This window comes from Ostrea edulis, chromosome 8 (genome assembly GCF_947568905.1).
Source record: "Ostrea edulis chromosome 8, xbOstEdul1.1, whole genome shotgun sequence".
Classification (NCBI taxonomy): domain Eukaryota; kingdom Metazoa; phylum Mollusca; class Bivalvia; order Ostreida; family Ostreidae; genus Ostrea; species Ostrea edulis.
The window spans coordinates 51,479,841-51,624,019 of NC_079171.1; the positions used below are offsets into that span (position 1 = coordinate 51,479,841).

General features: G+C 36.2%; 7 protein-coding genes, 1 long non-coding RNA gene and 1 pseudogene across 9 annotated transcripts; 4 read left to right on the forward strand and 5 right to left on the reverse strand.

The window, feature by feature from the left end:
- Window positions 1-38,676: 38,676 nt before the first annotated feature.
- LOC130046483 (uncharacterized) lies at window positions 38,677-41,724 on the reverse strand (annotated as a pseudogene).
- Window positions 41,725-52,431: 10,707 nt separating this feature from the next.
- LOC125663329 (uncharacterized) lies at window positions 52,432-53,809 on the reverse strand. The gene is made up of 3 exons (XM_056147693.1): window positions 53,781-53,809; window positions 53,125-53,566; window positions 52,432-53,076 (listed from the first exon to the last, which is right to left on the reverse strand). The coding sequence occupies exons 1-3, from the start codon at window positions 53,807-53,809 to the stop codon at window positions 52,432-52,434; spliced, it is 1,116 nt and encodes a 371-aa protein (XP_056003668.1).
- A 923-nt stretch (window positions 53,810-54,732) lies between these two features.
- LOC125661420 (uncharacterized) lies at window positions 54,733-78,014 on the forward strand. The gene is made up of 3 exons (XM_048893415.2): window positions 54,733-55,166; window positions 69,193-69,405; window positions 75,785-78,014. Exons 1-3 carry the CDS (start codon window positions 54,782-54,784, stop codon window positions 76,510-76,512), a joined length of 1,326 nt encoding a protein of 441 aa, XP_048749372.2. The 5' UTR covers window positions 54,733-54,781; the 3' UTR covers window positions 76,513-78,014.
- Window positions 78,015-100,756: 22,742 nt separating this feature from the next.
- Window positions 100,757-119,353, forward strand: LOC130049176 (uncharacterized). Its single transcript, XM_056146427.1, has 4 exons — window positions 100,757-117,958; window positions 118,079-118,156; window positions 118,335-118,430; window positions 118,690-119,353. Exon 1 carries the CDS (start codon window positions 100,996-100,998, stop codon window positions 102,064-102,066), a length of 1,071 nt encoding a protein of 356 aa, XP_056002402.1. The 5' UTR covers window positions 100,757-100,995; the 3' UTR covers window positions 102,067-117,958; window positions 118,079-118,156; window positions 118,335-118,430; window positions 118,690-119,353.
- LOC130049737 (uncharacterized) lies at window positions 102,244-103,398 on the forward strand. Its single transcript, XM_056147695.1, has one exon. It carries the CDS (start codon window positions 102,244-102,246, stop codon window positions 103,396-103,398), a length of 1,155 nt encoding a protein of 384 aa, XP_056003670.1.
- LOC130049738 (uncharacterized protein F54H12.2-like) lies at window positions 104,846-105,688 on the forward strand. Its single transcript, XM_056147696.1, has one exon. The coding sequence runs from the start codon at window positions 104,846-104,848 to the stop codon at window positions 105,686-105,688; it is 843 nt and encodes a 280-aa protein (XP_056003671.1).
- LOC130049175 (uncharacterized) lies at window positions 107,604-112,372 on the reverse strand. Its single transcript, XM_056146426.1, has 2 exons — window positions 109,414-112,372; window positions 107,604-109,279 (listed from the first exon to the last, which is right to left on the reverse strand). Exons 1-2 carry the CDS (start codon window positions 112,370-112,372, stop codon window positions 107,679-107,681), a joined length of 4,560 nt encoding a protein of 1,519 aa, XP_056002401.1. The 3' UTR covers window positions 107,604-107,678.
- On the reverse strand, window positions 112,560-116,408 carry LOC130049177 (arp2/3 complex-activating protein rickA-like). 2 transcript variants are annotated; one of them, XM_056146428.1, is made up of 4 exons: window positions 115,983-116,313; window positions 115,010-115,309; window positions 114,753-114,815; window positions 112,560-114,223 (listed from the first exon to the last, which is right to left on the reverse strand). In XM_056146428.1, exons 1-4 carry the CDS (start codon window positions 116,311-116,313, stop codon window positions 113,886-113,888), a joined length of 1,032 nt encoding a protein of 343 aa, XP_056002403.1. In that variant the 3' UTR covers window positions 112,560-113,885. The 2 variants fall into 2 exon arrangements, with proteins under 2 accessions (XP_056002403.1, XP_056002405.1); XM_056146430.1 differs by lacking the exon at window positions 114,753-114,815 and having other exon boundaries at window positions 115,983-116,408.
- Window positions 119,354-131,533: 12,180 nt separating the features above from the next.
- Window positions 131,534-141,716, reverse strand: LOC125661466 (uncharacterized). Its single transcript, XR_007364909.2, has 3 exons — window positions 141,334-141,716; window positions 141,047-141,116; window positions 131,534-138,732 (listed from the first exon to the last, which is right to left on the reverse strand). It is a non-coding gene; the product is annotated as an uncharacterized LOC125661466 (long non-coding RNA).
- Window positions 141,717-144,179: the final 2,463 nt, after the last annotated feature.

Here is a 144,179-nt window from a genome sequence, read left to right on the forward strand (position 1 = left end):
ATTTAGAATAATTCACGACCTTTCATATCCAAAAACAAACTCTGTCAACACTTTCATTCCAAAAGAAAATTCAGAAGTACACTATGACTCTATCGATTGGGTTATAAATTTGGTACAGAAGTATGTAAATCACTGTTTGATGGCTAAAACTGATATAGAGGATGCATTTCGCATCATCCCAATTTCTCCTGATGATTATCATTTATTGGGATTTTCATGGCAGGGACAGTTTTACTTTGACAAATGTTTACCAATGGGGGCTAGTAGTTCCTGTCAGATTTTTGAGAAATTGAGTGCTGCATTACAATGGATCCTCCAATCTAAATATGGTGCAGGGGCAATGTCTCATATACTGGATGACTTCTTCTTCATTGGTCCTGCTACATCCTTGGGTTGTATGAATGACTTGACAAATTTTCTTTTTCTTTGCAAAACTATCGGTGTTCCCATCAAAATGTCAAAAACTCAGACCCCAACCACCAAAATTATAATTTATGGTATTGAAATAGATTCGGACCTTATGGAGGCACGTCTACCTTTAGACAAAGTAGCGAAAATCAGGAGGCATCTGTCACAGATGGTAACGAAAACCCATACCACGCTACGTGAACTTCAGTCCCTAATAGGGTTGTTAAATTTTGCCTGCCCAGTGGTTGTTCCGGGTCGTGCTTTCCTTCGGCGTCTGATTGACCTAATTTGCGGTGTTAAAGAGCCGGGAACACGAATTCAGTTAACAACAGAATCTAAAACAGATATCTTGATGTGGTTAGATTTCATCAGTTCATTTAACGGAAAATCAGTTTTTCTCCCTCAAAAATGGCTATCATCAGATCATCTTACTCTCTACACATATGCCTCTGGGTCACTAGGTTTTGCAGCAGTCTTGGGTCAAGAATGGTTTGCTTCTCACTGGGAATTTTTGCACAAGGACTGTCATATTACAGTCAAGGAGTTATTTCCTATTGTCCTAGCTATAGAAATTTGGTGGTATGGAAAATAACAAAATATTATTCATGTCGGACAATATGGCAGTAGTGCAGATTATTAACAAACAAACATCAAACAATTATGAAATTAGTACGACGCTTAGTGTTAGCAACTCTGAAGCATAACATACATTTTCGCGCAAAACACATCCCAGGAAAACATAATGTCATAGCTGACCGCCTCTCCCATTTTCAATTTCAGGCAGCATTCCAGTCTGCACCACAATTAAACCACAAACAGACACCGATTCCACAAACCAACTTGGCCATTTAGATACAGAGGCTGTTAATTTGCTTTCAAAAGCTCTATCAAGCAGTACATGCACAGCTTATAAGAGGACATGGGAAATGCTTTTGGCAACATGTCCAGCGATTAACTCACTACCTGTCTCCCCAGCTGTAGTGTGCAACTTTATCTCTGATTTGTTCTGCAAGGGATATTCTCCTAACAGCATTGCAACACACATATCAGCAATCAGTTATGTACATAAATTGTACATAAATTGTTAGGTTCTACTCATCCAGCAGAAACATTTCTAGTCAAAAAGGTCATGCAAGGTTGTCACCATTCTGCTCCTAGTAAGGATTCTAGATTACCAATAACAGGCCCCATTCTAAAAAAGTTAATACAGGGTCTTCAGTTCTCTGTTTCCAATCATCAACAAAGGATCCTGTTAAAATATATTTTCCTTTTAGCATTTAATGCATTCCTTCGTCTGGGGGAAGTGGTGATAAAGTCAAAGAGTTTGGCAAGCTTTGTCATCCAAAGAGAAGATGTTACCTTTGACTTTGATGATACAAACTCACTTCTGGCAGTCATGATTGTTCTAAAACATTTCAAAACAAATAAAACAAAAAACCTCTTCCAGATCTACTTGAAGGTCTTGAAAGACAAGTCCATGTGCCCGGTTCATGCTTTGTATGAATATCTGGAAACCTTTGGCCATCACACAGAGCCCCAATATCAATTTATCGGAGGCAATCCTGTTCCATACTCCTTTGTAAGCAAACACCTCCAAAATGCTATTCAATTCATTGGACTTAATCCTGCACTTTACAAGGGTCACAGCTTTAGAATAAGGGCGGCTACACATGCAGCAAGTCTAGGTTTCTCAGAAAATTGCATACAAAAATGGGTCGATGGAATTCAGATGCTTTACGTAGATACATCAGGCTGGACAGTTTTGTAATATAACCCGGTATACATAAATCTAATATTATAGACTCAAAGGTTAGGCGTCAGTTCAGCTTTCAAGGTGAGCAATAGTACAGGTCAGATGCAAACTGCTGTACTAGACACCTCATTAACACTACAAATCCTGCATCTACATAACAAATCTCACAGGTCAGATGTAAACTGCTGTAAGATTATCATTACTTTCTTTGACATACACACAGGTCAGAAGTAAACTGCTGTGTGAAGTCAAACTATGCTGGGTAGCTATTTGTTATAGGGTCACATTTATGTCTAGTCACATTGTTTGTTTTATACTCCTATTTAAACTGTGCCTGCTGGCTCCTGGTTGACATGCAATAACACGAGGGAGATGTATATATGTGTTGTCATTTGATGTATTTTGATAATTAGTCATCTCGGAATCGCTAGAGTACTCTGCCCCTTTTTGGTTGACTACCCATGCTTGGCTAGTCCACTTTGGTTGGCGTTGTTCTGGGTTTTTCTTTGTTTGCTTTTTGTGGGCATTTTGTTTTTGAACGCCAACTTTTGGGTTGTATTGTATATATGTTTTTACACTTTGTTCTCTGTTTTTAAATCTTACAGTATTTTGTTTTATATCAGGGGAGATCATTAGGCAACTTTCAGTAGCAACAATGTATGATATATTTATGGGTGATCTCCCCTTTTTACAGTGTCATTGTTATTTCTACATTAATTTGTTTTTATATCAGGGGAGATCACTACGCAATTTTAAGTAGTACCAATGTATATCATTTTGGGTGATCTCCCCTTTTTACATTGTCATCACAATAAATGACAATTCACACAAGTAATGTTGTCTGTCTTACTGTTGGGGTCAGAGCAACAAGTTTCTGTGATGATTGAACGGGTATTACATAAAAGTGTCATTGTGGCGTGACCTTGCATCCTCTGAGATTGGTGTTGGACAGCATGTCAAACTATCTGATGTACTTGTTCAGACTTTCAACAATGAAAAAAATGTTTCAACCACAACACGCACAGTAATTGAAGTAAGTGGAATATTGTATTCTTTGAGTTGAGTTTAAAATTTGTATGACTACATGTGATAAAATTTAATATTAAAAAAGATATTTGATATTTTAAAAAAATACATGTGCCCTGCTTGTTGGTTCAAATTCTTTAGGAAAGCCAATAGACATTGTTGATTTCATGGAAACTTTATTTCTCAGAAAGTGCAGGCACCTACATCTACAACAAGAGGTACTGTGAGCAATGCTCACTAAGAATACCCCCCGCTTACCCCAATCTCCCAAAGGGTGTTGGTAATAGGTATAAACTACCTCTTTTCTGAGTGTAAAAAACAAATGGCATGACAAACCGAACCATATTGCTACTTCGATGTCCGGTGCGCGTGACCTTTGACCTTTTGACCCCAAAATCGATAGGGAACATCTTCATCCCATGGGTAGTCCATATGTATGATATGGTGACTGTAGGTGGAAAGGATAACGCTTTAGAGCCCGGAAACCATATTGCTTCTTCGATGTCCAGTGCGCTTGACCTTTGACCTTAAAATCGATAGGGAACATCTTCATCCCATGGGTAGTCCATATGTATGATATGGTGACTGTAGGTGGAAAGGATAATGCTTTAGAGTCCGGAAACCATTGCGTCTACAGACGGACGGACGGACAACCCGATTCCAGTATACCCCCCCCCCCCCGCAACAAGTTGCGGGGGGTATAACTATGACTAAGGACATCATAAGCCTACAACATCGAAGATTCTGGACATTTGTTCGTGGTTACCGATGATGAAGAACTATATCCCGCATGCAGAGTGCAATCCAGCATAATGGGGAAATTCCTACAGTGTGACGTAAAGGATTTAGAAGACAACCTTACGACAAAATTGCCCTTTCGGGCAGCCTTGAGTATTGAGAATGGGGAGATTGTCAACTTACAGTAAAATTTTGACACAACCTTTTATGACCCTACTAACAGTTTTTGTATGATATTCTTAAGATCCATTCAAAAGTCCATATATTAAAGAATATGAAAAAATTATAAATGGGTTAGTGACTGAGAAGATATTGTGTTTCAATACTTTGGTTCTCAAAATTAACATATTCTTCAAGGTCTAACAGATCCAATATATTTTCTAGTAAATGTTCTCTTTCTGATAAAACATGGAAGCAATTGAGCATTACATACATGTTATAATTTGAAACATTTTTACCACACAAAGGACATTCTGTTGGAGCTATTTTCGTAGAAACAAGTTGCAAGAGACAGTGAATAGACCGTCGTTGACCAGGCTTTTCATTAAGAATACACCAGATATTCCTTGGTCATAATTTACAATGAATTTTCATAAACAACGACATATGTTGACATTGTTATATCATTTTCTATCTTTCTACTAGAAAACACTTTTAAAAACTAATTTTGAGATTGATTGTTTATTAAAAACAATATCAGTATGGTCAGAAAATACATTAGACATTTCGTATTTTGTCAGAGTCAGTAATAATGTTTGTCACGAGAAACTTTTCAGCAACACACACATTTGAGATTTTCTATTCTTGGGTGGAGCAATCGGATTATTATGAAAAGTGACATTCATTTTTTAAAATTACAATGAAGGAAAACTTGAAAGGGTGCAATTCTACACCATTCAATTAGTATGCGTGCATGTGTGGAAAAGCAAAATGTGCATGTAATAATCAGACATGTATCGTCATTTTTCGGGGAGGGGGGTACAACAGGAAGAAAAAAAATGGAAAACTGGATTCTTCAAAATTTCTTGCTATTCAAAATAATAATTAAAACTGATGAACGAAAACAGCAATAAAACAAAAAAAAACCCAACAAACCAATATGTTTTATCCGATGTTCAAAGTCCTAATGTGAGGGTAAAGGGTTAAAAGTCTTTTACTTTGGTTGCCTCAATAATTTTCCCCTACACTTCATTTTCTACCATCGTTGGGAATGGGATGGTTAGAGTCCTCTACTATGAGTGCCTCATAATATCTTCATTTTCTTAATTGGTGTTGGTGTGTGTCTTCTACTATTATATCAGAACTTTCAAGCTGGGGTAAGTGGGGGAGGGGGTGTCACCCAATATATCTCTTATTTGCACTACAAAATAACAAAAAAATGGATATTGTTATCAAAGGTGGGGGACAGACACTCTTGTACCTTCCCCTTGATTCTATTTGTTCGATAACGACGCATAATACGATAAACTCAATTATTACATTTTACATTAGTACAATTTCCGTTGAGTTCAACGCAGAGTGTAATAACGCAAACTGTCATAGATATACAAGATCTATTGAACGCCAAATTAGCATAAAATGAAGTAATTGAAAATAACATTAAAGATATGTTTATTTTTTAATTATTGTGTGCTATAAATGAATCAAATAAATCTGTATTATCAATAAATGATAGCGATATTGAGTTACTGTTCTCTTATGTTGAATTAACGATATCATTTGTCTTAATAAGAACACGATTATGACAAGATCATCGTTTGAATCTATCTCTTTCTCTCATACCATACACTCGTACAGTGTTGTATAGGCAAATTACCTATGCGCAAACCATTTATGTACCTAATTGATTTCTTGATTTATAAATCTGCAATACTCTGACCAGTAAATAATACGGTATAAGGATTCATGCACAATACTGGGTAAATATTCTACTCTGATGCAAGGTGAAGATAACGAACAGTGATCAATCTCATAACTCCTACAAGCAATACAAAATAGATAGTTGGGCAAACACGGATCCCTGGACACACCAGACGTGGGATCAGGTGCCTAGGAGTAAGCATCCCCTGTTGACCGGTTACACCAGCCGTGAGCCCCATATCCTGATCAGGTAAACGGAGTTATCCGCAGTCAAATCAGTGTGCCAAGAACGGCTTAACAATCGGTATGAAACACGTCAGACAGCATTTGAACCAATGCGAGGTTGTATTGACGAACTAGATCGTTATAACGACCATAGAATTTGCGAAATGCTGACTTCAATCAAGACTGTTGAAATCCCTGTACCATCAACTTGTTTGTCAGTAGCTTACCTCGATTTAAAAACTGACTATACCCAGAACAAGCTCTTGCATATCGAATAAGTTGAGATATATAAACACCATATGCAGGTGATAATGGAATATTGCTACATAAATGTGGGAAGTTGACGATGGAGAAGCTGAAATCATCCCGTTTGTCAGACAGTTGAGTTGTCAGTTTGCCGTTAATGTCTACTTTCAATAAAATATCTAAGTATGAAGCAGAAGTGGACGACTCTGTGGTGTCCTTTATTTCGAGCTCACAGGGATATATCAAATCGACATATGAATGAAAACTGTCATTGTTAATAAACAAAACGTCATCGATATATCTAAAAGTGATACGTCCCCTGATTGAAGATAGCTGATCGGCACGGACTAAGTGTGTCGCAGTCTGTACAATGGACAACGTTGTTTACTGTTTAAATACAAATGGAGTGTATCCTTTTGTTTCATGGATTATGCTAATAAAGGGAGTTTTACTACTACTTTGAGTATTTTCGACAAGTGTACACGTACATCTGCGGCCCTTTACAGATATTACGAATAGATCCAGGTAAATAGTCGTCCGCATTCGATGCTTTTTCATGGCGAGCATACATGACCATGTCTTCTTTATACGTACAGTAGCATTTATGTATTTGCATTTTGCTTCAAGTAAGTGTGAATGGTATAGATTTGATACCCTTTGCTTATTCCATTTTATCAATAGATAATAGATGAAATATTTCTCCGTGTTTTTGTATAGTTTTGACATATTTATTGCAAATGTACACACATTCACGTAAAGAAAAGGCATTCTATATTTATTTATCCAAAGCTTTTAGAATGATATACTACTGTACTGTAGTAGTGGGTTTTTTTATCTTAATTATAAAAAAAAAAGAAACAATCATGCAGAATTTTCATGTTTTAACTTATAGATCCACCCCATAAAAGTGAGTGGTCATGTGGTCAAGTTTAAAGGGCTTGTATTGAACTTTCATTGGTTCTTATGACTGAGTTTTATTCAGGTACTTTTACCAGAGATTTTGAAGTAGCAAGTTGACAGAAACTTCTAGTTTGCTGACAAAACATATTTATGATATTTAAGACTTTATACGGACTGGACAATTTATTTCTGGAACATTCAGTTGATATTAAATCAGTTAGCTAGTATATGCACTGGGCTCTGTCCCATAGAGAGGTAATGGAATATATTGCCTATTACATATTATGACATTTATTAGTTCCATAGTACTTATAATGAAATATTGTGAGATGTAAGCATAATGTACATATTTATATTATCTAGATTAAGAGATAAAACTCTTAATGTCAAATCATTTCATTGTGACTGATAATTTATGCGTGATATAATGTATATTATCATGAAATGATATTAATGTATGTTTTATTTGTTATAGGGTCGAAAGATACAATTTAACTGTATATATCAGCAGCAGATTGCATTGATAAATAAATGGATGAACCTAAGCCAGGAGTTTGGTGTTTTGCTTGTGACAGTCAGTACTAACCAACCCTGTTTCAGTAAGATATGTTTATTGTAATTTTGAGCACTGCGTGGTGTTTCAAAACGTGATTTCATTTCTTCTTGATGTCCTATAAATTAGTATCGGAGATGTACGTTTTACCTGTCGAAGCTACCCGCACAGGTAAATTGAAGACACTGATGTGAAGTGAAGCGTAGCAAAACTCGTCCCCTTATATATCATGCGAACCCTGATACGTATAACAATAGAATATACAACTAATATGGCGGATTAGCAGAGAAATATGGCGGACATAAAGAATTATACTATATTTATTAATTCATGTCAGCTTTGATGGAATATTTTCTAACAAAAGGGAATTTATGCTATCCATGTTTATTTTTTCATTTAGTTCATGATATGATTCCATAATTATTTCAAATATTAAAGGTGATGTTATCTGGAGGAATATACCAGTTGGACATAGGACCCTTTAAGTTGAGCGATACTTCTTTCCACGACATGGAAACTATGCTCCCTGATGAGGAACAGTGTACAAGGGATTGGGCCAGATGATAAAATTGACGTCATAGATGATACTAATGAAAACGCTGTTATAAACTTTTGCTAAATCTAAAATTTCATTTTATAGCTAATGAAAGGTGACGATAACGAACAGTGATCAATCTCATAACTCCTATAAGGATTACATTATGGTTCAACAATTACTACCAATGAAAAAGCAAACCCTGATTTTAAGTTTATTTATTTGTCCTAATTTGGAATTAATTACGAAGAAATAGGTTGTGCTACATGTAAGGCTATAATTAGTTATTTTGAAACATATTTACACTAATGTGTGCAATATCTTTTATTCAACATATTTTATTTTCTAACTGCCACTAAAAGATATTTTACATTTTAAAAAAGGAGGTAAAAATGGACACAATAAGAAAATCGTTATTTATTTTAATGACACTGTATGAAGATTATCGAAATGGTTTAAGTCACTTGAGGAAAAAGAAAAGGAAGTTGATGAAAGGGTGTTTCTGAGTACTTGACTGTTTGCTCATTTATTTAAAAAAATATTCAGAACAAGATTGCTATACGTAGTCATGTCCTCACCGCAGCAAAAAAGGTTGAAGCACAAAAGTCCCATAACTCCTGTAAAATTTGTCAAATCAAAATTACGGCGCAGTATGATCAACTACATATGGTGACTAACCAGCCTTCAAAATTTGAACAAAATCCGTTGAGCGATTTCGAAGGAGTTGCGTCCACGAAGTGTTTCTATAATGTAGCATGTACAAATAAAATATTCAAAACAAGATTGCTACACGTAGTCATGACCCCATCGCAGCAAAAAAGTTGAAGCACAAAAGTCCCATAACTACTGTAAAACTGTCGAATCAAAATGGTTGCACAATATGATCAACTACACATGGTGACTAACAATCCTTCAAAATATGAACAAAATCCGTTAAGCGGTTTCTGAGGAGTTTCGTCCACAATGTGAAGTGGGACGGACAGACGGACGGACACCGGTATTTTTATGTCCCCTTCTACACTGCGTGGGGGACAACAAATGTTTCATTGCATTGATGTAGGTAACTGCAATTATATTTTTCCGTTGATTTAAAATATATCTTTTTGGACAGAACTGAAGAGGAGACTTCTAGCTGTAGAGAGGAGACCAAAATAAAGTAAGGACATTTCTAGCTGTAGATAGGAGACCAAAATAAAGTTAGGACATTTCTCCAGCTACCAAATGCTCATAAATATATGAGCAGCGATGAGGAGGGAGATGATGGTTTTGTGTCCCATCCATATCCTTGGGAGAGCGAGGAATTACAGAAAGTTAAAGGAAGTCTGGATAAAAAATATTTAGAGACATGTCCTCCATGCAGTAAGAAGTTATTGTCTAAAAGAAGTAGTGGGTCTATAAGAGAAGAGCCTCTAAATTGAACATTAGACATGCATGGGGTTCAAACATGTGAATTGCATGTTAAAATATGTTCTTCACATGTAATAAGTTTTGAGTTTTTGACTACTTGATGCATATGCAATTTCTTTTTTGTAACACCACCCCAAATGTACACAAACTTTCCTCATTGCAACACAAGATAAAAAGACAAAGTGCTAACAACAGTGGATATAGATTCTGACACAATGAACATATCGTTGTCAATGTCAATTAAAAACGTAAATGTGATTTGCCATGCTGCCTAAAACTCGTATTTTCTTTTTCATTGAGATATTTATTTATTCTCTACATTGTCTTTTCTTTTGTCATCTTTCTGAGCATGTTCCTCACTTGAATTCTTGGGGGAGACAATTGTCACAGTGACCTACTTTTTGGTCGACACACTCTGACGACTCGAGACCCATCAACTGACAAAGTTTGATGATTGTAAGTCAAATGGTATCCGAAATATTCAAATATAGCCGTTAAAATCCCAAAATACGTTTTAGTCAACACACTCTGAAGACTCAACATGCATCAACTGACAAATTTTGATAATTGCAAGTCAAATAGTATCCGAAATATTAAAATATAGCCGTCAAATTCCAAAAGTAGGTCTCACGGTGACCTACTTTTTGGTCAACAAACTATGAAGACTCAAGATGCATCAACTGACAAAGTTTGATGATCCTACCTTTCATAGTGTCCAAAATATGCATCTAAAATTGAAAATGTGAAATTTTAATGTCTGCAAAATTCAAAAAGGTCACTGTGACCTACTTTTTTTATAAATATGTTTCGGGGCCTCCAGAAGCATAAACTGATTCTAAACCTCTCGGTATCTGAAATATCAACCTAAAATGTATCCATAAAGGATTAGCCATAAAATTCAGAGAGTATGTCATGGTGACATACTTTTCACATGATACAGTTCACGGTCCCATGATTCATCAACTGACAACTTTTGATGATCATAGGCTCAAAAGTGTCCAAGATATACATCAAAATCCATTTAATAATAATTACCTGCAAACTTCAAAAAGTAGGTCACCATGACCTGCTTTTGAGACAACATGATCTCAAGTCCTAAGATGCATCAACTGACAAAATTTGATGATCATAGTCCTTATACTAAGCAAAATATTAAACTTTTAACAAGACAAAATTTACGGTCAACTTTGAAGTGACCTTGAGACCACACCCTTTGCCCAAGGATGAGGCCTTGACCAATTGTTTATCTACAACCTATCCTCATCCTTATGCATAAGTTTGGTGATAATTTGCCCAGTGTTTCTCGAGAAGATTTTTTAGCAACCACTACTTTTGTTTGCATTTTCCTGATTATCTCTCCTTGTGAAAGGGTCACAACAAAAATTGGCCAAGGGGTTCATGAGATATAGCCCTTTCCCCAAAAAGTTGACGCACACCGTACACCAGACATATGGCCATATGATTAGCTCTTTGAGACTTTGTCTCAGAAGAGCTAATAAAGTGTTTGATTATGCAATTATGCAGTAAAGTAGCTAGTGTAGAATGATTAAATTTGTATTTAAATACACCAGCGAAACATTGAAAAAAAAACCTCAAATTGTAAAGTTTCTCTGCCTTCAGGACAATTATTTGGTTTGAAAGTTTCGTGATAAACGATAGCAGGACATACATCTTTCAGGCTTTTCTGTGTGCATACAATTTATAATCTAATGTTGTTGCCATTAGTGTACTCAATGTTCAGCATTCAAGGTATTTCAAATGACTGTTCCGTGAGGATCCGAGGGAGAATAGATCCAAAGTACCCCGTGCTTGTCGTACGAGGCGACTAAATGGGGCGGTCCTTCGGACGAGACTGTAAAAACCGAGGGTCCGTGTCAAATTAAAGATCCCTCCCTGCTCAAAGGCCATAAGCGCGACTGTAGCGCTAAATTGTGCACCTCTTTACTGGTAATGGTGACGTCTCCACATGAGTGAGAACTTCTGAAGCAGGACGTTGAACTGTATGCAATCAATCAATCATCAGTGTGGGCACTTTTGAGTTTATTAGTTTTTTAAAAGACATATCTTATTTTATACTGTTGCTGAATATTAGAATTTAGCTGAAATACATGTATGCAGAACTGAACAGGAAATTTATTATAAATTTCTTAACCCTTTGCTCTAGTGATAAACTAATAAGTAGGTACCAATAAGGCATGTGGGCCTCTTTATTTCATAAACCCTTCAAAATGGTACCATGATTACAAAAATCATTCAATACAAGTAAAATGAATACCTTTCTTGGAGAATGTTGTATTGTTAGTGCATGGGTATGTTGGAGATATTCAAATTAACAGGCATGTCTTTCTTAAAGTTAATGCATCCGTTATCTAGGAGTATTATTACTATATGAAATTGTATTCTACATGCAATAAGGGGCCTCTGTGGCCAAGTGGTTAGAGCTTCGTGCTCAAAATCACACGGCCTCGCACCCGCTCGCGCCAGGAAGTGAGAAAGTTTCCAAGTTTACGTTCAGAAGGTCGGTGGTCTCTTCCCAAATTCATTGCATCTGGGTTCTCTCTTCCACCAACAAAAACTGGGCGCTACAAGATAACTGAAAAATTGTTGAGTGTGGCGGAAATCATAAAAAAGAGATGTTTGTGAAACACAAATGCCCCCGATAATGGCAAATTCCGACGACGGCTGACAAAAAGGTCACAAGGACAAATATCTTGATACCAGAAGAAAGATCTTGTCAAAAGAAATGATCATGTACAATATGAAAGCTCTAATATTTACCGTTAAAAAAAATTAAAGTAGGTCAAATGTCAAGGTCAAAAGGTTTAGTACCAACGGAAAGGTCTTGTAACAAGTTATTAGCAAGGTTATAGTTCTCAAAAAGTAGGTCAAACTCCAAGGTCAAGGTCACAGTGTCAAAAATGTTGGTACCCATGGAAAGGTCTTGTCACAAGGAATACTCGTGTGAAATATCAAAGCTCTATCACTTACTGTTCAAAAGTTATTAACAAGGTTATAGTTTTCAAAAAGTAGGCCAAACTCCAAGGTAAATAATCTTGGTACCCACGGAAAGGTCTTGTCACAAGGAACTCATGTGAAATATCAAAGCTTTATCACTTACTGTTAAAAGGTTATTAGCAAGGTCAAAGTTTCAGACAGAATTACAGAAAAGACAAAAACAATAACAACACCCCCCTCCCCCGATCTTGGGGGCATAAAAACAATCTACATGCAATATCTTTTCTTCCCAATCCAGATATTGTACTTGCATCAACAGAATCTGAATCCGATGATCTAATCGATGCAGATGATTTCGTGTTCCAAGATATCAATGAGTTTGAGCCAGAGAAAAATGAAAACTAGAAAACTGACACGGTCAGCAAGGACCCCGCTGAGGGTTATTAGAGGAAAGTGACATCTGTATTTAATATAGCAATGTTTGGGGCTGGTGTATGTTAGAATTAACATTATTTAAAGATACATCAGATGTAAATTTTTGAAAAAGGAATCACGAAGCATATCTACGAGAGACTGATGCAATTTAAATTACATCTGTTTGACACACACTCAAACATAACATATTGCAACTAAATCCTATTGTAAAGGGGGATTCAAAATGGATAACTGGTACACAATATGGTACATACTATTCAAAAAGGATTATGAATTTGACATATTGATGCCCTGGAAAAGGCATGTATATCAATATACACAGTAGAATCAACAATGTTTATGGTAATGACTCGTGGAAATTGGTCCCCATGAAAATCGATTACTCCCTAGTATACTAGTATATTCTATACATCATCGATATATAAACATTTGACATGTGCTTGTCCTCTAGAAATACCGTACCCCGTCGATATCCGAGTTAGAAAAGGTACTCTGCAATACCCCTTGTTTGTCGTAAGAGGCGACTAAATGGGACGATCCTTCGGATAAGACCGGAAAAACCGAGGTCCAGTGTCACAACAGGTGTGGCATGATAAAGATCCACCCCTGCTCAAAGGCCGCAAGCGCCGAGCATAGGTTTACATTTTGCAGCCCTTCACCAGAAATAGTGCCATCTCCATACGATTGATTGGTTCCTTTTACGTCCCTTCCTGGATTTTTCACTCATATTAAGAGGTCACCATCTGTAGGTGAAGTACCACAAATGTAGACCCGGTCTATGTTTATCGCTCAGCGCCGTAGTAGTGAGGGTTCTTAGTCGAGCCAACGCACCCACTGCGTCATACCTACCTGAACGACCCGTGATTCTCACTTCTAAATGCCGAGCGTTTAGCGAAGGAGCAATAACTACCCATTTTAATGCCTTAGGTTTGTCATATGAGTGAAAGATTATCGAGTGGGACGTTAAACAATATACATGTATACAACAACTGAATCCGGTAAAGTCTTTGAATTTTGCAAATACCACTCCCAAATTTTTCTTATTTGGAGTTGGTCCCTTTAAATTATAAAAGTCAGCCGTCGGTTGTAAAAGTAAGCCTCTTCGTAAACCTCCAGTAATAATGTTGAATTACTCAAACTATCACACAGAGCATTTAGACAGAACTGCAAAAGGTCAAACACAATCGGCAGCCATAGCGGAGTACATCCATGAGGACAGGATAGGGACGCAGCCTAGCACAGAAGCAACTCCATCCACAAGTGGGCATCATGCCACAGAGCAGGTGTCAGCGACAACAGTGATGTACGAGTAACAGAGAATACATACAATCAATTTAACTCTGAATACAAGCACTTAGGGAAACCACTGCATACATATGTATAAATTGTAGGAGAGAATTGTAGGGAATGAATTCGTTCAAATGAGTGATATTTTAGAGCCCCCTGTAGATCGAGATTTCTTCGACTTTCATCTAGCAATGGAATAGAAAGGAAAGGTTGGGCTTAGTTCCCCCCCCCCCAAAAAAAAATTCGGTACTTACTAAGTTGATATAAATGAAACTGAATGCAGTATAGCTATACAACTTGTTGATGGCACGTTTGGTTTTCCAGGAACGAATAAATAATACCCAACCAGAAGAACTCAGGAATTTTGTAATGGAGATATACCGGAAACAGCCATCATTCGTGTTGGGTATTATAGATATGCAACCATCAAGACCACTTAGTGATGGTGGAGATCCAAGCTCTCCCCCAGAAGCTCCAAGCTGGTGCAGATGCACTTTCTGCAGGGAAATGTCAAGTGAACAGGAGAGGGTATGCTGTGGCCAGATCCCTCCTAACTGTCATTCTAGACTGCGGGTAAGTATCAGCATGTGAATTCAGTCCTAGAGAGCATTGTATATACAAACACGTTTTCACATGTATACTTTTATATTATTATAATATTACCGGTGCCTGTTATATTTTTATGGGCAATTTAGAGCTTTTCACCAGGAGCTCTTGAATTCTCTTTGTTTTACACCTGTACCCTTCATTTTCATGTATGCATGTCGGAACATTGTTGTGATGATACATGGTATTTGCTTTTCAGTTTGTACTTGACCCAATTTCAATTATTTAGGATTGATTTGTACATCTACCTACAAATGGAGATCAAACTGCATAATGGTTGCTCACAGTAACAAGTTATTGTACTGTAGCAATGACTGCTATTTCAATATATAAATATGCATTTCATATTTATAAATCTATTCATTTTACAGGACTTCCAGACAATTGTGCTACAATTTACTAAATAGCAGTTACATGTTCATATACCCTCGCTTTGTACTGCTTGACATTTTAACGCAGCACGAAATGTCAATAATACCATTGTGGAAGGTCAATCAACGTCCTACCAGGGCGTGTAGACCACATTACAAGTGAAAGGTGTATAAGTGTGCAAGTGATTGTGATTCAAGATTCCTATACCAAAAAGGAGTCATGAAACGATTAAATATAATTCAGAGCGACCCCAGCAAAAATTCCCCTCTCAATCGTTTGGGAGAATAAATCCGAGCAATATCGACAATATTAAGTACGAACTATCATTTCACAGCACGTGGTGGGCTAATTAAATCGATCGTATAATATTTCGTGAACAAGCGGAAACTTGGATAAATCCCCATATTTTTAACGGCTTGGTGTAAAAAGCGGAGGATGGAGGCTCCAAAATGGAGTGTCAAAGAGTGCAAGGGGTGGAGCCTCTTATGTCAATTTCAGCACATTTGCCTATTTTATCTGTCATTCAGTTTAAGACCCTAAAACCTACTCTCCATCTGCAATAAAGTGCCTGACAGAATTAATTGCTGGATCTGCTGTCCCCAAAATATCATTGCAAATAATTATGTGATGCATAACATTGACTAACTTCATCTGCAAATATATTTACATTGTAAAGCTTGTAATCGCACAATACATAGGGTATTTGAAAACCAAAAAAAAAAAAAAAAAAAAAAAAAAAAACAGAAAGAGATTCAGGAAAAAATAAATAATGTCCTTTAGATATATCAAGAGCAGAGGGGTCAGAACATGGTTCACCTCGAAAATAAGTTTAGATGATCTCTCCCTTAGCAGTTAATTGTTTGCTTTTCAGCTATTTGATACCTAATTAAATCTGTCAAGACTTCATGGGTTACTGTGGGATAGCAGCAGTGGGACATAAATCTTATCAAGTTTAGATGTTAACATCTGTTGTATAACAAGCACACATTGTACGTTCCCTTTTGTTTTTGATATCTAAAGGTTATTTTTTTTTTTTGCTGAATCTCATGTTGATGTTTCTTGATCTTTTCTTTCTCTTTTCATTTTTTTTGGAGAAAAATGATAACAAATGCTCTGATGTATTGATAAGGTTATTTACTGAATCTATAGAGTTGTTATTTTTAATTTTTCTAAAATGTTTCTGTGTCCTGTGGATAATTGAGATGATATTTCTGTATGAATAATGACATCACGGCACATTTCAAACATTGGACATTGTCTTCGACAGCAATCAGAATTCAGATGATAATATGTGTTTTGTAGTGAGGAGGATACTCTCTGCGTCTTTGAATTTGGGCTTAGATATTTTCTGTGATCATAGCGCTTTAGAACAAGGTCATTTGGTGGAGTTCTCAACTTCTCTGAAAACTTCTGTCCACATCCATAGCACTTTTTCACCAAACCAGCAAGAAATGTGAGATGAAAAGGTTGTTCTAAATTACTTTTTTGTGGTGGTTCAGCGTAATCCATCACTTCTGTGCACGTCTTATTATTTCTTCCTTTTCTAATTGATGTCCCTTTTGGTTTTTGGCCTCTATTTTTGGGCATACCTGTTAAGGCAATTGTTGTAAGGTTTCCTTCATTTTTGCTAAATTTCTTCTTATATTGTTGTATATAATCTCCTAATGAATGGCAATAAAATGCTGTAGTAACTGTATGTTCACATAATTTGTAACAGTTGTAGCGGTGGCATTTGATTTCACAAGTGAATAAGGTTGTGCATTTAGACTTGTACACTTTGAATGGATCACTTGTTTGATTTTTATTTAAGACAAAAAATGCAGATGTGTTATCACACCCAGGCATTTGAACAATTCCATTTACAGACTGAAAAATAATTTTAGCATTTTGAAAAATGCTTTCAAGTATTGCAAACGGAATATTGGTTATATCTGTGGACTCCGCAGAAGGATATGATGGTAATGAAGACTGGGCAGCTTCTTCAACAGGCCTATCCTCTATTCCTGGTTCTTCTCCTTTTGATAAGAGAGGTTCTCGGAGCATTCTATCAACGAAAAGTTTATCCTAAGTAAACAATAATTTCATAAAATTGATGTTTATTAAGATAATACATCACAATATTAACTTAATTGCACTTACAATTAATAAAATGGTAAATTTGAAGAAGAATAACTATTGCATTGCACTTTTATTTGAGAATTCATATTAACATTTTAGAACTTACTTTTCAAATATGGCCTCTCTTTGATTCACAGACTTTCGCCAGTAAATATCTTCTGTCAATTCCAAATGCTGATATTCTGTTTTTAGTCTATATTCACCCTTTCCTATAAGAGCTAATTTTACCTCTGTTTCCTGGCGTTTTACAATTTTTTCCAGAGAGATGACAAAGTCTTTCTCACTCATCTTTAATTTTCCCTGCTCATTCTTTCTTAGGTATCCTTTGATGATTGAATTCATACACTCATTTGCATTCTGGTTGTATGGTTGAGGGGGGTAGCCAAGTCCAACCAAACTTCGTAAATCTGCATTTATACAATTTTTTATCAGTTCTGCTTTATATTCTAAGAAATAGTTCAGAAATGATGAGCCATTGGAATGTCGAGATTTCCACTCAGTTTGTAAGCTTGACAATTTTTGATCAAATTCTTCTGCACTCATGGAATCAACTAAACCTTTGATTTTAGTTTCATGAGATATTTTTCCAAATATATCCTCAGTGTATAATTTAGCTTCTTTTTTTGGAATTCCAAGTTCTTTTAATTTTCTTTCAATATTGTCCTGCATGTGAATATCACATAATAAGTGTTTTGCTGATGTAAAGCAAACTTCGAATGCATCTGATAAATTCTTATCTCCATCAGTCCCAAACACTTTTAGAGATTTCATTTCAGGACATATTTGCAGGATTGAAGAAGCAAGTTTGAAATAACTATCAAAGTTTTTTCTCTGATGTATTAAAATTGGCCCAATCATCACAGGTTCAGTGCCTTTTTTGGTTAATAACATGGTATTTCGATATGTTGTGAATGTAACAAAAAACGCACCAATGTTGAATGTTGTATCTACTCCTAAAACAGAGAAATTTTTCATATTTGTACAATATTTCTTTACTTCTCTTATTTGCCGATCTGTAGCCATGAACACGGTAAATTCAGGCACACAACGTACTTCACGGACAAAAATGTTCTTAACCTTTTCTTGTGACTTTGCTAGATCCATAAGCTCTTCTATGGAATCGTCTTTTTTGTTCTCAGAATTCCTAGCAAAATTTTTAATTTGTTGCCTGTCTCTTGGTATAAATGCACCTCCCAATGCATTTTCAACACCACCTTGATCTTCAACTATTGTGTGGAATATCGCCTTTGGTTTCATTTTGTCATCATTTATCAAACATTTAATTTTATGCTTCGTTGTTTCATTTGTTCTCCTGTAGCTTTCATTTTTCTTACTGTTCTTATGAGGATTAGGCTGAAAGTAATAGGGTTCATTACCGAAATAGTATTGAACAAATACTCGATCAAGGACAGTTCCATCAGCTTTTTCAAGATGTATGACAATTCTGTGTAGATCAGGTTTGGTATTATTCACAAATTTGTGTCGAATTAATTTTAACTCTAAACAAGCTTTCAAATCATATGATTTCTTTAAGAAAATCTTCTTTGACATGATAGTAAAGAATTTGTCCTTGCTACACTGGATTTAGGTAGAGAGGAAATATCTTTGCAAAGCGGAATTGTAAAAGTTTGTAAAATACTGAGAAACAATGAAATGAGATGGGGAGAGAAAATGAAACCTTTATTTATATCAACATTTGATGCTGTTTCTGTTTCATCCAGTCTCCATTATCTTAAAAAAAATTATATCAAAAACAAAGCTATTCCCCTTGTTGACATGTAAAGGTCATTAATTATTACCCTGTTTCCTGTTTCTTGTGTTGTGTTTTATGGATTTTATAAACATATTTAATAAAATATTGTCAAATGGTCTACACAAAAATTGAGTATGGGGATAAAATAGAGATTCATTCAGTGAACTTCTAAGGAATTACTTTTTAATTGTTTGGATAATGTGACATTCTAACGAATTCTCACGGAATATCGGGAAATTGGGATGACAGGTCTGATAAGCAAGTGCTAAAATTTCAACATGATGCTCCACCTCTTGCATCATCTGACTCAACAGGCTCCATCCCTTGCACTCTTTGACACTCCATTTTGGAGCCTCCATCCTCCACATTTTACACCAAGCCATTTTTAACTGTGAGTGAGTTGTCCTTATTGAGAATTCTTTTTTTGTTCCGTTAGATTCTCGACATTATGTCCTCAACGTAGAATGGAATGAAACGGAAAATAAGACGAATTCTCAATAAGGCTGTTACAATTTTTATGGTTACAGGTTTTAAGATGTGTCGTATTTATTAAGTAATATAATTATACAAGTGTCAGTCAGCTTCTCCTGAGGGACGCTCACATCTGGTCTCTATAGACTGTCGGAACCCAGTGCCGCAATCCATCCGCACTGCTCCAGGTATCACATCTATCTGTCACATATGGCTGTACTGCATTCAAGTTTTGTGTTTAAGGTAGTACTCAACATCGTCATAATGGCTGCCTTCCTGTAAAAACATGGATGAAAAAATCGATATCAGCAATATTTGACTTTTCTTTTTTCATTTAAATACCTAGGCAAGTTGCTCAGTAGGTTAAAATACCGACTGCTGAACTGTTGATCTCGGGATCGAGTCCACGAGGGGTTTTAATTTTTTTTCATATTACCTTCTACTAAAACTGTATTTTTTGACAAAATAAAGTCAATTTGAAATGTTTCAACTTCATAATATTGTTGAAGATATCGTCCACTTTTCATCTGCATAACATTTCTCTTTAAAGTGGCATATAGGCCCGATGGGCTGGATGTTTGATTTATTTTTACACTGTCTGTTAACATGTTTGTGAATATACACATACCAATATAAATAAATAAACTACTACTATAGCTAGGCCCGGGCACGGCCTACATCATCCCGGTAGGTGGGCGAGTCGTTCCCAGAATTGAATACTGAATGGCAGGTCCCTGAACAGGATGAGAGTGAATACTGAGTGGCAGGTCCCTGAACAGGATGAGAGTAAATACCTAGTGACAGGTCCCTGAACAGGATGAGAGTGAATACCTAGTGGCAGGTGCCCCTGCACTTGAAGATGAGCACATAAAGTTGGGAGAAAGTATACTGTTACTCTGGTCATCAAATCTGGCGTACACTTTTTCCACGTTGTTGGGGCGATTTTGTAGGTATACATTCACCAATACAATTTTCTCATATGAGCGTTCAATGGAAGGTTTGTCACACACAGCTGTACACATAGACGACACGTTTGCAGCTGATTGTTTCTCCCCGCCATGCACTACTGTACGTCTTATTCAATTCTCATCACGTGTCTTCAATTTGTCAATGTGCAGTGATTAGTATCCCACATTTCACTCTCACTTGACACTCATGCGATACGTGACTATTGGATCCACAACGCTTGAAACATGTGTTTGTCTTTAAGAAATATACGCTGTTCCTCGTGTATTTTCGCTAAGTAGTCTACAACTCGACAGTGAATGTTCAGCTTTATGAATTGGAGAAGGAGAACCATGACACGTCGACCTCCACAGATGCTGAAGCTCTGAATATCTTCCTTTGAGCTGTGTCCTATCTTAAAGTTAGTGGCCTAGGGTCATTTCTCAATAGGATCTCTTCAAATACGCGTCGGTCCTTCGGACGAGACCGCAAAAAACCGCGGTCCCGTGTCACAGCAGATGTGCCACGATAAAGATCCCTCCCTGTTCGATGGCCATACGTGCCGAGCACAGGCCTAAATTTTGCAGCCCTTCACAGGCAGTGGTGATGTCTCCATATGTGTGAAATATTCTAGAGAGGGACGTACAACAATATTCAATCAATCAGATACACGTACTTTCTTCAGCTCCTTTTTCATAGATGGGTAGGTTTTGGCACAGACAGCAGTCAGATCTTTCTTTTGACGTCTGCTTTTATTCCAACCACACAGCTTTTCAGTACATGTGGGGACATCATTTCCAAAATCTTGAATGAAATCGTCAATGGGAAATAGAACAGCAACATGCGCACATCTGCCAAGTCCCGCAGCGCTGCATGTGCATGTCCCCTCTTTTATGGTACCAGATATTTCAGATATAGTTATGGTACATGAATATCTTTGAGAGTAGGAGACTTGGACTGTAGATTTTACAAAATAATATTCCTTACTGCTGATGTCTTGCATATTTTTAACATGCCCACTTCTAAATAATTGAATAATTCTCGAGCGAGACGTTAAGCAAGATAGAATCAATTTAAATAATTGTTTTCCTTTTGTAAAGGCTCACTGGTATGCACGTCGCCTTCCTCATTTTTTTTCATCTTCATCGGTGTCGGCATTACTTTCATCTGCCATTCCGTAACCTGACAATGGCTCAACAAGGTAATGGTAAATGTGTCCATAATTAAAATGCTTTGGGATATGATTCGCAGGAAACTTTTTCCATCCAGAAATTGGCAATAGAGGATCTTGGTTGATGGACAGGCGCTTTCTTAAGATCCTGCCATTTTCCACCATCGATCCCGAGATCGATTTTCACATTCTTTCGAATAGCATCTTTACATCTAAAAATACAAAAGAAAAGGGCAAAATATTAAATATGTATATCTTGTTTTGCATATAAAGTTAAATGACAATGAACGTTGCTAGGACCACCCCCTCCCGATTATCCGTTTCTGTTTTTAGTCTTAGTCGTAAATCACATGTGATATCAAATTAATTTCAAGTCTCAATAATGAAATAATAATAATAGTAATACGGAATATGTTCCAATGTATACAAGTGTCAATGTTTACACGAAGCCTGGAATATTGGTGACCAATGTATAGAAATGTCAATGTTTACACGAAGCCTGGAATATTGGTGACCAATGTATAGAAATGTCAATGTTTACACGAAGCCTGGAATATTGTAGAACAATGTATAAATGTGTCAATGTTTACACGAAGCCTGGATTATTGTAGAACAATGGCGCGTTATATGACACACGCTTGTTTAACTCTATAGCAGGACTAGTAACTACACACCTTTCAATTAAAGCATTTGCCAACTGTAAATGTTACCGTGTTATGGGCCTGGCTCCTGTAACGAGAAGGAGAGATGAACAACGCATACACAATGGCAACGGCAGATTTATTAAATTTTGTCTAACATAACCATGTCAAATGCATAAATACACATCAACACAATCCTAGGCCAGTAGACCTTGTACTGCAAGCCATAGCATTTTGCATATAAGAAAACTGTAAACACAACTAGTATATAAACTGATAGAACAAGTAAACTTTGCACTTAATTGACTAGAATACAAAATAAAAGAATTTGTTGATGTAATACTCCTAATTGACATAACATGATCAATAATGTTGACTAGATATAGCTTTACTCATAGCATTATCATAATAAAATGGCACACTTCTATCTACTCAGAGTCATTAAGTACTAACATCTGACCCATTTGTAACAATACTACTTTACAGATATCAAATACTATCAATAACCCGACATTATCTAAAATCACATGTTAACACTGGGCGCAGCCATTACACTTGGAGCATGCTGGGATACATAAACTAGGTCAACCTTACACATTAGTAAATCAGCTATACACAAGTTTGATCTTCATGACACTTATTTCTGAGAATTACACTATATTTCCAATAGCAGTATAACTAAAAAGATTCATCCGAATACAACATAATCAATCAAATGCGAATAAACTTGCACTGAATCTTAAAACACGTGTGCATGCACATGGCAGCTAAATGTTTACCAGCTCGCTTTACAGCCCTAATACTCTAATTCATACATCTAGCATCATCATATCAAGTCACAACATGTCTCTAGCATACTGATTTAACTTGTTCATTAGGTACAGTGTGCAATAATTACCTGTAACAAGAAGGAGAGATGAACAACACCTGTACAATAGCAACAGCAGATTTATTAAAGTTAAACGTTAAAGGCAGGGTTATACCGCTTGTCCCATGAAATTAAAAAAATCCACTCCCTCCTAAATTGTACAACTCGACATAAAGATCTAATGTACTATAAAAATGCATCACTGTCAAAAACGTAATGTGCATTTTCTGTTTCCTTTTTTCCCTGCTCTATCTTTTTTGATTTGATTGCAGTCCTCTTTGTCGCATCATGCATGGGCTCGTAAAACATAAAAAGGCGATCACGTTCTATCTGACTATACGACTTTCCAGAGGCTAAAAAAACTCTGAATGTCTTTTTCGTTGTGTTCAATTATGTTGCTGGGTCAAAGTCTACAAAAGATATAATAAGAAATTAAGTCATGAAATCACGAACAATTTGATTTTCTGAAAAGGGGAAGGAAGGCTGGGTTTTGTACAATCAAAGTACTGAAGGTACTGAAACGAGGTGACGTTTGGCAGTGACTTCAGCTTGTCTTTGGATATGTCTTTGGACAAGAGGCATCATTTCTACATTTGCCATTGAAACTACATACAATTCAAAAGCTGCACCCTCTTCACGCCCAAAGAGCTTTCTCAAAAGAGCTTGTAAATTTGAAAAACCACTGACTGTCAACAAAACAGAGCAACCGTCTGCCTTAACATTTGCGTTTGCATCACGTGCATGTGGATCGAAAACATGGAACAGATTGCCTGAGCAGAATACAGCAACAGAACTGCCATTGCATATAAATATACCTCCATCTTTGGTATTTGCAAAGCATAAATTCAGTGCTGTAGCAAGAGAGAGGAAAGGGCCGTTATCTTTAAAAGTGGATTGTATTTCCCCTGCATAAACTGGTAAACCAGACACATGAAGCAACTGATTTTGAATGCAAACATTTTTGGGCAAGTCCTCTGGGTTAAGATGTTCATGTGGACAGGCCTGTCTTGCATGATTGTATAAAACATCACCTTTTTCGAGAACAAAATGAATATCATTCGCATCCCAATCTCCAAACAATTTTTGGTTAACTGCATTAAATGCAATGCACACAAGTGAATTTGCTACACATTGTTTACCCCTGCTATATTCTGAGAAAGTTTCTGACCCTTGATGAAAGTTGGCAGACACGCATTTCAAAATTATGGGATCTTTTCTTACATTGTGACTTTTTCTTTTTTTGACAGATTTTGGGCTCTCCCTTTGATGACTATCAAAATCATTCAGGTGACCTATTGCTATCTGTTTTTGTCCGGCGTCGTGTGTTAACATTTGAACATTTTCAGCTTCTTCTCTGAAACCCCTGAACCAATTTCATCCAATTTTGGCATATAGCATCTGAGGGTGAAGGGGAACAAAAATTGTGAAATTCGTGGTCCCTGCCCCCCTGGGGCAAAAACCATCAAATTTTAATGTAATTTTAAAAAATCTTCTTCTTTACTCCTGGACATCAAGAAGCCAAACTGTGGGCATAATTATAATGAGCATTGAGCCCTCTACCAAAATTGTGAAATTCATGGCCCCTGGGGCAGGGGTTCTTGTGTTAGGGGGGGGGGGGGCTCTATTGGTCATATAGTGAACATGGCAAAAACCATCAAAATGAGTGTAATTTTAAAAAATCTTCTTTACTCCTGGACATCAAGAAGCCAAACCGTGGGCATAATTATAATGAGCAATGAGCCCTCTACCAAAATTGTGAAATTCATGGCCCCTGGGGCAGGGGTTCTTGTGTTAGGGTGGGGCTCTATTGGTCATATAGTGAAAATGTAGAAATTCTCTGAAAATCTCTGGGTATTAAGTAGACAAACTAATAGCATGGTAATGATGAGCAAGGATGCCTCTTTATACCCCCCGCAACAAGTTGTGGGGGGGGGGGGTATACTGGAATCGAGTTGTCCGTCTGTCTGTCCGTCCGTCTGTAGCCGCAATGGTTTCCGGGCTCTAAAGCATTATCCTTTCCATCTACCGTCACCATATCATACATATGAACTACCCATGGGATGAAGATGTTCCCTATCGATTTTGGGGTCCAAAGGTCAAGCGCACTGGACATTGAAGTAGCAATATGGTTTCCGGGCTCTAAAGCGTTATCCTTTCCACCTACAGTCACCATATCATATATATGGACTACTAATGGGATGAAGATGATCCCTATTGATTTTGGGGTCAAAAGGTCAAAGGTCAAGCGCACTAGACATTGAAGTAGCAATATGGTTTCCGGGCTCTAAAGCATTATCCTTTCCACCTACAGTCACCATATCATATATATGGACTACTAATGTGATGAAGATGATCCCTATCGATTTTGGGGTCAAAAGGTCAAAGGTCATGCGCTCTGGACATCAAAGTAGCAACACTCAGAAAAGAGATAGTTTATACCTATTACCAACACCCTTTGGGAGATTGGGGTAAGCGAGGGGTATTCTTAGTGAGCATAGCTCACAGTACCTCTTGTTAAAATTTGTGAAATTCATGGCCCCTGGATCAGGGGTTCTGGTGCTAGGGTGGGGCTCTATAAGTCATATAGTGAAAATGCATTATTTCTTTGAAAATCTTCTTCTCTGTCCTTGGGTATTAAGTAGACAAACCAATAGCATGGTTATGATGAGCAAGGATGCCTCTTTCAAAATTGTGAAATTCATGGCCCCTGGGTCAGGGGTTCTGGTATTAGGGTGGGGCCCTATTGATCATATAGTGAAAATGCATTTTATTTCTTTGAAAATCTTCTCCTCTGCTGCTGGGTATTAAGTAGACAAACTAATAGTATGATAATGATGATCAAGGATGCTTCTTTCAAAACTGAAATGTATGGCCCCTGGGTCAGGGGTTCTGGTGCAAAGGCGGGGCTGACCACATAGCTATTCAATGTTTCTTCCATCCAAAAGTAAAATTCTTATATTTAAACACAAACCTAATTCAAACATTGGAAGGTTGTTACATGATACTCAGGTGACCTATAAGGCCCCTGGGCCTCTTTTTCATTTTTTGCTACCCTTCATATCTGATGACGACAACAACTGTCAACTCTTGAAATAACTTATTCAATTCTTGAGTCAAAGTTAAACCAGTCCAAGAAAATTTCCACTCTTGAAATATCAACTCTTGAAAACAAGTGTCAACTCTTGAGATAATTCATTCAACTCTTGAGATAAATCATATTTCGTGACAAAGAAATGTAAACTTGATTTCCAATATATTACTTCCAATGGAGTTCTTTTCTTGAATAACAAATATATTCACAAAAACACGTTCATTTATATTTCTTAATCAATGTTTACAGTTATCTGACTTGACCATGAAAGAGCGCGGGAAATGGCGCTCGACCCTTTCGATCGAAGATTACATGTTTACACCCAGATTTAATATTAAAATCTCAAACAATGCGTCCAAAAGAAATATTTTGGTAAAATTGTACGAAATTAACACATTGGGTTTCAGATAATTACCTTGAGTTAATGCGTTGGCAAGAATATAACAGTTCTCTCAGGCAAGACGTTTTCTCCTTGTTGATAAACAGGATAGCGTGGCGCGTATGGATACAGAGAAATAGTGCAGAGTTTAATATTAAAATTCTAATTACACACAATTTCTGCTTGATAAATACAACATATCACATACAAGGAAGACTTCTTCAATCTGACATAAAACAGAATTTATATATAACAGTTTAATAAAAATGGAACATAGTATCAATGTGAACTATTTTTTGATAGGCGATAAATCGGCTAATTAACATAATTTTCAGACATAAGACAGCTGTTTGTCTCAGCTGTTTACCCAGAATTCCTAGAGAAAAATAGACCATGTTTTCCCCGTCTATATGTGAAAATGCGAATGAATACAGAAGCAATGCAAATCGTTTCCTACAGTCCAATTCTGTTTTTCTAAGATCTTGGAATAAAATGTTGGCAAACGACAAATAATTTTGATCTTGTTTACAAACCTAAACACTAATTCGCGATTCCTTTTGATGTGTGGACTTTGTTTCATATCGAAGGGATAAAAATTGCGATTTCATAATTTCTTATTTAACTCGCTTATCGTAGAGGGTAAACATATGGATCCTATATCAATCTCAAAGTGAATTGTAACAGCTTTTACGTTGCATTAGCATATGTGACAACAAATTTCTTATATTAAAAATCAAAGTGATTTCGCAAATGGTAGTGATTAAAACAGGGCGCCATTGTAGCTGGGTTCTGACATACGAGGCTGACTTACGTCACCTCGAAAAATGTACCTTGGTCACATTATTTTTTCACAGCTTTGTGGGTAAAAAAATTTATGCGGGAAATTTTATTTATATTTCTAATATGGCAAAATATTAGCCAAATTATTCTTTTCCAGTGACCACACAGCCAGATTCTTTTTCATTAAAATTGTTGGCAAGAACCCCCCCCCCCTTTTTTTAAACTTTCATTTCATAACAGGTACTGTGTACAGGGGTTTGCTAAAATTGTGTCTTAGTAATGTTAAAAAGATAATAATTGGTATGCATATTTCTTATTTACCTCAATGCGTTTCCTTTTTTCCAAAGCTTTAGACTTCCTTTGTGGCGTTGGTATGTCGGGATCAGCTGTTGCCACTCGCTTCCCATGTTTTGATTTTGACTTCGGGTCAGTATGGTCAAAAATTGTTGGTATAGCTCCAGTGATCAACATCTGTGTTTTTGCTTTAAAGTCGACTGCTGCAGCAACGTCAGGATCAACTGCAAACTGGCTCTTCTCGAAGTGACTTTCACATAGTTTTGAGTACTGGCTCGGCTCGAACCCGTCTCTTTTCATCTTTAACGTCCATTCCCTCCTCAATTTTGGTTCCTTCGGAAATAAATACATACTTATTCCCTGTCCAGACTTGACTGTACAATTTAGAGTGGCACACTGCACCATTTTGATGATTTATTCACACTTATTTTCGCTTTCGTTTCTCTTACTTTGTTATTGTCTCTGATGACGCGTTTTGCAAGGGAGATAACCACAACGAAACAAACATTGTCGGTCACACAGGTAAACATTTAAATGCCTGGTATAGGCGTACGACAGGGAAATTTAATAAATAAAAATTATTATTTTTTCTGAAATAACTTTTACTACTTTGTCAACCAGGACAATCGCCTTTTATAATAAGCCTTAAACATGAACTTTAAACTGTATTATGATGAAAAATTAACAAGCCAGTGGACAGATTGTATACAGAAAATCTTACTATAAATGTGGATCCAGCAGGGATTTGCGTTGGAACGGTGGGAGGGGGTAAAAGTGGCACCGTTATATGTCAAAGTTCCTGGGGAAGCTCCTGAGAATCAGCGATGATTTTATTTTGACACAAAAAAATGACAGTTGACAGTTAAAAATGAATGTTTGAAGAATAATGAACCCTGATTTTTATTTTAAATGATCACTCTGTGCATTCCTAGAAGCGTGGTTAGTTAAAAAAAGGGTCACATAAAAGTAAAACAAAATTTTTATTATGTACCAAATTGTGCGATACTATTCATACACACAGTTTCTGACGTATTCCCTTTAAATAATTATAAAATTGTGATATTGTTACAGGGTTTTTTTCAGTCAGACTTGTGCATGCAAAATAGTTAAAGGGAACGTAGGGTCAAAAATAAAATTTTGATATGTGAAAACTGGTACCATGCAGACAACAAAATCTAGCATAGAAAAAATAATTGCTGCTGATAACAAGATTTAATCTGTCATTTACACTGAAAACTGAGCTGAATGGGAGAATCTCTTATCATGGCGGCTGATGACGTGTATGCGGCAATTCATTACAACTGCTGTGCCTAGCACTAAATGGGTTACAGAGTATCTATGATCTAAATGTCGGGAGTTCAAGCGAAATTTTGCACTGTGGTCAAAGGAAAAGGAATACATGTATCTACCTTTTAGCATCCCTGATCTCCCCCCCAAAACTATGAACATTGTGCAATAATTGGATACAAAACCTTGGAAACGAATCTTTTGTTTTTGAACGGCATTTTGAGAAAGAGTCTTTTAAAGAGGATATCAGGGTAAGTACCAGTTATATTTGCTTTTTACTCAGTAAATACTAATAATTCTTAATGTGTATAACCAGAGTTTATTTACAACAAACTTTTACTTATATAATAATTTTCTAATTTAATCTATCCTTATCCAGTGAACATTTTGTACAGGCTAAATATGAAGGGATGGGTAAACACTGCTTTTTAAATATTCAAAGTTAAATTAATATCTATTTAAGTTAAGATATTGGGATACACACCAAAACCTATTAAAAAGAAGATGCAGTAACTAAAATATTTGATGGCAGCAAGCCTAAGAAATATTTAAAGAGAAAATAGCTCAAAAAGATGAGGAAAAGCAGGATACATGTAATACTTTCAAAAATCATCACAGCACTAGCACATTTTGTATTATACTATTGTTTTTAAAGAAATTGAAAATGTACAAGTAAACAAATGAAGTATAGTATATATGAAGTAAGTATATATAATTGATTAGTCATTATTTTTCAGCTAATCCATTTTCTTTTGGAAACCAATGAAAGCTCTCATATGCAGAACCTATTGACCAACCTGGACTATCAGCATCTAAGGAAACAGGTAATTTGATGCACTTCTCTATTAAATGATTAACAAAGTTTTACAACCAAGGTCATTTTAATTCCCCCTGTGCAGTTAATCTTTCAAGTCTTGACATTTACGTGGCAATTACTGCAGGGGTGTAGTGATAATCAACTGATTTGTGCTGTATACAGGTTCACATTGTAAGATTCTCTTGTAAACAGATGTACTAATAAATTAGAAAGAGAGAAAACTACTATGAAAAATAAACTCTTTGTTGTGTGAAATACATGTACATGCACTTTCATGAAAATTCATTACTAAAGTTATAAATTAATGGTTTGATTTCATTTTTATATTTTCAGCTCAATGAAGACATGAATAGTGACAAAAATATCCCACTCTCAATCCATATTGAAGAATAAATCAACTTTGTGCAACATATACAGATAGAATTGCCCAGTCATTGTCCATCATATGTACCAAGGAATGTTCAAGTGAAGAATGAAGAAGTGAAGATAATGAACAATCCTGTATAAAGAATACAAAATTAAAAGTTTAAGAATTGAGAGTGTCGTTTTCATCAATTTATCCCAATGCACTAGTGTTTTCATTTGAATCTGCTAATAATTCCTCTTCATTATAATCAGGCTCATATTGATATCCTTTGCAGTCAGACATGATCAGATGCTTTCACTGAGAGGCAATTGCCCGGTATACGTCATAAACAGATGGGATTGTGGGAAATATCTTAAAGAGCGATAACTTTATCTTGCAAAATGGCAGCCTCCAGCAGATGATGTGTAGCTATATTTAATAGCCGATTTCTACACAACAGATTACAATCAAATGGAAATAACCAGTGGACTTAATTACTAAATATTTAGTATTTGAAATGTGAAAATATTTTTTTATACCCTACGTTCCCTTTAAGTATGGCTCTATTTTTCCGGCATAAGACCTGCTTCAAAAATTTAACAATTTCACTCATCACAAAATTATGGGTATCGTACAGAATCAGAAGCATGGTCTGGTATTTTTATCCCATGAAACATCATCCATGCAATTGAGTTTGATTCAGGTAGAGCCTATACAATTATATATTGGGAATGAGACATAATACCGGAACGTTAATCTACTCTTACATTTAGAAAATATTTTGACACTTGACTGGTACAGTCAAACCCGAGAGGTATCATCCATGTATCTAGGGCAGAGAGTTACTTGGAAATAAACTGTTTAAAAATATTTAACCTGTGAGATACAGATGATACATAAGCTATCCCCACTTCGTTGAGGTGAGCTAAATAATTCCCTTGATTTCACTCAGCCATTATGAGTACCATAATTTTTGAAGGGTCAAAAATGTTACACTAGTATTAGAAGGCAGGTAGCTTAATAGTGTATATATATCATAGGATATTCGCATGATCGTTGAAAAATAAATCAGCATTCAAGTCAAATATTTCATGTAAATATTACACAAAACCTTCATATATTATCAAAACATATTTGACAGGCCCGTAGAAAGCAGGTGGGGTTTTTTTTTTTTGGGTGGGGGAATGGGTGGGTGGGAACAACCAAATATTTTCAGAAACTACCAAGCAAAAACTTTCTTGACGAGAAAAAAAGGTAATCAGACACTATTATTGTGGGGGCACAAGCATCAAGGAGCTAAGTTTTCCTCTAGTATACTATATATCGGCAAGATTATAGGGGCACGGCCCCTTGGGTTTGTACGGCCATGTTTGTAGCACGCGGTATCGTAATTAATGTTGTGTACTTGAATAAGAAAAACGTACATTAACCTGAGAACCTTATACACATTGTTCACATACACAAAATAAGGGGTTCAGAAACTTGGACCTTATACACGCGGTTAAAGTTTAAGGGGAATTACACAAGATAAAGATATAGAAACTGAAGACGATATATAACCAATGAAAGTTTGAAGACTTGCACAAGACAAGGGTATATATAGAAAACTGAGGACCTTTTACACAAGGTAAAAGTTTGGGGACTTGCACATGGTAAGGGTACCTACAGAAACTGAGGACTTTATACACAAGGTAATAGTTTGGGGATTTACACAAGAGAAGGGGGATAGAAACGGGGGACCTTATACGCACGGTAAAAGTTTGGGGACTTACATATGGTAAGGGTACCTACAGAAACTGAGGAGTTTATACACAAATAAAAGTTTGGGGACTTTCACAAAATAAGGGTATAGAAACTGAGGACCTTATACATACGGTAAAAGTTTGGGGACTTACACAAAATAAAGATAAAAATAGAAATCGAAGACTTGCACAAGATAAGGGTATATGTAGAAACTGAGGACCTTATACACATGGTAAAAGTTTGGGGACTTGCACATGGTAAGGGTGCCTACAGAAACTGAGGACTCCATACACAAAGTAAAAGTTTGGGGACCTACACAAGGGTAGAGAAACGGAGGACTTTATACACACAGTAAAAGTTTGGGGACTTACAAAAGATAAAAATAGAAATTGAGGACTTACACAAGATAAGGGTGTATGTAGAAACTGAGGACCTTATACACATGGTAAAAGTTTGGGGACTTCAAAATTGTAAGGGTGCCTACAGAAACTGGGGACTTCATACACAGATTAAAAGTTTGGGGACCTACACAAGGTTAGAGAAACTGAGGACCTTATACACACGGTAAAAGTTTGGGGACTTACACAAGATACAGTACCCGCAACGTTATTCTTGACATTCCTATCGTGTTCTATCGTGTGTGTATCCTATCGTATCGTGCGTGTATCCTATCCTATCGTGTATCAGGTTTTCCGTTTTCTATCGTGTTTTGCGTTTATCAGGTCTATCGTGTATCGTATTATGCGTGTATCAGGTTTTCCGTTTATCATGAAAATCGTTTATCGTGTAGCTTCGGAAACTATCGGGATCGTATATTAAATCTAATGAAAAAGTAAGATACTTTCCGAAAGCATTATTCGTTTTGTTAAAGAAGCTATTTTTAGGAATCGAGGAAAGACAGTATATTTGAAGGAGAACATAAAGCTGTTGATTTTAAAGCAGAAAAAGAGCTATATGTCTGTCCAGAGAGGGTGAAAATTTATCGCAATGTCATTCTGTCTGGAAAATAGGCAGTGGTTTGCCGAGCAAACCGAGGACAATAAAACTGAAAGCTCCTTCATCTGGAGTTCATAAACAGTTCCTTGTCTAGAAACAATTATTTGTAATTAACACTAACAGAGAAATAGAAAGTTCCGATCTGAAAGGAAAAATCAGTAAATTACATTGTTTATTACATATATTTTAATAATGGTTCTTTTTCTTCCGATTTTGTTCACCTGTATTCAACTTATATATCAACTACTGAACTTGTGCGCGTTCTTATCTATCTGATTTTGTGTATCACCCGTGTTTTGACAGTAAACATTCTCAGGGGCATTGTATTTCACACATTTAGAAGATTAAGTTTTAAAAGAGTGCAAGGGTATATTGCATCTCCCAAAGTTCTGCTCAATTGGGCACGATTCAGCTGTCATCGTTGTGGGTTTTTTTATTTGTACATGTACACATATACCAATAGTCGTACGTGTAGATACTGGAAATGTATGCCGGTTTTGATGATTATTTGAATTTTTTTACATGCTAAACACAAACATTTAATTTAAAGCGTTTCTAAATTGCGACTTTAAATCAAGCCGGGTTTCGTATATGTTTTTAATAGTTTATTTATTTTTTGTTAACAAAATATCAATTCATATGAATATGTTCCAATTACTTATGACTATCAATTATCACTCATAGTGTAGAAATATCTAACATATGAGCATATGGTGTAGTGCAGTGGATTGAATTTAAAGCGGTCATTATGAAAATAATTGTAGTTGTTGAAAGAGCGGTGAACTCAGAGCTTGATGCAAAATAACCCCCCTCCTCGCTACACACAAAATATTACTTAGTTTTATTTGATATCCAAGATAATAGACAACAGAATAAGAGAGCTATTGAAGCATGATATCACTACATTATATTCCATTTTGTTAATTCCCTGTTTAATTGCTAAACACTCGGTATCAAGTGTGAATACCACGGGTCCTCGGAGATGACCTTAAAAACAGACGCCCCGTGTCACGGTAGGTGTGGCACGCTAAAAAACCCTCACTGCTCAATGGCCGTAATTGCCGAGCATAAGCCTAAATTTAAAAGCTCTTCACCGGTCATGGTGACGTTAAGCAAGATAAAAATCAATCACTCCATTTATGATTCATATATTAAACATTCAAGGTGACAATATACGTTTTAGAATCATTGGCTGAGAAAATTCATATAGATATCAAATAATGAATTCAATACCGTATATAGTTTAACTTCCGGATTTTAGCTGTAATGACGTTAAAGAAAACATAAATAGAATTTTAAAAAAATAAAAAATAAACGTACAACCGTGGATAATTACATTATATGCTTTAGGTATATATTAAATATTGAAATCCTTCAATATTATTATCAACATAATGAAATTATTTTGTACGTATCAAACTTTCCTTCTGTCTAAATTGTTTCTAAATTTACAACATTTCTATCAGGTTTTCCGTTTATCGTGAAGATCGTTTATCGTGTTTTGCGTTTATCAGGTCTATCGTGAAGATCGTTTATCAGGTTTTGCGTTTATCAGGTTTACCGTGTATCCTATCGTATCGTGCGTGTATCCTATCCTATCGTGCGTGTATCGTGTTCTATCGTTTATCATGTCAAGAATAACGTTGCGGGTACTGTAAGGGTATAAATAGAAATTGGGGACTTACACAAGATAAGGGTATATTTAGAAACTGAGGACCTTATACACACGGTAAAAGTTTGGGGACTTACACAAGAGAAGAGTTTATATGGAAACTGAGGACCTTATACACAGGGTACAAGTTTGGGGACTTACATTAAATAATATGGTTTAAACAGAAACCGCTGACCTTATTTACACTGAAAAATTTGAGTACTTTAAAATAATAAACATATTCAATATAGGACATATTATGTACATGCACTTGATAAAAGTACAGTAAATTGAGGATCTCATACAAGGATATGGTCAGTGCTCGAGCTGCCAATGGCGAATATTTTTCAAAAATGGCGAAAAAAAATTGAAAGTGGCGAAAATCCCTTTTTGCAATAAATTGTATTTTTAATCCTTTGTCAGTGACACATTATCGCCTGTTTGTTTATGCAGTCAAAATCTGTTTATTCAGTCAACGCGTGCGACCGGAAATCTCTCGTCGCTCCAGCGCACACAGAGCTGGTCACAGCCTCAGGTAATTTATGGCTGCAAAAAAGTCGGTGATTATGTAATAAAGTACATCGGACAGCTGTTTACCCTGCTGTGGTCACTTGTTTAACATTTAAAGTCGTATTCATTATCGTGTTATCATCTCCACATTAATGTCAATTCTTAACCAGAGAACCGACCGGTAATTAAATTGGCTGTATTATTGTGTATAATGTATACATGTATATGAATATATCAATTGTTTGTTTTTTGCGGCCAAACTTGTTGATTACAAGATTTTGATTTTGATGTGTTTGATTTTAGTTCGAATATTTCATAAACAATGCGGTCGGTCACCATTGATATGGACATAGCAATTTTAATAAATAATTCTCTTTGAAGTTCGGTGCGCAACAGTATAAAAATGCTAATCTCATAAGACTATGCACCCCATTCTATTTTGACACTAAACTTGTAGCTTCTGACCCTAGTCAGTCTAAAATTAAAAAATATTTATGTTTGGCTTTACAGTCAACCCCACCTGCTCAAACATCTGATTCTCTCCAAATTGCAAAATCTTCCATACAAAAACGGAAATTTAATAGGGAATGGTTGAGATACGACTCTAAATTGGGCTTGATGTTTTGTGACATGTGCATTTCGGCCAATGTACACAATGTTTTCACTGAGGGGTGTAGAATCATGAAGTTTATATTTATATGATTTATTATCTGAATTTTGATTTCCATAATAGAATTTATCAAACAAATCAACTTCTTATTATTTCAGAAAGAAATGTTTAAGTATGGTAGTTGGATATGATTAAGTAATGTAACTGATTCAAAATGCTAAAATAAGTGTAATGAATAAAATAATATATAATATGATGGAAATAATTGTAAAGCATGTGATTATTTGTGCCGCGCCACTCCCCGAAAAAGTGGCGAAAGGGAATTCTGGTCCAGTGGGAGCACTGGATATGGTTATTAATTAAAATTGGAGACTTAAGGAGGTATGCTACACCAGAGAAATTTGATGTTGATGAAAAGTGTAGGATATGTACAACAAAATTTTGAAGTTGAAAATTTTCAAATTTACTTTATTTTGTCAAAAAATACAGTTTTAATAGAAAGTAATCTGGAAAAAATTAAAACCCATGCTGGACTCTAACCTGCGACCTACAGTTCAGCAGTCGGTATTCAAACCTATTGAGCTACTCGGCTAGGTATTGAAATTGAAAAGGAAAAGTCAAATATTGCTGATATCGATTTTTTGATCCATGTTTTACAGGAAGTCAGAGATTATGACGATGTAGATTACTACCTTAATCAAACTTAAATTGCACCTTTTTTACTTTAAGAAAAGTATGTGATACTTTGGAATTTTTTCACGTAAAATCAAATCATAGTAAAACTTCCTACAACACCTTCAATGTTTGCTACACACGTCATGCAAGGCTTGTGAAGCACTGTTCAATCATGCGAGTTCCTTCTATGCAAAGTATGTATTTACATAGTGATAGATCTGCTGCAAAAACTTCACCCTGGGACAGTACTAACTATGACTCAAATACAGAGCGTATATCATATTTATTCCTCTTTTAGATCCCTTATTCACACCAGACACCATTCTCCTGGACCTGCTCACATATTGAGGTTTTAAGTTATTGACTGACAAAAAAGTACTGAACCATTCAGTCAATACAAACAGTTTAAGTAAAATGGCCTATGGGTATCATGTTTAAATCTTATGATTTAAATGTTGCCTGTTCTACTAAGCAACAAAATGTTTAAATCTAGGTAAAAATCAAAATTTATTATCAAATTAATTTCATAAATTCAATTGATAAAATTCTATTACAGTTTCAGTTGTAAATACATTATCTAATACTTCTGATGTTCATTCAAGTCGGTTGTGTTCGTAGATACTTGACCTTCAACATAGCATGAAAACAAACATTTTTTACAATACTATAAAAAGTTAATTTCCAAAATACCTCCAGACAATTCTTTTCTTAAAAATACATGTGTTAAAGAATCTGACTTTTAACTCATCATCATTCATACAATTGTCATCATTTCATTTCAGATATAAAATTATATCATATGACCAACTGATCAATATTACATGTAATATGCAAATTAACATATTCTCTGCATTTTGATTAAACAATGTTAAATATGTACTCATTGGCCACAATGCTCACCTGCGTAACTATGACCATTCTTGTTTTAATCAGATTTTTTTCCTACATATTCCTATGAAAAACTTTTATTTGATTACCCATTGTAGCCCAGGAGGTAGTGGGGGGATTCATGACTAGAGCAAACTTGAATCTCTGCTTACCATAGGATGCTTCTATATAAATATGACTAATCATTACTTTTTTATTCATGGGGAAATAGTTTTAAAGAATTTTGCTATGTATTCCTGTTTAAAAATGTGACCGCCCATAGTGGTCCCACCCTACCTCAGGGCCACAATTGGACCAAACTTGATTCTACACTACCTGAGGATATCTCCATATAAAATGAATTATCATGGCTATGCTGTTCTGAGAAATAGATTTTAAGGATTTTTCCTATGTATTCCTAGGTATTGATTGTTCATAATGGCCCACCCTACTCCCAGGGGTCATGATTTGAACAAACCTGAATCTACACTACCTGACGATGCTTCCATATAAATGTGACTGATTATGACTCTGCTGTTCTTAAGACGAAGATTTTAAAGATTTTTCCTATGTATTCCAATCCCCCCCCCCGGGGGGGGGGGGGGGGGGCATGATTTGAATAAATTGAATTTACACTTTGTCAGAAACCTTTCATTTAAGTTTCATCTTTACTGACCCAAAGGTTCTTGAGAAGAAGATTTTTGAATGGCAACACCCAATTTTACTTTTTCTTAATTATTTTCCTTGAAAGACGGTGTGGCCCTTCATTTGCACAAACTTGAATTCCTACTTTGTGCCAAGTTTGGTTGAAACTAGCCCAGTGGTTCTGGTGTAGAAGATGATATTGTAAAACGTTGACAATGAATGATTGATAGATTGATTGTATGTTGTTTTACATCCCGTTTGAGATTTTTCAGTCATATAGAGACCTCACCATATACCAATGAAGGGCTTCAAATTTAGACCTTTACTCGGAACTTAGGGCCATCGAGCAGTGAGGAATCTTTATCATGCCAATACCTGCCATGACACGGAACCTCAGTTTTTAAGGTCTCATCTGAAAGACCTGAAACTTTATTTCAATGTGCTGAGCGCTTGGCCATGGAACAATTACTACCTATTTCTTATTGACTCAGGTCAAGTCGCAGCAGGGATTCGAACATCCGACCTTCCGGTCACAACAACGACAGACAACAGACAAATTTTGATCAGAAAAGCTCAGATGAGCTAAATAGCTGAAATTTGTCAAAATCTATTTTGATAATGATTGAACAAATTCTTTACATTTATGTAAATTGTAAGAACTGTAAACAAAAAAATCATTTTTCATACAGATGCCATCAATTCTAGTGAACAATCAAGTATTATCGAAATCAACATTTTCTCTGTTTTTAATTAGATTGTAGACTTGGTCTTTTACATTTCTCCAAGTTCTTTTTGAAAGGTTTTTATCTTTTTTCAAAACATTTGTTACATCATTTTCCCCAGGTACCTTCAACATGGTAATAAAGTGTGAAAAATGTTTGTGAATGGAGTTCATTTCAGATGAAGTCCATGGCTTTTCTGTACCTTCTGTCGCTTGAATGAAGACTCATCCATTTCTCTTAAGCATCCGCTATCAGATACTGCCTTCCTCTTCCCTAAAATCAAGTTTTAGACTTTAATTTTGGTTGGTAGTATGGTATGTGTATAGATAATGCAAACTGTTCAGAAAGTGGTACATCATGACTGGCTAAATATTTTGAGAAGAGTGAAGTGATTTTTATCATATGAATGCAATTTAGGAGAGTGATTGTTTACATATTTATGTGTACCGGTAATAAATACTTTCATTAATTGAATGATCTGTGTATTTGAGTGATTAACTATGCACAAAGTTATGTACTTTGTTCTACTAGGAATTTAATCTCAGCTCCCCCATCTCCATTCAGAAGACATTTGTGTGAAGTACAATGTCTTTCATAATGGCAAAGTTCACTCAATGCAAATAACTTGTGTCCTGAACTAAACCTTGCTCTATTATCGAATATAATCATCCTAATTGCCATTCACAAACTCCATTTCAAGTCTTGAGAGCTACACATTTCCATGCATGTAGTCCATATTGGGTTTATGCTTACAATACCAAGTAAAGAAACTTGATGCTCAAAATTGTTTCATACAGTGTGTATACAGTACCTGGAGTCACAGTTTGGAAATCCTGGTTGTCTAGACTGTCATCTATTTCCTCCTCACTCTGATCCTCATCATCCACACAAGAAACACAAGTACTGGCATCAATATCCTTTACTTCCTCTGGAAAAAATTCCAACTTAATTTTAAAAACACAAATATTTAAACCAGAATAGAAAGTGCCATTTTATGATATACACACATATTCATAGGTCAAAACCTTTGTAATGTGAGGTATGAGACTCCACCTTTTTGTTTTAAGTTTTGCACATTTATCATAGGCCTTGGATCCCTGATTTTATGGCATTAGTAATGAAAAATGATATTAATTCTTACAGTTACTGCCAACATAAAAGAAATGCTGTTGTCATAATTCTAAATTAAAACACTAAGTATAGAAAGTATACATATCAAACTTCCCTAGGGGGAATAAATACATGTACAGTAAAACATCCCTATAGCAAAATACTAAGGACTGACCATTTTGCTCTCATAAACGTAATTTATATTAAGTTGTCAACATGGTTTACAACGCAACGGAATGAAAATCACTTTGTTTTAACATGTTTAATGACCCTCTCTACACTGAACACTAATTTCAGGGTACTTTTGTGTAGTTAGACTGATCCACCATTTGATATAAATTAGAATAATTATACCCCCCGCAACAAGTTGTGGGGGGGGGGGGTTATACTGGAATCGGGTTGTCCGTCCGTCTGTAGACGCAATGGTTTCCGGGCTCTAAAGCATTATCCTTTCCACCTACCGTCACCATATCATATATATGGACTACCCATGGGATGAAGATGTTCCCTACCGATTTTGGGGTCAAAGGTCAAGCGCACTGGACATAGAAGTAGCAATATGGTTTCCGGGCTCTAAAGCGTTATCCTTTCCACCTACAGTCACCATATCATACATATGGACTACCCATGGGATGAAGATGTTCCCTATCGATTTTGGGGTCCAAAGGTCAAGCGCACTGGACATCGAAGTAGCAATATGGTTTCCATTTAAATTCTTTAACGGCTTTTTTCATCGCATGGAGATGCTGTGTTCCTAGATAATCCATTTCTCCCTACAAACGAGAATACCCAAGGTTTGTCATGCCATTTGTTTTTTACACTCAGAAAAGAGGAAGTTTATACCTATTACCAATACCCTTTGGGAGATTGGGGTAAGCGGGGGGTATTCTTAGTGAGCATTGCTCACAGTACCTCTTGTTTGCAATCTGCATTCTATTACATAATTTATAAAGATTAATTCAAACATTTTAAACACTATCTTAGTCCATGATAGAGTAATTAAAAACTTAATTTGCATGTATTATTCCAATTTGAGTCAGCAAACATGATTTTTCTTTATCAGTCTTTGTCTTTGAAGATTTTTCCTTGGTAAAAAAGGTAAGCGCCCTCTGTTACAAATGAGCTAGGTAATTTGATATTTACTCCTTTACACTATATATAATTTTCTCAAAATCTACAAAATAATTGTCATCAGTGTATAGAGGGTCCTTATAAGCATGAATTCATTTTAACTGTGTTCTCTATAAGCATGTTCTACTGTATGTGTCTTTGGAATGTAATAACTGAAATCATAATTCTTCTTCTGTCAATCTAAATATAAAGTGTTCTTACTTCTACTTTCATTTATCTATCATGTCCTCATGTAAACAAATAAATAAATCAAACGAGCTGACTAAAATATAATGAAAATCAAATTCCACTTGTGACTTAAACAGGTCTATCAATAATAGTTCATGTATGCTAAAATGATGAATTTCTCTTTAATGTGAGCATGTAGTGAGTGCTGCAATTTAGCTGAACTACCAAATCTTGTAAAGCCTAAGATCCACCCAGCCCCAGCTTAAACCCCCATTACTCGTACACTTTATTTACACTACGTCTTATGGTAAAGGACATTTAAACTGATGCAAATACTCACCCTCATTATTAAAGGTCATTTCTGTCACATCTTTCCCCTCATTGATAAGCATAAGCATCTTAGAAATCTTTGTTTTCTGAATTATGTCCAGTGGTTTTCTGTATATTTCACGGTAGACCCTAATGTCGTGGCCAAGGAATTTGGCAAGCTGGTCCTGACCGCTCTCACTTAGCTCATAGATCTGTGTCATTGTTGCAATATGTTTCCTAAGATTTGTGTAGGTCATGAGATTTCCATAACGTAATTCTACTTTCCCACAAATTTCACTAAGTACATATCTAGCCCTTAGAGTGCGAAGAGAATGTGCCTGTCTTGCAAATAAGTATTTTCCACTGACATTTGCATCGCTCCGTTTTGTATCAGTAGGTTGATGCTTTTAATCATATCCTGTGTAAGTAATATTGCCACTTTTCTTTCCTGCTTTCCTTTGAATTCAATTTGTGTCAAAGATCTACAAAGTTCCATTTCAAGGTCTGAGAGACTTGATTTTATCTCATTGTCAAATGGAACATTGTTTTGGACGTCGATAGCTTGGTTATAGTTATCGATAGTGATACGCTGAACATCTCCACGCTTTCTGTTGAAAAGGGTAACATGACAATGGGTTACGTTTGCAAGTTCAGTGTAGAAAACTGAATCTTCTGCAAGGTTTGGAAGAAGTTCTTTGACTTTCTCCTTTAAGTAGGAATTAAGTTTGTAAACATCTTCACTGAGTGGCAACATTTTTGGAGAGTTGTATTTTTTCTCACTCAGAGTTTGTCTGGCACGAGAAGAAATGAGATCCTTCCAATCAGATTCACACAACTATATAAAAGCTGAACCATTCTCTTGTTTTGTTTTATCTGAGTCGATAATTCCATCTGATCTGTAAATTCTAGCACATCTTTGAGACTATACCCTATTTTCAGTGCCGGTGAGGGAGTTGAATACAGGTGTGTTTCTTCACTACAGCCAGCAAGGGACTTCACACATGAAACTACATGGTTAAACTTCCCTGGATCAAAACAATCTTCAACATTGTTGATACCAAATTCAGGCCACTTGTTTGCTCCTCCAATAAGTCAGCCTAATTCTCTCATTCTGCAGTTGATGTGGTTTGAAGTGTGCTCCTGAATATCTTTATTTTCATATAATCGCTTTCCAAATTTTAGTATAATTGGATCTTTATAAATTTGTGTGTAAATGTCATCTTGACACATTGTTAACAGTACGGCTTTGTAAAAACTGCCATTAATATGTTCTGGAATGGGTAGTAGAGCACGTCCCTCTCTCATTCTTTGATTCTTTTTTTCCATCTTCTTACCAACACATATCTTTAAATGATGGATTTGTATTTTTTGCACTTCTTTTGGACGTCTACAAATAAAAGAGTCATGCAATCGATATCTTAATTTTGATTCAGCTAACATGAAATATAGCATTACAAATGAGCTGAAATTAGATTGAATATTTACATGTGTATATTCATCTACCTCAAATCACACATACACACACACAAAACAAGCAAGCAAATATGGCTTCATTATCTTTCTTCTCCAAGGATACATGTTACCAGGCCCATAATCATACAACAGTTCTGTATCTGGAGGTATTGGTTTTAGAGAGTAAAAGCAAATAACTGGCTTATCATCTATGTCAATGACTTTTGGCTTACAATTTCGATGAAGATGATCATCGTTTAACAGGCGTCCAAACAAACCGTCTTTCTCTGAAGCATCAACCCTTAATGGAAAAAACATTAGCACCATAAAATTCAGCCTAGCTTGCATGACTATGATTTTGCCACTGGAAAATGCCGATGCTGCTAAATAATATTATAACGGCAAAATTTCTGGAGCTACAAAGTCACATGTACATGTTGTATGAACTACATGTAAATTATAAATACATTTGTATTTGAAATGATTTGAAAACAGGATGCTACTTGGAAAAAATCTTGCAGATTATTTTGCACCAATACTACAAATACAAATATGGTATTCAAACCTGTCTTTCCCTGAGTAAACGACCTAGCAAACTTGTGATGAGATCAACAGTTTTAGACATAGTCTGACATTCCTATCTAATCATCAAGAGTTCATATAAAATTTTGAAAATCTTTTTTAATATTGTACAATAAAAATAAGACTTTTCTTGTTTGTTTTTTTAAAATATAAATTTCAATAATTCTAAGGATCATTAGCTTTTGTATCATACGTATGGTTCAAAAGCTGATGTTCAAGGTGTCGCATTCCAAACACCAGATACCAACATATAACTTCTTTGCAATTTTTTTCACTAAAAGAACTTCAATTCTATGAGGAAACCCTACTTGTATACATAATATTGCTTGACTACCTTATGAAATTCACCTCAGTAGAAGACCGATAAGATTAGTTTATTGTACATGAAACTTGCTATAATGTTTTTTGTTTCACACAAGGAAAAACAACACGTGTGATTGCTTGCACTACAAATCTATTAATGATACTTAAACAATATCCAGGCTCTGGGTTGACAGCACTGAAGAATAATTGGCATACATGACCTTAACTATTATAAACAATGTCCATTAAATCTGTGCGGAGTTAATGTTTCTCTTGTCAGAGTCAATTATCCACACTGATGAATTGAAATATACTTAAAAGTTAAAACATTATATCCCTCCTTTTCTTTATGAATTTAGCAAATTAAAAACTGAAATCATATTTAAAAATCAACTGCCTTGTTATTGAAAGTGTTTAATAAACAAATAGACAGTATCTATTTACAACTAAATTGCAAGCTAGAGGATTTATTATACCTCAAAGCACAGCTTGTATATTTTCACTAATCACATACATAATCTTCCAGAGGTTTCGGCACTTTTCTTGACCTTCGTAACTCGTATGGCGGTTTCGGATCGAGTTTGGTTTGAATATCATCGCTCTTATCTTCTGCATTGTCAATTTCACGATCGTTTATTGCTTCAGTATTTACTTCCTTGAAGTGACTTGCATTTCTTGTAATTTCACGGTCTTCATTTCGTGCTGTAATCAATGTTCCCTTTTTGATTATGATTTCCATTGGATTTGGATTGTAGAGTGTTGACATTTTATTCGTTTTATTTTGTTTTACGAGTACATAATCTCCTATCTCGAGATTGGTTTTTTTTTTTTTGGCTCCGGATTTGCTGTCGGCATACTGCTTCATTTGCATCTTAGCTTTTTCATCATTTTTACGAATGTAAATTTTCGTTTCAATTTCTTCTCCTTTTCTTTCGGTAATGATTTCAACATCTAACTTTGTTTTCAACATGCGTCCAAATAGAATCTCGAATGGTGACAGTTTCGTCGTGCAGTGTGGTGTAGCTCGATAATTCCTTAAAAACGTGTATTTTTCTTGTTTTCAATATTTACTTTCCATATTTGAAGCTCTAATGGTTTTCTCTATGCTTCTCGTGAATCTTTCAGACTCTGCATTCGCCTTAGGCTATAGCGGTGTGATTTTTCTGTGTTTGAAACCCAGATATTCAGCAATTTTTTTTAAATTCTGATCCATTAAACGGTGGTCCGGTATCTGATTTCAAAGTACACGGAATTCCAAATTCAGCAAATATTTTGTCAAGCCTTGTCATCACAGACTTTGCTGAAATTGATTTCAAGATTTCCACGATTGGATATCTCGAATATTCATCAATGACTACCATCAAATAGTCTCCTGATGGAAATGGTCCACAGAAGTCCATCGAAACTTCAGTCCACGGTCCACTTGGTGGCGGTGACATCTGTAATGGTTCAATGCGTTTTGTCTCTACCGATGCTTGACACGGGATGCAAGATTTGATTGTGGATTCTACGATTTTATCAATTCCTGGAAACCAGACTTTTTCACGCAACAATGATTTTGTTTTCACCACCCCTTGGTGACCCTCATGAGCTAGTTCAACTACTCGTTTTATGAGCGACTTTGGTGTAAGAATTCATGTATTCCTCAAGATGATACTTGTATCGGCGAGTGTAAATTCATATCATAGTTTATAAAGAGATTTCCAATCGAAATTCTTACTTTTTGCAAATTGTGTCCAATCTTCAGATTTTAGCGATGGTCGTAGTTCTCGTAGCATCGGATCTCTGTCAGTGTGAGTCTTAAACTCATTCAATTTAATTGACTTTGGTATATCGCTACTTATTGTGAAGTTGATATATTCCTCTGCAACCTTTGATGCTCTTGAACTTCTGATTTCTGTTTGATGAATCGGATGACGTGACATGTAATCACTCGGATTAGATTTTTCTGGTTTGTATACTACTTTGAAATTATATGGCTGTAAACGTAAAGCTCATCTTTCAATTTTCGCTGGAGGTTTGGAATTCGGGTTTCCAAATATTAGCTCAACTGGGTTGTGATCGGTGACTAAACTGAATTCTTGACCAAACAAGTAGAGATTGAAATGCTCACAGCTCCAGACTAAAGTTTACATCTACAATTACTTCAGTTTTCTTCGTCGGATCAAAGTACGACATGACAGTTTTATCTGTAATGACATCCTTTTGTGTCTTCTTGGCATTTGAATGTTCGTTTGTCCAAATCCATTTTTGATTCTCTCGTCAGGTCGCGTAGCGGCTTACATACAGTAGCAAAATCTGGTATAAACCTGGAACAGTAATTTACCATACCAAGAAAACTTCGCATCTCTGTTACATTTGTCGGATTCTCTGCATTTTTGATTGCTTCAACCTTGGCTGGGTCTGCTGATATTCCATTTCCCGAAAATATAAATCCGTAGAATTCTAAGCTTTCTTTGTTGAATTCACACTTTCGTTTCTTCAGTGTTATGTTCTTATCCCTCAATCTGGTCAGGACACTTCTTAAAGCTCTATCGTGATCCTCCTGTGTGTTCCAAAAAACAATGATATCGTCACTGAGATTGCACACTCCATCGATCCCTTCTATAACTTGTTGAATTATTACTTGGAATACTTCTGCAGCAGACGATATTCCGAAGTTTAATCACTTATACCTTCGCAATCCAACATGTGTGGAGAACGTAGTGATATAGCGGGATTCGGGCGCTAATTCAATTTGATGATAACCTGAATTCAAGTCGAGCTTTGAGAAAACTTTTGCACCATTTAGGTCGTTGATCATGTCATCGACAGTTGGCATTACGTGACGCTCTCTGTGTATAGCCTTATTAGCTTGTCTCATATCAACACAAATTAGTACCTTGTCAGGGTCTTTTGGTTTAGGTGCTGCTACTATGGGGGAAATCCATGGTGTCGGCCCTTCTACTTTCTCTATAATATCTAAATCCTCCAGATTTTGTAGTTCTTGCTCCACCTTTTTGCGGATATGAAACGGTATACGCCTGTGAGGTTGCGCAACTGGTTTGACGGTTTCGTCAATGTGAAGTTTGACTTAGTAGTTCTTCAGTTTACCAATACCTTGGAATCTATCATTGAATTCCTCCAAGATATCTTCATGTGAAACAACATTTAAGCACAGTTTCATTAACCCAAGTTCTGAGCAGTGGCGCAGCCAATCTGACTAAAGTACAGACCTATATTATTATATATATAGGATCTGATAACTCACCATAAGAGGTCATGTTCTGGTGAACTTTGTATTTGCATAATAATTTGATCCAATCACATAACGCGTTTCAAATGAAGCGCGGCGTATAAACAAAAATGGCGGATATTGAACGAGTAGTGGAAGAAGTTTTGAAAAGAATTGGCGTTAAGTGTTTAAAGGATGAACAGCGGATGATTTTGGACTGTAAAAAAGACTGTGTCGCCGTGTTACCAACAGGTTTTGGAAAATTGCTCCCATTTCAAGCGTATTTGCCAGTGAAGAGAGCTCTACTCCGTGATTATAGCTTCGGGAAAGTAATTGTTTGCTGTCCTCTGGTGTCTCTTATGCAAGACCAAGTCAGAAAATTAACTTCCATAGGATTAGTAACTGCTGCTTTTAAAGGTATGTATATATTTATTCGTTTATATTTATATAATTTAATTGAAATTGGGTCACCTTGCCGGTCTTAAATCGAAGTTCACTGAGGATCATCTAAATAATAATGGATAGTCATCATACTTATATATGCTTCTGACAATCAGTAGACCGTTAACAACACATAAGAAATTCTTGCTTGAAATGTGTTATCCACTATATGTTGCACTGCACCACCCAAATTTGATTCCAAGTTCACTGTTGAACTGGTTCATTTATAGTTATCATTTCATTCTTTAAATATTGTGTTGGAAATGTTAAGAATTTATAAGCACAGTCACTCTTAAATGTTCCAGGCACAGACAAGGAGACCGATGAATTGATACAGGCAGGAAAAGTAGACAGCATCTATGCATCCCCCGAGTCATTAGTTGGAGGCAGCCAATGAAGATCAACAATACAAAGACTTAATGTAACTGCCATCGTAGTTGATGAATTCTACACAGTTGTCACATGGTAATGTCTTCCAATTCATGTATTTTACATTTATGACAGTTCTTTAAAACAACCTATGAGTTAATAAATCAAATGAGATATTGTATACTGTCAGTGCTATTTTTCCATCAATGCAAGGTGAAGATAACGAACAGTGATCAATCTCATAACTCCTACAAGCAATACAAAATAGATAGTTGGGCAAACACGAACCCCTGGACACACCAGAGGTGGGATCAGGTGCCTAGGAGGAGTAAGCATCCCCTGTTGACCGGTCACACCCGCCGTGAGCCCTATATCCTGATCAGGTAAACGGAGTTAACCGCAGTCAAAATCAGTGTGCCAAGAACGGCTTAACAATCGGTATGAAACACGTCAATATAATATATTGATATTATTTATCTTTTTTTAATTTTTTTTTTTTTTTTTTTTTTTTTTTTTTTTTTTACATATATTGACGAACAAATTGCTCACACGTCATTGACACAATATTTTGCTCCAAAGGTGCCTTAGGTCTTTATGCAAAATATGTAATCATATTACCCAACCAACTATCAGCATTGTAAATCCCCTAAACTATAATTATCTAAACTCTCACATTTTGTTTGATTTTTATAGACATACTTGGATGTCTTGAATTTAGAATATGTAAAAATAATTTTAAACATCATTAAAAACTGTTGCTTGGTGTACTGCAACCCATTTTGTGAAAAAGTGGAAGGAATATCGGTACTTGTTTAAATGGTTTTAATTTAGACTCTTATTCATAACCTTTATTATCAAATTTAGGGGTGGTCTAGAAGCAGATAAGGAGGATAAAGTGTTCGAAAGTGGTTTCGGTGTGTTGAAGAGATCCGATCGTACTTTCCTGAGGCATCATTATTAGCACTAATCACGACTTGCACAAAGACAATTAAAAAGAGGGTGATAGAAGTTTTGGGACTGAAGGACTACACGAACATTACAGTTTCCCTAAATAAAGAAAACATCAAGTACATTGTGAAGAAAGTAGACCCTAACATTGAAAGTTCTTTGTTGTGGATTTTGGACTCATTTCGAGATTTAAAAAAGGAGTTCCCACCGACATTATTTTATTGCAACTCAATTAGAGATGTTGGGCGTGTGTACAACTTCATAGTGTCTGAACTATCAGATGTTACTAACATTGAAAACATGGTAGAGATGTTTCATTCTGAAACTACAGAAGATAAAAAAAAAAAAAAAAAAAAAAAACCTTGAAAAATTGACTGAGGACAGTGTTTTGCGCATTATTGTTGCTACCAGTGCACTGGGAATGGGTGTAAATGTTTATGCATGTCACAATGTTATAATATATGGACCTCCTAGGTGTTTAATAGACTTTGTCCAGGAAACAGGGCGAGTGGGAAGAGATGGGGAACAATCGTGTGCCTTTTTTATGTATTATGGTCAACAACTACGGAATGTTGACCAGGACGTCAAAGATTTCCTCACTTCAACTGATTGCCGAAGATTGCAACTGCTTAAGACATTTCTTTCGGAGAGCGAGTTAAAGCTGGTACAAGGTACCAGAATACATACTTGTTGTGACATTTGTGATACAGGATGTTCCTGTAATTCATGTTCTTCGACAATGCAGTATTCAAGCAGTATTAATCAAAAATACACAGACAACTCTACTATGACAACCGTACACAAACAGTAATAAACAATATGAAACAATACACAGACAACTGTACAATGACAGCAATACACAAACAGTAATAAACAATTAACAATGCATAGACAACAGTACAATGACAGCAGTACAAAACATTAATAAACAATTTGAAACAAAGCACAACCAACTGTACAATGACAACAGTACACAATTAGTAATAAACAATTTGAAACAACACACAAACAACTGTACAATGACAGCAATACACAAACAGTGATAAACAATTCACAGTACACAAACAACTGGACAAAGACAGCAATACACAAACAAAAATAAACAATTAACAATACATAGACAACTGTACAATGACAACAGCATACAAACAGTGATCAACAATTAACAATACACAGACAACTGTACAATGACAGCAGTACAAAAACAACAATGAATGAGTAACACCACACAGACAACTGTACAATAACAGTAGTACACAAATAGTAATAAAAAAATACAATACAAAGACAACTGTAGAATGACAGCAGTACACAAACAGTAATAAACAATTAGCAACACAAAGACAACTGTACAATGACAACAGTACTCAAACAGTAATAAACAATTAACAATACAAAGACAACTGTACAAAGACAGCAGTATACAAACAGTAATAAACAATTAACAATACATAGACAACTGTACAATGACAGAAGTACACAAATAATAATAAACAATTGACAATACACAGACAACTGTACAATGACAGCAGTACAAAACAGTAATAGACAATTTGAAACAATACACAGCCAACTGTACAATGACAAACGCACACAAACAGTAATAAACAATGCAAAATACACAGACAACTGTGCAATGACAGCAGTACACAAATAGTAATAATAAATCAACAATACACAAACATTTGTACAATGACAACCATACACCAACAATAATAAATAATAAACAATTAACAATGCATGTAAAACTGTACAATGACAGCAGTACACAAACAGTGATAAACAATTAAAAATACACAAACAACTGTACAATGACAGTAGTACACAAACAATAATAAACACTTAACAATACACAGACAACTGTACAATGACAGCAGTACACAAACCTACCCTTACGTTAATCCTCTTTGTGCTAGGAAGCACATAAGGCCTTCACTGAGGATCGCCATCTCTGTCTGTCTGCTGCCATGTTCTGAATCCGGCCCCAAGTCCATCCACACTCCTTCATCTCTTTCTCTACTGATCGCCGCCATGTTTCCTTTGGTCTCCCTCTATTTCTCTTTCCTGCTGGTGTCCATCTCATGGCGATCTTTGGGATTGATGTTGATGTTGCTCCCATCCTGTGGACATGTCCGATCCATTTCCATCGTCTCATCTTGATCATCTCAGATATTGGTGATGTTGACGTTCTCTGATATAGATCTTTGTTGCTGATGGTGTTGGGCCAGAAGACCTTCAGAATCCGTCGTAGGCATTTGGTCTGGAAGACATCCAGTCTGTGGACAATACCTTTGGTCACCTTCCACGACTCGGCACCATATAGGAGGACTCCAATGATGTTACTCTTGAATATCCTGATCTTGGTCTTGATGCTGATGGCTGTTGACTTCCAGATGTTCCTCAGGCTTGCGAAGGCTGCTCTTGCTTTGGCTATTCTGCTCTCTACATCAGATGTTGAATCCCCATCGGCTGTGATCTTACTGCCGAGGTAAACAAACTCTGAGACTTCCTCTACTACGTTGTTCTCAATATTCACTTCTCTTTCTGTTTTGTTGTTAACTATCATGATCTTCGTCTTTCCAGCGTTGATGTTGAGACCTATCTGGCTGCCGTAGTTTGTCAAGTCGGTTGTCTTCCCTTGGATGTGTTGGAAACGATGAGCCAGGAGTGCAATGTCATCTGCGAAGTCTAGATCTTCTAGAGACTTTTCAAATGTCCAAAGCAATCCCCTGTTGTTCTGACTGGTTGTCTTCTTCATCACCCAGTCAATACACATCACAAAAAGTAGGGAAGATAGTAAACATCCCTGTCTCACTCCAGTTTGTAGTGGGAAGCTGTTCGTGAGATTTGTGCCACAGATCACTCTGGCCTGGAAGTCCTGATAGAACATCTTGATGATGGATATGATCTTGTCTGGTATTCCGTAGTGTGCCATGATCTTCCATATTGCAGGTCGATGGATACTGTCAAATGCAGTACACAAACAGTAATAAACAATTAACAATACACAGACAACTGTACAATGACAACATACAAAACCTGTAAACAATTAACAATACACAGACAACTGTACAATAGCAGCAGTACTCAAACAGTAATAAACAACAATACACAGACAACTGTACTATGACAACCGTACACAAACAGTAATAAACAATATGAAACAATACACAGACAACTGTACAATGACAGCATTACACAAACAGTAATAAACAACTAACAATACACAGACAACTGTACTATGACAGCAGTACAAGAAATGGTTAAATAAAAAGTAAACTCTAAAATACTACATTGATCTGTATTTCTGTAAATTTAACTCACCTCAAAAGCGGGTTCATTCTCAGCAGGTTGCAAATTGTCGGCAGGTTATGGTCCTCTGGTGTGATTTGATCTAACATCACATCATCGTCGTGCCAATTTGTGGAGCAGCTTTCACCTAGATTTCATGAAATAAATATTAATTTATCAAATCATACAACTTGTTTCCGAATCCTGTGTGTATATTATTTATTTTGTATATATATGTTGACACATTCAAATGAAATAAAGTTTAAACTAATTCATCGTAATCGACATTGTTTTGTAAAATTTGAGTGCAACAGTCAAAGGACTGACAAGAGTATTTAGGTAAAAATGATAACTTACCTCTCTCTTGCACAAAGTTGTTTTCAAGGCTCCTTTGTCTGCTGGATGGATGTGCTCCCGAGAGTTTAATTTATAAGAATCTCCCTTCTGTGAGATTGTTGCAGGACAGGTCCGGTGGATTGGGATCCTCTGCAGATTCCCCCGTCTCTAGTTGTGGTGGATTGGGATCCTGTACAGATTCCTCCGTCTCTAGTTGTGGTGGATTGGGATCCTGTACATATTTCCCCGTCTCTAGTTGTGATGGGTTGGGATCCTGTACAGATTCCTCTGTCTCTAGTTGTGATGGGTTGGGATCCTGGACAGATTCCTCTGTCTCTAGTTGTGATGGATTGGGATCCTGTACAGATTCCTCCGTCTCTAGTTGTGATGGGTTGGGATCCTGGACAGATTCCTCTGTCTCTAGTTGTGATGGATTGGGATCCTGTACAGATTCCTCCGTCTCTAGTTGTGATGGGTTGGGATCCTGTACAGATTCCTCCGTCTCTAGTTGTGATGGGTTGGGATCCTGTACAGATTCCTCCGTCTCTAGTTGTGATGGGTTGGGATCCTGTACAGATTCCTCCGTCTCTAATTGTGATGGGTTGGGATCCTGTACAGATTCCTCCGTCTCTAGTTGTGATGGGTTGGGATCCTGTACAGATTCCTCCGTCTCTAGTTGTGATGGGTTGGGATCCTGTACAGATTCCTCTGTCTCTAGTTGTGGTGGATTGGGATCCTGTACAGATTCCTACGTTTCTAGTTGTAGTGGATTGGGATCCTCGGCAGATTCCTCCGTCTCTAGTTGTGGTAGATTGGGATCCTGTGTAGATTCCTCCGTCTCTAGTTGTGGTAGATTGGGATCCTGTGTAGATTCCTCCGTCTGTAGTTGTGATGGGTTGGGATCCTCGGCAGATTTCTCCGTCTCTAGTTGTGGTGGATTGGGATCCTGTACAGATTCCTCCGTCTCTAGTTGTGGTGGATTGGGATCCTGTACAGATTCCTCTGTCTCTAGTTGTGATGGGTTGGGATCCTCGGCAGATTCCTCCGTCTCTAGCTGTGGTGGGTTGGGATCCTCGGCAGATTCCAAATCAACAGCTAGTTCGATAACGTAGGTCTTTTTTAGGTCTGCACTTGTATTTATCGCACTTATGTCTGAAAACTGAAAACGTCCGTATTCAGTCTGCAAATCTTCAGAGTCCTCAATGTGTGTGGAATGAACAGAACCACTGAATGAAATAACATGAAATATGCATGATCAGATTGATACCAGGTAGATCTACATATAACCACAAAACAGAAATTGACTTATCAAGAGGCAACTATTGGTTTAGTATATATTATATCATATTTTAAAATATTGTTGGATTGATGCTTTGCTATTTAAAGCTTAAAGATATACGTATATACTTTACAGAGAGATAACAGGTCATATAGATTTACCACACGGTTTCGCCTTCACGGCATCTCATGCATGTGAACTCTATGGTTTATCGCTCTTTCATCTGTCGATATTTTTGCTGAGATATACCTTTAGAGAAAAGGGCATTTGTAATCAAAATCAATTTATTTCATATTCATTCATATTTGGTAATTTCAACCAAGGGTTACAGTATAAAGAAAGGAGAGGCAAACCACTTGGATACTTATGTAAATGATATTGTTTTGTATTAATGCTGATAAGTTGTATTAATTGAATAAAAATAAGTTACATATATTATTCAGACATTCGTTTTTACAGATAAATGTGGCACAGGAGATTCATGATAAAAGTATTGAATAAGAAGAAAGTCAGTCTGAAAGTTATTAATTGACATCCCCTCCTCCCCCAACAAATTTGCCAACAAAATGAATTAACCCCCTCCTCTGGCACAGAAATTTAGTCAACTTATTTCCAACTTAACCTTCGTTTGCCTGCCCCCCCCCCCCCCCCCCCGAAAAACGATGCTGCATGCCAGTTTTTAAGAGAATTGGTATAGAAAAATATTATGTAGATCTAAGTAAAGTTTTTGATTTTAGTCATAAGTTCTTTTATATAACGGGCCCAGACTTATTTTTCTGCAAGTGCAACTAATGATGAATATCATTAAATTACCCTCTCTCTCTCTCTCTCTCTCTCTCTCTCTCTCTCTCTCTCTCTCTCTCTCATGCATGTGACTTTAAGTGTATGAATAACTTGTGTGTATAAAATTCATGACACATGAAAAAGTACAACCAATAATAAACTAAAGACATATTAAAAATTAAATGAATTAAATAGTCCATATTTCAAAATAATGAGCAATCTTCATATAATTTCAAAGAGATAAATTAAAAAAAGGGGGAGGGGTGGACCTGTAAATAAATGAATATAGGCCGAGTCCGCGATGGGCCGACTTCGTTATAGTCCGACTTTGTTATAGTCCGACTTCCCCAATACCCGATCGATACGAGTTTCCGGTAAGATGGGGGAAAGAAGTGTTGATATTACAACCGAGTTAAAGAAATTCCAGGGTACTAAGGAAGAACAGATTCTCCAAATTCATTTGAAGAAAACCATTATTTTGAAAAAGTTTTATTTAAATCTTGTCATTCAATCGTGCAACGTTTGTAAGCCAGTCCCATTTACAAATGCCGACGTTGTTCTATTACCGTTTTACGAACAACGCCAACAGATTTATGAATACAGCGAAGAAGAAACTGACCAACAGATTATCAGATTTGAGAATTTATTGAATATGGAACTGATACAAAAGTTGACAGCAGTATGCGCTGCACCAGATTCTTCAGTAGACGCTGCACCAGAGGAATGTAAATCCTCTGTCCTGTGTTTGTTGAAGTTTCTACGAGGTAAGTAAACATATTTTCAATTCATGTATTTGCAACAATTACAGACACTTGCACAAAAAAATTTAAAGAAACATTAAGCAATTGTAAAATATTTTATTTAGAAATGGAAAAAAATTATGGGATAAAACTAGATAAAACTCATTCACGAACTATGACGTGACCATGTTTGAGGGCGAAGCAAAAACTATTGGCATTAGTATCTAGAAGATCCATATAAGGACAAAAAATATCCGGAAGTTAGCACCTAACGTGTGAGGACAGATGTCAATCAAAGTATTTTGATCGGCCTATTCATTGAACGCGGGGAAACTCTGTGCAACTGATGTAAACAGTTCATTGCGACGTCATATTCAGCGTTTAGCAAATTCACAAAGTCTATGTGAAAGTTTTTTTGACAACACAGGACATTCGGTCCTGTGTAATCAATGAACACACCGGACCGAACCAAATTTTGTCAGACCGAAAAACCTAATGTATAAAAGTGAAACACGTGAAAATGCAAAACCAAGGAAATCTTATTTATTATACCAGTAATACTATACCAGGGATCCTTCCCGCATAATACTTTAGACGGTCCATGCGGTTTTAATCATATTCATTTACGTATTTGGATTTGTGTGATAGTTTTTACTTATAACAAACATTTAAATGACTCCGCGTCAAAATAATAAAGCTCAAAACCGGACAGTGAGACATCGGACATACCGGTCCGGTGTAAAAAATGATGCATCGGACCTTAGGCACTGCACATCGGTCAGGTCCGACGGTCCGATGTCTTTCGCATAGCCTGCAGAGATGGGGCGATTACATTGTAAATGTAATTGATTACGATTACTTTGAAAATCTATGATTACGATTACGATTACCTTGCTTTAAAAACAAATGTAATCAATTACGATTACTTAAAAAAATGTAATCGATTGTAATCAATTACGATTACTGATTACGATTACCCCATCTCTGAATTACTAGTTCAGATTATTAAGTTTAATTTAAACAGATTTAGACCTTAGTTGCTATTGAATACATGCAAATACTGTAAGTATAATATCATATAGATATGGATAAATCTTATGATGGCACACATAACATACATAAGCTCTAACTGTTATCTATTAAATAATTATTTTAATATAAATATAAAGTAATCATTGTAATCATTATTGTAATCATAAATTACGATTACTTTGCCAAAGTAATTGATTACGATTACGATTACTTTGCTTTAAAAACAAATGTAATCAATTACGATTACGATTACTTAAAAAAATGTAATCGATTGTAATCAATTACGATTACTGATTACGATTACCCCATCTCTGATAGACTGCAATCATGTAAATCAAGGAGTGATTATATATGATTAAGAAAATAAGGTTTGCATGCTTTTATGGATTTTATGTAACATCTCAGAACGACATGAACTTCGGTATACAAGATTCAAAATGGAGAAATTCATGTCCATGCGCTGGTATTCGAATCGTGCTGGTATTCGAATCGACGCCATTGAGACCAAAATTTTCAAGTTCCATAGGTATGGTTTAATTTTACAGGGCTCAACATTAACTTTTTTCCTTACTTGTCCATTCGGACAAGGGACAAAGATATTTACTTGTCCGAACTTCAACTTCACTTGTCCGAAAAATTTTCAAAAAAGGATCTAATATTGTCAATTTGAAAACTGTATTTAATTTACTTTAAAATATATAGTCTATTTTTATACCTGCTTGATTCATTTCTTTTTTATCTTATTCTCTTGCTAAAAACAACAAACGCATAAAACAAAATTTTATCTAGACTTCCTATCTTGAATTAATGACTCCGTAAGATCCATGGATGATTGAAAGCATTCTCTCACCAGAGGGCGCGTTACGCAAGCTTCACGGAGTGCACGGAACTCTGGGTAGAGAATGGATTGAAAGTAGTACGCGATAAGGGAACACCAATCCCGATTGAGTTTGACTCAACTTAAGCTTACATAGCGATTGATATCTTGATCGAAGTTCATTTTCCATGCATTACACATGTACTTCCGACTCGCAACTACTGATAAACTATTCACAAAATTGTCTGGAGACTTCTTTACATAAAAAAGCACTTGTCCAATCGGACAAGTGCCCATCAATATTCACTTGTCCGAAATGTTTTTCCACTGGTACCGGACAAGCGGACAAACGTTAATGTTGACCCCTGATTTTTCATTAGTTTTCTATATTTTCCTTTTAAACATGTATATATACGTCAGGCAACAAAATTAAAGGGAAATACTCACTAAATGCGAGTTAAAAATTGACATAACGAGTGAAAAATCACAAGTGATTGCAGCTTTTTGCGAGTGGAAAAAAAACATGATCTTTTTTCCGGATTTCCTTGGTTTATTGGCTGTACTTTGAAGTTTACAATAATTTTGTCTTGTGTATAGAAATGCTTTACAGAATGAATATACAAGTATTGAAAAGGTAAATGTGGATCGAATAAATAACTAAGGCCAAAGGTCATTTCAGTCAGTGATGTTGAAGATGGCCTACTTCATTCACACTCTGGACGTCTCAGAGACGTCTGATTTAAATAGCAAGCATGTTGATCTCGTCCGTGTTTACATGAAACAACACATGAAAGTGTTAGTGTCACCGCTTCACGCAGTGTCCTTCTGTAGTCTATAGTCAAACACTTAGAGTTCACAGGGTTTTTTTTCCACTAGAATTTTTTGGATGAAATTTCCAAAAGTTTTGAAGATATAGTTTGAATTGACGCAAACAGTCTTCAAGATGTCAAAGCACATTATATTGTAAATAGGTGGTAGATCTCTGGACAGCGAGTTCGCCGCACAAGTGTACCCTATGACCCTCATCATGCACCAATGATACATCATACATGTATGTTGTCCGATAATTCATTAAAATTTAAATGAAAGAATTCTCAATATTATTTTCATTATTGCACTTTAAAGAAGATTTTAAAAGATTTTCCCTATATTTTGATAAAGAGACATGCTGGTTTTCTTAAATTCCTGTAAAACAGCAATCGATTGAAAAATGCTAGTAAAAGCTCAATTTTGCTAGTTGGAAAATAATCCACTGTAAGCTAAAATTTGCTAATAGTGAAAAAAGTTAATTTCGATCCCTGTACCTGCAGGGTTGGGCGGTTAAAACCGCCCGTGGTTTTAACTGTCCCAGTCAATACTCCCCAAGTGGTCAATACTGGTCAATTGTGATTTAAACTGTCCAATTTCCTATTTTTGTACATTTCTTGCAAAGATAAAGATAAATTAAGTATTTTCATTATATGGATCAATTGTTGATTAATATTTTTCATTAGATAATCAAATGTAATTTCATAAGTTTAATATATTCGGTTTGCTGAAACTGACCAAAATATCTTCAGTACCTACCAGTGGTTCACAGTTCTATAGCATAGCTTGACAATTGGAGACAGACCTCTTAATACATGTACCTGGACAGATTAAGAATAAAAGGTAGCTGGACATTACCTGAGCACAGGAAGCAGAGTTGACAGGTGTTAATAAAAATAGGCAGGGACCAGAGATGACCAGTGTGTGTGTTATTGTTATGAAAACATCAACCCACCCCCTCAAATGTTTATTTAACACTTAAAATGAAGATTGTTCAAACAATAATTATTAAAATATAGGTAGTTCTTGTTGAACTAAGGAATTTGAACAGAAACTTTTACATCTTCCCCAATTCAAGAGTCATTTGTACATTATTTATCTAATATTATGACTTATAAGTTATCATAAACTGATAGTGCATGTTATGAATTACAGTATTTACCATAATGGTCACTTAAAACATTTAAAATAAATAACACAGACTATAATGACCAAGTAATTTTCAATTGACTAGTATTAACCAGTATTGACCGGTTTTAACCATATTGACCACCGGCCCGGTCAATACTCATATTGACCACTTTTTTGCCAACCCTGTATACAAGTTACCTATAGAGAGAGTTTTGATCTCATGGCCCTACGGGTCGTGAGAGGGCTTCACCGTCAAATATATATGTATGACCATTAGATAAACCCAAGTGTTAGAAGAAACACACGTAGCACAAGTTCACCAAATAAAAGCGGGTCATGAACAACAACAATCATATGCCAGTAATTTCAATTTGATAAATAGCAGCTCAAAGAAATGTGTACCACAGGGTTGGAAATTAACTTTTTCTTCCACAGGCTCTTTTTCTTTCTTTCCAAAATGCACTTGTGAAAGTAGCTTGGCCTATAGGGCCTAGTTGTCAACAATGTAAAGTAATATAATTTGTAAAGTAATATAATTTGTCTAATCCAAAAATAAATAATGATTGTACTGTTTATTTTAGAAAAACAGTGCCAATTACAGATGTATAAAGGAATAATATTACCAAACAGTTTGTAGACAGCGACCCATATAAGCATTATTTACTCGCAATATTGTCGATTTCATACTCGCTTTCCTCACTATATTTTTGGCATTTACATTGCTATTTGTATGGACTGGTGGCAAAAACATATAAACTCGGTAAATTTGTCAACATCGATTTTAAATGTTGTCCATGGGGAATAAATTAGGCCCTTAAAAGCTGAGTTTTTAATGATATCTCAGTACTTTTTTTAGCTCACCTGAACCGAAGGTTCAAGTGAGCTATTCTGATCACATTTTGTCCGGCGTCCGTCTGTCTGTCCGTAAACTTTTCACATTTTCGACTTCTTCTCCAGAACCACTGGGCCAATTTCAACCTAACTTGGCCAAAAGCATCCTTGGGTGAAGGACTTTCAAGTTTGTTCAAATGAAGGGCCATGTCCCTTTCAAAGGGGAGATAATCACAAAAATGCAAAAATAGGGTGGGGTCATTTAAAAATCTTCTTCTCAAGAACCACTGGGCCAGAAGAGCTGAAATTTACCTGAAAGCTTCCTGACATATTTCAGATTCAAGTTTGTTCAAATCATGGCCCCCGGTGGTAGGATGGGGCCACAAGGGGGGATCAAAGTTTTACATACAAATATATAGGAAAAATCTTTAAAAATCTTCTTCTCAAGAACCACTAAGCCAGAAAAGCTGATTTTTACATGAAAACTTTCTGACATAGTGCAGATTAAAGTTTGTTCAAATCATGGCCCCCGGGGATAAGATGGGGCCCCAAGGGGTGGATCAAAGTTTTACACACAAATATATAGGGAAAAACTTTAAAAATCTTCTTCTCAAGAACCACTAAGCCAGAAAAGCTGAGATTTACATGAAAGCTTCCTGACATAGTGCAGATTCAAGTTTGTTCAAATCATGGGCCCCGGGGGTTGGATGGGGCCACAATAGGGGATCAAAGTTTTACATACAAATATATAGGAAAAATCTTTAAAAATCTTCTTCTCAAGAACCACTGAGTCAGAAAAGCTGATTTTTACATGAAAACTTCCTGACATAGTGCAGATTCAAGTTTGTTCAAATCATGGCCCCCGGGGATAAGATGGGGCCCCAAGGGGGGATCAAAGTTTTACACACAAATATATAGGGAAAATCTTTAAAAATCTTCTTCTCAAGAATATCAAAGCTGTGATTAATCATATTTATATGGAAGCATCTTCAGGTAGTGTAAATTCAAGTGTGTTCAAGTCATGCCCCCAGGGGGTAGGGAGGGGCCACAATAGGGGTTCAAAGTTTGACATTGAAATATTTAAATAAATATATGTTCAAAAATCTTCATCTCAAGAAGAGCATAGTAATGATTAGTCATTTTAATGTAAAAGCATTATCAGGTAGTGCAGATTAAAATTTGTGGAATTCATGGTCCCCTGGCGAAGGTTTAGGGCCACATAGAAGATCAATTTTTTTTTTGATTTTTTTTTTTTTTTTTTACATGGGAATATATAAGGAGGAGTGTTTAAGAAATTTTACATGGGAATATATAGGAAAAAATGTAGATAAATTTTCAATTTTTTCTGCTCTTGTTAATTTTGCATCCAAATAAATCTAGTGATATAATTTCATTTTTGTCTTCATTTATAAATTAAGAAGAAGAAAACTCGCCGTCGATTCCTTTTGAACAACTTGGTGAATATCATTAATCTTGGCACCAAAAATCTTTGACTGAAGGGCATTCAGTTGTTATAATTACACACTTAATGCACATATTTACAACGTGTATGACCCCCTATTGATTTTCTGGTCACACCTGCCATGTTGGGTTTAAAACATAAACACTCTTTTCTCAGGTGAGCGATGTGGCCCATGGGCCTCTTGTTTCATGAACTAGTTACTTTTGACACCAAGATTTTACATCCTTAAATACTGATTACATGCAAGTAGAATCAGAGGGGTGTAATTTGAAAGTTAAGAATATATCCTTGTAGCGACCTCCCCACTGCACAATTTAGGAAATTGAAGAACCACTGCGCCAGAAAAGATGAAATTTATAGATAAGCTTTATTAGGTAGTGCAGATTCTAAATTGTTAAAATCATGGCCCCCGGGGGTCAAATGGGGCCACAATAGGGGATCAAAGTTTTACATACAAATATATAGGAACAATCTTTAAAAATCATCTTCTCATGAACCACTGAGCCAGAAAAGCTGATATTTACATGAAAGCTTTCTTACATAGTGCAGATTTAAGTTTGTTAAAATCATGGCCCCCGGGGGTCAGATGGGGCTACAAGCGGGGGATCAAAGTTTAACATACAAATATATAGGAAAAATCTTTAAAAATCTTTTTCTCAAGAACCATTGGGCCAAAAAAGTTCACATTTACATGAAAGCTTTCTGACATGGTGTAGATTCAAGTTGGCAAAAACCATGGCCTCCAGGGGTAGGTTAGAGCCATAATAAGGACTACGGTTTTTTATGCAAATATATATGGAAAGTCTTCGGATATGGACCAAGGTGACTCAGGTGAGTGATGTGGCCCATGGGCCTCTTGTCTGTTGTTATCTTATTGCTTGTCAAGAAGTTTACACAACTTAACCAGCAACATACCCCATTCTGATACATTGAAAAATATACGTAATGTTAGCACGGGGCTCTATAAAGTTCAACCTGCAGTTTGGTCATACTTCATCATTCAATAACTTATTTGCAATAAAAAAAATGAATGTTTGTCAGGTTACTATGATGTATGACTATAACAATGACCTGTGTATAACTTGTACATTCCATGCAAATTCAAAGGGGTTTTCACCTCAATAGAATAATTGGGGGGTCAGCTAATCCGTGTATTTGAAATCAACAGAAGTGCTTGGCTTCTTGTGAAAAGTGTGAAATATATTGAGTCCACACAAGATACCTGTGATCTTAGACTAGATCTGATATGGCATAGACCCAATATATTTCACTTTTCATAAGAAGTCAATGGCTAGTAAAGGTAATGGGGGACCCCCCCTAGGGATTTTTGCAAACAAGTATTTTTTTAAAGTACATATATAGTCCCTAGATTATAAATCAAGTTGTTTGACATTTCTACATGGGGGCGTTTACGAGTTTTGGGGCAAAAAACAGAATCCGTTATAGATGTCATTGACATTTGCAAACAAGTATTCTGTGAATGAATGTAACCCTTTGTTTATATATAAAGTTGTTTGACATAAATATGTTAGGACATTTACGAGTTTTGGGGCTAAAATATGATTTTTTTTCTTTAAAAATCAACGAAAATAGAAAACTCCGTCAGATCCTATATAGATGACATGGACATTTGAAAACAATTATTTTCTGAAAGTCTGTAACCCTTTAACTATAAATCAGATTGTTAACATTGAGACCTTTTCAATTTTGGGGGCAAAAACCAAAAATTTGTAAAAATAATAGCCGAAAACTGGAAAAAACTCTTCACATCCGATATAGATGTCATTGACATTTACAAACAAATATTATGTGAACTTATGTAACCCTTTGATTGACAAGATGTTTCAGACCTTTTTTTTAAAATTACAAATGCAGTCAAACCTCGTTATCTCGAATTGAATAGGATGGAGAGAAAACGTCGAAATATCCAGGGATTCGAGATATCCAGGGTAAAATGCTTTAAGAATAAATGGTTGGGACTTCCAAATCACTACAACATCTGCATCTGTCTACTACTGTCTCCATCAAACATAACATATTTTAATTAAAGCAACGTACCCGGCCATTTCTATTTTTTGAATCGATTTTTCAGTTATGTGGTGGCGCCCAGTTTTTATAAGAAGAGAGAACCCAGATACAATGTACCTGGGAAGAGACCACCGACCATCCGAAAGTAAACTGGAAAACCTTATCACTTACCAGCGTGAGCGGGATTCGAACCCGCGCCGACAGAGGTGAGAGGCCGTGTGATTTTGAGCCCAATGTTCTAACCACTCGGCTACGGAGGCCCCCTTTTATTATAATTGAAATTTACTGTCAAAACTGGAAATAAAAATGGCGGATAACACTAGAGATGGGTATCGCCAAAAATTTTGTATGGCGATATATCACAATATTTTTATACGTCCGTCTTAAGACGGGACATATTATGGTATGGCGTTCATGTCCGTCCGTCTGTTAGCTTTTTCGTGTCCGACCCGTAACTTAAATACTACAAGGCCTAGAATCATCAAACCTTGTCTGTAGATACATCTTGGGTAGAAGGTGTGTCGCACATTAAAACCAGGTCACTGTGACTTTTCATTAAGAAGATATCCGTCTGTCCGTCCGTCTGTTAGCTTTTTCGTGTCCGACCCGTAACTTAAATACTACAAGGCCTAGAATAATCAAACTTTGTCTGTAGATACATCTTGGGTAGAAGGTGTGTCGCACATTAAAACCAGGTCACTGTGACTTTTCATTAAGAAGATATGGCCATATATGACAAAAACTTGTCCAGCTCATAACTTGAAAACTATTAGACCTAGAATCACCAAAATTGGTCAACTAATGCATCTTAGGTAGAAGGTGTGTCGCATCCTACTTTAAGGTCACTGTGACATTTAATTAAGGTGATATAATAAAAAATATTTTAATGGGTACAATCTATACTGTTAACAATATGTGACGGGCGTATCATGTGCCGTGGCGGTGCACTTTTTTCTTAATATCGTGATAATATTGCAATATTTTAGGACATTGCATTGTTTTCTAATTTTTCTCTTATTTTCAGTACTCCTAAGGTGTGCTAGCACAAAAATCTCAAATTTGGTTTATATCAAACATTTATTTTCTAGGCCCTATAAGAAAACTGTTGATTTGTTGACCCACCAGGACATTTCACCTCTACTCCGCATTTCACACACACTGCAACATTGTCAATAATTTTCTACAACAGTTTATGTTGTTTCTTTTTAAAATAAGGCCATACCTCCGCTTTTCCTTTGGAAAATTTTATTAGATCAAATTCTTCCTTGTGTTTTGACGCCATCTTGTTTTATTTTTGTTATTATTATACGCCCGTCTTAAGACGGGCCGTATTATGTTATGGCCTTCATGTCCGTCCGTCTGTCCGTCCGTCCGTCCGTCTGTTAGCTTTTTCGTGTCAGGCTCATAACTTAAATACTATAAGGCCTAGAATAATCAAACTTTGTCAGTTGATACATCTTGGGTAGAAGGTGTGTCGCACATTAAAACCAGGTCGCTGTGACTTTTAATTAAGAAGATATGGCCAAATATGGTAAAACCCTGTCCGGCTCATAACTTGAAAACTATTTGATCTAGAATCATGAAACTTGGTCATCTTATGCATCTTAGGTAGAAGGTGTGTCGCACTGTACTTGAAGGTCACTGTGACATTTAGTTGAAGTGATTTTTTGAAAAAAGTATGTTATAATTGGTACAATCCCTACTCATATAAGAGTTTTGTAGAAATTAAACCTCATTCAAAAATGTTACATCAAGAAAACACATATTTTTTTTATGATATACTGTACAGCTTTTTTTTAGCCTATGTAATGTTTCCTTTGTTTCTAACAATAACATGAGAAATTCCACTTGTCCCATGGGAGTAGCATGCAGAGGGCATTTTGACAAGACTAATTAATGAGTTTTGTGTAGAGCATCTCTGATCAACATGATCAAGCAGGTGTTATCTTTATCTCTAGGGAATTGGGCAGAGAGATCTTAGCCTCTTAATTGCAGATATACCAGAAATTATTTGTGAAAGTGAATTTGTTTGTTGTGGTTAGTCTTTATTTTCAAAATTAATTTGACATTGTACTATATGATTTTTAATTTTTTTTCTCAGCAACCTATATGCAGAGTATCATTTCTCACTAAGACAACAAATGGTTGCAATATGTATAAAGGCCTATTTTAATGATTAGTATTTTGATGTTTTGTTATGGCTGTGGCATTGTTCAGAAAAAAGATATACAATGAACAAAGCTGCAGATTGGGCATTTGTGTAAATCTGAACAGATGAAATAGTATTGCAATAACCATATTAAAAAATGTTAATTCAAGAAACTACACATTCTTCATTATATACACTGTACTTATACAGCAGTATATAACAAACAAATTATTTCTTTTGTGTCAGTAACAAGAGAAATTTCCCTTGTCCCATGGGTGTAATTATCAAGCAATTCAGGAGGCATTTTGCTAACAGAAAAATTGCATTTTGTCAAATTACAGATTAATTAATGAGTTTAGAAGATTTCTGTTACAGCAATCTGATCAAGGAGGTGCTATCTATATCTCTTGCAATCAGGAATTGGGCAGAGGAATCTGGCCTTCTAATTGATCTGTCAAATTTTAGAACAGTTCTAATTGGTAGCCATTACTTTGAAAGTTAATTTGGTATAAAGTTTAAGAATTAATATGATATTGTAAAATATATTTTTATTTTATATCTCAACAACAAGGTGCAGATTGTCATGTCTCACTAAGATGACAGTTTTACAGTCTAAGAATAAACATAATGACTATAATGTTTGATGTTTTATTACGCTGTGCATTGTTCTTCATTCCTTAAAATACAATGAGCAAAGCTGCAGATGTGCATTTCTCAAGTCTAACACAACCAGTTGAGAAATATATGATGTATTATTTTTTTCTAATTAATAACTACACCATAGGAGATGCACCAGTGTTTGAAATAACCGTTTTTAATCTATATTTATTTATATTGACATCATCATGCATATTTTACTTTTATACTTGAAGATTTGACAAAGGCAGATACTGATATATGTATTTTTTGATATGTTGAATAAATCAACCTTTTTGAGTACTCCCATTTATTGTAAGTTGTTTGCTTGGATAAAGGGCTATCTTGCACTTTAATCATTTCATTGAAAACATTTGGGAAAATGTTTTTATATCCTTTTAAAAATCATTAAGCTTACATTATCAATATTTGAAGCAATGTCACATGAGGCCATAAAGTGGGTAAGATTCTTAAAGGAAGGTTGACATTTGGTTCCATGCACACCTATCTCTTCATGGTGATATGTTCATGTTAACAATATGTGACGGGCGTATCATGTGCCGTGGCGGTGCACTTTACAATTGAAATTGACAACATATTATTTTTACTTCCTGTAATGGTAAATATTGAAAACCCAACAGATAAACGTAATTTTTCCGGAATTTACAAATACCGGTTTTTCGTCCGCCGTATCATGGGACGAATTATCACGATATACCTATATTATTATACTGATAAAACCTCACATCCCTAGATACAGGTACCCACAACGTTATTCTTAACATTCCTATCGTGTTCTGTCGTGCGTGTATCGTATCGTGTGTATATCTTATCATATCGTGTTTTGCGTTTATCAGGTTTTCCGTTTTCTATCGTTTTGCGTTTATCAGGTCTATCATGTATCATGTTATGCGTGTATCAGGTTGTCCTTTTATCGTGAAAATCGTTTATTGTGTAGATTTGTAAACTATTGGGATTCTATATCAAACCTAATGAAAAAGTACGATACTTTTTGAAAGCTTTATTTGTTTTGTTAAAGAAGCTATTTTTAGGAATCGAGAAGAGACAATATATTTGAAGGAGAACATAAAGCTGTCGATTTTAAGGCAGAAGAAGAGCTATTTGTCTGTCCAGAGAGGGTGAAAAATTATCACAATTTCACAATTTCATTCTAAGCAATATGAAAAGTAGGCAGTGGTGTGCCGAGCAAACCGGGGACAGTAAATCTTAAGAGAAATAGGAAGTTCTGATTTGAAAAGAAAAATCAGTAAAGTACGTACGTTGTTTATTACATATATTTTAATAAAGCCTCATTTTCTTCCGATTTTTTTTCCACCTGTGTTCTATTTATATACCCACCATTGAACTTGTGCGCGTCTGTGTATCACCTGTGTTTTGACTGCAAACATTCTCAGGGACATGTTTTAAAAGGGTGCAAGGGTAGATACTGGAAATTAATACCGGGTTTGATGATTATTTGTAAAAAAAAATTACATACTTGACACATTTTTTTAAGTGTTTCAAAATTTTGAATTTAAAAAAGCGGTGTTTTATTTTTTTTTTTCATAGTTTATTTATTTTTGTTATCAAGATATCAATTCAAATACATATGTTCCAATTCCAATATCAATCATCACTCATCGAGTAGAAATATCTAACGTCTGAAGATTTGGTGTAATGCAGTGGATCTTTTTTAAAGCGGTCATGATGAAAGTAATTGTAATTGTTGAATGACCGGTGAACTTAGAGCTTGATGCAAAATAACCCCCTCCTCGCAACACACAAAAAATTCCTTGGTTTATTTCACATTCAGGATAATACACATTATAATTAGAGAGCTACTAAAGTATGATATCACAACTTTTACATTATATTACATTTAATTAATTCACTGTATAATTTATATATTAAACATTATATAATTTTAGAATCATTAGCTGAGAAAATTCAAATAGACATCACATATTGAATTAAATACCGAATACAGTTTAGTTTTCTGATTTTAGTTGTGATGGCGTAATAAATTGAAATAAAAATAATTTTTTAAAAGTGTGACTGTGTATTAAGAAATTATACATTTTAGGTGTATAATGAATATTGAAATCCTTCAGTATTATTACCAACATAATGTAGTTATGTTGTCGGTATCAAAATTTTGTTCTGTCTAAATTGATTATAAATTTACAACATTTCTATCAGGTTTTCCGTTTATTGTGAAGATCGTTTATCGTGTTTTGCGTTTATCAGGTCTATCGTGATCGTTTATTGTGTTTTGCGTTTATCAGGTTTATCGTGTATCCTATCGTATCGTGCGTGTATCCTATCGTATTGTGCGTGTATCCTATCCTATCATGTGTGTATCGTGTTCTATCGTTTATCATGTCAAGAATAACGTTGCGGGTACTGTAACACCCTTACAGAAAATAGGTACATTTAGGGTACCTTATTTGGGAACACTTTGGGGTACTTTTCGGGTACTTGTTAGGTACACTAGGTACTTTTGGGGTACACATTGAATGCATTAAAAACTACCCGGAATATACCAAAAATGTACTCGAAACTATACCCTTTTTGGAACCACAGTTTGAAAATTTTTTTAGCTGCAGGTGGGTACTTTTTTGGGTACATTTTTCTTTCCCATACAACTTTTTAAAAGTTTCTTATTTTCGGGTTACCTTTTGGGTACATTATTATTTCAAACTTTCTAAGTTTCAAGTTTTAGGATAGCTGACGGGTACAATATTATGTCAACTTTGAAAATTTCCAATTTTTGGGGTTCCTTTTAGGTACATTTCTTTGATACATTTTCAGGGTACATTTTGGAGGTACATTGTGGGTAGATTTCGGATACAATATTGGTACAATCGGGGTACATTTTAGTTTTTAGAATAGTGGTTAAACTATGAGATGTTACAAATGAAATAGCACTACTGTGGGTACTGTTGAAAAATGAGTAAGTTTTTTACAGGTACTTTTGGGGTACATTTTGCAAGGTAAAAGTTGCTTTGGGTACCTTACGGGTACATTCTGGATACATCTCATTTCTGTAAGGGTTCTTCATTGGAGGAGGGCAATTATGGGCATGTCAGGTTTACTTATTATCTCATGAAATGTTTCTTATTACAATGTCAAAGCAAACTGAATGTCTTTTTAACAGATATAGAGCATCACCAGAAAGCATTGTCTGGGTTGAGAGAATCAGGAGCTGATGAGGCTAAATTGACAGCTGTAATTGGACACCATTTCTTTTCTCAATTGATACCAGGCAAAAATTATGAGATTGACAAAGGGTTTAAAAATATACCCAATGAGTGTCCATGTCAACTGAAAGACTGTAAACAGAGGATTCAGACTGGATGTACAACTTTAGGTATGTTGAATTAGTTATGAGATTGATCACTGTTCGTTATCTTCACCTTGCTAGTAACTTCTTACCTTACCACTTCCTTTTTAAGTCAGTCTGGTTATTAAAATTTGATTGTTGCATGAAGGTATTCAGAAACTCCTTATAAAGTCACATTTGGATGACCCTGCATTTATAAATTTGTTGACTAATCAAGTTTAAGCTTTCAGCATTCTGAAAATGTAGCATCCTATATCAGTGAAATGAAACTGATTTTCAGCCCGGTAATATAATAAGTGGAAGCTAGCTTTCCAATCTCTTGGGCATTCATTGGAAGGACAGAGCAGAAAACATGAATGCCAGAAGTCTGAGAAACAAGAAGTAGGAGTTGATTATGCTTCCTCCCTTATAGGGGTGCAACAATACACTTGCCTCACGATACGTTAAGTATCACATAACAGACCACAGGGGCTCGTCACAAATTTTTTATGTTATTAAAATTTTACATCGTTTTTTTTTCTATATTTACACAAGGGAGGAATCCAGAATCCAAAAAATCGTTGACTCAAATTTTCATTTGTCTCCTTTTTATATTTCAAGAAAGTGAAAACCTACAATTCCGGTCTCAATCAATAGAGGAAAGATCATAGTTTGCAAAAGTACCTAACATCTGTTTGCACCGGCAATAAATATATGCTTTTATAAGTAAATATATTGTTTTATTTGGTTTACTTAGTTCACTTTTGTATTTTACTAGTATCCCTACACCTGATCCTTAGAGTTTCTGTTTTGCCTCTTACTTTTTTCAACAGACCGATTACATAATGCTTGTAAGTTGTACTATACACAGGATCTGGACAGGTTTATACCAGGACATGTCTCAAACTATAAGACAACCATTTTCTTGATTTGTTGACAATATTGATGGTAAATTTATTTGTGTCATACAGGACAAATGCTTTGTTAGGTCACCTGAGTAAACTCGGGTGACCTATTGCAATTGGTTTTTGTGCGTCGTGCGTTAACAATTGAACATTTCTAACTTCTTCTTAATAACATCCTGTCCAATTCTTTTCAAATTTGGTATGAAGCATCATTGGGACAAGGGGAACATAAATTGTAAATTTCAGGACTCCAGCACCCCTGGGGCCCTAGGGGTGGGGCAAAAACTGCCCAAAATTGACCAATTTTCAAAAATCTTCTTCTCAAGAACCACACACATGTAAGAAAAACTAAATGCATAGTGATGTAGAGCAGGAAGCACTCAAAATTACCAATTTGCATGAGCATGCACGTGCACTTCTTTTTGATTGGATAATGCTAAAACGTTTGTAACTATCTTATTTTAAATTGAATGAGTTGATATTCATAGTATAGGTAGATAATTTGTGTATCTATATATATATATTAGTGTAACCAAAAAACGCACACATGCATGCATCGTTTTTCAAATGTTCAATATTTAAAGGAAGATAACGTTTTTGTTTTTCATCAAATTCTATTGATATTAGGGGTTTAGATGTGTCTTGGTACTTACAAATTGCTGTGGTTAAAATTACTTCTCGGTACGTGCATGCACATGTGCTGAATTTTGATTGGACGATTTTAAAATCGCTATAACTTCCTTATATTTGATGGAAACGTTATGAAATTCATACTGTGGGTATATGATACAAATGCCTGTTGAATGACATCAACAAAAGTGCGGAATCATACACGCGTTCGCGAGTATGCATGTGCAATGGTTTCTTTCATTTTTTGGTTTTGAAATTACCATATTGAACGTACTACATGTAATTAGGCTAAAATAAAATTATTTTTATGCCCCCCTTTGAAAAAGAGGGGGCATATTGTTTTCCACCGGTCGGTCTGTAGACCATGTGTTGTGTGCTCAATATCTTGAGAACCATTCACTTGATGATAATGATATTTCATATGTGGGTTAGTTATGAGTAGAAGAGGATCCCTATTGTTTTTCAGGTCCAAAGGTCAAGGGTAAATCTACTCTGGACATAGGAATATAATGTCCACTCAATATCTTGAGAACCCTTTGCTTGAAAGACATCAAACTTGGCACACTGGTACATCCTAAGGAGTAGATGACCCCTATTGATTTTGAGGTCATTTGGTCAAAGATCAAGGGTCAAACTGGGCATAGGAATATACTGACCATTCAATGTCTAGAGAACCCTTTGCTTGATAGACATCAAACTTGGTACGCCAGTACATCTTCAGAAGAAGATGACCCCCATTGATTTTGAGGTCACATGGTCAAAGGTCAAGGGTCAAATTGGACATAGGAATATACTGTCCATTCAATATCTTGAGAACCCTTTGCTTGACAGACACCAAACTTGGTACACTGGTACATCTTCAGGAGTTGATGACCCCTATTGATTTTTAGGTCACATGGTCAATCCACTCTTGACATAGGAAGATATTGTCTGCTCATTATTTTGAATTGATGATACTACTCTCAATTAAATGATGTGTGTGTATAACCCTTTTCAATTTTGCACCATGGGGGGCATATGTGTTTTACAAACATCTCTTGTTTGTTATTGGTTTACAATGACATCACTCTTTAATTGGAGGAAATTTGGGGAACATGTAACGGTCCCCGTTACAATTAGAACTAGTTTGAAATGACATTGATAAAGCCTGCAATAATGTCACAAACAGCATTATAGACTCAGCCGTAAACAAATAAAATCATCACATCACACCCTAGTGAACCACCAGGGATGCCCAATGAAATTGGGAAATTTATCAGACTACGTAAACGTCACCATTCAACTGCTAAAAAAACCGGATTCTCAAAGCAACTGGGCACAATATAGAAAAACAAGAAATAAGTGTATTAACAAAATCAGAAACGCCAGACAAACTTATTACACTAAAATAGCTGAAAAATTAAAGACGGTTAAGTTCATCTCTAAACAATGGTGGAAAGAATTAAAAAGAATCAGTGATTCAAAAAATTCAAGAACTTGCCATCCTATTAGAATTGATGAGCATAGTTTTCCGATAAGTGACAATAAGAGAAAATTGGATTTGTTTAATACTTATTTTTGTTCCCAATCAGAAGCAAATGATGAAAATATGAATTTGCCAAACGATGAGAATTTAAACGATGCAAACACTCTGTCTCAGATAGTAATTTCAACGCAAGACGTTAAAGATGTCTTGGAAACACTTGATACAAGTAAGGTTACTGACCGGATTGCATTAACCGTACTTTACTGAAACAAGCTTTATGCAAGTTTTTGGCTGGGTTGCACAACGTGCATCCGGCTTATAGTATGGTGAATGCCGGGAGGGCAGGTGGGTGGGCGGACGTCCTGATATAGGGTACCTACTTTGTGTAATCAACTCTCTCACACCTTTAGACTGACATTCTCCAAACTTTGCACAGTTGTTAAGGACACATTGAAGAGGTGCATGTGACTTTTTGGAAGTGTTCGGACTTTTTAAAAAAAAAAATTTGCATGTAGTTGAATTTTGTCATTTTTTTCAGCATCTTTTTAATAGAGGGTACCAAGTTTGTGTAATCAACAGTGTGCGAAATTAACCATGGACCGATAGACAATGTCTATAGAAAATCGAGTCGGTCTATAACGATCGAAATAGCAATAGACCAACTTGTCTACAGGAATTCTGAGTAAAAACTGGTTTCCTGCCGCTTATTAAGCATATATAAGAAGCAGGACCAGTTTATATGTATTACGCTTATGTTTCTGTTCACCCCTTAGCTGTAATAAAAGGTTCCACAATGTAATTATATCATTCGAATCAGATTATTCCATTTCCAACGGGGGAGGGGGTGGGGGGTGGGGGGGGGGGGGGGGCAATTTGATATATACTTCAATGTACGTCATTTTCATGCAAATTTGGAAAGACCTTTTTTGAACAATTAAAAATATGTGGAAGGTGCACGCCCTGGAACCTGGAATCAAACGGAAGGCGGTCAGTACATCAAGTTCCAGCAAGGCTAAAGTCACTGAAAATTATGAGAAACGAAATGTAGTAGAAGTGACTTAGATGAAAAATCAGACAGTGAAACTGAGCTGGAACAAAATGAAAAAGAAAACGAAATTCTAATTGAAAAGCTTCGGCATGAAATTTTAAAAGAATATAATCAAACTATGAACGAATTACCAAATCGTATTTATAGGTTATAGACTTTGTATGGGAAAATATGACGACCGAGTTTTTTGGCGCGTAGACGGACCGAGCTTGTGAGGTCCGTTCGCGACAAAAAACGAGGTCGTCATATTTCCCATGCAAAGTCTATAACCTTTTTATTATATACTTTCAGTTTCATTTAGAAACTAACAATAATTTTATTTTTAACAATAACTTTATCGGTTTAACTGAGTAAAAGATGAAAAACACGAAAAATTTGAAAATTAACGGCGTAGAAATTTGATTGTGACGTAATGTTTGCGGGCCGGAATGTTTCCGGGCATATATCGTGTGATATATGCCCGCAAACTTTTAAAGAAAAAAGAAGAGATGAAATTGAAAGTATATAATAATTGTGTCTATTATTTATTTTTTAATAACAATGAATATTGCATGTTAAATTTTGGTCTATAGGATTTGTTGTGGTCTATCGGAAATGAAATGACTATGGACCGAAAGTCTATAGGATTTTAAAGTTAGTTTCACACACTGAATCAACTCCTCTCACACCTTTAGACTGACATTCTCCAAACTTTGCGCAGTTGTTAAAGACACATTGAAGATGTGCATGCGACTTTTTGGAAGTGTTCAGACTTTTTTTGAAAAATTTGCATGTAGTTGAATTTTGTCATTTTTTTTAGCATCTTTTGAATAGGGGTACTTACTTTGTGTAAAATAACTCCTATTACAACTTTGACTAGTCATCCTTCAGACCTTGTGCAGTTGTTATAGACACATTAAAAATGTGCAAGTAACTCTTTGAATTTGCTAAAACTTTTTTAAAAATATACAAATGCAGTCAAACCTCGTTATCTTGAATTGAATAAGATTGAAAAAAAACTTCAAGATATCCAAGGGTTTGAAATATCCAGGGTAAAATGCTTTAAGAATAAATGGTTGGGACTTCCAAATCACTACAACATCTGCATCTGTCTACTACTGTCTCAATCAAACATAACATATTTTAATTAAAGCAATATACCCGGCCATTTCTATTCTTTGAATCGATTTTTTAATTTATCGCTTCGTAGTTCCATTGTCCCTAATCAATGGAAAATAGCAAACGTTATTCCTGTTTTTAAAAAAGGCAAGAGTTGTATGGTTAATAATTATAGGCCAATCTCCCTATTAAGCGTACTTGGTAAAGGCATGGAGAAATGTGTATTTAAATATATATACAATTTCGTTAATGCTCATGATATCCTAACGTCACAGCAATCTGGATTCAGGCCAAACGACTCTACTGTCAACCAACTATTAAGTATCACCAGTGACCTTTACAAGGCACTTGATCAGGGAAAAGAAGTTAGAGTAATATTTTTTTTATATAAGCAGAGCGTGTGATAAAGTATGACATGAGGGTCTATTATATAGACTTAAAAAATATGGATTATGTGGTGAATTACTCGCTTGGTTTAGAAGCTTTTTAAATGATAGGACACAGTATGTAGTAATTAATGGTAACAAATCAGACATAGGAAAAATTAAGGAAGGGGTACCACAAGAGAGTATACTTGGTCGTCTTCTTTTCCTCATATATATTAACGACTTGGTCATGGATATTACATGTATAATGAAGCCTTTTGCTGACGATACATCTTTATATATTGTTGTTGATAACGCAGACACTTCTGCATCTCTTCTTAATGATGATCTTAAGAAAATCAACATATGGTCAAAACAATGGCTTGTATCTTTTAATCCCACTAAAACAGAGTATCTTAAACTATATCCAACAAGGTTAAGAAACCTTTAAATTTCATTCTTCATTGATATTTGATGATGTTCACCTGAAAGAAGTAGAACACCATAAACATTTAGGGGTAATTTTCAGTAGTAATTTATCTTGGAAAGTGCATGTGGATGAAATAATGAAAAAAGCCTATTCACGCCTTAGTATGTTGCGAAGGGTTAAGTTCATCTTTGATAGGAAAACTTTGCAAAAAATATATTTTTCTTTTGTAAGACCAGTCCTTGAATATCCATCTCTTGAGTACCGTCAAGTTCTTTTTTCAAAATTCACTTCTGTTCATGAGATGTATGTCCAATACCCGTTGAGATTTTCTTCTGGCGTTTTCTCGTAAACGGACAAAGATTAAGTCTTGAAACTTTCAGGATTGTTATATGGTGACTTGTAGATGTAACAGATGTGTTTCAGTTCTGAATGCTCCATGGGCCTATTATTACACTTGATAATTAATCAGAGGCCTTTATTTTACAGGTTCTGATGAAACTTGGCATGGCTATGTGGATATATTTTTAAATCAAACTGTAGCTGTCTCAGTCATAGGGAGCTCATCATTATCTGGAAACCAAAATTCTGATGATGATGATGATACTGATGATGAAACAAATGAAATACCAGGTCCATCATCTCCAAAGCAATTGCGGATGCATGGTGATGAAACAGAGAAAAGAAGAGAACATTCAGCTTCAAAGCAGTTGTGTAGAGCAAGCAGCAAAACTAGAAAGCGCAGCAGCAAGACTACCCTGTTGCATTTTAATGTTATTGATCAAATTATTGCAGAAGCCATTACAAATGCATTTACTCAAGTAAATAGGAACAAAGCTTTGTCAGGATGGTTAATTCCAACATTCGGATGTACCCTAGATCACATTGTGGTTTTTCTGTATGATCCAAAAAATGATGTGTTTCTGCAGCTCATAGAACAACTGCCTCTGTGGCAAAAAACAAACATATTGTCAGTCACAACTGTTGTACAAATTTGGATGTTACTAAATTTTACAGTTTTTATGCGCAAAAACATAGCAGATGAATATAGATTTAACAGTTCAAACTTTCATTGTCTTGCTGGAAAGTTATTGAAGGAGTACTGGAATCTAGAAGCTGGGAAAACTTTCGGCATTGGTTTGAATTACAATGATTTTTATTCTGAAAAAGTATTGCAAACACTTCTGTTACATGGAAAAGAAGTTAGTAAACAATAGAATACATGCTGATTTCTGTAAAAGTTAAAATATTGAATAAAGGACCTACTTCTGTGTACATACATGAGAGACACTGTAAGATTTATGGTGCATGTGTCAAAATGAAAATGCAGATCCAAATTTCCTTCCCTTTGTTATGATGTGTATTGCTACAAGATTTCTATGGAAAATATGTAACTATATTATATATACCATGACATCTCTCTTGTTTACTTTTTACCCATTGGGGTAGTAACTGACATATTGCTGTCTATGCCTGTCCCTCCTATTGTGTTGTTAACTTTAGAATATTTTTTTTACCTCTTCTTAGAAACTGTATGACTGATTTTTACCAAACTTGCTATTGAATATATCTTTCATCATTACTGCTGCACATCTAGGATTCAAATTAATTTCATAAAATTTTGTAGATAGTCAATTTGCATGAAATCCATACATGTATACAGTAAAACTCTGATATAGCGAATTTCTGGGGACCCTCCATAAAAATTCGCTATAAGCGTAATTCGCTATACATTTATATAAAATTCATAATTCAAATATAACGAGTGCGTTATAAAACTGATTTGTTCTACATGTATACCAGTCATATAAGAAAGGAGCAATCGATATACTTGCGTTTGTATTGTCTTTAAGAGAAATGAAGCATATATATTTTCGAGAAGAAATATTTTTATACAATATACACATTGATTGATATATGATAATTTATCTTGATGGATTATTAAGTCATGCAAGAACATGTCGAGAGAGAAATGTCACCAAAGTTTGCGCAATACATACATGTACAGTCCACTGCAATTGTCATTTACTTGTTGCTTTACATAATAAAGGAGTGTAGGATAAAATAAATGCAATAAAACTTCAAATTTAATTAACGAGAATAGTAAACAATACCGACAATATATTTCCTAAACGTATGTGTAAGTATTGTTTTGCGTTAACAACCTTTTTTGAAAAAATACAAACAGAAATATCGCAATAAGTGTGAATCCTTTATGTCAATGAAAAACGATTATTAAACATCACAAAGAGTTTAAAATGAAAAAAATAAAGAAATTCGTTATAAAAGGCAATTTTTACGTTCATTTTTAATTCAAGGGGAATAGGAATTTACTTCGTTATATCCAAAAATTCGCTATATCTGTGTTCGTTAAAGACGCAGATTTTTATATAGAATATATAGAGAATTTGCCGGGGAAATCGTTTTCACTTCGCTATATCCGCGTTCGCTATATTCGAGTTTTACTGTGTGTATATATATATATATATATATATATATATATATGTGTGTGTGTGTGTGTGTTTTCAATTTATCTGGGATTATTACCCTTTTTAACTTAAAAATTCCCTAGATATTCTGTTTGGTATTACATTGAAAACAGAATTTCATGAAACTTTGTATTAGAATATTCACAGATATTTCCTATTTCTGTATTGACTTTGATATGAAAGTCATACCAATGTAAATCTTCACTATTAAATATTCATTTCACTTACAAGTCACAAGCTCAGTACATTTTACATGACCAACTACATGGCGCCATAGTTGTAAGCTTCTGTGAAAAAAGAATCTTTCGCCATTATGGAGACATCACCTTTTCTGGTGAAGGGCTGCAAAATCTAGTCCTATGTTTGGTGCTTATGGTCTAATCAGATTCGTAAATTATAAATCCCACATAAGTGTTACAATACTGTCTGAGGCATATTGAGTTAAATTTCATTTTAATAACATTAACAAAAATATGTTCCATTATTTCTGGAAAACTCTGTTGAACTGGTATTTTTCTGCGAACTGGTTGAAATTATACCCCATCAGTCCGGCTGGAATGCTGACGTTAAAAGTTAGCTTCAAGCCCTGTAATGTACAGACTATGTTTATAGGGAGAGAGAATGATGTACAGAGTGTGTTTATAGAAAGAGTAAATGATGCACAGAGGCTATTTCTAGGGAGAGAGAATGATGTACAGAGTGTGTTTATAGGGAGAGAGAATGATGTAAACGAGTGTTTTTAGGGAGAAAGAATGATGTACAGAGAGTGATTATAGGGAGAGAGAATGATGTAAAAGAGTGTTTATAGAGAGAGAGAATGATGTACAGAGTGTGTTTATAGGGAGAGGGAATGATGTACAGAGTGTGTTTATAGTGAGAGGGAATGACGTAAACGAGTATTTATAGGGAGAGAGAATGATATACAGAGTGTGTTTATAGAAAGATAAAATGATGGGCAGTGTTTATAGGGAGAAAGAATTAATAATATGTGCAGTGTTTATAGGGAGAGAGAATGATATACAGAGTTTATTTATAGGGGGAGAGAATGATGTGCAGAGTGTATTTATGGGGAGAGAGAATGATGTACAGAGTGTGTTTATAGGGGGAGGGAATGATGTACAGTGTGTGTTTATAGGGGGAGGGAATTATATACAGATAGTGTTTGTAGGGAGAGAGAATGATGTACAGAGTGTATTTATAGGGAGAGAATGATGTACAGCCTATTTTATAGGGAAAGAAAATGATGTACAGAGTGCGTTTATGGTGAGAGAGAATGATGTACAGAATGTGTTTATAGTGAGAGGGAATGATGTGCAATGTTTGTTTACTGGGAGAGAATGTTGTACAGAGTGTGTTTATAAGAAGAGAGAATGATGTATATAGTGTGTTTATAGGGAGAGGGAATGATGTAGAGAGTGTCTTTATAGGGAGAGAGAATGATGTTCAGAGTGTGTTTAAAATTGGAGGGAATTATGTAAAAGTGTATGGAGTGCAAATGATGTACAGAGTATGTTTATAGGGAGAGGGAATGATGTAGAGAATGCTTTTATAGGGAGAAAGAATGATGTACAGAGTGTGTTTATTGGGAGAGGGAATGATGTAAGAGAGTGTGTTTATAGAGAGAGAGAATGATGTACATAGTGTGTTTATAGTGAGAGAGAATGATGTACAGAGTGTGTTTATAGGAAGTCAGAATGATGGGCAGTGTTTATAGGGAGAGAGAATTCTGTGTAGTGTTTATAGGGAGAGAATGATGTACAGAGTTTGTTGATAGGGAGAGAAAATAAAGTGCAGAAAGTGTTGCAAAGGAGAGTGATTGATGTACAGAGTATGTTTATAGAGAGAGAGAATGATGTACAGAGTGTGTTTATAGGGAGAGAAATTGATGTACAGAGTGTGTTTAAAGTGAGAGAGAATGATGTACGAAATGTGTTTATAGGGAGAGAGAATGATGTACAGAGTGTGTTTATAGCGAGAGAGAGAATGATGTACAGAGTGTTTATAGGGAGAGGGAATGATAGGTAGAGAGAATGATGTTCAGAGAGTGTTTATAGGGATAGGGAATGATATAGAGAGAGTGTTTATAGGTAGAAAGAATGATGTACAGAGTGTGTTTATAGTGAGAGAGAATGATGTACAGAATGTGTTTATAGGGAGAGCTAATTATGTACAGAGTATGTTTATAGGGAAAGAGAATGATGTGCAGAGTGTTTATAGGGAGTGAGCATGATGTACAGAGTGTGTTTATAGGGAAAGGGAATGATGTACAGAGTGTGTTTATAGGGAAAGGGAATGATGTACAGACTGTGTTTATAGTGAAAGAGAATGATGTAAAGAGTGTTTATAGGGAGTGAGAATGATGTACAAAGTGTTTATAGTGAGAATGATGTACGTAGTGTGTTTATAGGGAGAGTGAATGATGTACAGAGTATGTTTATAGGGAGGGAGAATGATGTACAAAGTGTTAATAGGGAGCGAGAATGATGTACAGAGTGTGTTTATAGGGAGAGGGAATGATGTACATAGTGTTTTTATAGGTAGAGAGAATGATGTACAGAGTGTGTTTATAGGGAGAGAGAAAGATGTGCAGTATTTATAGGAAGAGGGAATGATGTACAGAGTTTGTTGATAGGGAGAGATAATAAAGTGCAGTGTGTTGCTAATGAGAGCGGATGATGTACAGAGTATGTTTATAGGGAGAGATAATGATGTGCAGACTGTATATCCGGAGTGTGAATGCTATACAGAGTGTCTTTATAGGTAGAGAGAATAATGTACAGAGTGTTTATAGTGATAGAATGATGAACAGAGTGTGTTGATAGGGAGAGGGAATGATAGAGAGTGTTTATAGGTAGAAAGAATGATGTGCAGAGTGTGTTGATAGGGAGAGGGAATGATGTACAGAGAATGTTTATAGGGTGAGAGAATGATGGGCAGTGTTTATAGGGAGAGAGAATGATGTGCAATGTTGATAGGGAGAGAGAATGATGTACAAAGTTTGTTTATAGGGAGAGAGAATGATGTACAGGGTATGTTTATAGGGAAAGAGAATGATGTGCAGAGTGTATATAGGGAGTGAGAATGATGTAGAGAGTGTCTTTATAGGGAGATAGAATGATGTACAGAGTGTGTTTATAGGGAAAGGGAATGATGTACAGAGTGTGTTTATAGGGAAAGGGAATGATGTACAGAGTATGTCTATAGTGAAAGAGAATGATGTAAAGAGTGTGTTTATAGGGAGAGTGAATGATGTACAGAGTGTGTTTATAGGGAGAGGAACTGGTGTAGAGAGATTGCTTAAAGGGAGAGAGAATGATGTACAGGGTGTGTTTATAGGGAGCGAGAAAGATGTGCAGTGTTTATAGGAAGAGGGAATGATGTACAGAGTTTGTTTATAGGGAGAGATAAAGTGCAGAGTGTATTGCTAATGAGAACGGATGATGTACAGATCATGTTTATAGAGAGAGAATGATGTGCAGAGTGTTTATCGGGAGTGCGAATGCTGTACAGAGAGTGTTTATAGGGATAAAGAATGCTGTACAGAGAGTGTTTATAGGGATAAAGAATGCTGTACAGAGTATGTTTATAGGGGGAGAGAATAAAGTGCATAGTGTGTTGCTTAGGAGAGCGAATGATGTACAGAGTGTGTTTTTTGGGAGAGAGAATGATGTACATAGTGTGTTTATAGGGAGTGTGAATAATGTAGAGAATGTTTTATAGCGGGAAAGAATGATGTACAGACTGTTTATTGGGAGAGAGAATGGTGTACAGAGTGTATTTATAGGGAAAGAGAATTAATTATGGATGACCTTGACCCTGGGTTATGCAAAGGTCAAATTCAAAAACATTCAATATATGACCTTAACCCTGGGAGATGCAGAGGTCAAGGTCGAGATTCAAACAAACATGGCATTAAGCCTGGGAAGAGCAGAAATCAAGGCCGACTTTTCAAATCAAATTTCATATGTACATAATAAGCCGCTCGTTGGGCCAAAAGACTCAACTGCAAGAGCTTTGCACCAAAGTCTATTCAGTTGAGTCTCCGCCACCGATTGGGTGGGGGTAAGAGCGGCAGCCGTGCCCTGTCAGGTTACGTGTGGGGAAAACTTATAGTGAAGGGTAAACTTGGGCCTTGAATTTCATAATAGATTCCAGCCCGCCTTGCAAGGTATTCAAGAATATTTTATTGCCCAATTGTGATAAATGTACCTCATCGGATTGAAAAAAAGAGGATGATCGGATATGTCAGGGTAGTGAATGATGGAACCCCCAACCTCGAACACTCTATGGCCCCTATTCTACAGGAATGAGAGTTATAGGCTTTTGTATCCAATTTGAGAGCTGATATTGCCTTTTCCAAGACAGATGTAAATTGATACCTAGTAACAAGGGAACCACAAAAATGACAAAAAAGTGGACCTTTATGGTTTGACTTCATCATCAAGAACTTTGTGAGAATTTTGTAAGGGCATGCAATATCACCCGTGCTTTGGATTGGTAAAGTTGTTCCCCTGCCAGCTTGGTCAGTTTTGGAAAATTTTACTTCGATCTGCAGACATGAATTGATATGATCAACATGTAGATTTTCCCTCAGTAAGACACTTTTATTGTTTTTGTGTGATAAAACTACTTCACTAACTCTCAAGAACCCATGAAAGGCAGTAGTGAAGCAGCAGAAAACAATAGTGTTCCATAGTTGTTTGTGCCTACACTGGGCAGTATTGCTATTATATCTTGCAAAAGTTGCTTTGTAATTGGCAATCTGCAATCCTGCGTGATATTGGTAGTCTTGCAATTTTACAAAGTGGGATAAACCTGCTAGGTAGGAACGCACCGTTGCATAGGTAAGACCCTTAAGTGACAAGTATGCTACAAACTGAACTACTGAATTGAGAGAGGGTGGCCATGGGGAATTATGACCATGTTGACTACAGAAACTAGGATAAGCCTAGAGACCAGTTTGGTACGCCTTGTGCGTATTTCCAGAGAGGGCTGCAGGAAAAGGTTTGTCTACTTCAGCTTGGAGATGAGAGATTGGAAGCTGTCTGGAATGCTCAATGATGAGGTCTGTGCATGAGGTGCGACCTGGTGGAAGCGTTGCCACTGTTTACGAGATATTGAATCGGCAATATCATTATATTTTGTATCTATGTATACTGCCCTGAACAACAAGTTGTTCAACATATATTTTATTATGAAAGGACGGAGCAAACTCATCACTCTTTTTGATTTGGATGTTTGCTTGTTGAGGATAGTGACCAGTGCCTGGTTATCAATGTGAAACAGTACTTTCCTATTTTTAAAATCTCTCCCCCATAGACTTACGGCTAATACCACTGGGATCAACTCAAGTGTTGTCAAGTCTGAAGATAACTGATCTATCCCAACCCGAAGACCAAGGAAAGTAGCATCATTCCCCTTGAAAGTATGCCCCACAGCCCAGATGCTTAGCACCTGAGCTGTCTGTAAACAAGTCTAGCACCAAGTTGGAAGACCACTCCGACTCGCAAAAGTACACTTTCCCGTTAAACTCTTGCAAAAACGTTAACCATAATTGCATACCTTCCTTCATTTCTTGATTCAATTTAACTGAGTGGTGTGGCTGCCGCACACCAATGGTTGCATCATACATTCGCCTAACAAAAGCCCTACCTGGTGCAATAGCTTTCGTAAAGAAATTGAGCTTCCCTAACAATGACTAATTGCCGTAGCGTTACCCGCTTTCTGCTTACAAGTTGCTTTAGCAATAGACTAAGTTATATGCACTTTGCAGTTGGAACCCGTACCATCATGTCAACAATATAAATTTCTAGCCCTAAAAACACGAGACTCTGTGTGGGACCTAGAGATTTGTCCTCTGTCAATGGAACCCCTAATTCCTGACTTGTTTGTTTAAAAGTAACCATTAACTTTGAACAATTTAAAAATCCTTGCCAGCGAAAATAAAATCATCTAGGTAATGATCAATGGTAGTCAAGCCACTCTTTTGTTCGATAACCCATTGTGAAAAAGTAACGAACTCCTCGAAAACTTTGCATGATAAAGAACAACTCATTGGAAGGCACTTGTCTATGTAATAATTTCCATCTACCTTGATTCCTAACAGGTCAAAGTCACCTTGATTAATAGGTAGAAGTCTAAATGCTGATTTAATATCCATCTTCCCAATATAGGCCCCCCTACCTACTTTAGCTAACATTTGGACAACAGAATCAAAAGATGTATAATGCACTGTGGATTCTAAAGGGTCAATATACAGGTTAACGCTATTATCCGGAGGAAATGACAAATGAGTAATAAGGCGCCACCCTGCATTATCACCTTTCGGAACATCTCCAATAGGAGATATGCACAGATTAGATATAGGCAGTTTCTTAAATGGTCCCCCAATCCTTGCTAATTTGACCTCGTTGTTTATTTTTTCCATAATTTCGTGGGGATGTTGACATGCTGAAACTAAATTACTATTTTCTAGATGGGTTCCTGAGCCTGAATAATGTACATGGAATCCAAAGGACATTCCTGACAATAATTTGTTTGCTATAGATTTACTGGGATAGTTTACCAGGTAGTTTTTTAGCACTGATTTATTGATTGGGGTTTTTCCAAGTTCCCATGTTTTTAGGTGCCTGCATTACTGAATTTGTGTGGTTGTGGTGACTGCTGTTTCCAATATTGCTGTTGGTTTTGAAACCCTGCATGGTGATTTGACGAGGTGTATGAGGGACTGGGGCGGCGAAAAGATGATTGGCCCGATTTTTGTCCATAAGGTGTGTAGAACTGGGGCTTATTTGGGTTGCAATTAACTTGCAGGTGCAGGCCACTACAACGAGTGCATGAATAAGAATAATGGCACTGCATTTTTGTGCAAATGCCCTTGAAGTTGTAGTCGAAGCACTTTTGTGTTTGTGATGGAATGTAGGGTTTAGGTGACATATAAAGTAACCATAATTCAGTATCAACTTCCCCCAGGAGCTGACTGGATTGATGGCCTTGCGAAGTCGGTATTGGGTGTCATAATCAAACCAACTTACTGCCCCTAGCCTTACTGTATGGATGTACTTTAGGAACTCAGATGATTTAGCAGGGTGTGAGGCAAGATATATTGATGCAAATATTAGCATTGCATCAGTCCATTTATCAATGGAGTCAATCTTTTTGTAACCTCTTCGGTGATTATCTCCCCTGTACTAGTGAGTACCAAGTTTCTTTGACTTGTATTAGCGCCATGACCCCAGTAGATGGGATGAGAGATTGAAGTTCGGTAAATTTCCCTTGCACTATATTGTGTCTAACTAACTCGCTAAGTACATGCCTAAATTATGCACTGATTGCATAGGTACAACATCATTACCTTCTGCTGGCTGCTGTACCCCTGGTGGGCTCTGCTGCAGAGGAAGCGAAATTGTCTGTATATGCTGCTGTGGAATCTGTAGATTTTGTTGGTCCTCTGTACCCTGCAGCGGGGCCGGTAAACTTAACTGGGAATGAGAAGGGTACTGTGGGGTCTCCATCGATTGTTGACTTTTACCCTTGGCAGGTTGTGGATCAGGCGGTGGCAGTGCTTGGCCGTCTTGCCGTCTCCCCCTTTTGGGTGGTTGGGCTGATGTCTGTCGTTTGCGTGGCATGACAGTTGACCGCCTTGTGCAATGATTCCCTCAATGAAAAGTCAACTCATTTAAATCATATACATGCACCTAAATCGGTAAATGAAGATCGAATAATACAGATCTCTAGCTTTTCGGTTTGTGATAATGAATATTGCTTATTGAACAGAATTGACCGAAATCTTGTAACTGTTAGCGGCTATGTATATACTTGGTAAATCAGCTTAAGACTTTGATTACCAGAGAAACAGATACAGGAGTTTGTAGTCTAGGTCACTGCACCAGGGTATTAATTGAATCTAGATGACTAGGTATGCAAAGGTGAAAATTACTCAGTTTGTTATCCATGAAAACCCCAGTAGCTAAAGAATTTCGCATCTCGATCTCGATTTGAATTTATGACGTCAGTCACCAAGTCATGCGAGTGTAGCTCGCGCGTAAATATCGTGTTGTGACCACGATATAACCATTGCATTGTACAGAAATTTTATTCTGACTAAAGCCCGTCGCTACCAATTCGCTTCTTGTAGGGATAATTTTAATCAATATATCTGTAATAGTTTGCATGCGAACAAAAGGAATTAAAATGTTCCTTTTGATTTGTACGATACCCCCCTCCCAAGTTTGAAATTGGATTGAGTCATAAAAATAATTAATTCGAATCGTTTTCCATTGTACGTACTTTTTGCTGTATCAAAATGTCTAGGAAATTAACAGATATGGATGACTGCTACAGAGAACATTCATCAGCAAATAATCTGTATGTGTGCGATATCGTTAACACGTATATAAAAACAACAATGGTCCCGATACAGATCCCTGTAGCACTTCAGATTCAAAGAGTGAAAATTGATGATAATTTTGTGTACATTTGAGGTGGTGTTACAAAAAAGAAATTGCATATGCATCACGTAGTCAAAAACTCAACACTTATTACATGTGAAGAACATATTTTAACATGCAATTATTATGTTTAAACTCCATGCATGTGTACTGTTCAATTTAGGAGGCTCTTCTCTTACAACCCACTACTTCTTTTAGACAATAACCTCTTGCTGCATGGAGGACATGTCTCTAAATATTTTTAATTGCTTGGTTTTTTTTTGGTTTTTTTTGCTTCCCGACTGTTGATCACGTATGAATTGGAATCAAAGTTTATTTTATAGATATTGAGTATAATTATAAATTGTGACTGCGCATAATTAAAATGCTACTTGCAAACATAAGTAATACAATGTGTATTGTTTACATAACACATGATTAAAGCTGAAATATTAAATTGCTATTGCAGTTTGACCCTTGATCTTTGACAATGGTACATCAAAATCAGTAGGGGTCATCTACTCCTTACAAAGTACAAATGTACCAAGTTTGATGTACAACAGACTGAGATGAAATTTAAACTTGATCTATAACTTGTTATGGCAAAACAATGTACTAAACATCAAATTAATATCTGCACGCAAAACAAAAAAACTCTAGTAAACTGCATGATTATTCATGCTATTTTTCAAAGTCCAAGGGACCATAACTAAAGTCAACAGACCGAGACGAAATTCGAATTTGACCTGTAACTTGTTATGACAAAGGAATGTACCAAATATCAAATGAATATCTGCAAGAATAGAGAGAGATGTGCAGAAAACTAATATGACGGACAGATGGACGGAGTGTAAACCCCAAGTCCCCTTTGACTTTGTCAGCAGAGGACTAAAACAACCTCTAAGATATTATAACATAGTGCTTTGTAAAGTAGAGGTGACTTGGACTTTAGAATGGTATCCTAGCTTCTTACTTTTGTGGTGGTTTTATTTTAACATGTTTAATCAAAATGGCCTTCTGACACCAAAACTTGAGTCACTGGTACTTGTCCAGATTCCTCTTGTTGCTTCCTAGATGAATAGACTACCACTTTACTGAATCAAGATGGACTTGTGACATGAGGATTGTTCATCCACTGTTATACTTAAAGTTGTTTCCGTTCTTAAGGACTCTCTTCTATGTTATATGGAGAGTCAGTCATGGAATTTATCTCATACGTGTGGTGTATATTGAGAGTGAGATAAAGCATTAGCTTTATCACACGCCCGTTTGATAAAGCATTTCCGGTCTGAACTACTTTTGACACTGTCCCCGCTTGGATGACATATTTGCTGTGTTTATGCAACAAGGGATGCTTACTCCTCCTAGGCACCTGATCCCACCTCTGGTGTGTCCAGGGGTCCGTGTTTGCCCAATTATCTATTTTGTATTGCTTGTAGGAGTTATGAGATTGATCATTGTTCGTTATCTTCACCTTGCATCCATAGATGAAATAAAGCGTAAAACTTATTATTCTGTATTTATTTAGAATTTCTTTTATAGCAAAATTAAAATGATGTTGCCCCCAGTGACATATAATGCAAGTTACCGGCCACAAAAATGCCAACTCGGTCTGTAACTACTCAAAATTACGATCAGAAAACAAAAATATGTGCACCCTATTATCATCGACAAGGAATCGACGGCCTACTGGACAAGCCTAATCGAAAGTACTTCGACATGCTGCGGTACCAAGTATTCACAAGCACAGTCTCTTTTTTCTGGAGCATACTAAATGTAACAAATCTCAACAGCTTTACTTACTAGACTAGGCCTATTCAAAGTGCCTCAGAATTTCCTCTCGCCCTTAGATCCAAAGAAATTACGTAAATAAAATCCAAATGCACAAACACTTCTACTTTTCATTGTAAACTGTTGAACATTCTAATAACGCTGCATTAAAATATTACTTTCATTGATCTTTATTACACGTTTATTTCAAAACGACGACGACATCAAACTTTTATCAGGTCAGGCCTACGTCAAAAAATAAATACTCGGTCAATAGTTGTTACTTTGTTGGAATGGCAAAACCATTATTAATTATAAAATATAATCCCTTCTAAAACAATTTTTATCCATGGTTTCTTTTATAAAAATGACCTTTTGTACTGTATATTAATGGTTTATAAGCGCACTATTTTCCCCGCGTAAGGTAGACAGATTAAGCACGACGTCTGAGTCTCGAATTCAAAACAAATTCAATCAGCTGTTTCTACCATACTGGGGATCATCTCAAAAGTAAGTGAAAAGAAGAGGTATGAGATAAATAGAACATCTATAATTGCGTATTTTGATATTTGGTTTATCCAACTCATTGATATGGTGTATTTATTTGCTCGGCAAGCCTCGCGAATAAATACACAATATAAACTCGTTGGATAAACCAAATATCAAAACACGCAATATAGATATCCTCTATGTATCTTCTGCATATGGAGAAATTCTAACCACTTTATTCATGAGCTCGATATCATTCAATAAGTGCGTAACTTTAATAGAAGTTATTGTACCGCGTACATTTAAATGCAATTCGTTGTATGAAAATTAATTTTAAAAAAAATCAAAAGTTTTGACAACACATTCTTTGAACCATGAGAGAAATTTAAAAACAAAATATACACGTACAAATTAGTCCACATAATATTACACAGAGAGGACCCTGTTCGGTACGTCAATGTATTAAACATACCCCCCCCCCCCCTTCAACGACATAAACATTCACCATCAGGCGATCCCACCTCTACCAGGCAAGTATCAATGTTTATTTTAACTGCAGATACGAATACATATTCACTAATAAATGTTTCCTTTGTTTTGAAAATGGATCAAGTTTCAGTGAGGCATCATATATTTACATAAATGTTGGTTTTCCGAAATCATTTTAAAAAACATTATGTAGGTATCCCTTTTGGGGGCCTCATGACGTCAGCACAAATGTCAAGGACAGAAAATACGACATTTCTATTCATAAAATGAATACATGTGCACAACTGCATTTACTAAATCTGAATTTTCTCCCGTTGATATCCCTTTGCCGAAATGCTACAAATGCCGAAAACGGTGGTTTTAATTCAAAATACTGTCGCACACGAAGAAAATGTAAGTGAAATGTACACCATCTGTTCTTTTGGGAATAGTAAATCTTTAATTATTATCTCCTATTGCTATTCCTGTTTGTCTGCCGCCATTCATTGTCTTTATTTATTAGATTAACACTTTCAGCTTCTTCTATGAAACTTCCGAGCCAAGACTGACCCGTCGACAACTAGTTGTGTCACTCAGAGGTTAAATTCTTTTACAGATTATAGATCATAAAAGTTTGGACTTAGGAACAAGACAGGGAAAAAAGGAAGTTATCGAGTGTAGCATTAGTGAGTACAATCCAGCAGGTAAATAACACTGTCATGATCGTGTGCAGGATTGGACAAAACAAGATGGCAGACGGCATTTCCAAATAAAGGTAGGCTCTTAAAACTCTTCATTTTACCGTCTTATTAGACGACGAATTTATGAATTTAAAACATTGCCTGGCCAGGGAGGCATCATTAAGTTGATTGGTTGTTGGAATTCTTACTCATGTACACGTACAACTTTAAATTCATTGATCGAAGTTGACGATGTTGCCTCGATAGAATTCGAAGCGGGCGAAGATGTTTCTAGTCATGTTTTCATGCATTTTAAGAAAGATACTTTATGTAAAATAGACTCTGCACATATCTTTTGATGAAAACCAGTGTATGCGATTTGTCCCTTAAATTGCCTTGGTTAGATAGATATCTTGACTTGAACATTTGCTAATGTGCAGGATTGGACTATGGTCGTTTCCACGATAAACGTGCCGGATTGGACCTCGATTTTGGTTCAGGATTGGACCCTCTTTTTATCTCCATTTTCAAAATCCTTTATATTTTCGAATCTCGACATCACTTTATCATATTTTAGTTTGATTAACATAGCTTATTAGATTCTCAGACATTTCCAACATGACCATGGTGTATTTTGAATTTTTATTTTTTTTTTACTGTTATCAAATTACATCAAAGAAATACTTGATAATAGCTTATCTTTATGTTTCAATATCTTTAGATACAATCATACAGCCCCGTTGTTGTTGTTACCATATATGTCCATTTGAACATTCCATTATACAATGTATAAACACTTGACACTTACCGAACTTTAAGATGTTAGAATTATACATGTAATAGTTTGTTGTTGTTTTTTTTCTGAAGGAGTGTTATATTATGTTTTTGTGTAACAAGAGATGGAAATGAATCTTCCAGTGGAGGAATCTTCTGTAAGAGAGGTCTTACAGCAACGCGTGTTTCATATGGAGGTATCATTGATGCGCTCCATTATTGCTCAAGTGGTGTCTCCTCCCAGTGCAATACCAAGTAAGCAAAATTTATTATCTGGTTATTTTGCAAGCACTATTTGTAAAGTAATACTCCTGTTTATTTTCACATCGCTGAAACACATATAAAAACTATTGATCAACATTTATAAAGTATTGAAATTATCTCGTAGAATTATGAATATGAGAAAGGAATATAAGCAACTTTTAAATTTATTTGTAAAAATATTAAGTATTCCACTCACCAGGTTTCCAAAAGTAAGTGAAGAAGCACTCAATTGTTAACCTAAAGTATTTAAGAAATGTCTAAGCCATTAATTCCATTTCTCAACAGCATGTTCAACCATTAACATTAGTTTAAAAATGAATGCATCATACAATCACAATATTTAAATAAGATTAATATTTACAAATTTTGATCAGATAGAACATCCAATTTCCTTGCTACAACACATTCTTAAAGTACATGTATATCAATTTTTCAACAACAGAGTACATTTTAATTAACTCATTACTGTATATCATATAATGATAAATTTTGCTTATAACATACTACACACTACAGTTGGTTAAAAATTCTGAAGTCTATTGTATTACAAATGGTATTACAATGATATGCGCTAAATCAAATCTACGCTAACTTGTTGAAAAAACTATTTCCGTCAAATATCGTCCACGCCAAATGTAATACGTTTACAGTATTGTATTTATAGGTAAGAAAATTTTTCCATAAATTCTGGATTATTTTTTATATAATGTTTTAAAATACTATAATATGTGAGAATGAAATTTTCGCGAGCAGAGCGTCTCCTCTATTTACGCGAAAATAAAGTTCTGGCAAAAAAAGTGATTAACAGTATTAGAATTTGAATTTTTGTTAAACTCATATTTCATTAATGCTTGTAGATTTTATATCTATCAGTTAATTACATGTAGAAATAATTGCAGTATGATGCTTCTGAAGACATCACTGATGGTGTACCAGAACCCAATGAAGACATCATTGATGGTGTACCAGAACCCAATGAAGACATCACTGATGGTGTACCAGAACCCAATGAAGACATCACTGATGGTGTACCAGAACCCAATGAAGACATCACTGATGGTGTACCAGAACCCAATGAAGACATCACTGATGGTGTACCAGAACCCAATGAAGACATCACTGATGGTGTACAAGAACCCAATGAAGACATCACTGATGGTGTACAAGAACTTAATGAAGACAACAAAGATTTTAGGGAAAAACTACGAATTATTTTCCATGAAGATGTAAGAATTAATTTCTTGTATTTGAGTATGTATATCTGCATGTTTCAGAAAATTTGTGCATAACATGTTTTAGAAGACTGGGTCATTTTAAGATTGATAATAATGAGAATTATGTTTAAGCGTCATTGTTCATGTTGTCTTGTTGGTATTATTAGACTTTTTTAGGTCACCTGAGCTACAAAGGTGACCTATTCAGGCTATTGCTATCTGTTTTCCTCCTCGTCGTGCGGGTGTGTGTCGTGCGTAAACTTTCCACATTTTTAACTTCTTCTCAAGAACCACTGGACCAATTTCAATCGAATTTGCCACAAAGTATACCTCGGTAAAGGGGATTAAGATTTATTCAGATGAAGGGCAGCACCCCCTCCCAAGGGGATATAATCAAGAAAAAGCAAAAATAGGGTGTATTCATTTAAAAATCTTCTTCTCAAGAACCACTGGGCTAGAAGGGCTGAAACTTATATGAAAGTTTCCTGATATAGTTTAGATTCAAGTTTGTTCAAATCATGACCCCTTGGGATAGGGTGGGGCCACAAACACAAACACAAACACTCACTTTCATACTAATGATAGGCTTTCATACCAAAGATAGAAGTAAAGAGTAAGAAGATAGAGGGAAAAGTTACTCTGGCTGCTGAGTACATAAATAAATACATAAAATAATGGGAAATAATTGCCAATATAGGTGATGTTGTTTTGTTTACCCTGTGCACAATCTAAGAGTCTTAACATTTTGGTATCAAAATCAGTAGAAATATATATTCATGCACAAATTATGCTGATGTAATGTAGCATCGGTTTCTGCGGTCTCATCCGAAGGACCGCCCCATTTAATCGCCTCTTACGACAAGCAAGGGGGTACTGAGGACCTATTGTAACCCGGATCCCCACGGGACAAATAAATATTGCATTGAAAATGGATATTAACGGCCAACTAACAATTCAACGGGATGATTTCAGCTTTTCCATCGTCAACTTCCCATATTTATGAAGCAATATTCCGTTATAGTTATGATTTGATGGCCGAGAGGTTAGAGCGTTCGCCCCGCATGCGGAAGGCCGGTGTTCGAATCCCGGCCGCGACAAACCTAAGTCGTCAAAACAGACAGTGACAGTTCCATTGCCAAACGCTCGGCATCAGGTGTGAATGTCTCGGAGATGACCATAAAAACGGATGTCCCGTGACACAGTAGGTGTGGCACGCTAAAGAACCCCCACTGCTCAATGGCCGTAAGCGCCGAGCATAGGCCTAAATTTTAAGCCCCTTTTCACCGGTCTTGGTGACGTCTCCATATGAGTGAAAATTTTTCGAGTGAGACCTTATGATTTGCACATGGTGTTTATATCTCTGAACTAATGCGATATGTAGAAGCTTGTTCTGCTGATGGTCAGTTTTTGAATCGAAGCAGGCTACTGACAATCAAGTTGATACTGCAGTGTTCCAGCAGTCTCGTTTAAAGTCAGCATTTCGCAAATTCTATGATCGTTATTACAATATAATTTGAAAATATAATCTATCATTAGGTGAAATGCTGTCCGACTTGCTCTATACCAATACACGTATCAACACTTCGCGAAAGTCCCTTGTCCGCCATCTCCCGGATAAAAATCGTATTTCCCTACGTTGGCCTTTGTAATTTTCCTATCTTTAGCTTTGACATCTGTTATTTTTCCATCAATTGCAGTCAACTACAATAATGCCCCAGATTGGGGCAACCCATTAACTTGTATGAAAACTTGGTAATTGGTTAAAATTCAATGTAATAACATCTTACATTTGGTAAGGTAAAGAAGGAAAACTTTTTCACCGATTGACCTTTGGCTGACCCCGCAAAGGGACGTAACTCGCGGCGAAGTGTTGATATGTGTATTGTTATGCCGTTCTCAATACACAGATTTTGACTAGGAATAACAGCGTATACCTGATCAAGACACAGGGTTCACAGTGGGTGTGACCAGTCGACAGGGGATCCTTACTCCTTGGCACCTGATCCCACCTCTGGTAACAATTGTCCATGACATTGATGAAATTAAAGCTGAACTGTTCCATCCTTGACGTTGTAAACCCACAGTACACAATATCTTCATTACCCATTTCTTTGCTTTGCATGAAGAGTGTTCTTTACGCATGATGGAAAACAATATACACTATTTGATTAGATTGTAAACTTTTCGAGTTATCAATCGGAGTTCTTACGACCATTGAGCAGTGGGGGTTATTTAGCGTGCCACACCTACTGTGACACGGTAAATCCGTTTATAAGGTCATATCCGAGGACCCGTGACATTCACATCTGATGCCGAACGTTTGGCGATGGAACTGTCACTACCTTATTTACCGACTTAGGTCTGTTGCGGCCGGGATTCGAACCCCGGGCCTTCCGCATGCGGGGCTTATGTTCTAACCTCTCGACCACCGCGGAGGTTAGAAACGAAGACAAAGTACTAGTGAAGCGATACAAGCAGGATTACCAAATTTCTATGATGAACCATACATTGTATCATGAATATTAGTTTGGTATTTCACTGGTTTTCCTGTAAACCACAGCTGCTTGTATATACACTGTATATATATGCTCTGATAAAATTTCAAAATTCATTTCAAAATTAAGGATTAGCTCCCTCATGCATACCTCTTATCCTTAGACGAATTTGACTCAACTTTTTAGCACTCTGTTTTCCCCTAAAATAGCTCTTACAAGTTTATTGTTATTTCGGATTTCAAACATTTCGGTTGAGCATCACTGAATATACATTTTTTGTCGAATTGCGCATATGGTGCATCAAAATTGGTACCGTACACGTTTTACATTATTACCCCTGGGTCGAGACCTCTCAATTTGAATGTGTATGAAATCTGTGTTTAAAGAACATCAGAAAAAACTGAAAATGAATGAAAAGTAGTTTGTTGTGCTTTGGAAAATTTAACATTTCTTCATATGCTTAATCTTTCATAAATCAATGTTTACATTTTTGTGCATAAATGACCTACACCCTATATATTTACAGTGTAATTCTTATAAAAGTATCAATAATTTTTCAGAATGCTCAAAGAACATTTGGTCACTTGAGGAGAGATTAGAGAAGATGCGGAAGCTGAAAAAAACACACCACAAGACCAGGGATTTCTCCATCAGCAAATGTGCAATACAATAACTAATGTTCCTTATCAAATTTAAGAAAACGTTTCGACGATGCAAAATTGATATCTTTATCAAATAATGAGATTGTTCAATTTCCAGGGTATGATATAAGAATCGGTGTTGTGTTTGGGAAATTATATCAACCAAATATATAAATTACAACATATGAACTTATTCCAAATCTCAGCAAAGACTCTGACATGCTCCCAATACACTTTTGATAAATGCAAATGATTAAATAAGGCCAATATCAAACACATAAAGGTTTTCACTAACACATTATTCCATCTTGTTCTTCCATATTCTTTGTTTAGCTGTAATGATGTTCTTAACAGCAAATTTCACACTCTTCCATGGAAATCCTGACAAAGATTTTTCTGCCTTTATGGCATTTAAACATTTCAAGTGACCAGGAGTTTCCAAGACTTATCTCCACTTTAAATTGGCGCTCGAAGGCCATTTTACTTTTTTGGTCCACATATGCCGAACAATTGGTGCTGAAATAAACAAATATAACTATTGATTCTCAGACATTAAAATGAAACGCAGTATTAAGTTTTCCCCGGAAGACATGTGTCGCCTGCTAGTTCATTCTATATGTAATATATCACGTATAATGTTGAAAAAGTAAATTATTGAAGTGGTTTTTGTCACTAAACAGGAAGTTGATAAGCGACAGATTTGAAAATGTCGTACACAATACAGTTGGCCACACTGATGCTCTGTGCCAAATATCAGGGAGTTGCCCCATGTGGTTCTTGAGAAAACTGTGACAGAAATTTTTTTGCTGTAAAAAATTCTAAGTCCCGGTAAACAGGAAGTTGATAAGCGACAGATTCGAAAATGTCTTACACAATACAGTTGGCCACACTGATGCTCTGTGCCAAATATCAGGGAGTTGCCCCATGTGGTTCTTGAGAAAACTGTGACAGAAATTTTTTTGCTGTAAAAAATTCTAAGTCCCGGCAAACAGGAAGTTGATAAGCGACAGATTCGAAAATGTCTTACACAATACAGTTGGCCACACTGATGCTCTGTGCCAAATATCAGGGAGTTGCCCCATGTGGTTTTTGAGAAAACTGTGACAGAAATTTTTTTGCTGTAAAAAATTCTAAGTCCCGGCAAACAGGAAGTTGATAAGCGACAGATTCGAAAATGTCTTACACAATACAGTTGGCCACACTGATGCTCTGTGCCAAATATCAGGGAGTTGCCCCATGTGGTTCTTGAGAAAACTGTGACAGAAATTTTTTGTGACGACGACGACGCCAGACGACGCCGCCAGACGACGACGCAGGACGACGGATAGTGATCCCTATATGTCGCCACTGCGTAACGCAGGCGACACAAAAATAATAAGCCAGCGATTCTGGTTTTGGTCTTAAAAATGTATTTTAAGACGGAAAAAAAAGATTGATTTGTGAAAGGACAAGACTGGAATATCAAATTTAAATTCTCTTTACAGATATAAAAGAAGCTAGTCTTTACTATTTAATTTGTATCAAATGATGAAACTTTTTAGCCTGTTGAATTATTTTCATCACTAAACATATATTGTTTAGAATTTTGGTCCCTCCTTTTCCTGTCCGTTCTTTCGTTTCTTATCCAACACTGACTTGTACATTGAACTTCTACAATTTTCATATCAAGAGGTTAAGATTACAAAAGTACTAAATATCATATAGATAAAAACTTTTTAATAAATAATTATAGATCTCTCAGAATGACAATTCAGAATTTACTATAGGTGTATACATTTACCAACTCACCCCCCTCTCATTTAGTATTAAGGTATCAATAAATGGAAAGTAACATGAACAAGATGTGTTTGGTATTGAACCTTTTGACCTTGACATTTGACCTACTTTTATTTTATTTTTTTTTACATTGGTCATAACTTCTAAATGGTGAATATTAGAGCTATCATATTGTACATTGCATTTCTTTTAGATAATTGCCCTTGTGACCTTGGCCATCTTCGGAATTTGCCATTATCAGGGGCATTTGTGTTTCACAAACACATCTTGTTTGATATGATGTTTTACTGTTATTAGTTTAAGTGGGTACTTTTCACTTAGAAAAATCAACATTCAGGATTTGATTTATCATCCTTTTACAAAGCAAACTTTCAATTTTAAAAACCAGCAGAAATATTATGCACAGGAAGTCAGTGCTAAATTGGTTGGGGAGTTCATGATCCCCATAGAGAGAATAGAGTTTGCTACAGCAGAAAGAGCTGTAAGGGATCTTGCAGAGTTGTTGGGTGAATTTTAAACCTCCCTCCAAAATGGACTACAGCGATTTCCACCAATAACTGGAGACATTTGTGATGAAGTAATGACAGACAACACAATGGGAGAGCTGATTGATGGAAATCATTCTCATCATGTGCTAAAACAACTATTACAGATCTAACCAGAAAAAGAACAGTAGAAGACAAGGTAATAAACATTTATTTTTTTTTTAAATTAAAACAATTATTAAACCCGTAGAAGTTGATCAATACTGTAGGTTACATATCAGAAGTAAAAGGTAACTTCTAGGTTTTGTACATTTAGTTGTTTTGGATGCATAACAATACTTATGGATATGTCCCTCTGTCCTTTGTCATAACCTAATATTTTAACACTGAATGATAAGATTTTCATTTCTATGTGCAAGTGTCATATATTTATAAAAGGTCTTCATTTTCATATAAATCATATTTTATTTGTCATCTTCGGAAAATCATCATCTATATAAATCTGAGTCACCACGCTCTTTCATTCCTTGGGCTATCAAAAAATGAGAAAGCAACAAACAACCTAAAACATCTAATTTGGAGCAGATAAGAATAATGAGGAGCATTCTATTTAAGAAATACGAGGGAAGTTTTCCACCAAGTACCAAAGCGTCATATATCAGTTGTTTAACGCTGTGGTAAGGATATTTCAGTAATAATGAGATCAGCAGTAGCATACTTTGTAGTATACTTTATAGCAACATAACATATTTATGATACATGTATGTTCATAGTAACATAAACACCAATAACAAAGTTTTGAGGAAATATATTTACCTTTTGATTCACCATTTCTGTCCAATTCTCATACTTGGAGAGTTTATATAACTCAATTGTGTGTCATGACCAGGACCAAAGGGGGTTCAAGTTTTGAATTTTTGGCCAGAATGCATTAGGCAATTATACTCAACTTGAGTATTACTTTGTATCAATGTCAGTTGTCCAAAGTCATTGTTAGATAAAATTAGATTTAATATCACATATGTATTATACTAAGCAATGTATGTATGTAATTGTAGTTCTTGTGTATTAGATTTGATTAAAAGATGAAGGAAACCCATCTTTTTCCACTGTCCTGCAGAAAGACATGAAATGAGTTATATTTTTAATGTTTACCATCAAAAATGAAATCTAGTTTTATCAAAAATCGTGAGCTAGTCCCTTTAAATAATTACAGTATATGATGCAATGTGGCAGGTGTGTCCCACAACAAACCCCCTTGTGGAATCAATGCATCCGCTCCAAGTTTGGCATGTGGCTCAATTACTAAGTGCACTGGATTGACACACAGCTTCTTATGGCAGAGATGACTAACCTCCAGACATCCACCTGGGAACTGTGACCTTGTCAGGTGCATCTCTACCATAAGAGCCACCCGGTGCGCCTTTTCCTGCTTACTACCCTCCTCTGGCCAGTTCACCTTCAGCACGCCATACCCACTACTAGATTTCGCACCCTTCAAAATGATACAGCCGGCCCCTGTCTTCGGAAAATCATCATCTATAAAAATCGGAGCCACCACGCTCTTTCATTCCTTGGGCTATCACAAAATGAGGAAGCAACAAACAGCCTAAAACATCTAATTTGGAGCAGGTAAGAATAATGAGGAGCACTCTATTTAAGAAATACGGAGGGAAGTTTTCCACCAAATACCAAAGCGTTTGAATTTTTCACATAGGTGTTATACTAAACAATGCATGTATGTATGTAGTTCTTGGTGTATTAGATTTGATTAAAAGATGGGGAAAAAACCACAGTGTCCTGCAGAAAAACATGAACAAACCAAACGTAGAAAACGCTTCCAGCACCTCCTAAGACTTTCCACTATGGAGGAAAAATGCTGGAAGTTGGTAGAAGTCATTCAAGAAAAAAAACGAAAAAACAAGAATCACCATCCACTTGTATAGGAGTATGACTCATCTGAGTGTGGACCAGTCTACAAGTATCTTAAATAAATATCTTGCTGGAGAGATTACAGCGACTCAGATGAAGGCTATAATAAAACACTATTCTGATCCACCTGCAAGGGTCACCCTGTTTTTGGAGAGGAAGTAGTAAGGGGGACAGTACACAGTCAGTATACAGTCAAGATGACGTCATGGGTTTTTCCCCACATAGGTCATTGAGGTCAGGGGTGAGTACACAGTCAAGGGGGAGTATACAGTCAAGGGGGAGTATACAGTCAAGGGGGAGTATACAGTCAAAGGGGAGTATACAGTCAAGGGGGAGTATACAGTCAAAGGGGAGTATACAGTCAAGGGGAAGTCTACAGTCAAGAGGTAGTCTCACTTACGTCATAAGGGAGTCTTTTTTAAAAATATGAATAAATACCCTGTAAATCTCAGTTGCGTTGGCATAACGATGGCAACTCAGGAAAAGCAGTACAAATGGAAAATTTTGGCCTGGAGTGCTTTAAGAAAAAATGAAAAGAAATGGACTTTACAAGAAAGTCAATGGTTTGACAGAAAAGAAGATTGCATTGTTGATTTTAAGGAAAAAATGAGAAATGGTTATGACATTGCAGACAGCTGGGGATCTGAAGAATACATATTGAAACGTAGAATTATGCCGAAAAAATACTTTCCACAGACCTTGAGAGAATCGGATTTTTACAGTTCAAGATGACATCATAGGGTATTGAAAACCCCGCCCACAGAGGTCATACGTTATGTATATATATAAATGGGAATACGGTGGTTTAGCAAAATCATTTTGATCAAAGATGGCTGAACAAGTGGTAATGATGGAACTTCTAACAAGTGATTGTGGAAATGATTGCAAAGGGATGTTAAAAGAGAAGTTGAAGAAAAAAATCGGGATTGTAGTACCTAGCTTTTTTGCAGTTGTTCTTATTATTTCTTTGTGCATCGCTGTCAGTGTTTTACACGAGAAGAAAAAACCTAATCAGGTAGACTGTGTTTTACGCCCTACTTTGGAAAAAGATGTTATTAAAACATGTTCATACGTGGATCGGTACCCACTCTCGAACGAAGTATATGCCATGATATGCATCAACGACACCATACAGATTGACATACGACGATTTCATGCTGGAAAACCGGGGAACAAAGGAATTACCTTGAGTAAAACACAGTGGCAGTACCTTAAAACATCTGTCGATCATATGGATGAATCTATTTTAAAAGCACAGAATCGTATATAAAGTGATGCATGAATAAAATGTTGAATTGTCAAAGCTTGAAACTATGGGCAAGACTGTGACATTTTCAGACAAGAAAACGATTATCTATATTCCCTATGAAGATCGAAAGGGGGAATGGATGACCATGGCTTTGGACAGATATCGTTTTCAAAGAAGAATACATCATGCATCAAAAGTTTTAAATCCTATACTGGAGAAAAATGTACAAATAATGCGTACTCAATTTCATACACAAAACTTGGAAACCCATAATGTTAAAGATATGTAATGTCAAAATCTACAGCCAGTGTTTTCTACAGTCAAATTGAAGTCTACAGTCACTGACGTCGTGGGGTAGTATACAGTCAGAGGGTAGTCTACAGTCAGAGGGTAGTCTACAGTCACTGATGTCATGGGGGAGTATATAGCCAAAGGGGAGTATATAGCCAAAGGGGAGTCTACAGTCAGAGGGGAGTCTACAGTCAAGGCGGAGTCTACAGTCACGAACCACGTGATTAAATGATGTATAAATTTGATCGATTTGAATGATTTTCACCAGTCCTGAACAAGTCTCAGAGAGGATACGGGTTAACTTCATTTTTTTTATTGTGAGAGTTTTGATGTGGACAGAGATGGAGGATAAACATCAAAACCTTATTAAGGCAAACTACACTATATTGGTGAAGAAGATGATGGCAATTCGAGTCGCGGAACATTTGTATGCTTCAAACATAATTACCGACGAAATGAGGCAACGCATAGAAGCCGAGAAAACCAGTTACGACCAAAGCAGAAAACTGATTAGTATCATTTTACGTCGAGGATCGAGGGCTTTTGTGGGATTCCGAATGGCCTTAATGAAAGCCAATCAAGCTGATTTATCGAGACTCTTGATGAATAATGACGATGATACGAAGTCTGAATACGAAAAGAAATTAGCTATGGCAAGATCTTTAGTCATTCCTACCAAAGAAAGAGGAGATTCCGGAAACCAATCAAAGAAAGCTACACACCCTCAGTCTCAGGAGCCAAGATGTAGGATAAGTCTGGATGACTTTAATGACCTGTTCCTCACCGTCATGCCTTACAAGGGAACGGTTTACGTTCACATTCGCCATCTCGCAGAATCCCATGGTCGTCTCATTGCCACAAAGAAAGGAGTCACCTTTCCTTTGGCTCGTTGGTTAAAATTTGAATCCCTTCTTCCAGATATCCAAGACTACATAGACAACATTGGAAAGGAAAATGGAGAAGTGCAGTGGCATATTGGCGGAGGCGTGTTCGTCTCATTGTCACCCGGCTACCCTACAGTGGATATAAGACACTTTTGGAAGCCCGACGATGCCCCAGAACCCATACCGACAAAGAAGGGTGTCACTTTGAACGGAAACAAACTAGCCAGACTTAGAGATGCCCTTGAAGAAATACATGAATCTGTTCCAGAGCTCAAAGACACCGAACTCTGTATGTTCAGCGAATCTCATCAAAATCAACTTGGAATGTTAGACTGTCCCGAATGTACCCCGTTCGGTTACGATGCCCAAGACAATATGTCCAAGGAATGCAATGTGGGAGATTTACAGGACGTGAAATCGATTGAGAGTGATCTTGATTGACCTAATGACCATGAACACTGAATTCAAAATTAATGATGAGAATAATTATATATACACATGTTTGTTTTTCATTCGAAATCTAATAAAAATGAATAGTAATTAGTTGCCTGTCTTAATTGGTTTGTTACTTGAATATAAAAGGTGATAATCAAAGATGGATCATCATTGGAACGCAGTATGTCAAACTACACGGATTACTTGAAGGATCTCTACTACACTCCCGGGAAACCGGGAGCATTTGCTGGTCCCGAAAAATTGTATCAAGCCGTTAAACAGGAAGGCAAATACAAGATTGGCAGAAGGAGAATAAGACAATTTTTAAACAACGAAGACTCATATAGTCTTTATAAGCCTATTCGTAAGACGTTTCCGCGCTCTAAAGTAATAGTGAACACAATCGACTCTATGTGGGATGGTGACTTAGCCGACGTCAGTAATATTGCATCTCACAACGACGGTTACAAATTCTTATTGGTTTTAATTGACATATTTAGTCGATATTTATTTATAGTCCCCTTGACAAATAAACATCATCAAAACATCATCGATGGTTTAAAATCAGTTTTTCAAACTGGACGAAAACCACACACCCTTAGAACAGACAAAGGTAGCGAATTCAAAAATCGTTGGGTAAAGACGTTTCTGAAAAAAGAAGGAATTAACGTGATATACACACAAAATGAAACCAAAGCAAATTATGCGGAGAGAGTGATTCGTACCATGAAGAACCTTATGTATCGCTATTTCATGAAAAACAAAACTTACCGATTTGTGAATGTGTTGCAAGACTTGGTGAAAAGTTACAACAACAGACCTCACAGATCTTTGGGTGGCAATGCTCCCCTTACTGTCAACCAGGGAAATGCTGATGAAATAAGACTCGATGCTTATCTTGCGGGAACAAAACCAAAATCGGATCTGAGAAAAAAGAATGGTAACCAGCATACATCCAAGAAAACAATGAAAAAAAGAGTAAAACCATTTTTCAAGTTAAAAGTTGGAGATAATGTCAGGATATCACAGCTTAAACACCCTTTTCAAAGAGACTATCAACAGAAATGGACAGAAGAATTTTTCAAAGTCGTTAAAAGATACAAAAGGGGTCAAATACCTGTATACAAAGTACAAGATTTGGCAGACGATCCTATAGAAGGCACCTTCTACCAATCTGAGCTTCAAAAAGTTGTCAAGTCTGAGGATGTTGCCTATAGAGTTGAAAAAATTCTTAAAAGGAGGCGTCGTGGAAAAACCAAAGAAGTATTTGTAAAATGGGAAGGATGGCCTAAGAAATTCAATTCTTGGATTCCAGAAAGCTCTCTGGAAAAGCAATAAAAGTCACTAATTTCTACAAGATGTGTTCATTCAAAATGAGCGTTCGGATGGTGTTGACGTCTACGGACAGTTCTGATTATTTTGACAATAAACCAAATTGTTATCGAGTTCAATTGAATAAACAGATTCAATTCGACGGATATTGGACTGTTGCCCTGACAGAATTTTCCTCAGAAAGCTGGATTACATCCAAAAAAGAATCTGAGTTGTTTGTGTGTTGTGATATTTGTGAAGAAACTCTTATTGGTGGAAAAGAAGCACCTCTCCTAAGACGCATATACCTGGGGAAGAAACCAGAAAATATCACTTACCCACTACCGTATTACATTCCAGTAAAAATCGGCCAATTGCAGCAGATTGGCATATATATAACAGACAGAGAAGGAAACTTAGTGTCATTCTTAGACGGACCGGTGACCGTAACACTTCATTTCAAGAAGTTTCCTTACGTTCTGTGAAGATGAATAGCCAAACTTACGTCAGTGATCCCAGAATGTGGGAAATCTTTTACAAGAACATGGCAGAGAAAAAGTTCAACCCTTATAGATACAAGCCTAAACAAATTGGAAGAGGTGTGAAAAGTTATAAGTCTTATGTCATTCCATTGAGACCTCACTCACAATTAGAATCAGTACAACAAACCAGCACTCAAATGACCCCAGTGACTGCGGTGGAGGAAAGAGCTAAGATCGAACATGCCAAGGATGTCAAAGAGGGTGTTCCATTCGTCAAGGTGCAGGGGAGTATAAAAAGGCCACGTTCTCAATCGTCTGTCATTCCTTCCAAGAAATCGAAACGAACAACATCTCAAAGGAAGAAGTCGTCTAAGCCTGCAAAACAACGAAAAAAGTCAGGAAAAACGACACAGAAGACAATTAAGAAAAAGCGAGGAGCACCAGGCAAGAAAACACAATCGAGAAAGAAGAAAGAGTTTAAGATTGACAGTTACAGGAGTATCTTTAAACAGTAGAAATGGCCTTTTTAAGCAGTGATAATAAAGACATAGCTCAACCTATGGAACTGTCTCTTTTTGCGTCTCCAACAAATCAGGTAGCGGTCGAAAAAGTGTACTTTACAGAAGCAAGACCGATTTCTAGCATAGGAGTATCCGATACACCAATCGAAATCGTAGTATCTGGTTCGGGGGCAGAATACATTGATTTAAAAAGGAGTAAATTGTATGTGAAAGCCCGAATTTTGAAAGCAGATGGAACGGCGCTGGCAGAAAATGAAAAAACGGGCATTGTAAATTTACCACTTCAAAGTATGTTTTCCCAGATGGATGTCTACTTGAACAACAAATTAGTTTCTTTCAACACAAACAACTATCCGTGGAAGGCCTATTTCAAGACAATTTTATTCAGCGGGAGAGACGAACTTAGTTCACAGAAACAATCCGAGCTGTTTTTTAAAGAAGAGGGAAACCTGAGTGACGCCAATGCATACAATGGGGGGGAATGCTGGACTGGTCCTGCGGTATGGATACACTCAGCAAAGTGCAGTCTTTGAGTTGGAAGGAAACCTGATGGAAGATGTCTTTGATATAGATAAATATTTGATAAACGGGGTAGACATTTACATCAAACTCTTTAGATCCAGTGCCCCGTTTGTCATTATGTCGGCTGAATCTTCACCAGCTTTCAAATTAGAGTTACTGGACGTTGTGTACAAAGTAGCCAAAGTGCGAGTAGACCCCGGCGTTCTACTGAACCATAGTAAACAGATAGAAGCAACCCCCGTGAAGTATACTATCATGCGAAATGAATTGAAAATGAATACTATTCCTAAAGGATCCACAGAGTTTTACTGGGACAACATTTTTCCTCAAGCGGTCCCCGATCGCATCGTGGTGGCCTTGGTGGACCAGAAAGCCGTCAATGGGGACTACACCGCTAACCCCTTTAACTTTGAGCATATGGGGTTAACAGACGTCGGAATATACGTTAACGGAGAAAGTGTACCCGGTAGACCGCTCAAAACAGACTTCTCAGCGGGACTGTATTCAGCAGCTTACGCTCGTTTGTTTGAAGCCTCGGGAAAATGGAACAATGATGCCGGACTGATCATCACTCGTGATAATTTTGGAAGTGGATATTCGCTGTTTGTTTTCACTATTGATTCCTGTGGATTTGGAGAAGAGTATTTAAATCTGATTCGTCGGGGAAACACCAGACTGGAACTGAAATTTAAACAAGCAACAACTAAAGCTGCTAACGCAATTGTATTTGCTACCTTTTCATCTCTACTGGAAGTCGACAAATCACGTGATATCAACTACATTCAACCATGAATTCGACACAGTTGCTAAATATGGTGAAAACGGACCCCTGCTTAAGATGCTATGTGAAAGGTGTATTTGCTAGTAACACATTACCCCAAATCGTTACAAGGTATCCGAGTGCCTTCATCGTCAATACACAACCTTTACCAATGCCTGGAGAACATTGGGTGGCAATAATCGTGCGAAGTCCATCCCAAGCAGAGTTTTTCGACAGCCTTGGGAAATCACCAACTCATTACAATCAAGACATTCAAAACTTTTTGAGGATGAGCAGTGTACAATGTAATTTCAAGTCTATACGACTACAGCCTCGTAATTCCGATTTGTGTGGACTTTATGTATTAGTATTTTTAATTGCAAGATTGTGTTTCAAAAACTCGATAAATGATGTGTATGCTTTATTTTCTAAAGACATTCAATCCAATGATGATTTTGTGAAACGTTTTATGTATGATTATTCTGTCATTAAAATTAATCATGAAACATAGATAGAGAAGTTATTTTTATACTGTCATTGAATAAGTTTGTTAATATATATATATGTGCGCGTAGCATTACGCTGGACTTCAGTATGAGGAAGCCTGGCTACCGAGGAACATGGCAACAGAGAACATAAACGATTGGTGGAACACTCGTTCCTTGCTTCCGTTTTCGGCACCTTCCACTATTCTGATATGTGGAAGTACACAAAGCGGTAAAACGCATTTTACTAAAACACTTTTACAAAACGCCAATGGCATGTTCTCTATACCTGTTGATAGAATAATTTATGCTTATTCTGAACATCAACCCATGTTTGAGGAAATGAAGCAGACGATACCAAACCTTTCATTACATCAAGGAATGCCTTCAAAAGAAGACATAGAGCAGTACACAGAGGGTGTCAGTCACACTATAGTGGTACTGGATGATCTCATGTTACAAGTTGCGCAATCACAAGATTGTGTGCATCTATTCACGGTGACATCTCATCATAGAAACGTGACCACCGTGATGTTGTCTCAGAACTTATACCCGCCGGGAAAATACGCCAGGACCATTTCACTGAATTGTCTTAATGTCATTTTGTTTAAGAATTACCGCGATTCCCGACAGATCATCACCTTTGGATCTCAGATCTTACCAGGACAAGTTCCTTTTTTCAAAGCAGCCTATGAATCTGCGACTCGACCCAATTTCGGTTACTTACATGTTTGCCTGGAACCTACACAGAACAGAGAGTATCAGTTAAGAACACGCATTCTTCCGGGAGAAGAGATGATTATTTACCAACCTCTATAAATAAGTATGATTTGATGTGTTCGCCTCATTATTCAAAGATGAAGCAAACGGTGAAGAAACACGAGGCTTTTTTAAAGTTTCTTGTCTGTGCAGACAATGCCCAGCAAAAAGTAATCGTTAAAGCCTTGAACAGTGAACAGTACGATGTGCTCAGTGAAATAGCACTTAACATTTACACCGGAACTTATCCTCTGACTAAAAAGTATATAAACCAACTGAAACCTTATGAATCATGCATTCGATCCTTGGGGTCCAGAGAAGTCAGCAACCGAGAGAAACGTCGCATACTATTGAAAAACATTCCTTTAGTGCCGCTTCTACTTAAACCCATTGTTCAACATTTCAAAGGAAAATGGCAAAGGAAATGATACTTGTACCGAAACTGAAATATGAACGTTTACTTCAAAAATTAGAACCTGCTGATACGTCATCCCGAGAAGTCGACCGAACTTCGAAGCAATCCTCAGAAGGTCAAGAACAAACTGCCAGTGACTTAGTGGATAAAACTAATTTGTTACAAACTGGAACAGGTTACGTCGCTAAGAAGATGAAGGTTGGGAAACCTCCTGGAATTTCCAATGTTCGGCGGAAGAAGAAAAACGTACCCTGGCTCACATATTGACAGTGTAATAACAACGAATAATGTCTTTTATCATTTTATTTGTGTATTTATCATTCAATAAAAAAAACAAAAACGTCAAAATATTTCGTTTTATAATCAAAATCCAAATGGCAACGTGTCTAAATTAGGAAGAATTCTCCTTTTAGTGTAAACCATCTTATAATTTTTAGTTTCAACCCTATTTAACAATTTTCGCTTTCTGCTGTCTCTCGATATTTTACAAGGGTTGACAATTTCAATTTGTCGGTCGTGTGAGGTACAGATTATCGACTTGATAGCCTGGAAATTGATAAGTTTCGAGTTGGCCCAGTTAAGTGTAAACCCTCTAACTTTGCATTCTTCTTTTCCCGACAGTGTGCGGTAAGCGTAGTTTTTAGGACCCCCAGAAACGAATTCGACAATGTACCCGTCTTGTGGAGAGATTTCATTAGTCAATTCTCCCAGGTGATTACCTATGGGGAGATAATTCAAGTTGTCCGACTTTTTTGTCTTGAAGATGACACTGTCTGTATCGAAATACAAGACGTTCTCGTTTAATTTGTCGAGAACGCCATACAATTTCAGTCGAGCCCACATGGTGGTAAAAGAGGCCAAGAATATATTAGTTTTATTGTCGAATGACGCGAATAGGGGGTTGTTACTCCATTCTAATTGAAGAATGTCTCTCGAAACAATGTGAAAGTTGTGTGGTACTTTTGTAGGATCTGAGAGCATTTGAAAAAAATTTTCGGCTTCCGATTCGTGAATGAACACGGATTGTTGCATGCCCAACCTCTGACCAAATTTCCCCCAAAAGCTATTCAGACAAAGTTTCGCTAAACATCGCAAACCGGGATTTTTTTTAATTTTTTCATACTCTAATTGGATACCTTCGTTTTCTTTGTATTCCCTAATGTATTTTCTTTTGGTCTCTTCCGTGTCGCATTCGGCCGGAAATCCGGAAGCCTCCTGTTTTATTTTTAAAAACATGTTCACATACTGAGCGAATAATCCCCCCTCACACGACTCGACATCGTATTTGGAAGACTCGGCAAAATGATAAACTTCATAGATTTTCAAGATTTCGTACCCTTTTGACGTTGCCATTTGAATTTCAGGAGTACACCACGTGCCCGTGATGGATCTCTCTTCAACAGAGCATGTACATTCATTTTGATTTTCACTGTCTGCACACGTTTTACAAAGTGGGAACTTCAATTTTCCATTCGAATTGTATGGAAGTACGGGATGATAAAGTTTTCTAGGGGGGAGAATTTTTATTTTAGCCAGTCCAAAATATTGCGACAAGTCCTGAAAATCGTCCGTTATGATGGTCGGATGGCCGACGGGATACCGACAATACTTGTTGGTCCAGGGATAGAGACTGGTAAAATCGAAATATTGGATTGTTTCGTCTTCTGCAGCTTTATAATGCAGTTTGATGGCATTGGTGCGACCACCGAAAAAACTGTCACGTGGGTCGAGTCTGTCTTGGAGATCTAGGGTGGACACGAATTGTTGCAAAGCTACATTCTTCTCCAATTGAAATTTAAATTGATGCTCCCACACAATGACCAATTTGTATCCCAGATTTTTCAATTCCTTTTCTCTGTGTTTGGTCATGTCGTACAATTCTTTGATGGTCTGATTGGTAGACGGGTGTTTGATGGTATTCCTATCGTCTGGGAAACAGTTGGGACAACCGTGGAATACACAACCTGTACCAAAATGAACAATATCAATCCTCAATACATTCGTAATTAAGTCCAGGTACGCCGCCGCCGCCGCCCCCCCCCCCCCTCCAGTTTAGGGGGAAAACGGGGGGGCAGAGGTTAAAATAATAAGCTCTTACCATAGAATTCATAAATGGTTCCGTTTCCGCCAGGAATCTTGACAAACCCGTCACATCTGTAATTGGTCCCTGGCACTTGGAATTCACCACCGTTGAGAGCGTGGGAAATGACAATGGGGTTACCCCGCTGACGACTTTTTTCCATCAACCACTCCAGCCACTGGATGGAAATTTTGCTGTAATTGTCGCGCTTCGTGTATCCTTGAGATGGTACTACTGCCACGGGACTTTTGAAATGTCGTTTTCCTATCTGTACATTGTCGTCCTTTCTTAAATCGACGAGAGACGTCCAAGAATCACCGAGATGGACCCCCTCTAAACTCTTATGATGACGAATGTCGTACAAATCCGATTCACCATCTTTGGTGATTTCTATTTTACTTTTTCCCTTCAAAAAGAGCGACTTGAATATCCCCATGCAGACACTTGCAATGGTGACAAAATCAAAGGGGTCGACTCCACCCGAGCTCGTTTTCTTGATGATTCCGTTTGCTTGAACCGTTTCCTCTGTTAGAGTTGTCACCTTGATCACCAAGTTTCTAAATTCTAGACACCCCCGCCTCAATATATCAACGTCCGAGCGACAATATTGCAACATTTCTTCTCGAAAGTTAAAGGTTTCGTCTCGTTTCGTTGCATGCCATTCGGCAAGCTTTTTCCGCTCCCCGGCCGACATGAAATCGTATCCGTAGTACTTCAACTCTGGATACGGCCCCACGTAGTTTTGATTGGCTTTAGTATTAAATAAATGGGGAAAGTATCCCTTACAGAGTTCCTGTAGACCGAAGGCATCTGGTATTTTGGCAAGCTTCATGGGCAGGAAATTGAGGGAATCCACAAAAGTCAAATTTAATTTGTGCGCAATGTGCATGTACATGATTTTAGAACCGTTGTAAATGATCTTGCTAGGTCGAATAGAGTGACGGTCTATGAGCACTTCTAAAACCGGATACAAGTCGAAACTTTTGGCATTGTGGGCAATCAAGATCGAATTTTTACAATGTTCACTGGTGACGAAAGCACAGAACTGCTCGGCGGCGTTGTCGCCAGAAAACACCACTTCCCTTTTTCCACAAGTGTCGGGACAAGGGGGGTTCACATATTCACCTTTATGGGTTCGGGAGCATTGCTCACACCGTGTTCCGCAGTAACTACAGGAGGCGCCCTCCACCAGTTCCCTTTTCTCACATATGTGACAGGTGGTCTGCAGCACGGCAAAGTTGACTTTGTGTTGTTGTAGACCACAGGACGGATCACGACAGTTCTGACAGAGTCTACAGTCTACGCACTGGCGTTCTTTTTTGACACATTGGTCGCATCTGATGCAAGACGGTCGATACCCTTGCTCGCAATGAAAGATGTCCTCTTGACGCGTCTCAAAATCGTAGAAAATAAATTTTTTGTCTCTTTTTTCTAAATCACATCCACACGGTTTTTGATAACAATGATGTTCTCCTATTTGATATTCTAGACAGTTAGGGCACTGCCATTCTTGACAAACGTGCAAGTCGGGAGAGCGTTTACAGCAATGTAGAATGACCCTACATTTTTTACATTGGTGAAACAGTTCGCAAGGAGGAGGATAACTCTCTTTCTTGACGACTCTTTGTTTTTTATGACGTTTAAAACACGCCACGGAACGACAGACCCGTCCACAGGTTCGACAACCTATTTGGACATTTGTTTCTGGACAGTGGTCATGTAAGCAAACCTCACACGAGGTGGTACACGTGTGTTTGGATTTATCATTATACGGTTTTAAACAAGTATGGCAAAAATACGATGCCTTAAAAAAGCCTTGTATGCTGGCAATCCCGTGCCAGTGTTTTTCAGTTTCTGTGTCCACGTGATATAAATACAGACGTGGCTTGTCCTCGTCCTCCGTCACCCTGACAAATTTATTCCCTACTCTTGAGGACACAACGTTGATACAGACACCAAGTAAGGTTTCGAATGGTTCGATGTCGTTCAAACCTAAATATCTGTCAGTAGGAACTCCGGCTCTTTCACACAGCCACATCGCCAACTCCGTTTGCATTTTTTTTCTCGAGGTTTTCAAGATATTGTTGTAATAGGATCGAGTAACAGTACGGTGCTTGATGATATGGTCGAACATTGTTCCGGCATCTTTCCCCACTAAATTTGTCCACGTAACGGCATCTACTTTTTCACACGTTTTCAGGTAACAGAGACCAATGGAAATGGCCATACATACGTTGTTATCATTTTGTACGTGAAAAAGCGATCTCTTTCTTTCTACGCTATTTTTAGGACCAAAGAGAGACGTGATGGGTAATTTTCTAGGGTTACCTCCCCCTTTGGGCAAATCGATGGACCCTATGGTGATCAACAGATTTTCGTCCACGGACAAGCTTTCATTCGAATTAAGTACTTTGGTGATCTCGGACAGGACGACATCTGCATTCAGATTTTCCCAGGATTGTAGCGGCACGACGATCGGATTGTTTAAACTCGAATGACTGATGACCACCCTTCCCAGATCCGCATCGTGACCCCGGGCCTCTGACAACAGGTCGTCGAACATATCGTGCAACTTGTTATGTATATCTAACAATTTATCCCCCTTCCACTGCTCGTTAAATTTGACCTTAAACGTGGTGTCGCGGGCCAAGTTTTTCTTAAATGTTCGAGTGTCTCTCTTCCAAATGAAATAGGGTTTTTCTAATGGGTCTTCAGACTCTTCCCCACCCCCAACCTGCCCACTTGTAGAAGGTTGATTACCATCTTCGAGAGATGGTCGGATTTTTTTGGTAGGAGATTCCATATCAGACAGAACCTCTTGCCACAAGTTGTCGATGTGCTTTTCCCATTGGAGTTCATGTAATCGGTCCTTAACCTCAACATCATCGTCTAAACCATTTGCCGTTGCAAATAACCGCACAGAGTCCGGATCCTCCAAGGAATCCAAGATTTCTTTTAATAAGCTACCATCCATCATCTTCTAAATGAATAAAAGTATACATTTACTGGACACTTATACTTATTTTCAAAATTAATGCTGAAGTGTAGTAAGAAGTTGAATAGGTTCAATCTCTAAGAAAAGAAAGAGAGCATGCTATTTCACATTTTTTTTAACTCAATCTCCCCACTTTCATCCGATATTCAAGTAAAAATCAATTCCAAACTTTTGAAAAACCTTTTAATTGGTAATATGAGGTAGATTTAAAACAAATCATTTGTATAATCATATATAAAAAGTAAAATTAAACATCGCTAAAATCACATTTTTTGTTGCATCTAAAAAATATATATGGGTTAAACAACCAGACTTTTTTGTGTCAGGCGTTTTTATAAATCACACAAGTTAATAATTAATAACAAAAATACTTGTCAACAAACATGAAATGCTTTGTAGACATAAATACATCAAACATGAAATGTTTTGTTGACAAAAATACATAAACCAGTAATCTCAGAATTTTTCAAAAATAAAATAACACGTCATATAATTAAAAAAAATTGTCTAAACTACAGAAAAAATACATCTTCATTTTTTCCAGCATTTTGAAAACACTCATTTGGTAAATCATCAGATATAATGGGAGTGATTTCCCTTTCCTTTTCTTCAAGGAAAAATAAAAAAACAACAAGGTAGTGTAAAATAACTATTAAATGGTTGTATACAAAAAAGACTTCCAACAGTTATTCTGGTACACTAAATTGGAATTAGACCTGTCACATAATTTTTTTTCTAAAATCATTTGCAAATACGCTTTTCAAAAACTGCAAGATATCTATTCCCTTCATAACAAGTATCACTTCATCAAATATGAAATGATTTGCTTTTACAAAAAACCTAAAAACAGTCCTCCCACAATTCTAAAATGAAATTACACCTCTGTCACTTCAGTACAACTGCAGAAAAAATGACATCTACATTTTTTTCCACAACAGTTTAAAAACACTCACTTGATAAATCATACAATACAAATATGGGAGTGATTTCCCTTTCCTTTTCTTCAAGGAAAAATAAAAATCTCCACTTTCACCAATCTCTATTTCAGTCAACAAGGTAGTGTATGTAAAATACCTATTAAATGGTTGTATACAAAGAAGACTTCCAACAGTTACCGGTATTCTGGTACACTAAATTGGAATTAGACCTGTCACATGATTTTTTTTCTAAAATCATTTGCAAATACGCTTTTCAAAAACTGCAAGATATATATTACCTTCATAATAAGTATTACTTCATCAAACATGAAATGATTTGCTTTAACAAAAAACCTAAAAACAGTCCTCCCACAATTCTAAAATGAAATTACACCGCTGTCACTTCAGTACAACTGCAGAAAAATAACATCTACATACATTTTTTTCCACAACAGTTTAAAAACACTCTTTTGATAAATCATACAATACAAATATGGGAACACTTTTTCCTTTCCTTGAAGGAAAAATTTGAAAAAAAATCAGCTGTGTCAAACTCCAATATCAGTTCATTAAAATAACTAAAATAATTTTTTAGCAGTTTGGAATCTTGTGTGAGATGAAACAGGTGATTCAATTAGTGTTTTAGTGCTAGTTGTGGAGGTATCCGTTGTCAGAGTTGTTTCCAGTGAAAGTGTAGGACTAAGGTTTGAGGAGGAGGTTGGTGTCGATGCCGCCTGAGGTGGGGTATGTGGATGGTTAAGAGGAATGTTCTCTGGTGCATTAGGGGGGTTCTCTGGTGCATTAGGGGGATTATTCCTGCATTCACATGGGCAACGGAGCAATTTCTTCTTAATACATTGTTTAACAGCAACTACAATAACTCCCATGGTTGTAATAAGAGCCCACGTTAAGAAACCTTCAAATATAAAATATAATTGGTGTCAACATAAAGTCTAATAATGATGCAATTTTTCTTTTCTTAATACATATCCAAACATAATCAAAGAATGTACAATGATTCTTAAATTTACTGGATTATATTTCAAATTACAACTCAAATTACTAAAGTGATGTTAAGGTAAAGTGATGCTGTATCTAAAGTTAAATTCTAATAATCAGTACCTTGACCCAAAAAATAAAATAAAATAAAAAAACATTGAAATAATATTTTGATTAAAAACCTGATGCATCAAATACTGTATCATAGTCATTGTCTGAAGATACAGCCTACAGTCTGTTTAATTCAATTTCAGATGCTGAGGGAAGTTTCTTCCTTTTATGATTAAAGATTTTCCGTTCTTAAATATTTGTTTTCTAAACAATGTCTTGTTCTCTTTAGATTTATACACAAGTTTAAATTGTTTCTTTGATGGAAATACAAACACTTACTAAAGTACAAATACACATTCCTATGTTAATGCACAAGCGTATGATAATATGCTGACCTGTTGCTGTTTGTACATCAAACAGTTGGTCATCGTCCTCATCATCATCATGTTTATGGGATCCTAAAATAAAACAATTTTTTCTTTGAATATACTTGTAATATATATTTAGTATACATAATTATCAATTTTCCGTTACACACTGGTACATTTAACACATCATCATCATCATACTCATGGAATAATTTTTTTCTTCATTTTTGAATTTTTTTAAATATTTTATATAAATAATTATTGATTTTTCACTAAGCACTGACCTGCAACAATTTTAGAACCAAGATTTAGGGAGTTGTAGGTCCTGCTTGGTGGTGGTGGTGATGGCAACTTCTGGGTCTCAGCTGTTGTTATTATCGGTGGCGGTGATGGCAACTTCTGGGTCTCAGCTGTTGTTATTATCGGTGGCGGTGATGGCAACTTGTGGGCCTCAGCTGTAGTTGTTAACGGTGGTGGTGATGACAACTTCTGTGTCTCAGCTGTTTTTGGTATCGGTGGCGGTGATGGCAACTTCTGGGCTTCAGCTGTTGTTGTTATCGGTGGCGGTGAGGACACATTCGATTCTGTAAAAAAAAATAGTAACTTGCAATGTCTGCTTATTGTCGGTAATAGTCATATTTTGCTTGCATTGAAGAAGTCAATTAAATAATGTTTATATTCTATGTTTTATGGGGTGAGCTTTGTATGAATTGGTAATAGCCTTCTCCTCATAAAGATGATTATGGAAGTGTAAATAACTTGTTTACTTTTTTTTTTTTAGAAAGTGGGATAAGAAAAGACAACAATTTCAATACATGTACACAACCTCATAAAATAAAATATCATTTTTAAATCAAATATATTTTAAAAATTAAGTGATGATCCTTTTGTATCAACGCTTTCTCCATACCATCTTATTGACCTATTACCATTGCATTCGGAACACCTCGTATTTCATTCAACGGTTACATTTCCGGTAAGAGTTATCTTTCTTGTTTATGTAGTGATTATGAATCCGCCACTTTTTTTAATATAACCCCCCCCCCTTTTTTCTTCTGTTGCCATAACAATCTGATTTGTATGATGTAAAATATATGTACGCTAAGCATGTACATTATCTTTCTTTATCATTATGTATATGTATATTTACACTTCAAGTTCCATATTACTGGTAATATCATATGGCCGATGTATAACATGAACACAGTCATATTCTAATCATATTGTAGTATGTACACCAAATAAAATTTTACTTACGTGGGCACCTGTTGAAATTTCGGTCTCTTATTACTGGCCAATTTGTTACCACCCTGTCGGTCACAAGCTGGACTTCACAGTTGAAAACCCGTATTTCACGTACAGTGTCTATATAGGCGGAGCGCATCATCCGAACACAGCGGCTCCCAGATTTAGTACAATCATAAATTCCTTCAATGGGCCAGCACAGTTTCTTACAATTATCTGAAGCACCATTAATCAGGAATATCCACATCAAACATAACCATAGGTCTAACGGTCTCGCCATCATGCCGTGATGGGTGCGCGGGTAAATCCTGCACGGGTTTTTGATCACATGACCTCCCTCCATCTCCTCTCTCTCTCTCTCTCTTAACAAAATCAGAAAAGGGGGGTATAAGCCTAACACCTTGATCTGTAAATGTAATAGAAGCAAAAAAAAAAAAAAAAAAAAAATCCAAAAAACTCGGATAGAGAAAATTGATTTAATTTATAAATAACATCCTTTATTACAAAGTTGTTGACTGATTTGTCCAAAGGTTTAAGTAAATCACATTTAGCCCTCGTTTACTACATTTAATGTTATATATAAAATGTCAGTTTTGTATATCAGTGTCAGACTTGCGGTAGGTGAACCTCACTGATAAAATTTAAACAGCAATTTAATCGAATGGTTAATTACATAGCAAATGCGAGGTTAACGCTTTATCTTCTTTGAAATGAATAATTTACATCATAACCTGCTAGACTAGTATACTTTACGATCACGAGTTAAAAATCACTCTTTTTTTAACATAACTTAAATAGAGAACAAGTCATAATCATAATATGCTGTAACACCCCTGCGCTGATGTTGCAAGATAGATTGATAGCGCTAAGATTAATATCATGATTAAATCAAAAGGACACATTGAATAAAGAATACAAAGAACTAGATACTGTACATATTCTCTTACATAGTTGAATAAAGATGCTACATTGGATTGAAACGAGGTGACATGAATTCCTTTTTTTTCTTACAATACCTGTGTTTACAGGTGTAGAAAAAAAATAGAGCAACCATGAATTAATTAACATAATTTCACCTCATTAGAGACCTTCCAGGTATGCGCATATCACTCCTGTCAGGGGTGTCGCGCAGATATGTCACGACACAGCGGTATTTTTAAAAAGGGAATATAATTCAGTTAATGGAGTAGAGCACCTGCGTCATTATCGTGATGTATTTTTTTCTTTGACCCGTCAAACTCGTACCCACGGAGAAAGCGCGGATTGGGTGGTAAACTGTCCCAACCCACTTAATTTTGTTTGTATTATTTCCTCATTTCCTCACCGAATTTTTCATTCAAGACATATAAATACAACGGAGTTTTGCATTACGTTATCACCTTGAGAAAATGGCAGAAGAATATCTACAGTTTCTGTAAGTAATTTTTTTATTTAAACTTTTCAAAATTAATTAAATAAACTTAGGGAAATAACAGCTAATTCGTTTTAAAGAACAACATATCTTACATGCTAACTTTTAAGGAATCTTTTATTCATATTTTATTCTCACTTCATAAAACAAAGAATTTAGATTTTAATAAAACTATGTTTTCCCCCTAAAATCTTGATATTTTTTTTATTATTAATGCAATATTAATGATTAAAAACTATTTTACCGTAAAAATCTTGGTCCACATACAATCTAGTAGCATATCATGACATTAGTAATGGTATTTTATACGTATTATTATATATTTTTCTTTATATTTCCACAAATTCATTCAATTAAAATAACATATGAAAACAATTATAGTTCGTCGTTTTTTTCCTATGCTGTTTTGCTGTCTTGTCTAGTCATTAACATATTTTTAAATGTTCCTTAAAAATAATTTTGGTATAAATTTACATTATCACAGTGACGCAACCAAATCCACAGATTCGTTTTCGGAGTTTGAGGAGATGTGGTTACAAATGGGGGAGGACTTAGAAAAGTCAGCATTCGGACCTCCGTAAGCAATGTTGTTAACTCTGGTCAAATCAGTTTTCATGCCATTTAAGAGTTATCCCTCTTTTCATATTTTAGTAAAAGGCCAGTGTTCAAGCATCTAATTTTACATTTTTAATTGAAGTTACATTCCAACCCCTCCCTCTCCAAGCTACCATACAACATTTAGGACAATTGCTAAAGAAGATGAGTCATTAAAAAGGTAAAGATTGGATTTTTGTGTACTATGAAATGTACCAAAATGTTTTGTATGTATATTTAGTATAACTATTTTATATGTATTTACCGAATACTCGTTCAGAAAAGGTAGGTTTAAATAATGTCTAGAATTTAGTTTGAACATATTAGAAAGTGTTTTCACCCTCTCTTTGTCTCTTTAGACCCTCAAGTCCTACACCAGAAAACCAGGTTGACAGCAGTAGTTCTGATGCAGGCAGATTCAGTCACGTGGAAGACTCCATTCTGACTAATCTGAGGTGATGAATATTGCAAAACTTTTTATGTAATAATAACAATTCATGTTCATAATTGAATTATAACATTTAAAGTATTATCAAATTATTTGCTCATGCTTATGTTTTTGTTTGTTTGTTTTTTTTTTTTTTTGTTTTTTTTGTTTTTTACAAAAGGGTAAACATAAATTCTTAAAACAAAACTGCAAATCATAAGTTTGTATGATGTACATTGAATTGCAACATGGTAACTGACACCCTGTATGGTAAATTTCTTAAACAGGAGAACAAACCCTGTAAAATTACAACAGCTGGAAAACAGAATGAGGGAACCAGGCCTAGGACAAGTCACGGTCTCAGATTTTAAAGAACAGTTTGAAATTGTACAGAGTCTGATGACCAGAGTTGAAAACGATTGTGCGCAAATGAAGATAATCATGAACTTCATTGAAGACACCTTGATTAAAAAAAAGAGCTGTGTAAAAAGGGTCAAGTTCACGACCTTGTAGTTCGGTTTGAAGTTTGTGTAAATGTATGCGACTTTTGTCTTAAACCGTTGAAATCAGTGGTCTAAGAAAAGTCTTAAGAACTTCTGAGGATTGTTCACACATTAAAATTATCAAGAACTCTGTGGAAGAAAAAACGAGTAAGGGAATTCCAACAACAGTGACTGTGAATATAATGAAATAATATTTAACCCTTTTAAAGGAAATAGAAATATTTGTGAAAAAGTATATTGTAGTAACACAGATTTATGTACCTATAGTGTTTGAGTTTATCTTTTGTGTGTACATGTGCTTGACACTTATACAAATAAATTAATGTCTTGTTTTATTATAGTGTTGAGACATTGGAAAACTTTTTTTAAAAGAAAAAACCATAATGATGTGTAAATGCATAATCTTTTCATGTGATAGAAAATATTATTAAACTTTTACTTACTTATTCAGTTGACTTGTATCTTAAGATTGTGAACAGAATATAAAAATTGACGTTTTTATAGCAGAGAAAAAGTCACGAAAGTGTGATTTATAGCAACATCCTTTAACTGTTGCTATGAGAACTAAGGTCTGATAGTAGATATTTATAAAAGCATCCTTCAACTGTTGCTATGCGAACTAAGGTGACCTTGATAGTAGATATTTATAAAAGCATCCTTCAACTGTTGCTATGCGAACTGAGGTGACCCTGATAGTAGATATCTATAAAAGCATCCTTCAGCTGTTGCTATGCGAACTAAGGTGACCTTATGTCCATTTCTTCCCATCTCTTCTTATCGCACTCCAGGCTAGAATTTTCCATTTGTACTGCTTTCCCTGAGTTGCAATTGTTATATCAACACAACATGCGACGTACATGGTATTTATCTCTTTATAAATCATTAGTGACTGTATACTCCCCCTGGACTGTGTAATACCCTATTGACTGTGTACTGCCCCCCTCCTCTTGACTGTGTACTCATCTTGACTGTATACTCCCCCTTGACTGTGTACTCACCCCTGACCTCAATGACCTATGTGGGAAAAACCCATGACGTCATCTTGACTGTATACTGACTGTGTACTGTCCCCCTTACTACTAGAGGATTTGAGGAAAGCTATATGTTTAGAATATTCGAATTTGTTGTCATAACTTCCCTGTACAGCTACATTAAATCATTTGATTGCCATTACTTTGCCACTTGAATACTGACTATAATCATAATTCTAGACTCGGGGTTTTCCTGAATATGGAGTTTGAAATTATAGAAATAGTTCTTCTTGACACTCTCAGGGCTGTCAAACGATTTCACATGACCACACACAGCGGGTTCCTTTGTTGGTATTTGCAAGCTTCTTTCTTGGTGCATATGAAAGGTAAAGATAACGAACAAGTGATCAATCTCATAACTCCAACAAGCGATACAAAATAGATAGTTGGGCAAACACTGACACCTGGATACACCAGAGGTAGGATCAGGTCACAGTGACCTACTTTTTGGTCAACAAACTATGAAGACTCAAGATGTATCAACTGACAAAGATTGATGACCCTAGCTTTCATAGTGTCCAAATATGCATCTAAAATTGAAAATGTGAAATTTGAATGTCTGTAAAATTCAAACAGTAGGTCACTGTGACCTACTTTTAAAACAAAATATGTTTCGAGGCCTCTAGATGCATCAACTTACAAGATGTAATGATTCTAAACTTTTCGGTATCTGAAATAACAACCTAGCATGTATTCATAAATGATTAGCCACAAAATTCAGAAAGTAGGTGATGGTGACATACTTTTCACATGACGCAGTTGAAGGTTCCATGATCCATCAACTGACAACTTTTGATGATCATAGGCTCAAACGTGTCCAAGATATGCATCAAAATCCATTTAATAATAATTACCTGCGAAATTCAAAAAGTAGGTCACCATGACATACTTTTGAGATAACTTGATATTATATCCTAAGATGCATCAACTGACAAAATTTGATGATCCTAGTCCTTATACTAAGCATAATATCAAAGTTTTAACAAAACAAAATTTGAGAGCACACCCTTTGCCCCAGGATGATGCCTTGAAGAATTTTCATCTACAACCTATCCTCATCCTAATGCATAAGTTTGGTGATAATTTGCCCAGTGGATCTTGAAAAGAAGATTTTTTAGGAACCACTACTTTTGTTTGCATTTTCCTAATTATCTCCCCTTGTTAAAGGGTCACAACCCTAGTTTTAGTACAAATGAAAGCCCTTGGGCCAAGGATATCCTGTGACAAATTTGACAAAAATTGACCTAAGGGGTTCAGAGCCGTTCTTGAGATATAGCCCTTTTTCCAAAAAGTTGACGCACATCGCATGCCAAAACATATGGCCATGTTAATAACTCTTTGAACCTTCGGCTCCGAAGAGCTAAAAATTAGGACATAACTTTTGATCTATTACCAAATATCAATGAACATCTTGGAAAAAAAATATTCATTTGTTACAGTGTTTAAACATAATAGTCACCAAATAACAAGAGAAGGGAGCTGACAATAGAATCATTAGAGGGAGCAAAAAAGTGGTGTGTAAATTATGGGGAGACTCTGCACAGAAGGACATACCAATGGCAGATACCGTTATAACCATTACTAACATGCAAGTTTCTCATTGGAGAGGAGACGTCTCGTTAAACTTGAGTGCTCTCACCATGATAAAGGTAAAAACGCGGGTAGGTTAAGGATTCCCTTATAGAATATCACAGTGCACTTTATGCTTTTACTTCTCTGAACTACCAATATATGACGTCATAATGGAAAATGACGTCAAGTCACTGCAAACTTGACCTGTTATGACGGGGAGAGTGTCAAAAACTCTAGACCTTATTTCAAACTACCTATAAGATGTCAGAATGCTATTGCAAAATTCACGTGTCTCAATTGTATTTTAATATCTTATATGTCCGAATCTTTCAAAATAGTTTGTTTAATTACCCTTGATTGAAATTCAGCGTGTTTACGCTGGTTTCGTAAAATATACTTTTGAAATGTACTCTGTTTTATACCATGCAGTGATAAGAGGTAAAATTTATGATGTGTTTATAAAAGAGTCTAGTGCAGGTAATTTATTAGGATTCATTTGAGATATATTACGGAAATCGTAAGAGGAGTTTGTTCTCTACCCGAATCTTGCTTGGTTAAATGTGTGATGGCTTTATTTGGAAAGTGTGTCGGTAAGTTAAACTCTTCATGGAATACGTGTATTTTGTACGTAAATGTATTTTGTAAGCAATGCTACCATTTTCCCAAGCACATTTCGAGTACACAGGGATTTCATTTATCAAACAAAAAGTTTTTTTTTTTAAAAGTTGTTAAATGAGCTGCGCTGAAGCGATTGATGTGAAACACTTCAAACAATTATAAATGACCGTCACGTGATCAACGAAGTCATGTGATATCATAACAGAACATGCATATAGCCGAGAGAACCTTCTATATAAATTGTCTGTACTTAAGTATATAAATTACAAGTGGAAACCAAAAACCGACCTCGCAATTCAATGTATGTTTTGAACGCATTTCAAACTCCGGGAAGCCTTAAATATTTGATGACAACTGTTTAGGAAATAAATCTATGATAGATGTTGATGTGATAAACAAACAAACACCTTTAAGTCTGTCCAGAATTGGACTGCCTATCTCAGTTATCTATCAAAAATAGATGAAAAACTGTATTTTGGCTTTATATCCCTGGAATAGGTGGCGCTGTATAAAAAAAACAACATCCATGGGTATTTCATTGAAATATTTTGTAAATGGAGATAGAACCCATACCTGATTCTCCATCTAAAATATCACAAGGATTAGTAACATGTGCTTCTGTACTGTTTTGCATGGTTTTATCTGAGACAAGCACTTAAGAACACATTGTTTTATACTGTTGCTGAACATTAAAATTTAGCTTAGATATTCAGAACAGGAATTTGTTTACTAGATTTCATAGCCCATGGAAGTATTGATACTTTTTCACTAATATTCAAGTGATAGATAAGGGCTGTGGGCCTCTTGTTACAGAGTATATCTATTATACATGTATAACCAAATAATAACAACATAGCATTCTTATTTTTAAGACCCATCTCATGACCGTATGGTCAGTGAAAATGTAGGCGGAGCCTAATCTAAACAGTTGTTATTTACCTGGAGTGGTCAGGGTCTACAAAAGTGTTAATTGCTATATTCCATGACACTCAAAGAAATACACAGAGACAGAACATGGTAGAAATCTACCTGCCCATGCTTTTGTATAGTTTTGATATACACAGGACCTGTCTCAGTGACTTTTGCAGAGTTTCTGTGGTCATAGTGTTTGAATAATGGTTGCATTCCTAAGGGTAGCTGACACACATTCTACACCCCCCATCCCTCTCTCTCTTTCAGTCATTGACTCGATGAATAGTTTCTGTTATATAGAGGTATTATAAATTGATGACATAAATTATTTCAATAAATTACAAGTTTTAGAAATTATTGTGCAAATTATTGTTTGATTTCTGCTTGTGTAATTCATAATACATGTGCATAGAGCCTGATAGGGGGTTGAAATTGCATTGTTCAGGGTTCTTTTTAAAAACAATTGAATTACAAGAAAATAGCAGTTGTGGACAGGTCAATGCTATCAAAACTCAGGTATACTGGGTTCCCGCAGGTCTAACGAATGCCTGTAGATACTGGCTGTTATTGTTATCAAAACACCTCTCTGGGGTAGCTCCAGACCACAGTGTCTGCAGGTGTGACTCCACCTGAGATCTATTGTTAAATGTTTGATTGACAGACAGCTTACAATTTGGGGGTGTTAACTTAAAGTCGGGTCTTTAAAGTGTTTAGTACTAACCTATCTGATATGTTCACATGTAAAGCTATCATTTCACCAGTGGTTGTCTTTGAACTAGGAGGAGCATATTTGTAGATTGACACATTTTTGTGTTTAATTCCAAGCATAAGAACTTCTTACCAAATCAATTGTTGGAACAAAATGCTAACAGTAATAACCTTAATTTCCTGATCTGTGTAATCTAGCTTATAACACCATATTATACTTATTCTTTTCTTTTTATTCTTAGGTGAAAATGTGTTGGAACCTGAGAATGTAGTGGTTTTGAAAATAAAATGACCACTTGTTTTGCAGGTATATATATATATAAAACTTATATATTAGTAAAGTTTTTTTTTTATCAATCAAGAATAATATATTGTTTGGATGTATATTCCAAATGCATTTAAATACCTACAACTGTCACTCGGCCGTGTATCAAACACATATCCAAACCAATGATGCCACGTGCGCAGTTCAGACTCGTATCTGCGTAACTACAGCAATTTAAGTTATGCAGAATGCTGTAAGAGTTACAGTGACAGATTGAAGAGGGGATTCTGTTAAATTGCTGTAGTTACGCAGATACGAGTCTGAACTGCGCACGTGGCATCATTGGTTTGGATATGTGTTTGATACACGGCCGAGTGACAGTTGTAGGTATTTAAATGTCTTGGTTTTGCACGAAATGTAACGTAACACATTCTCTGACTGAGCAGTGGACTTTTCCTGCGTCCAATCATATGCTGAAAGTTGAGGCGACGAAAATCGCAATAAACCTGCCATTGCTTGGCAGAGAAGCGGATGGGATCGTAACCCTTGGCTAGCGAAGATGAGGACCCTGAAGGTGACATGAAAAAGTGGTTTGAAGCTTCAATTGCGGTCATTGATATTAGAAGTGAGTAACTCCATATATGCTACTGTAGTATCTGGGGAGTCGTCCCTAGTACGACCTGTTTGGCGGACTGCTTCCGGAGCCCGGATGAGTGTTCCCGCCAAGAGTCATCTTGATACGAAGACTTGTCATAGACAGACATATTACGAACAGAGAACTAAAGACGAATAGAGACAGTCATTCGGCGTTATGTTTAGGTAAGTGCTGTGGGTACGCTAGCGAGAGGATCGGTCGCCGGCGTTTGAGGAACTTCTCCATGAAGCCTAACTCACCAGGGGGTCCCCCACGCGCCAGAACGAGGTCTTGCGGAAAGAGCAGTACAAACTGCGCGGTTGAGTTAAGGCTTTCTCCATAAAATTTTTAATACAAGTGCTGTACATAAATATACTTTACTGCAATGGCATATTACACGACGTCACAATGAAAATTACGTCATGACGAAGGGCATGACGTACATATCTACAGTCCTTTTGTGGTTGGAAATGTCAAAATATTGTTTCGTTATTTACCACCGCTGTCAAACGGTAAACTGCAATCGCGTAGACGTTTCTGTCAAATGGGTTATATTAATTCTCTTTGATATTGAAAAAGTTTCAATTTCTTCTTTATATAGCATACATGCTAAAGTAATATCCATATTATATTGTGATCTTGATATCGCCCCTAATCTACACGTATAGTTACTTTCACAATGGACTCATTTGCATAAACAGGGTTTCCGTACATAAAAAATTCATCATTGGCACGACACCCCGAGGTTTTTAAACGAAAGATGTTTGGTTTATGTGACATGTGAACTTCAGTGCCAAAGGAAAGTTAGGGGAGCAAGTTCTGGCTTCAACAGAAAATATGTTTTTCAGGCTAGATTCAACTTCGTATGTGCAAAAATCGCTGCATCTTGCATATTCAATGCAAAAATTAGACATGTTACAAGTCACAATAAACTTGTTCTCAGCACTTTTCAAATTAAGAAATTAATATGCTTTGAAGTTATATTAACTTCAACTTGCATTGATATCTGGATATCGTGCCAATTCAACGATTTATACATACATGATACGTTTTTATCTTGTTGTTTGATCACGTGATACAGAGTTGATGTAGAGACTGTCGGTCTGGTGAAAAATGTATAAGAGGTCAATATGCACTTAATGATATATACATATTGTTTTTGTATAAAAGGGTTTTGTGTACAGAATTTGTCACAAATTGATCTGTTTATTAACGCTTTTTTCCTAACATATTTCTATGGCCCTACTTAACACAACTGCGTGATATATATATATATATATATATATATATACATACATATATATGTAAACAGTTGATGTGACTAAAGACTGACAATATTTACATAGGGCAAGTATCACAAGAACTACAACAGCAGAAATCATTACTGGTGACATGAACATAGACCTGTAAAATGACGATTATATTCTTATTCACTGGGATCATGCGCTCACACCATTTCTTGATGATAATTTCTGAGGAAAGCTAGAACTGTCCTTTTGGGGATAATACCCCCGCACACTATTTTAAATGTTGAACAAATATATTAGTAATGCAATTTATGTTTCAGTTAACTAAGTTTCCCTATCATGCATAAAATTCAGTTGGCTGTTAGGAAATTGTCCTGGATATGTGGGTTGGTTTGTTGGATCAGTTTTGGAGGACCGAGTGAAAGGCGAGAAATCCTCAGTCACTCAAATGGCAAACAAAGATGATGCTCTTTTGGTAATCAGTCCTTTTATTTAAAAAAAATAATCACCAATGATAAATGTAGTGTACTCATTCAAAATGATTTACATTACTTTGAAATTCTATAAGAAGGTACCTGAATTCATGTTAATTTTGACAATAAGCAAGAGTATTGCTCCATGATTGAGGAGTATCGGGCCATTGTCAACCAAAAACTATCTGTCAGGAGGCAAGAAATACACGAACAATGGAAGAGGTTGTGTGGCAGAAAGAATGTTGTACCTGGGCAACTATTCCACCTGCTGCTTTCTACAAGAGAGCTTTCCCCAGAAGCTAGTTTGCATTTCAGCGGGATTGGTCCATCATCCTTGATCTACTTTTTGGGAAAAAGGTTGCGGAAGTTGGTACCTCTTCCTATCCTCAAAGACTGCTGGCAAGCAATGAACATTTTAGCTGATTCTGAGGTACGTAGAGGAGCTCAGATTAATGAGAAGAACCATTAATGATTATGCTTTCCCAAACATAAAGCATTCAAAGAATCATGCGTCAGGGTGGATTGCCTAAAAGCAGGTCTGAAGCATAATATAAGTGCAACAGGTATGAGGCACTAAGTTGCCACTTGTTATGCTCTTTTAAATGCATCACCTAGTGACAGAGAAATGGTTTTAAACACCTGGGACATTCAAGGCAAATGAATGAAGATTATCAGTGCCCCCAGCAGTGAGCACCATCTCAAAAGTTGGAATTATTTTGAATCAGTTGGAAGACAACATTGATACATGTAAGTTTATGCTTAATCAGTAAAGCAAATTTATATTATTTTAAAATCAAACTTGAAATTCATTTAATGCATTGTTTACAGTTAAATAGAAGTTCATGAAAATTGTTAATGATGCTGTTGCTATATGATGATAAAATAATCATAATGATAGTCAGCTATTAGATTATGATAAATGTAAAGAATATATTCTTACAGCGTCCGCCCCTACCCGGTGTGTGTATCAAAATAATGTGAAATTTAATGTGCGGGTGTATTAATTTAAGAGTTCATTCCTATTTCCATGCTTATATATATAATAATATATATGTGTGTGTGTGTGTGTTTTAGCTACTATATGTCAATGTTGATTAGTTTATTTAAATATGTTTAATTGACAGTATAATGATATTTGTCTGAAAAACTGAATGCTTGCCACACCATCCTTTTTTCCCTCATATCCATAAACCTCGTGGTGATGGATGTTGAAGACTTTGTATTGCTTCTCTTTAGCAAGTCCGAAGGGCAATGTTTTCTTTTAAGGCTCCAATGTTAAAGATATTTTCATCTATTAAGGATGATACAATGTATTTTGTTGCTTTTCCCGTCGAACTAAAAGGAATGTTTATGGATCTTGTTCAGGATCCTCCAGTACCGTGATCTTTATGTTCTAAAAGTATATAAACCCAATTAATAACATTTTACAAACATATTGCTTAAGTTTTAAAAACACATTTTATCGTTACACTGTTCCTAATGATAAAGTTTATCTTTGATATTCAGAACATGCAGGGATTTCTGTCACCTGAGTAAATTCATACAATTGGTTGTCATCCATCTTCGTAATCCGTCTTGTGTTAATTAAACATTTTTAAGTCACCTGATTTAGAATACTTCATGGCTTCTGGTAAGTCGTATAAACAACACGACAATTTTGTCAACTTGTATCTTGCCATCTGAACAGTGTGCCGAGGAGGTACGGAAAAGAATGCTAAAAGAGAAAAAAATAATGTGAAGCCGAAATTTCATCATGGACCCTTCAAATCATACACCATCGATCATGTAGATGTTTCTGAGGCATTTTCAGCCATTCCTGAAAGCAGATCTATCAATTGGACAAGACTCGCTAAGAAAACTAAAATTACAGTCAAAGGCAAGACTCCTGGAAATGCTGGTATTTGAATAATTTCTGCTTCATATGAATTTAAATTAAGGATAGCTAACAAAGGAGCACAATAGGTGTCCTACAGACTTTTTTTTTTGGAAGACCTGATCACCAAAGACTATCTCAAATTGTCCAAAATTACCCACTTATCACAACCCTGGTAATCAGTTGATGGACCGGAAGAGAGGACACCGCATGAGAAAATATCATAATAGCCAGAGTATAAGCCCGTCTTCAAATCTTCATATCATTTAAAGGAAATGACAGGTCAAGATGGGGATCTGATTTATTTCTTACAACCCCCTCTATTTAAAAAGATTGTTAAGGCCGCTCTGAAGTCTTCGAAACAAGAAAATATCGAATCGATGAAGAATTCCTCGAGCAATGTTTGTGTCTGCATCATGACCGTGGCAAATTGAACACAAGTTCAACTTCCATTTTATGTTTGCCTTAATTGCTGAAAAGTTATTAATCCTGGACATAAATATGATCAGATAGATTTACGCTTTGTACATTGTTATTTCATGATTTATACTATGAAAATAGCATTGCAATATTTTAACAGAAAAGGCTTCAGTTAAAACAGGATGTTTGCCCTATAAAATGGTGAGAAAAGGAGAGAGTGCGGTGGAAGGACTTCCTCAGACTGTTTTGTATTTGCACCCACCATCACACTATGGAGAAGAAAAGTTAAAGCTGCTTTTGTCAATATGGTATGTAAAATAATTTTATTCAAAAGTCATACATACATGTATGTAATCAAAAGGGGGAATAATTATTAAATCTGCTCCCTGGACATTAAAACACTAGAAAATCAAACTAGGCACACAGTTCCTTGTGATCCCTAAACCAGGTAATTTAATCAAGGATACAAACTAGTTAAATTAGCTCGACATGATTTTAGTTTTGACAGCGTCAGTTTAATTTTTAAACGCTAATGTATGCCCTCAGGCGTGTTAACCCCAGCCGGAAACGCCCTCAGACGGGTCAAGGCGACCCCAAACGTTGTCCTACGGGTGTGGTCTGGATGACGTCACTGGTATGACTTCAAACAACACCTCACTACTCCGGGTCCACTAGACTCTTTTTTTATGCAAATGTATTTTTATTTCATCTATGATCCGAAAATGTACTCAGAAATAAGTTCACAAATGCATTGTATTATAAAATATGCATTTCACCATTTGGGATTAATGTTTCATTTAGTAACGCATATACAGTAATCCCCCCGTTATAATGTCACCCCCGCATATCGCCAAAAAGGTTCAAAGTCCCGTTTTCCTCGCTATGTAAAACACCGTTATAACGCCATCCCCCGCATACCGCCATCCTATTTACAGGTATGATTTGGTCAATTACCGTTATAATCACCCCCGCTAATTTTCGCCAATCCAAGGCAGGAAAATTGCAGTGAGCAGGCTAAACCAATTATCCACCGTTAGTCCTCCAAGTATTAAAGTTTGGAGCAGATAATAAGTTACGTAAACGATAATCATCGGAGTTCAAATATTCAATTTGGTTTTTGAAATCTGAGTATGGCGGACACACCGAAATCTAATAACACATTGATGTGGTAGATTAAATTTGTTTGATTTCTTATAACAACTGTACACCCCCCTCCCCCGATATTATGCCACCCCCGTTATAATCCCAAAATTGCATAGGTACAGATGTTGGCGTTATAACGGGGGATCACTGTATTTTATCTCACATCATGACATGACTGCGTCCTATAGAAAGGCATAAACATCAACCAAAAATGTATCTTCCTCCAAATATGGCATGGTATGATTGGTTGTATCTTGCTTAACGTCTCGCTCAAGAATTTTTCACTCATATGGATACGTCACCAAGACAGGTGAAGGGCTTCAAATTTAGGCCTATGCTCGGCTCTAAGGCCATTGAGCAGTGTTTGTTCTTTAGCGTGCCACACTGACTGTGACGTTTTAAAGGTAATCTCCGAGGACCCGTGACATTCACACCTAGATACCGGGCGTTTGGCAATGGAACTGCCACTACCTGTTTCAACGACTTAGGTATGTCGCCGCCGGGATTCGAAACCCGGCCTTTCGCATGTGGGGTAACGTCCAAACCTCTCGCCACCACGGCGGCATGGTATGATCTTTTTTCATTAAATTGTCGTGCGGTGGAAGGAAATTATCGGATTTTTACTTAAAGAATTTTTTTTTTTAATTCTATATTCTTTGAAGATATAGCAATTGCGGGAAGACCCGTGGAATGATGTGGAATTTAGCCCGCATCATTAACTTTCTGGATGACATCCCTTGCCTGTGAGTAGAAGTATGCAAGGTGAAGGTAACGAACAGTGATCAATCTCATAACTCCTATAAGCAATACAAAATAGAAAGTTGGGCAAACACGGACCCCTGGACACACCCGAGGTGGGATCAGGTGCCTAGGAGGAGTAAGCATCCCCTGTTGACCGGTCACACCCGCCGAGAGCCCTATATCCTGATCAGGTAAAACGGAGTTATCCGCAGTCAGTGTGTCAAGAACGGCTTAACAATCGTCGCAAAGGCATTACTGGCATATGTAGTTGAAAACTCCAAATTTGGCAACCAAATGGCAGAGTATTTTGGCTGATACTTCATAACTTGACTTTTACACCCACCCCCCCCCCCCCCCCCCCCCCCAAATCGGAAATCCTGGATCCCTCAATATGGGAGAAGACAAATGTGATCTATGAAATACAGCATGCGGTACTGATGACAAGCTTGATAATAATATTAACTGGTCTATTAGACTCTCATCGAGTTTATCCATGGAAATACAATATTCATGTGGTCTGTAAAATTTATGTATACATGTATTCATATATAAACTCATATATACATATATATATATAAACTCATATATACATAAACTGAGGAATTCCCGTGGAACATTGAGACAGACCACTACAATAAGCCGCGACAGTACACGTGGCGGGCTGTTCACGTCTTCAGCGGCCATTACAGGCTAGATCTCACTGCCGTGCAATATTTACTGAACTTATAATGTCTACCTCCTTAGTCCCTATATAACATTAGGAAAATGAGAGAAATTACCATGTTCATTGTCCTCTAAAATGCATGCCACCCTGTACCTTTTGTATTTAAAAGATATACCCCCAATAATTGCAGAGATCTTCCTCCTATCATCGTTATACCATATTGTTTGTATCAGGACCTTTAATCGGCAAGTATATCGTATTTCAAGCTGCCAGACTGGAATTCTGAAAGAAGGTTCCCCGAGGGGGATCAGTCAGTCAATGATTATATTTCCGTGTTATGTTCTCCCATTAAGAATGTTTTCATATAGTTAGCAAATACAATTAACATATACAATTAATATGTATTAACATATATAATTTAAATTCAATTCAGGCTGAACACATTCGCGCATCAGGTTTAATACGGAAATTTGAGTTCCATTCAGATAAACTTTAAATTTATACAAAAATGAAGCGTACTATTCACACTTTCGTTGTCAAATTCGTTGTTCGTGTATTTTGAGTGCGCACTTTCAACTCACATCTGATCAGATAAACAGGAATGATAATATTTAAAGACCCAACTTTAAGTTAACGCCCCCAAATTTTACCTGTGTGGTGATCAATGATAAGCCGCCGGTCAATAAAACTTTTAACAATAGAGCTTAGGTTGATTGAATAAGGGAGAGAGAACGAAGGGTAGACTAGCTATGTGTCAGCTTCTGTTTGGGATACCATCGTTACACAGAAACCCTAAAGAGAGAGAGGAGGAGGTGCTCATTACACCAATATTTTAATTTTAATGTTGCAATCTTTATTATTAAACATTTAAATAAAATAATTTATAGCTGTTATCACTATTTCGATGATACAATCATGCTTCATACAAGGCCAATAAATACAATATTGATGCAAACACATATACTACGAATGTGACTAAGTACGATCTAATATCTCTGTGCGTTGTAAGGAATATTAATTTGTTCACTAAATAAAGTCTGCACGCTTGCTATTTATTGGAATTATACTGAGCAAACTCAAGTGTGGATAGCTTGTATAGGTCTTCTGTACACCCCCCCCCCCCCTTGAAGAAAGAAATAATTTTTCATAGCACCAATAATTAATTTCCTCACCAATCACCCTCATAAATCATTCTGAATAGTCAGTTTCAACCCTCGGTAAGCTTTAGAGATGACCACTTGTGAGATACTAATATAATAATATATGTCAGTGGCGGATTTAAGGGCGGCCCCCCCCCCCCTCTAAAAAATTCAAATTTAAGGTAAATTGTGGTATCTTGTTTAGGAAAATGTACTAAACGATAAAACAAGCAATAATTTTTTCCACTCCCGGAGAAATAAATGACAAAATCTTTTGATTTCTTGAATTACTTTAATTGGGAGAAGTTTTGGGTTTTTTTTCAAGAACTCTTAAATTTGCGTCATTTTAGTAATTTCACCTTATTAAAAATAATAGAAAATAGTACAAATGACTTAGATAGGAGACATATTTCAAACCCTATAAAATCTGTAAAATCCAGGAGCCCATACCCCCTGTCTCATACCCCCCCCCCATAACCACAATTCCTGGATCCGCCCCTGTATGTAAATGTGTGCAACAAATCCTATAAACAAACAGGGGGCTACCTGCTTCGAGACCGATTCACGATGTATAAACCAACTTTATCTGTGGGGCCTAATTGTCGACGTCGGTAGCCTTGTCCTCTATCGCTAACTGGTCAGGGTTCTCGTCCTTCTGAAATGAAATTTTAAAAAATCAGAATATCTTACTGAAGATATAAGGGAAAATAAAAGGCTCAATAAGATATATGACGTAATAAATTATATCTTACTTTCCCAGTCATGGCCTCCGTGATCATATGCGAGATTGGCAGAGCCAATTCATTCTGATTTTGGATATCGTAATAACGACTGGCCGTCGACTCTTTATGACTCATATGACTGGCAAGCATTTTAGCACCAAGGGGGTGTTTTTTCGCACATTAGTAACGACGGATTTCATCATTCTAGTGACACTCACGCCGGACTCTGGACCGTGTACACTTCTCCAGGGGACATTAATGGCTTTGTGCACTCCACTGTGGTTGATGGGTTGGACTCCAGATCCCTCAATGTCACGAAGATTGATTTATATTTCCACAGGTCTTCATCGAATCTATCCAGAGTTTTCACCATGTGGAAATATGCCTGGATATATGCCCAGAGAGGGCCAGGAAGGGCTACACTAGCCGGACTTATATAATCCGGCTTATGCTTGGTGATCTGAAAGCAAGCACATCAAAATAATATAAAATTTGCAAAAGAGGTAAATAAGTTTGGCATACAGTAGTAAGTAAAAATAAACTTCAACAGGATAGCTCATATGGACCTCCTCTGAGCCTTCTCCAAAATGTTTGGAGTGATGGGTAGGAAAATTTCTGTTCGCTGGCCGTTGGCCACTAGGATTCGGAAAATTAGATAGAATGTGACTGGTCAACAGGAGATGCTTACTTCTCCTAGGCACCTGATTCCACCTCTGGTGTGTCCAGGGGTCAGTGTTTGCCTAACTATCTATTTTGTGTTGCTTATAGGAGATATGCACCATGTGAGAAAGAAGAAACACCAACAAAGGAACCCTCTGTGTGTGATCATGTGAAATCCTTTGAGAGCCCTGGGAGTGTCATTAAGAAATACTTCTATAATTTCAAAGTTTCGAACTACGGATTCAGGAAAGTCAGGAAAACCCTGAGTCTAGAATTATGATTATAGTCAGTATTCAAGTGGCAAAGTAATGGCAATCAAATGATTCAATGTACAGAGAAGTTAGGACAACAAATTCGAATATTCTAAACATATAGCTTTCCTCAAATCCTCTGCAAAAACAGGGTGATCCTTACAGGTGGATCAGAATAGTGTTTTATTATAGTCTTCATCTGAGTCGCTGTAATCTCTCCAGCAAGATATTTATTTAAGATACTTGTAGACTGGTCCACACTCAGATGAGTCATACTCCTATACAAGTGGATGGTGATTCTTGTTTTTTCGTTTTTTTTCTTGAATGACTTCTACCAACTTCCAGCATTTTCCCTCCATAGTGGAAAGTCTTAGGAGGTGCTGGAAGCGTTTTCTACGTTTGGTTTGTTCATGTTTTTCTGCAGGACACTGTGGTTTTTTCCCCATCTTTTAATCAAATCTAATACACCAAGAACTACATACATACATGCATTGTTTAGTATAACACCTATGTGAAAAATTCAAACGCTTTGGTATTTGGTGGAAAACTTCCCTCCGTATTTCTTAAATAGAGTGCTCCTCATTATTCTTACCTGCTCCAAATTAGATGTTTTAGGCTGTTTGTTGCTTCCTCATTTTGTGATAGCCCAAGGAATGAAAGAGCGTGGTGGCTCCGATTTTTATAGATGATGATTTTCCGAAGACAGGGGCCGGCTGTATCATTTTGAAGGGTGCGAAATCTAGTAGTGGGTATGGCGTGCTGAAGGTGAACTGGCCAGAGGAGGGTAGTAAGCAGGAAAAGGCGCACCGGGTGGCTCTTATGGTAGAGATGCACCTGACAAGGTCACAGTTCCCAGGTGGATGTCTGGAGGTTAGTCATCTCTGCCATAAGAAGCTGTGTGTCAATCCAGTGCACTTAGTAATTGAGCCACATGCCAAACTTGGAGCGGATGCATTGATTCCACAAGGGGGTTTGTTGTGGGACACACCTGCCACATTGCATCATATACTGTAATTATTTAAAGGGACTAGCTCACGATTTTTGATAAAACTAGATTTCATTTTTGATGGTAAACATTAAAAATATAACTCATTTCATATTGAGAGCCAAATTTTGACCTTCTGAATGCAACAATTAAAGCAATATTTTAGCCTTAAATCTGTGTTATGTAAACAAACACTCGAGTCTTTTTATGTATACAAACAAATAAGTGAAATATTGATTTTGTAATATAAAGCATCTTTATTTTGCATAGTCACAAATTTTAACTTTTAGGTGACACATTTACCCCATAACTGCTACGAAATGTGAAAGATATAATAAACTTAGATCGATATCCATTTCTTTTGACAATTTCATAAACAATAACATACCGCAATCTTTGTTTACAAAACAAATAATAAACTCTCTATAATGAGCTCTCTATAATGAGCTTCTTTGATAATATATAACCTTAATTTTTATGTGAACTCTTTTAAACACATTAGACAGTAGACTTTGATCATTAAAAGTGAAAAAGACAATTTTGGGGGAAATCGTGAATCAGTCCCTTTAAGAACAATTATAATGCTAGTGATTTAGTTTAGAGTAATTATGCTCGGTATCTCCATTTTTTTACTAGGGCTCGAAGTTAGCTCAACATTACATTTTTCTGGTATTTGATTTCTTCTTGATGCCTCTCATAAAGTTTGTACAATTGTTTCGTTTGAAAACTCTTTTACTTTTGTGGGATGGCAATTTCTGATAAGCCTTGTTTAATTCATAATCTTTTTGTACTTTATCAAGGGTTTTGTCCACTGAACCACTGGTGGGGATGACAGCATCTACCCCTGCACGGAGACCCCGAATAGACATGCCCGGACCATTATTAGAAGAGTGGACAGCACTGTGCACCCGACCGGAGAAGTTTCTCGTAAATGTTACATTGCGAGGCAGAGATCATCGCAGGGTTGGATTAAAGCTCTCGATCTTCTGAGAGTTGCTGTTTTTGATCGTCTTAACCAGGACAGCTGGAGACAACCTTTTTGAAATACAAGCATGGGGCAGGTTCTCATTTTCGGCCGAACAGGGTATTTTGAAATTGTGACTCAGATAGGTACTTTTTCTTAACCAGTCACTTTTTAACCCCAATTTGCACACCAGAGAGTGTTTTCTGCACGAGCACCCATGTAGCAATGCACCATTGCAAATTTGGCATATGGGAGCTTGTTTATCATCTTTGCAGCATCCCCCGCAAACGCCTCATAAGCTTGATTCATCTCGGCTGTGCATCTGTCAACTGCATCTAGGGCAAAATTATGTAACGTTTTTATTCGTTCAGCCTTGTTTCTTCCAGGCATGACCTGTGCCAGTTTTTCGTCTCTCTTGATAGACTTTCTGATGCTTTCAGACAAATGCTGAGTGTCGATATAATGAATTGGTTGTTCTTTCAGAAGCCCAACCTGATAGAGGGAATGCGCCGCTCGACCAGCCGCGCTGTCCGGGTCAGTGGTTACTTCCTGTACCTCAGGGCCAGTCTCGCAAAGGAGTTCCGCCATTCCCTCCTTAGCCCAGGTGAACTCATCCCCTATGGTGTGATGCATTGGAAGGTTTGCTCCACATACCCCAGGACTACAACAGTGGTCAACAGTGCCCTCATCAAATAAGTGGGCATGTTTTGAAGAAGAAAAAATCACCACTTTCATTAATTGATGTTTTGTGGTGATATTCTCTGCAAAAGAGAACACATTGTGTGTCGCCAGCTGGAATGGTGTCAGTAGTAAGTATAGCAGTCTACAGTATGTGCGGTCAGTCACCTTGACCTAGATACAAGAGTCAAGGTCAATGTTATTAATAACCAGGTCACCTTGATGAATAAGGTCAGGGTCTGTGCCCTTGACAGGGGTCACCTTAATAATCAGATCACAGGGTCACCTTGATAATCAGATCACGGGGTCACCTTGAAAATCAGCTCACCTTGATATATAGGTCACCTTGATAAATAAGGTCAGGTTCAGGGACCTTAATAACTGGCTCACCTTGATATAGGTCACCTTGATAAATAACTTGATAGCTAGGTCACCTTGATAAAGAAGATCACCTTGATAGCTGGGTCACCTTCATACAGATCATATTGATGAAAAGGGTCACTTTGATTCAGAGTTAGTAATACCAAAGCTACCAGAGAACATTCAAGACTCGTTTTCAAGGTTATCTTAAGGTCACCACATTTAATTAATATATATATATATATATCCTCTATAGCATAAAAGTTTCAGAGTAATTAGTAAGGAAGCTCAGTTCTGGTTCATACAAAGGTATGTGATTTTTTTATGTTATAAAACTCTCCATAAGATGAAGGAACCATTCTTTAAGAGGCTGTCTACGATAGAACCATGCAAATGGCTATTGATGGGCATGTGTCAGAATTTCATGAAACTTGGTATATATCCTTTAGATAACATAACTTGAACGTAAAAATAATTATTTTCATTCCACTCGATCGGTAACCATGGAAACGAGAGACACTTGGTTTTCCCCCATTTCTATATTTAGATCTATTGAAAAAAATCAGACAATGTACTTTCTTTTTGGTTTATTGCAAAACCCATGTCTTGCAATTTAATGATACCTATTTCATGATATTGCAGAGACAAATAGGAATTAATAACACATAAGCAATCAAAATTTAATACACAGTGTAATAAAATATCAAAATTTCAAAATGAATGAAATGCTGAAATTTTACCCAATTTCACCTATTTGCACTGAAACAGGTATAGTTGCCCAAGAAACGCTTCAATAGACATCATATTTGATACATGTGTAGAACCTATCAATTTCTAATACATGTTAAAGGGAATTTGGTTGCAAATGAAATTTAGTGGTATATTGGGGGGGGGGGGGGGGATTAATGCAAGAAAGAAAAAAAAGGGAGGGGTGATAATGTCGGTTTTGTAGAGTTAAAATCTTCAGATAACGTAATAATATCATTGCACATGTCATGCATAAGCATTAATGAAGGGTAAAAATTATTGTTTGTTGTACTTTGACCCAATATTGGAGGGAGAGGGGTTATTTTGAAAACATCTTCCACCAATAAATAGTACATTTATTGTAGCCATGTACAAGAATCGTGTATTCAAAGCGTTTTTGCTTTCTATCAAATTCAGCAGGCAATTACAACATATGATATATCTCTCATGTTTTAAATTCACTCTGCATATGTAGTTTTATTGTAAGTAAAGCCATAAAGGATGGGGGGGGGGGGTGATATTACACTGTAAGTCGGGTAATGTAAAAAAAAATTCATGAACATCACATACAAGATCATGAAAACATAGAGATTTAATCATTGCAATTCTTCTTTTTTTTCTTCTTTTTTGTTGCAACTTTCAACTGAAACTATTGGCAAAACTATCCCATAGAAGAACATTCAATTTTTCTGTACATTTATACCAAAAAAAAAAAAAATTAAAGCACAAGTGTGAGTTTTAGGAAATCTGACATCTAGAAAATCCTGAGAGATGTAAAATAACCTCCAAGCAGTGACTAAAAAATTAAAACAGTTTTCCTTAACCACTTATGAGTTCAGTCATAGATAATATATATTGGATAATAATTGGTTACATTCAATTGCAACAATATCACTGATGACATTCTGGAGGTCTTTGTCATTTTCTGGACCCTCCCCATTTTTCACCATGTCAATACAAGGAAAGTAATTGTTTGGTTCCTTGGAAAGCAGGGGTATGACTGTCTTACTTCAGAAACATCTGCAAAATAACAAAACAATTCTTATTATTGCATGAGTTTGCCTATTGTCAGGACCCCCCCCCCCCCCTTTGGTCATATAGAAAACCCAGACATATTAGCATCACATGTATTTTGAACGTTAAATAACCAGAAAAGTTATTATAATATTTAGAGGTTTTATGGCTACGTTTAACCATAAATTACAATTTCAGCAGCTCACCCTTTGGTATTAAAATCCTCCTTGCAATTTGTTCACTGTTTTTATTGCACAATAATATGCATCTCTTTTAATCATTAAATTTGAATTTAGAGACCGAGATAAAGATTTTCATTTTATTGTGAGAATTTTCTTTTTCAAATGAGTATGCACTGATATACTCTTTGTGATCTAATAAAAATTTTAATTTGATAATTAATTGATTTATAGATGGTGTTTCTTTTTCTAGTGTTCTCATAAAAAACAATATTTCATGGGTCAAGTTGTCTAAACAAGGGGTGAGTTGTCTAACCAAGGGGTTAAGTTGCCTAAACATGGCTTGCCTGAAACATAAAACTGAAAGTAACACAAGATGTGAAACACTAATGGCAACAAAAAACTATAAACAAGGTCCAAAATTTTGATTTGAAAAGAGTTCTTGTCACAAGGATTGTTAACATGAAATATGACAGCCTATCATTCACCCAGTTTTAAAATTTGGGTCAAATTCCAAATTTAAGGTCACAAGGTCAAAAACTTTAGCACAAAAAGTAACTTGACTTGTAACTCATTGATATAAATGCAGGTGTATAAATTTTCAAATCAACAGTTGCAGACACATTGTCAAAAAAGTCATGAAAACTGTTAATGCACAGATGTATAGACAGGCTTAGGCCAGATAAAATAATGTGTGGTTCTGGTTACACTACCTTGAAAAATATGGTAGGTAGGTAGGTATTTTATTTCATTTTTTTAAAATTTACTTTTTTAATGATAGATTTTAGATGGAAACACAATTTTCTTTTACTTTCACTTCTTTTCATTTACCATTTATATATATACCTATCAAAATTGGTAGGGATCACCCTAATTTTGACAATTCTTATATATTTATTTCAAATAAAAAAATAAACACAGGGGGAAAAAATCAGTGCAATTGCCAAAATTATTTTTTGAACATGAAAGTAGGAATGATATTTCAACTAGAGTACTGTTTTCAAGCCCTTCCAAGTTTTTAAATCTATTCAACATTTTCAAAAATAAGGAGGGTAATCACTTATTATATTCAAGCAACCTGAGATTTGCACTATTGTTTATGTAAGCACTCTTTAGTTCTACTTCTAAGTCACTTTCTGTCTAATGTTAGATGACTTGTAATAAGTGTTTACAGTTTAGCATTTTAGTGGTATCTATATATTGGCTGAAGGAAAACGGGTCAAAAACCTATATATATATATATTGTGGTATATACTATACAATCTTGAAAAAAGGTGTGCATTATATTCGGCAAAATACGGTAACTGAATTTGGAAATGGTCAAAAAATGTTTAGGGTTGGGGGTAAAAACTAGAGACGGTCGGGTAACCGGAACCACACATATTCTTTAATTTGGCCTGTTCACTGTAGGGCTCTTGACTATAGGCAGGGTTTTAATTAAAACAAATATCTTGTATACTCTTAAGTTTAATATTTTTTTTATTTGTCTGCAGAGATATTTATACAATACTACATATACATATGGTATATGCTACATCTATAATGTGAACTTGTTGTCTTACATAAAACAAAATTGTATTTATCGAAATCACAGGAAAGTTTCAAAGTGATTAGAAGCATTTCACATTACCTAAACCTGCATTTATTATTAAGTGTGTAATAAACATGATACAATGTAAATAACAGAATAATTAATAAAATCTTACTTCTTTCTGATTTTCAATTCATTAATCACAGATCTCACAAATATTTCCATAGACTCATACATAAATATTTAATGACATTTGATTTTATTTAAAATGATCTTGATTCAATATGCACTGCTAAATAAATTTTCTGTTTATAGAACAAAAAAAAACCCTAGTAGTTAAACTACAGTTACATTAATATTAATGCACACCCCCTCCCTTCAATCAATTCTATTATCGTTTTCTTTAAAAGTTAAAAAAAAATGTCTAAAAACTACAATATAAATTGCTCTTACATTCTCCAGAAAAATCCTGGACCTGAATTTTACTTTATTTGTTTGACTTAATTCAGTTTCCATCCATAATTCTATCAACTTATATGTTAGTTGTTAACCTAGAGGGTGTCACTTAAATTCCTATTAGATTTTATTCAGACATTTGTTTGCATCATACCTTTCAACTCTTTCTTTACATCTGTCTTAATATGGACACAATTTTTGTGTTTCTCAATGCATTGTCTTGTCTGCAAACACCAAACACATATATTTCATTATATTTCCTAAATATATTGTAACAGTATTTTAATCTAGAAAATTGTGCATTCAGCAAATTGATATCTTAAAAATTTCAAATAGAAAAATAGAAGTAAAATTTTATAGATTTCATCTATGAGTATTTATGCATAAGTGCATATTTCAATATCTGTTAGTGCAGGAAGATATAAAAACAATTTAACTTACCAGAATCAATGGAACATGTGTTGTCAGCTTGAGTAATGTGGCAGATATATCGGCTTTGGAGTCACGGAGTCATCCCCCCCCTCTTTCACATCTGAGTTAGATTTGTCATGTAATGGGTGACAACATGTTGTTCTTTATTCAAAGTCAACGTCCATGATTGGCATAGGCATGATGATGTCTGTTAAGTCTAGATCATAGTTAATGCACACCAGCTGTGCAGGGCAGTGAACAAAGATTCTGAAATTCACACAATTTCGGATGGATATTTAAAAATCTCAATTGTGCTGAAGTATACTTCTTGCAATCCTGATGTAAATAAACACCCTCTTTCCTTGAAATTTTCACCAAGGCTATAAATTCATCTTCCATCACTTTCCACCAATTCCATGTTGTTGTCATCTGCCTTATGAATCATTTTTCCTTACCTTCTTCCCATGAGAGTTCCACAAAGGGAGATAATTTTTTGATAAAATTTCCGAATTTCATACCCCAAATAAATGACTTTCTATTTATTTGCAACCAAATTCCCGTTTAGTAGTGATAATTTATGCATAATTCTGTGTTTTAAACCACGAAACTATTTATTTTAAGCGTTTCTTGGGGTTTTATGACTCACTAAATATAGCATTCAATTTGAAAGTTACATAATCTAACTAGTTCAAACACTATACGACTTAAATCTGGAGAATGAATTTTAAAGTTATGTTCACCAATTCAAAGGTACCGTTCAAATAGACTATGCGGAACTGAAAGTATATGTGATTATTCTGCTTTTGATATTCTAATGACTAGCTGAAAATACACCATTTTTGCGTGAAATTGATGTGTATATTGTGCTAAAAATAGAACGGCCCATTAGGTGTTAGTTCGGGAGGTACTCATCGATTTTGCCACAAAATATGATATAACTAGTAAAATACTTCTGAAATATAAAAAGGTCTGAAAATTTGACAACACCTTCCATAATATTTTTTTGGTTTTGCATGGTTCTATCGTAGACAGCCTCTTAAATAAAACCACACATTTTACAACTCAGAATCTTTTATTGTTGATAAATGATAAAGATTTTTATATAAGACAATTTAAGAAAAAACTTGAAATGAATTTAAAAGGTCATTGATGTCCATATCGGAATATCTTTAACACAAGCTGGTGAACTTCACACGTTTGTTTTTGTTTTTTTTTTTTTTTTTTTTGCTGGTTCCGTAGCAAACTTTTCTTCTAAATAGTTTAGCACAATTTCACTCTAATGTAAATATTTCACCCCTCTCTTCTGTAAGGCTTTCAGGACTCGAATTTAAAAGGTAATTAATGTCCATATATGAATATCTTTAACACAAGCTGGTGGTCTTAACGCGTTTTTTTGCTGGTTCTGTAGCAAACTTATCTTCTAAATAGTTTAACGCAATTTTGCTCTGATGCAAGTGCAAGGTGAAGATAACGAACAGTGATCAATCTCATAACTCCTACAAGCAATACAAAATAGATAGTTGGGCAAACACGGACCCCTGGACACACCAGAGGTGGGATCAGGTGCCTAGGAGGAGTAAGCATCCCCTGTTGACTGGTCACGCCCGCCGTGAGCCCTATATCCTGATCAGGTAAACGGAGATATCCGCAGTCAAAATCAGTGTGCCAAGAACGGCTTAACAATCGGTATGAAACACGTCAGACAGCATTTGACCCAATGCGAGTCTTTAGCCATTCTCATCTGCAAGGCTTTCAGGACTCTGAACTCCCTTGTCGATGTTATTTTGGGGTCTGTAGACCTCTTCTCCAGGAACTTAAATTTCTTCTGGTTGTCCTTCTTTTAAAAAAAAACAATAATTAGTTTTATCTGAATATGGTTACAATAAAATATAGAAGGGGAATTAAATATACAAACGTGTAATTTAAAACCATGAACAAGCTTTATTTTAATCTGTACATGAACAATTGGGTTACCTAAATGTAGTGAGGATTGAGTCCTCTGCATTCAGAAAGGATATTTCCTCCTCCTCATTTTCCGAGGATATAATGGGTGACCAGTTCTCGTCATGGACAGGTAAATAAGCAGGTGACGAGTCATTGGTAATTTTGAAAAGTAATTCTTGTTGACTGTTATCATTTTCCTCCATGATAGTGGCTTCAGGCTTTCGGCGAAGGGATGATGTCCATGTTTTAATGGGCGTTACGTTCTGTGTAATACTCACTCCTACTAACGTTATTGTTATTCAAATTTACACCACGTGGGTTTTTTTGACCCATTAAAAGGTTAGAGGTGAGGTCAAATTCCGCAGTGAATTAAACCGGAAATAAATCTGCCAAAGCTATAGTCATTTTCTATATACTGTAATAGACATGCATCATCATTACATAGAAAATTCAATTAAGTACTGTCATACCGGCGATGATTGTGAAATAGTGAAAAGCTCAGGAAGTTAAAGTCATTAAAGATCTAGATTGTAGTTTAACTGATATTTAGTCTTACTGTCGTGTCATGAGGGGGAGGGGCTTTTCTTCTTTTGTCGGGGGGGGGGGGGGGGGGGGCAACGGTAATAATTTCATTGTTACATATGCAAATAAAGAAATAATTGGAGTGACTGCTTTCTTCCATTTTCATTTATAGTGGTATTTAGGGTAAAGACAGAACTGCAAACATGTATGCATGTATTGATGGAGAATTTGCATAAAAAAAATTATCTTTGGTTGTAAGTTTTAACACACACCCCCCACCGAATTAAGAAATCAAGAAGTTTTTCGAACTTGGGAGAAAAGTTCTCCCTCCCCGATTTAGGATTTTGTAGAGTGGGCAAGTCACAGGACAAAAGAATTTTTTTTCTTGTCAAGGATTTTTAAGAAATTAA

Coding starts and splice junctions, on each gene's coding strand:
- LOC125663329 (XM_056147693.1), bottom strand. CDS start 53,809: ATGAGATGCCGTGAAGGCGAAACCGTGTG. Junction 53,567..53,780: donor CGTGAAGGCGAAACCGTGTG/GTAAATCTATAT, acceptor TATTTCATTCAG/TGGTTCTGTTCATTCCACAC. Junction 53,077..53,124: donor AACTAGAGACGGAGGAATCT/GCCGAGGATCCC, acceptor GAATCTGTACAG/GATCCCAATCCACCACAACT.
- LOC125661420 (XM_048893415.2), top strand. CDS start 54,782: ATGGGGGAAAGAAGTGTTGATATTACAACCGAGTTAAAGAAATTCCAG. Junction 55,167..69,192: donor TTTGTTGAAGTTTCTACGAG/GTAAGTAAACAT, acceptor TCTTTTTAACAG/ATATAGAGCATCACCAGAAA. Junction 69,406..75,784: donor GACTGGATGTACAACTTTAG/GTATGTTGAATT, acceptor TTTATTTTACAG/GTTCTGATGAAACTTGGCAT.
- LOC130049176 (XM_056146427.1), top strand. CDS start 100,996: ATGATTTTCACCAGTCCTGAACAAGTCTCAGAGAGGATACGGGTTAAC.
- LOC130049737 (XM_056147695.1), top strand. CDS start 102,244: ATGTCAAACTACACGGATTACTTGAAGGATCTCTACTACACTCCCGGG.
- LOC130049738 (XM_056147696.1), top strand. CDS start 104,846: ATGGGGGGGAATGCTGGACTGGTCCTGCGGTATGGATACACTCAGCAA.
- LOC130049175 (XM_056146426.1), bottom strand. CDS start 112,372: ATGATGGATGGTAGCTTATTAAAAGAAATCTTGGATTCCTTGGAGGAT. Junction 109,280..109,413: donor AACCATTTATGAATTCTATG/GTAAGAGCTTAT, acceptor ATTTTGGTACAG/GTTGTGTATTCCACGGTTGT.
- LOC130049177 (XM_056146428.1), bottom strand. CDS start 116,313: ATGGAGGGAGGTCATGTGATCAAAAACCCGTGCAGGATTTACCCGCGC. Junction 115,310..115,982: donor AAATTTCAACAGGTGCCCAC/GTAAGTAAAATT, acceptor TTTTTTTTACAG/AATCGAATGTGTCCTCACCG. Junction 114,224..114,752: donor TGATGTACAAACAGCAACAG/GTCAGCATATTA, acceptor TTATATTTGAAG/GTTTCTTAACGTGGGCTCTT.